The following is a 142,919-nucleotide window of genomic DNA, read 5'->3' on the forward strand; positions in this document are numbered from 1 at the left end:
TTCTTCTGAGGCAGGTGAGAAGCAGCCTAGATAAAAGCTTTCTTCCTGGTTGTCATCGGCTACAGAAATGGTGCTGATCCAGGGATTTGTGGTAGTTAACTTTATGTGTCAATGTTACTGGGCTAAAGGATGCCCAGAGAGCTGGTAAACTATTTTTTCTGGGTACATCTGCGAGGGTGTTCCTGAAAAAGATTAGCATTTGAATTGGTGGACTGAGTAAAGATCTGCCCTCCCCAATGTAGATAGGCATCATCCAATCCACTGAGGGCCCTAATAGGACAAAAAGGCAGAGCAAGGGTGATTTACTGTCTTTGCTTGAGCTGAGACATCTATTTTTTCCTGCTTTTCCACATCCACACTCCTGGTTCTTAATGCCATTGACCCCTGATTCTCTAATTGGCCTTTGGACTCAGATTTACACCATTAGCTCCTATAGTTCACAGATCTTTCTTTCAACTAGGACTGACTTACACCACTGGCTTTCCAGGTTCTGTAGCATACAGTAGATCATGGGACCTCTCATGACCAATTCCTATAATAAATCTCCTTTCATAAATAACTATATAACTATAACTGTCTATCCTTTTGAATTTTGTTTGTTTCTCTGGAGAAGCCTCATTAATACAGTATCTCTACATAATTTCCCCCAAATCAAGAAAGGATTGAATGGATGCTAGATTCTCATTCTTTATTTCAGTTTACCTGCTTGACCAAATGTGGAATGTCGTGGAATCAGCTCTTGTATATTTGTCACGATTTTGTCACCTTAAAAGGCAAAAAGAAGAGATTTGTTGATTCATGTACCAGGAAGTCCTAAATATAATTCTTCAGATCAGACTGGGTTTCGAGGTTTAAATAATGTCATTAGTTTTGTCTTCCCATCGTTGACTTGTTTGTCTTGGAGTTAGCCTCCTAGCCAGGTAGCCTCTCCCCACCTGGTAGCAAAGATGGCCTCTGGAAGCAATAGCTATTACATTATTTTTCCTTCGTGTCTTCCTTGCTAGCTCCTTCAAAAGTCCCAAGGATGACTCTGATAGACTTGGCTTGGACCAAGAGAACCCATCACTGCAATCAGGAGAAGGAAGTCCTTTAATGGTTAGCTCACATTATAAGCTCACCATGTGTGGGAAGACCAGGCAAGAGACTGGCCATCCTGTTGGGTAGAGGAGGAAAAATTCTCAAAAGGAACATAAACTGGACAGGTAAAAGTAATGTATCAATACACTTTTATAAGTGTCAACCTACTTGCAAAATCCTAATTCAAATTAGCAGGGAATAGGGTGGGAGATGTGAACAATACAAAGATTTAGAAGATATGCTTTTTGTCCTTAAATAGCATATAATCTAGTTTGTTGTGAAGCTTATCACATTCCTTATTTAATAATTTGAGGAAACACAAATTACTTCATTAGAAAACATTTTCTGAGTGCTTACTTAATACCAGACATCATGCTAGATTTCTGTCATACAAAGGCTCTTCTCACAAGGACCTTACAATCAGGTAGGCAAGACAAACAAACTAGTAAAATTTTCCATGCGGGGCCACAAGAGCAATGATAGACAGGGACAGGTGCCATCAGAGCCCTCAAAAGGCACCTATTTAACTCTAGGGTCAGAGGAGCTGATGCATGAGCCAAAGCTTGAAAAACAGGTGGGGGTCAGATGATGTTGGGGGGTGTGGAAGAGTCTTGCAGGCAGAGGGGCTCGTGGTGCAGGGGTTCAGGGGCATGAAACAGGGTACTATGTTTGAAGAAGTATAGATATTTCAAATGGAGCACAGGAGGGGTGCAGGGAGAGAAAAGCTGAAGAAAGCCAGATCACAGAGCCCCACGCCAAGCTCACAGAATGGAGTTTACCCCTGAAGGATTCTAAACAGGGCAGGGATGTGTCCAGATTTGCAATTGAGCGTATGCTGCTCCTGGCAGCAGATGGAGTGAAGTGAGCCAGACTGGAGGCAGGAGGAGCAGTCAGAACACTGCCATGGGAGACACACAAGATATGAGGAAGACTTCTTTACCGAGAATGCCAGCTAATAAAATAGGAGAAGTGGCAAAATCGCGATCCCAGTTCAGGCAAGGACTATGATTATCCACAGATGCTAGGATAGCATGTTTCCAATGGAAAGATAGATCTTTCCAATGGAAAGATCTAGTGGCCATCACATGAACCTCGAGGTCAAACTTAGCACAAGGAAACAATTCAGTGTTCTTGCCTTCTGTTGTGATGCAGGAAGACACATAACACTTCTTATCCAGTATTCTTTCCAAAGATATTTAATCTGAATTTAATCATGAAAAACAGACAAATCCAGAATGTGGAAGATTGTCTAAGAAAAATGGCTGGAACTCTTAAAAAATGTGGCATATAGAAAACAGAAATACAAAATGTGAGGGGGATATTCTAAGTTGAAGGAGGTTATGGAGACCCAACAACCACGTACATATGGAATCCTTAATGAGATCTTTGATAAAAACCTTGAAACACCCATAAAAAACATTTTGGGGACAATTGGGGAAATTTGAGTATGAACCAAATATTAGATATTAGTTTTCTTAGTGTGATAATGACGTCATTCCTACATAGAATATCTTTATTCTTAGTTGATCTGGAGAATTGAAGAGTGAAGCGTCTTGATATTTTCAATCTACTTTCAAGTGGCTCCATAAAATGTGTGATGTATATATATGTACATATGTGTTATATATGAGTGTTTGGGCATATATGATATATGTGTGATATGTATGGGTGCTCTTTCATATCTATGTCATATGTGTGTGTGTGTGTGAGAGAGAGAGAGAGTGCAATATGGCAAAATGTTAATAATTTATGTTTAGGTGGAGAATATATGAGTTCTTACACTATTCTTTCAAGGCTTTTGTAGGTTTAAACACTATGAGAAAGAATAAAAAGGAGAAGAAGAAGACCTAACAAGGGCTCGATCCAAGACAATGACGGCAGGTTTGGGGAGGAAGGTTGGAGTCCAGAGAAACACAGAACTCCCAGGAATCAGTTCCAATCTGGAATAATGGTAGGGGATTCACTTGGAGTGAAGTTATGGGAGTAGGCCCTGTCAGGAGTCCCAGCCCTGGCTAAAGGTTTAATGAGGTACTGTCTTTTTTTTTTTTTTTTTTTTAAGTTTTAAAACAGATTTTACTTTTTTTAAGAGCTATTTTAGGTTTACAGCAAAGTTAAGTGGAAAGTACAGACAGTTCCCATAGATCTCCTCTCCCTGCCCTCCACAAAGCCTCCCCCACCATCACATTCCCCATAGGAGTGGGACATGTATTGCAATCCATGAACGTACATTGGCACATCGTTCTCACCCAGAGTCTACAGTAGGGTTAATGAGGTACTGTCATAATGCAAACAGTGGCAGCACCACAATAACAGCAGCACTTAACTTACCCCACGGGGAGGCGGAGGGCAGTGACTAGGCATCGGGATCCTGGGTTCTAATCCCAGCTCTACCACTAAGCAGCTATGTGTGGATGAGTGTAGCTCTTCTGGGGCTCTTCCTGACAAGGAGAAGATTGGACCAGACATCCTCCGAGGTCCCCTTTAACCTTCTGCAAGTGCATAGTTGTACTTATCCTTCCTTATTGATGTTACTCAGAGCCATCTGAGCTAAGCATTAGTGAAATTTTGTCATGCCTGCCATTTCATTCTTTCAGGCTTGATTTATTTCTCCAACCCTTTTGGCCACCCTCCTTTGAGAGCCTGCCCTTGACTAGATGAGGTTCTCGCTGAACACTGATCCTGAAGTAAAGCTTTCATAGCTGCCAGCTCCTGACCCCATCTGCCCCCTGACTTCACAGCAGGACTCCTTCCCAGACTCCTGGATATGGCTTTCTATTGACAGCTCTTCTGATTTTGTCTTTGTTACAAAGCTAATACACACTTATGATAGAAAATGCAGAAAATGTGGGAAACTATGTAGAAGAATATTTAAATTGCCCACAATTACATCATTTCACTGATAGTACTATTAATTTTTTTCTGAATGGATAGGAGTGGGTTTATATACGTGTGTTGCATGGCTGATCTCTTATATACATATTTTTGTATTCTTATTTTTAACTGAATTGTATACATAATTTTTTTTATTTTTAAAGTTTTTATTTATTTTCATTTTGATTATTTAAAAGCTTTATTTATTTTGAGAGAGAGAGAGAGAGAATGAGCAGGGGAGGGGCAGAGAGAAACAGAGAGAGAGAATCCCAAGCAGGCTCCACACTGTTTAGCAAAGAGCTCAGTGCGGAGCTCGAACTCACAACCTGAGCCTTTGTGGAGGGCGGGGGGAGGGAATCTATGGGAACTCTCTGCACCTCCCACTTAACTTTGCTGTAAATCTAAAATGGCTCATGACCTGAGCCAAAACCAAGAGTTGGATGCTCAACTGACTGAACCACCCAGGCATCCCTGATTTTTTCAGACTTAACATATCTTGGGCACTTTCCTGTGAGCAAATGGGACAGATTTCTTTTTCAGAATTTTACAAGCATGGGAGGTCATTTTGGATCCTTATTATAATGAAACATATTGTATACTCAAGAATGAAATAAATGAAACATTTAAATGTTTCTTTATCCTTATTTGTATCTCTGTGTATAATAAAAAGATTCAACTGTTTTCATATAAGATATTTTCCAAATGATTTGACAACTCTTGGATGCTTTCTTCTTGTTCTGATATAAGGCTGGCCTGTTACATCATCAATGCAATACCAGGGAATACCAGGATAGAGAAAGGACAAGGAGAAAAAAAAGAATTTCTCAGTTTATGATACTCTATCATTAATGGTAGACCCATATAACCACTTCTGGATAACAGTGGTGGGATTTGTAGGGGGTGTGTGTATAGTGAGTGAGTAGTCGGGGACAACCAGTTGAAGGGAATAAGGAAATGAATTAAATAGGATAGGGATAGGTGTGGGGACACATACAATAAGTACTTGGGAGATTTCTTCTCTTCTTTTCTTACTAATGCTAAATAATAAAGTTTAATTTTAATGTATTGTGTGTGTGTGATTGTGTGTGTGTGTGTGTGTGTGTGTGTGAGAGAGAGAGAGAGAGAGAGAGAGAGAGAGAGAGAGAGAGGAGTGGGAGAGACATGTGAGGGGGGATGCATTCTAGAACTTTAAAAAAAAAAAAAACAGCACTGGGGCACCTGGGTGGCTCAGTTGGTTGAACATCCTACTCTTGATTTCAGCTCAGGTCATGATCCTAATGTCGTGGGATTGAGCCCCACGTCGGGTTCTGCACTGAGTGTAGAGCCTGCTTGGGATTCTCTCCCTCTCTCCCTTTTCCCCTCTCCCCCACTTGTACTCTCTTGTTTTAAAGTAAAACCTTTAAGAAAATCACTAATCATGAGCACTTTCTAATGTCATTAAATTAATTTTAAAACATTCTAACAGTTGACAGGTGGATATTGCTTACTATTTCCAAGGAAGATCCTGAACCATTCAACACCCAAGCACTTAATATTTTGAGTCAAGAAGTTCAAACCACTTAATTTGTCTTCATGGCTTCCCTGGGAAACAAGGAAAAATAAGAAATTATTCTATACCCCCTCTTTTATATGCTATTTGTCTATAAATGCAGAAATTGTCATTATGCACTTCACAAAAAAGGAAATTCCATAAACAAGTGCATCTCTCTGAAATCACTTCTGACTCTCATAGAATATGTACATTGACCTGGCATTGTTTCCTACACACTCCCTGTAATCCTGCAACTTTCCAAATATATACATTTCTATGACCATCATGCTTATTATTTTAATGGCTATATAATATTCCATTTTATTGATTATGCCACAGTTTACTCAATTATCTTTATTGTGACATCTTTAGGGTCATTTCTAAATTATTTTAAGTATCATCAGTAGTGCTATGAATGCATCATTGTGCAAATGGTTTTTTTCCTTTTAGATTCTTGTCTCACTGATGTTGACTTTTATTATTTCATTTCATTTTTTCTAGGCTTGCAAGTATAATAGAACCTCTAAGATGTTTGATTTGTATTTATCTAATTCCTATTGGTGGTCTAGGCCATAGTTTCTATTTTCCTGTTTATGAAATTGTCTATTCTCATCCTTCTATACTCTGACTAGTTGCCACAGAGAAGCTAAAGATTAACCATAAAAATTGTTATTAGATCTAGATATTTTAGGAATCTAAGCTCCCACAAGTTATATTTGTCATAAATCGTTTTTACATTCTGTGGTCTTTCTTTTTTAAACTTTGTTCAGTTACATTATTTAATTTGATGCATGAATAGATGTTAAGAAGAAACTGTAACAGGAGTTGCTTACAGATTCATTTCCAATGATTTCCCTTGCCCTTGGAGACCTACTTATCACCCCTGCGATTCCTAACACCTGAATCCTCTGGTCTCAGAGCAAGAAGAGAAACTAGCATTGGCTCAAGGTTGAAGTGGGGTCTGGGACATCCTAGGAACATGGCCTCCTCCATGTGGAACGTGACTCAGAGCTGGGCTGTCCGTCCCCAGGGACATTACTATCAGCACTCTACTTTTTCCACTTCACTATTTGTTCCAGATGATTGTGATATCTCAGAATCAAACCTCTGACTGTCCCTTAAACCATGTAGTCAGGGACCAGAATTTATTATTCCCAGAGTTGCCTGTGGGTCCCAGGGGGAAATGAACGAGGATGGTGTGTTTGTTTTGGCTCTGACGTGCTTGCTCCAGGTCACTGTGATAACACAGCTGTCTCCCTTCCCTTATCCTGGGCCTGAACCAGGCACTGCACGCTTCCCTGGCTTGGGGCTAGAGGTGTGAGACAGATCCCAGCTCCACACAGAAGATGATCTTTATGGCTATTTCGGGCAGAACACACTACGTGTGTGTTGCCTGCCTCTATTCTCTGTTGTGCATCATACCTGCGTGGCAGCGCCTCGTGTCCAGGGAGCCGTGATGTTTGGATGCACGCTTGGCCACAGCAGCTATGAAGCGAGAGGTGCTCACATGGCTGCTGAGCCATATTCACAGACGCAGTCATTCTGCGCGGCTCTGGGCACTTTGACCACGGTGGGTCATCACACTGGAACTAAGCTCGCCTCTCTGATTCTGCTGAGGTGTAAATGATATGACCTGGGGTGAGAATCCACGAGCTGCCGGAGAGGCTGGGGAACATGATGGTTTGCGGATGGGAGTGCGAGAGGGGGAGAGGAGTATATCAATTGTCTACCACTGTATTTCAAAGAAGGCTTATTCTAAAACTTTAAGATAAAAGGATATATGTTGGTTTGAAAAAGTCCTATTAAGAGCTCTGAAAGGCATATCAACAGCCTGAATTAGGGAACTGCAAAAGCCAGTATGATATTCCTCGACTTACAGTGGGGTTACATCTTGAGAAATCCCTCATAGGTTGAAAATACCACAAAATAAAAATATATTTCGTACTCTTGACCTACAGAACATCATCGCAGCTCAGCCTCACCCACTTTCCATGTGCTCAGAACACTTCCATTAGCCTAGAGTTGAGTCAAATCATCTACCACAAGGCCTGTTTTATACTAAAGTGTTGAGTATCTTGGGGCACCTGGGTGGCTCGGTCAGTTGAGTGTCTCACTTTGGCTCAGGTCATGATCTCACAGTTTGCGGGTTCAAGCCCTGCATGGGACTCTGTACTGACAGCTCAGAGCCTGGAGCCTGCTTCGGATTCTGTGTCTCCCTCCCTCTCTGCTACTTCCCCACTCACACTCTGTCTGTCTGTCTGTCTCTCTCTCTCTCAAATAAATAAACATTAAAATAAATAAACATATAAAGTGTTGACTATCTCACATAATTTATTGGAGACTGCACTGAAAACGAAGAACAGAAGGTATGGGTGCAGATGGGTTGTCATTGTGTTGGCTGTTTACCCTTGGATCACATGACTGGGTGCTGTGCTCACTGCCACCGCCCAGTCTCACAAGAGAGGGTCGTCCACATATCGCAGTCCAGGGAAAAGATCCAAATTCAAAATTGGAAGTATGATTCCCACTCAATGTACATTGCTTTTGCACCATCGGAAAGTCGGAAATTTATAAGTTGAACCATCAGAGGTCAGGGAATGCCTATATTGAGGACATGGTTAGAGAGAGCCGTTCACACATGGGCAGAGAGAGAAATTTCAAGAATAAGACAAAGGAGGATAAGACTCAGGGCAAACCCTGTGTAAAGAAAGGGTCCAGGGTAGGTAAAGGAAAGGGCAGGACAGGGCTGTCCTTGGGAGGGCTGACCCAGGGCAATATGGCACACCAGCAATTTTGCAACCCTGTCCCCCACCAATAAACAGCTCTCTGGGTACAATGCCACGAGTACCATTATTTGCCCAGTATTTATCACTGACGCTCTTTTTTAAAATTTAAGTATCTAGCTTCATCTAATATTATCTGGGAAATCAAGTTTGATATGCTAGTTATATATAAATTTCTTATATATTAAAACAAACACATAATTATTATATATATTATATATTAAAGGATAAATATCGGTGAAGCGCCTAAAAAATCTCAGGTACTGATCAGTAGTATGTGTGCCATTCTCTGGAAAATCCATCCACCCTTCAGCCCACAGCCCATACCTAAGCCGTCATCATGTCTTACTGGAATTATCTGAACTTTGCTCAGAAAACTCTCTTCCTTCTCTCCATCTCCTACTGTAGGCAAAGTCAGGCTCACTCATCAAATTTCAACCTGGCCTTCACTTCCCAAGGAAATGCACCCTCCCCCCAACTGCTACCCCTCTAGACTGGGGAAGGGCTCTTACCATATGATTCCATATTGCTCCCTCTTTCCTTATTTACTGACTACACTTGTTACTATCACTGATTTCATTATAGCTGCCCTGTGAACAACACAAGGGTTGGGGGCACTGACCCCTGCACAGTAGAAAATCCACATGTAACTTTTGACTCCCCCAAACTTAACTACAAATGGCTTATCGTTTTCCAGAAGCCTTACTGGTAACATCAACATTTGATTAACATGTTTCGTATGTTAGATGTATTCTATCCTGTATTCATGCAATAAAGTAAAGCTAGAGAAAAGAAAATGTTATTAAAATCACAAGGAAAAGACATTTACAGCCCTGCACTGTATTTATTGAAAAATGTCTGCATATAAGTGGATCCACACAGTTCAAACCCGTGCTGTTCAACGGTCAACCGTATTTCCAACACTCCATTGAAGGTGAACTCTGCCGGGGCAAAGAAACATTCATCTTTTTCATCATTATATTAGCAGGCCGAGCTCATTGCCAAGTACATTGTAGCACTCAACTAGTTGTTGAATGAATGAATTCCACTGTTTGGCACCCCTAAACAATTCTCCCTTTTATCAAAATCTTTTCTTAGCTGACTTTCAATTTTCAAAATATTTAGACCTCTGGATTTAAAGGCCAAGTGCATAACTGGCTTATTTGTGCGATCCAGCTAGCCAGTGAGATGTTTCCTGGCAGACAATCTACTTGAAGTTCTTCAAATCACGCTATGTTGCGGGGTCCTCTATGTGTGGTGGCTGTCAGCAGCCTCCAGGGTTAGACTCCAGGGTTCCAGCCTCCAATTTCTCACTTATTGTGTGACCTTGAGCAAGTTATTGAGCATCCCATGACTCGATTTCCCCATCTGTAAAATCATACCCACTTCATAATAAGTTTTTTAAAAATGTTTTTAGCATGGTGCTTGGCACACATAAGCACTCAGTAAATTATCATTATAGCTACTAGATGCCTTTCTCTCAACACACTCCAGTTCATTACCATCTCTTTTTAAAAGTGTAACCAGTCAAAATTAAACACAACCACTCTAGTCTGACTAGAGTAAAAGGTGCAGGAGGCTAGCAACACCCAAGTTTTAGATATTTTACTTATTTTAATGCACTGTAAGATCACACTGGTTTTGGTTTTGGTTTTAGTAGCCAAATCATACTGTTGAGCCATATTGACCTTGCATTTACTATGGGGCACCTGGGTAGTTTAGTTGGTTAAGCATCCAACTTTGGCTCAGGTCATGATCTTGCAGTTCGTGAGTTCAAGCCCCACATCAGGCTCTGTGCTGACGGCTCAGAGCCTGGAGCCTGCTTCTGATTCTGTGTCTCCTTCATCTCTGCCCCTCCCCTGCTCATGCTGTCTCTCTTTCAAAAATAAATAAAAGAAATTAATAAAACCTTCAGACCTTTTTGTGTGAATTTCTGTCCAAATAGCACGCACTCTTCCTGTCTCTTAACAATTAATTGATTTTTTTTAATGCAGAGCTTTTGCATTTGTTCTTGTGAGTTTTAATTTTGTTGTCTTAGACATGGTATTTCAGTTCATAATGATCATTTTGAAGTTTGATGACATTCTACCATATTTGTTATCATTCTTAGATTGATGGCATCTGCAAATTTAAGTACATTTTAAAATGGTATATATAAATCATCCATAAAGTTGTTGAACAGAAAGAATCCAAGGGAAAAATCCACATAACTTTAGTAAAGTCTCTGCAATTCAACATCAATGAACCAGCAGCATTCTTCATATGAAATCACCCAGCCTAGAAATCATCCATCTTGTCCATTAGGATTCTAGATTCCACTTCTCAATTAAGATGCCTGCAAAAATTGGGGTCCAAGGATGTTTGTTGAGGTACTATTTATAAAAGCAAAAAATAGAAAACAATCTCAATGTCCCATAAACGGTAATTGATTGAATACATTTTTGTACATACTTTCAATGGACTATTCTTTGTCATTGCAAAAAAAATTAAAATTCTGCAGATTCATGGTTTCCAAACTTATTTTTAGCCATAGATATTACAGAAATTTGCTGGGTTTGCTCCCTAGTTTTTATTCCCTCTTCTTTTTTTATTTATTTATTTTTTAATGTTTATTTATTTTTGAGAGACAGAGAGACAGAGTGTGAGCGGGGGAGGGGCAGAGAGAGAGGGAGACACAGAATCGGAAACAGGCTCCAGGCTCTGAGCCATCAGCCCAGAGCCTGACGCGGGGCTCGAACTCACGGACCGCGAGATCGTGACCTGGCTGAAGTCGGACGCTTAACCGACTGCGCCACCCAGGCGCCCCTTCCCTCTTGTAATAATATCACTCTGACATTCCAAGGGGGAAAGTTCCCTTTCCCACTGGTGTATTGTTAGTGAAACTAAAAATAAATAATAGAGTGACTTTTGCTTTCCTAGCCAGAGGGTGTACCCCTGACCCAACCTAGACAAGTGGACTCTCTCTTCTAGCACTTTAAAAATAAAAACTTGGAAGTGATGCATCATAGCAGCCATGCCCTCATCCAACTGGCTATTAATCCTTGCTGCCGGGAGCCCAGAGCTGCCCTGGCTCCTGCCCTTTCTGATTCTAACTTTTCACCTATGCCTTTGGTTCGATGAACTATGCATAACCTTCCAATGAATTGCATTTTTGTTTAAGCTACCTAGTGTTAATTTCTGTTGCTTAAATCAAAAACTCTATGTATGGTGACAGACGGTAGCTACACTTGTGGGAAGCATAGCATAATGTATAAAGTTGTGGAATCATTACGTTGTACACCTGAAACTAAGGTAACATTGTATGTCAAGTATACTTCAATAACAAATAAATTTAAAAATTAATTTAAAAACTCTAACTCTAGAGCGCTTTAAAATCTTGTTAAACCATTTTAAAATTTCCAATATATAAAACAAACAAACAGGGGCGCCTGGGTGGCGCAGTCGGTTGGGCGTCCGACTTCAGCCAGGTCACGATCTCGCGGTCCGTGAGTTCGAGCCCCCGCGTCAGGCTCTGGGCTGATGGCTCAGAGCCTGGAGCCTGTTTCCGATTCTGTGTCTCCCTCTCTCTCTGCCCCTCCCCCGTTCATGCTCTGTCTCTCTCTGTCCCAGGGATGAATGGATGTTGAAACAAACAAACAAACAAACAAACAAGCAAAAACAGAGTGTCTGTGTTAATGGGAGGTCTAGCCACTTGGCTACCTCTTGCCCTGTACAGCAAACGGACAAGGCTCTCCAAATACAGTGTAAAATACAACAAATACAGTGTAAGATACAAGTCGCCTTTCACGGATGTAATATCTTCCCTTCCCTTGCTGGTGATGCTAATGCAGTTTTCTTCGATTACCTGCATTGTCTCTATTTTCTGCAAGTCTTCTTCTACTGTTTGTTTTATGTTTTGTTCTCTATCTTTCATCTTAGATGCTTTTCTTAAATGTCTGATTATCTTTGGCTTTCAGTTCATATTTAAAACAACTCACTAAAATATGATCAGAAATGTAGATGGACAGGAATGGTATCCAATTCTCCTGTTTTCAGCTCCACTCTTTACATCTGGTTCTTAGTGCCCTTGATTCCTGAGAATTCCTGGAGCTCTGCTGTCCAAATTGCCTTGTTCTCATTGGCATCTTCTTTGTAGGCACTTGCTTTCCCCTTTCTTCGTCCTGCCAAGTGAGTTCCATGCATTCACTTATTTTCCATCTTCCAAAAATGTGTTGTCATCAATGGTCCTGTTATCTCCTCTCCTAATCTTTTTATCCTTGTGGGTTCTTCTCTTTCTTATTCCCTTAATGTAATTCTAAGGTTGGTTTGTTTGTTTGTTTTTAGTTGAAGCAGGGATAACGGTTGGAGTTCATTTCACTAGAAAATTCTATCTACCTTTTCTATAATAACCATGGTTTCTTTTTATAGTAAAAGCAAAGAATGGTGTTTTTAACTTTTTTACATGTTTTTTAACATGTTTTTTTCCTTTTTTACACGTTTTAACATGCAGTACCTGTGACATTCTCATTTTGCCTATCAATAGTCAAAAACCAATTAACTAATTGATTAACAAATTGATTCAAAAAGGAAATAAAGATGGTTACTATGACTGGTCCTTGATAAATTCGTATTGGTTCCAAGTGTTCATTTAATTATTTTCTAGGTATTCACAACAAGCAACCCTGTTTAACCAAGTGATTCTATTAATTATCAACATTTAACACCAAGCTGGTAATTAGCAGAACCCACAATTTTCCTTCATACAAGGTCAACCCAATTTCAATTCCTCTCTAGTTTCTCATGAATTTTTAAGGTTTATTGATAGTTACTTTGCAATCCTTTCTCCAAGACTTCTTAGGATCTTAGAAAGTAATTTATCTAGACGTGGAGGTTTTGTTTGTTAAAATAATTAATTCTAATAAATTACATCACCTACCTTAGGCTTTAATTGTCTTGTTGCTGTTTGTTCTAAATGTTTTCAGTTTAAAGACCATGGTAGACTTTTTCTGAGGGGAGTGGAATGAAACCACCTGGTATCCAAACTCTTCCTATGTGAGGGGATCCAAGATATGTAGGAGACAAGGCTCCACCTTCCACTATGGAAACCAAGGGAAACAGGTCTCCATGTTCTCTACTAAAGATATTAGCATGTGATCTACAATCAGTGAATCAGCTGCTACTATACAGGATTTTGAATATCGATGGAGTACTGTGAAGATACAGAAGGTGGGAGTTCTTTGTGCAGTGGTGAAGGAGTTGAAAGAACGGATGCAGAGGAATGGGCATCATTTGTCAGTGACACCAAAAGTAGCAACAGCAAGTAGCCAATGGTAGTGGTGTCAGTGATGGTGGCCTTATTTTGGTGGCATGATCTTGATGGTATTTGGATACCCAATCACTCTTGGTTCCTGGCTGGGTTTTGATCTTGGGCTTCCTATACTATTCTAGTGAATTTCTTTCCTGCCTAAGGTAGCCATAGTTAGTTTATGTTGTCTGGACCAAGAACCTTGACTAGTATAGAGAAACTGGTGCTGGGAAATGGTTGCTGGCAACAGAACCTTGGGGGAAATGGGTGGAAGAGAGAATCTGCTACCTGACCTTCTCTCTTCTAAGACAATGGGGCATGTGGCCCCATTGAAGTCCTAGGGCTCTTCCTCTGCTGGTGTCAGTACTTTTAAGCCTTGACATGTCAGTAATCAATATCATAAACTTCACTCACTCTCTGGTTACTTAAGACCAAGAGCAGCAAATATCATTCATATACAGGGGTGATATGTCCATGGCATACAATGATTGAAAAAAAGTTAAAAGATAAATAATGCCTCTGATCACTGTTCATTAAAAGCAACTATTTGCTCCTGCCAAACTACAGGAAAGTCAAAAAGAATGAAATCAGTGTGGAATGGTATCACTTCTTCTTTTGGATGTAGTTTGCCTAAAAGAAAACAGGTTACAAGCTCAAATCCTTAAGTTCTCAGATTGTAATACAAATTTTCTAAGACTGAAAAAGACAAAGGACAGAGGTAACTGAAAGCTAAACTCCATGAGTTGCCAAATTACAAAGTCAGCTGAATTCACAGCCTCACTAGGTCTCTGACGTCAAAGTTAAAGCATTGATCAGGAAAGTGTTGTACCTCAAACACTAGAAACAGAATATATGCAAAAGTTTGAAGAACTGAGAAAACCCTATTCCCCTAAACCTCACTGAGCCTCCACCAGCCCAGACAGGATCTGCTCCTATGTCTAATGAGGTTATTATTGCTTTACATGAAGATATATCTTGCAAAGAGAAGCCAATTATCCTTTCCTACTCTACCCCCTTCACTCCTCATTATCTCCAAACATAAAACTAGAATTAGGTATCAGCATGCCCAGGGGGGCCAATTAGAAAGGACAGCCTATGAGTTAATGATTAGCGCACACTGTGACAAGTTGCACACACACACACACACACACATATACACCAAGTTTTGTTAATTTATATGATTATGGGGAAAACACACATGGGAATAGATTTTTTAACAAAGAAAAACAAAATTTTAGATCCAGACTGAATTTATAGACATGGATGTATTTTCTAGAAATTTGAATTTAACATACTAATTTGAGTAGCTGGAAATGTTTCCACATATTTTCTTGGTGGGCTTTCTAAAATCTAGTCACAGTAGAGAACAGTGCTAAATAAGGCCGAGATACAATGTAGTGTAATGTTGAGGAAGTAGTTCAAAGACACTGGAAGGTAGAAATATCAGAGGACATTTATCTAATGTCCTCTTTCTATGTCCCCAAAGCAGTCCAGAAAATGCTCATGAAAGAAATCTTTGAGAGTGCTTTGGTGGCTATTCTAAGTCATCCAGGAATAGCTGTGATATGCTACAGCTGAAATGGACTCACCACCCCCCCCCCCCACCCCAATTCAATTATGGTGGACAGGGAAATGGGCCTGGCCAAGGATTCCTAACTATAGGGCTGCCAAGGGTTGAGCGTCTTTCGGGAGAAAAGGAGGGAGTGGTTTTCCAAAGCCAATGCGAGGCCATGAATAGACAAGGCTGGAGAGCCTGGGTTTGGCTCAGGCAGGACAGGGTAACTTCCTTAGAGATTTGGCATCTGGCCCCATTGAAGTCCTAGGGCTCTTCCTCTGCTGGTGCCACTTTTCAGATCTTAGAGTTCAGTATTTCACAGGTCCTTTCTGTATTCTTCCTTAGTGGTCAGGTTTGTAATTTTCTGAAGGTGTTTTTCCCCCTTCTCCAATTTCATTTAAACCATGCTCTGGCCAGGTTAGCCAGACTCTGGGCAAACCTGTTCCTTCTGGCTATGGTGCAACGCAGGTCTCCTTAGCCAAGGTCTGGAAAGCCAGATCTGACCTTCAGAAATCAACTGTCTGACTAGCGAGCCACTTCCCATGTTCTCTTCTCTCTTCTAAGCCATGCTGATCAATGGATGAAAATGATGCCATGGGTCTTCAAGTCCTTCAGTGTGTCCCAGTGGAAGCAAGCATCAGGCAGGCTGGAGATGGGAAATGATGGGTGGGGAACCAGTGGCTCCTGACAGTTGGGAGCAAGGACAGAACAAAAGGACGGAAGAGTGCGGGGCAAAGGGCATGGTAATGTCTGAGCTGTTTACTAGAAGCAAATGGATATGGGTTTGAACTTCTCATAGGAAAGGAGTCTCTTCTCCAGGGACCACAGGCAATAGCAGCTAATGAAAGGAACCTGACTGTGCTCTGGAGGGTGAACATAGGGGAACCAAAGGCAGCAAAGAGGGCGGGTCAGGAGAATTTGCTTAGTACTTTTAAGCCTTGACATGTTAGTAATCAATATCACAAACTTCACTCACTCTCTGGCAAAATCTGGTTTAGTGGAGGTGAAATCTGTCTGCAGCAGTCGTCTCCACCCCAGATGCTCAGGCCCTGATCTCATGGCAGCAGGCAGCTCTGTCCCCCTGTGTCCCTCCAGCCACCCAAGGCAGCTTCCAGGAACCTGGCCAAGAGCACGTCCTACTGACCCGGCCCGTGAGCTGTTTCCTGTGTTGTGGAGAGGCATTCTTTAGCCCTTGGATACCCACCTGCTCCTATACTTAGGTATTGTTTTTATAGGCTATTCTTTCCCTGCGGCTTCTGAGAAGTAGGTCAAAGTACCTGCTTCAAGGGAGAAGTGCCAGGGGTTCAAGTCACCAGGCCTGGAGTCAGGAATCCTGAGTTCTATTTCAGGCTTCACAGCTAATCAGCTACGTGACAATCTTAGGGGCACATTCTCCCCTCTGTTTCTCCCTGGACCCTTCTCTAGGCCTCATAATTTTTTTTTCCCTCTGAAGCTGAATCCCCTGGTGCTGTCATCTTCTTCCCTTTTCCTTCCTTCTGGAAGGCCCTATAAAGCTGTTGGCTGCTTAAGGCTGGTGCCCAGAGCAAAAGCTGCTGTAGCTGTTTGGCCGATGGGGTGATTAGAGGCTTCCGGGCAGACACAGTGCAGCTGGGGCAGCTGTGTGAGGGTGGAGCACCGCAAGCCAGGCTCCTGGACTGAAGGACGGGCCTGGTGGCATGCTGTGATGCTGAGGCCCCAGATGTGAGTGAGGCTCCTGGTTTTTACGCAACAGTTGTGGATTACCTCCCACTTCTGAGCCCCCCTTTCTCTGTAACACGGGGAAATTCAGCCTCTGGTTCATATGGAAACTCTGCCTTCCAAATCCAGGTAATAGGGGAGTGAAATACAGATGAGGAAGGGGAGCCAATATGTAGGTAAAAGGAAAGGAAGGGGGCATGGCCTTTGGACTTTTAGGAAGAACTACCCAGTTTATTTTATTTTATTTTTTTTTTTTTAATTTTTTTTTTTTCAACGTTTATTTATTTTTGGGACAGAGAGAGACAGAGCATGAACGGGGGAGGGGCAGAGAGAGAGGGAGACACAGAATCGGAAACAGGCTCCAGGCTCTGAGCCATCAGCCCAGAGCCCGACGCGGGGCTCGAACTCACGGAGCGCGAGATCGTGACCTGGCTGAAGTCGGACGCTTAACCGACTGCGCCACCCAGGCGCCCCTAGAACTACCCAGTTTAATATGCAATTGTTTTGGAGCACCTGAGTGGCTCAGTCGGTTAAGCATCCGACTTTGGATCAGATCACGATCTCATGGTTCATGAGTTCGAGCCCCACATCGAGGCTCTCTACTGTCAGCACAAAGCCCACCTCAGAGCCTCTGTCCCCCTCTGTCTCTGCCCCTCCCCCACTTGCACTCTTTCTCTCTCTCAAAACTAAAAATAAATGTTAAAAAAAATGAATAAATAAAATGCAGTTGTTCTGTGTACATGAGTGTGGACTACAAGGCATCAGTGTGTGGTGGGAAGAAAATGCATCCTGGGCAGAGTGTCCTGGGCTTGAATCCCTGCTTGATATTCACTACAGTCCTCTCACGTTTCTGGGCTTTAGCTTCCCAGCTGTAAAATGGGAGTAACACTATTGACCTTGCAAGGTTGCCGAGAGCCTTAGCTGAGATTACCTGTGCAAAGCGCCTGACCCAGAACCTGGCACCTAGTGCGCACGCAAGTAAGTGTTATTTCTTCTCCACTTTCCTTCCTGCCATACTTGCCACCATGTTTTGAGTTTCTGCAGAATCAGGAAAAGCCTAGTTAGGCTAGAAATCCCAACTCTGACTTTTCGTCCTCACCGCAGTTCACCTAAATAGTTGATATCTGCTTGATGTTTTTTTCATGGGCACACCATTCTGGATATTGGGACCCTTGGATTTTGCTCTTGTGTTTACACCGTGAGCCAGAAGACTGTGTCCTACCCCCACCCCGCAACTTCCTCATGGGGGTAACACCTGCCAGACATTTCACTCCATGAAGACAGTGTATTTCCCACTGTGCTGCAGACACCAGTGGTTAATGAGTCTCTTTTGTGTTGAACAGAATTGTGGACTGGGAGTATCTCCCCGTGTCCAGACCAAGCTTGACTCCAAATTCTCCCTTCCCTGTCAGCAGATCTCAAAGCCACCATCCTAAAACTGGAGACTACAGACAGAGCTTCTTTGTGAGTCATCTGGGGGTCTAGACTAAATGTGAGATCTGAGAACCCTCCCGGGATTTCCTGGGGGGGGGGGGGACAAAACCTGGAAACAGCAAGGGAGTAGCAGGGGATGATGAAGGCAGAAATAGGAAACATGGGTTTGGGGTACACAGAGAGAGCCCTGTTCCAAGAGTCCAGCAACCAGGATTATCCTTCCAGTTCTGTTTCTGCCCTGGGTGAGGAAAGAAAGAAAGAAAAGAACTGTGAGTTCCCACGGTATACTTTCATGTAGGTTTTTATATAAACTTCCCAATAGTCCTGCGGGAAGCTGAGATTCAGAGAGGGTAGATGACTGGCCTGCAGACACACAGCTCAGAATCTAGGAAAAAGCACACACAAATTAACCACCTCAGGTTGTTACCTCTCTCACTTCTCCTTGTGGGACAAAAAACCTCAAGCTTGGGGCAAGAGGAGAAACTAAGGAATAGGGTACTTGAAAGGCCAGGTGAATGTGTGAGACGCAGAGGAGGCTGGTTGGAGAAACCTTTAGGAAGCCCTGGGCTGGGCCAGAAGTTATTAGGGTGTGGGGCGTGAGCGTTCTGCCTCGGGTCTGTTTCTCACGCGGTCACAGAGGGTGAAGTAGGCCTGGGGCACAGGTGAAGGATCCTGCATGCAAATCGTATGATTTACACGTATAATCCGGGAGAGGTTTACAAGCAAGCGGGCTTCCTGCAGCAACTAGGGGGTGCGGTGGGGTAGGGTGCGCTTCCCGCGTCCCAGGCCCAGGAAGGAAGCTCTTTGGTAGCAAGCACCCAGCCAGAGATTGGCTGGAAGGAGGAGTTCTTAGTTCGGGAATGGGGCTTCGCTAAGGGAGCCAAGGAAGAGAGGAGAGTTATTCCTCAATTCCTCTTCCTTGCGCCCCCTGGCTTAGCCTACGCATCCTGGACAAATCTGGGGGAGGGTTGCACCTGCAGCTTCGGGCGCCCCTGCTGACCCTCGGGGCCCATTGGTTAGGGGTGATGTCTGTTGTCGTCCTGCGCATTCCGACACGAACGGGGAATTTGAGTGGGTGACTCCCCCAGGAACGCCGCATCTAGAAAACGCGCCGCCCTGGACCTGGGGGCGACAGGCTGGGAAAGGCGCGTCTGGGGGCTCTGGTTTCTGGCTGGGCTGCCCCGGCCGCTGCAGGCGGTGGGCGGGAATTTGCCAGGGGCGGGGCGGGGCGGGGGTCGGGGCGGCCTGGCAGTGGCCGAGCCGAGGGGGAGGGACGTTCATTAGCATAGCCTCCTCCCCTCCCGGCGCGGCCCTGCCCAGCAACCCGAGCGGAGGCCGGCGGCTGAATGGGCGCTCGGCTCCGGGCCCCGGCCCTCCCGCGTTCCACCCTCGCTCCGGCTCCCGCCCCGCCCCGGCCTCCGCCGGCGGCCGCCATCCGCCGCCCCGGCTGTGAATGAAAGGCAGGCGCCGCCGGCACTGGCTGCAGGCGACTCGGCGACGCGGCCTCCCAGGAGGCGCTCGCCCCGCAGAGATGTACGGTAAGGAGGGCTCTGCCTCCGGGCTCGCAAACTTGCAGGGCGCGGACCATTGTCCTCCTGCGGGGCCCGGCGAGGCCAGGGGACGCGGTCTCGGTGCCCGGCTGCGCTCTTTCTGTCTCTCTGTGCGCGCGCGCGGGTGCGCTGAGAGGACAAAGATGCTTAAGCCCGGGGACCCTGGGGTCCTCGGAAGTCCTTCGGGCCGGTCGTTTGCTGCGTGGGGCGGGTGGGCGGTGGTCCGTCAGGGGGCTGGGGGCTGGGGTGATCCCGAGCGGCTGCGTCCTGGGGAAAGCGGGTCTCCCTTGGAGCCGAGCTGGCAGAGAGCGTTGGTGGAGGTGATCGTGTGACAGCATTTGCAGAATTAACAAAAGGGTGTTGTGCTGGGGAGTTTTATGCGGGAAGCCGGTCTGGAATTGCGGTGAGAGCTCGCTGCCTTACGCTCGCCTCTGAGGATTTGGGGGGCGGCGCCGGTGCAGAGGGCTGGGGCACCAGCCAGTTCTGGGAGCCTCGTGTCGCCGCCCCTGGGTGGACGTGGCCTCTGCCTGTTCCTGCCGCCCGTGGGTCCCAGGTTCCCTAACTTCCAGCTGTGCCCTCCGCAGTGGTGAGGGGAGGAGACGCTGCTGAGGGTGCAGCGCAGCTCTGGGTCGTTGGCCACCTTCTGGCTGCCCCGACCTCTCTGCCTCCTTTCCCCAGCCATCCCCTCAGGTGACATGCAACAGTTAGCCAGACCCTCCTGATGCACTGTTCTGCTTCAAAATTTGCCCGGCATTTCTCTGGTTTGGAGGCAGTGTGGATGAAGAAAAGAAAGCGCTTTGGGTCTCCCATTGCACCTGTAATGAATGGAACACTGGAAACCCAGAGCAGTTTAGAAATCAACTGCGTTGCAAAGCCTCCAGACGCTCTGAGCTGCGGTGTGTGTATGTGTGTACGTGTGTGTGCGTGTGTGTGTGGGGGGGGAGGGAGAGAGAGATGTGATCCCAATGGACATAAGTCCATCAGCCACCAGAACTCAGGTTCTGGCAGCTATTTAGGGCCAGAGAAAGATCTGGAGCTGTGCTCATCTCCCATCCCCACCATCCCCTCTGCCAGGCTGGGCACCGGCTCAGGTGGCACCTGAGGGGTGAGTGTTGTGAGAAGAGCAAGTTCCCCATTTAACCCACCACGGAGACCGGCTCAGCTGCCTCTCTCTGCACACAGACTGTGAGTCACAAAGTTTGATGGAGGCAGAGGAGGACGCTGAGCATGGTACAAAGGCTCAGCGACTGGTGGGCCTATTTAGAGAGAGAGAGAGAGACATTCAGCCTTGTCATGAGTGTCCTTTCCTGCCCCGTTGGTCCCACACCTGCATTTCTGAACCAGGCTGACACATCAGCAGATCCTCTCCGCAAGTGTTATTTCTCTTGGATGCACCAAAGGGAGGGAGCTCGACCCGAGAGTGTGTTCTGCTGGCCAATGGGGACTCTGCAGGAAAGTAACAAGATGGTTGTTTTATAAGCTAGGAGGTTGTGAGGCTCCCAGAATAAAGGTATAGTTTCTTTCTTTCTGTTTCCCTCCCTATTCTTCCCTGCAGACCATGCAGCCGGAAGCTGCAGATCACTTGACAAAAGCATGTGATCGACTGCAGGGCACCTGCAGTGGGGAAGGAGTTAGGATAAGTCAGGCCCATCAGAATGGGTAAGAATTAGGAACCCTGGTTCTGCTGGGCCACCTCCCTGCATTTAGCCTGAGACAGTTTTGAAAACTGATCCCAGATGTCTGGACCTTGGGGGTCCCACCCTGCCTCTGTTGTATGAAGCAGATCAAGGGAGAGTTGGTTGGTACAGAAAGGTGAACTGGGAGGCCAACATATCTGGATGTTATTTTTGGACGCACCACAGATTTTCATTTCTCTGTTATGTTTTTATTCCTCCAGATGCAAACAGAGATGGTACTTCCTCCTAAATCATTCATAGAAAGATTGGAAGGAAGGGATCCTCTGTGCAGTTGCCTGCAGCAAGGGAAAATCACGGCAATGCTGGTTGGGAGATTATTCCTGAGTCTTGCTTAGCGCAAAGCCTTGTCTTGGAAGGTGTAAAAGGGAGCCCACTCTCCAAGGGGAGGGCTCGTTGGCCTGGATTTTAGTCCTGTCTCGGTTTTTGTGAAAAGAAAGGGTCCATGTGATACTTACAATCATTCTCTCTCCAGAAGTCAAGAGCGTGATGCAAAAAGGAGGGGACAGGGAGGTTGGAAAGGCAGAGAGTCACAGAATTCTTGTAGTTGGTTCTTATCTTCCCGTATTTTCCAAGTGATTTGTCCAAGGTGACACAGTTAGGTGGAATGGGGGAAAATGAAAACCGTTCAGTGCACCCCCCATGCCTTGGGTAAATGCTTACTAGGAAAATGCCACCAGGAATTTTATTGGCTAATGGGCCGCGAGTCCCCTGTGTGTGGCCAAAAGTCACCTAAGCTTTGGATAAAGGTGTCTCTTGACCACTCACCTTGATGACTTGATCCGCTATGAATTCGTAAAACCTGATTCCTGTTGGGGCGCCTGGGTGGCGCAGTCGGTTAAGCGTCCGACTTCAGCCAGGTCACGATCTCGCGGTCCGTGAGTTCGAGCCCCGCATCGGGCTCTGGGCTGATGGCTCGGAGCCTGGAGCCTGTTTCCGATTCTGTGTCTCCCTCTCTCTCTGCCCCTCGCCCGTTCATGCTCTGTCTCTCTCTGTCCCAAAAATAAATAAACATTGAAAAAAAAAATTTTAAAAAAAATAAAAATAAAAAAAAAACCTGATTCCTGTTGCCACCTCTCAGCTGCTTGGCGATCCTGAGCAGATCTCCCTCCCCTCTCCTCTTCTCCCCTCCTCACCTTACCTTGGACCCCAGCAACTCAGTCTTCCTGTGTCGTCAGCCTCTTCCATCCCCTTCCTTGTGTCTGTGGGAGAATAAGGGCCCCTTGTCTTGGCTGTAGGATACAGTGCCGTCTGGGACAGAAAGACTCCTAGAACTAGGGTCAGACTTTCTCAGTCTAAGAGCCAGTTCATGGCTGTGTAACTGCAGACAAGTGGGGCCATCTCTCAGAATTACATCTCCGTATAAAGTGGTAGAATGTCTCCCAGGTCTGTGGTGAGCCTCAAAGCTGGGCAATGGATGTCACGGTGCGTCAAGAGGTTCTGCGCTCACAAGACCGGTTGCTCGAGAGCCTCTCCCCTCCAGGTCCTCTTGGCCCTTTACGCTTCTCTCTTCCTCACTGCCAACCCCTGACGATGGCTGTTTGCATCTCCTCCCATCCCGGCTTAACCCACACAGGCCATCTTCCCTCGCTAGCCATTCAAGCCCCTTCTGCTTTCCCTTCACCAAACTCAACCTCAGCTGCCTTCTCGCCACTCACTCATTCCTAAAGCCCAGTTGCTTTCTGGAAATGGCTCTCCTAAGGGACACAGGTGACTTCCCACAGTCTTGTGTATCTCCATGAGCACAGATTGATAAGGAATCTGGAAAAATAAAAGCACTTTGTACTGAGGTAGAAAGGGTGTAGGCAAATTCTCTGAAAAAATGGGTTCCCCGTAGTGTTTCTCTGTGTCAGTTTCCCTATTTGTCTCTTTTGGGATTGGAGCCATGGCGGTCCTGTCCAGGAGTGTCCCACTTACCCACTGAGGGGAGACAGAGCTCTCTGAGAAATGCTACGAGGGCAGTGGGCCGTGGAGAGCAATTGGACGGGATGTCCCCAGAACCAGTCCCGACAGCCCGATCCCGCCAGAGCAGAAGCTGTTCCAACAGCTCACCTCCCATCCTCTAGGTGCTGCCTCATCCTCGACATCTGCCCTTCTTCAGGCTTTGTGATTGAGAACGCTGACTGTAGGGAAGTGAGCAACGGTGCACAACTTTCTGTGAAGATGCCTTACAGAGCACACACATGTGGCACCTATGTGGGTGGTGTGGAGAGGCTGCAGGGTGGAGCTGAGTCCCCCGGAGGTGCAAGGCTCACTGCTGCAGAAAAGCTCCGTAGTTCCTGCTGCTCCGTGTGGTAGGCAACTCCCACAACACACACACACACACACACGCACACGCGCGCACACACACACATCTGCACACGCATGTGCAACCTCCTCCCCCAAATCTTGAGGTTCCTGCAGCCCTGTGGTGTCGCGTTTGGCTTGGGACGGGAGCTGTGTGGCCCGCCTCCCCTCGTGCCCGCCCCCACTCCTCTAGTCCCCTCAGGAGAACAGGATCTCTCTTGCAGCTCACTGTTCAGCGAATCCAAAAGCAGTTTTTTTGCACATGTATAAAAGTAGAAAGTTAATATTACCTTATAGACAGTCCAGAAAAAGGAGGAGGGAAAAGACTGTCCACAATCCTACACACTAAAACCAACCTTTAAAAAATTACTATTACATAAATTACCACTAAGAGTTTGTACTCACCTGCTTTTGCCCATTCCTTGAGGTTTCTTGCCCCGTCCTGGCTGTGTTACCCTGGGCATGATGGTGAGGGAGCACCCGAGAGCCTCATAGCCTGGGTCTGAACTCTGACTCTGCCCTTCAGGCGACCTAGGACCTGAGCCTTCCTGAATCTGTTTCCTGGCTCTACGATGATGACAACGGCCACCCACCTCACTTCAGAGATTAATCAGGATAAGAGAGCTGCCCCTACTTTTCCCTTCCTTTCCCTCAATTCTCTCTCCTGTTTCTTAATAAAAAGGTTGCAGGGAAACAAATATATATGTCCCATAAGCTTAATGTTAGTGCTTGTGAGACCTGTTCCTTATATATATTTAAAAAAAAAAAAGAAAGAAAATCTAATTTGAAAAGCTTCTTGTTTTTCCTGGTAGTCATCCAATCTTTCTAGAAAATCTGGAAAACACAGTAAACTATAAACAAGTATAATTGCTTTTACTGTTTTGATATATTTCCTTCATGCATTTGTTTATGTGGTTGGAATTATTCATTTTACATATTTTTATATTGTATTTTTTTCTACTTAACATTAGAATATAAACATCCCTGCCGCTCCAAGTTAATGGCCACCATTTTTAATGTCGGTGTAACTGTCCACTGAGTGCAAGTGTGATTTCCTTATTGCACATTTAGGTTGTACTTACAGTGTTATAAGCCTGGGAAAGGTAGCTGGTACCCAAAGCTTTCTCTGAATTTTGGGATATTTCCCTAGGCTATTGCCCTCCAAATGGGTTGATCAAGATATATAAACATTTAAAATATTTGTTACATATTGTCAAATTGTTTTCAAATTGTATCAGTTATAATCCCACTAGCATTCTTGAGAGGACCTATCTTCCTGTACTCTCAAAAATATTAAATATTGAAAATTTTTTTTACCCCTAATCTTTGCCAATTTGATGGAAAAGTTGTATCATTTTAACTTGTATTCTTTATTTCTAGTGAAGTTAAACACCTGCTGTGTTTTTTAACCATTTGCGTTTTGGTGAACTTTCATAAGCGAGTGCTTGATTTATTGAGGATATTAACTACTTGCCTGTCATTTGCTTTATGCTTTGTGTTTTGAAGGGAAATAGGTATAATTTGTCAAGTATTTGTGCAGTGTCAGCTACATATGATATTCCATAGAGCATCAAGGGGGATACAGAAACATATAGAAGTTTTTTCCATCAAGAAAATTGCAATTTCAGTAGGTAACCAAGTGGTAAAACATGCAAAATTGTGAATGATACAAAGGTAGATTCAGTGTTGCAGGTAGAATGGAGTTACTCGTTAGATGTTCAGTCAGCAGAATCTCAAGGTGGAAGAGAGCACTGCGAGGTGGAGCCTTTTGGGAGGACTTCAGAGGGAGTCCGAGGGCTGGTGGAGCAGAGGGTAAGGGTGTGCCAGGTAGAGGCCCCAATGTGAGAAAGTGCACTGGGGTGGGGAGAGAGCAAACTTATCCAGAGAGAACTCGGGGCAGGTACTAATGAGGTTAGGTGGAGAATGACTCGAGATTTTGTCAGGATAAGGGCTTTTCACTTATCCCTCTGGGCGATGGGAGCTGTTGAAGATTTTAAACTGCCAAAAGGCTGATTTGCTCAATTGATCTTTTAGGGAAATAAAGCTGGGGTCACTGCACAGAATGGACAGGGAGATGAGGTGAAAATGAAAAGGAACAGAGGTAGTTGTTGCAACCACAGGTGGTAGCCAAAGGAGTGAGAAAACTTTGGACCAGTTACAATTGTGCATTTTCAATGGAAATGTTGGCCCCTTAAAAAAAAAAATAAATAAAATAAAATAAAGGCAGTAGGACTAGGGGCGGGGGGTAGGGGGATAAGGGAATTGAAACTTTTATTTTTGTTAAAGTTTATTTACATATTTTGAGAGAGAGACAGCACAAGTGGGGGTGGGCAGAGAGAGAGAGAGAGAGAGAGAGAAAGAAAGAATCCCAAGCAGGCTCCGTGCTGCCAGCACAGAGATCAATGTGGGGCTCAAACTCATGAAACCGTGAGATCACAACCTGAACTTAAACCAAGAGTTGGACACTTAACCAACAGAGCCCCCCCCCCCCCCCCCCCGCCCAGGGGCCCTGGGAATTGAAACTTAAAAAAAAAAAGCATTCCCATGCTTCATAAAATGTGGGTTATGTAAGCACACATAGAAAATAGTTTATTTTGAAATAGGTGCTAAATCACTTAGGGCTATAAAGTTATTATAATTTAACTTGTTCTAAAGATGATTTGGAACATATAATTTATACACATACATACACACATATAGATACACCTATCCTACAATAAATAAAGAGATCAAAGCAAAGAAAATCTAAGAATTACACAGAAAAAAGTAGCGCCAAGTATCAAGTTATTTCAGGAAATAAAAAAACACATACCAACAGGCCCTGTTGTAAATTCAGTTTTGAGTTTCCTACAGGAAATTCAGTTCTGAGATTCCTGTAGGCCAAAATAGAGGGGAAAAGTCATTTGTAAGACTCATAGCATCTGTAGGTATTTTTATTGTTGTTCAATTGTCTAGGCCAAAACCAGCTTTTTGAAATGCTGAGATGTGAGAGAAAATCCTCCCTGAGTTCCTGCTAAAAGAAGAGATGTTTCATAAATATTGGTCTAAATTAGATTTTTCTGTTGCAAATATAGTTCCCTTAATCTGCTCTATACCAGTTTGGAGAGTATTAGGACCGGTCCAAATACAAGTTTATGATTCTGGTTCCTCACCTTGAAATTGCTCCCGGCTCTGTCCTCGACTTCCTTCCTGGTTTGACACAAGCCAAGACTCGCTGAGGTTCTTGACCCACTTCACGGCTGCAGATATGAGTTCTCCTTCCATGGATGAATGTGAGTCTTCTAAGGGTTTTCTCCCTGGAGAAGCCATTCTTGTCTTTCCAGCTAGAGAAGCCGTCTGGTCACTCTCGTTCACGATCCTTAGCTTAACTCCCTGCACAGCTGTTTATCACCATCTAGTATTTCTCTTGTCTGTGCCCCCCTAGACCATCAGCCCCATGAAAGCAAGGAACTCACTTCTCTCTTTCCCTCCTGCCTTTTTAGGGCATAAGTCACTGCCTGGTACAGAGTAAAACACTCAGAAACCTCACTGAATGAATGAATCCTAGGTTAAGTGTCATCTTTTTTATTTACCTCTTTGTAACTTTTGACCCTCTACATGTTTCAGCCTTAAATGTGTTTTGAATAGCAATACAATTACTATTACTTCAGTTCCCATTCATTGGGCACTACTGTGTACCAAGCAGTAGTCTAAGCACTATTTATGTATTAACTGATTTAATCTTCCCCAAACTCTATGGGTCAGGGATTATTATTTTCATTTTAGAAATGAGAACATGAAGGCATTGAGAGCTTTAGTAACCTGCCCATGGCTACACAGTCATGTGATGAGGCTGGGATTTCAACCTAGGCAGAGTGTGGACTCCCCCTCCCTGACACAGTGCTGTCTCCATAATATTCTGAATGTTTCAGAGAATACAGGCCTTTCCTTTGCAGAGCTCACTCTACCTCACAGACTCACCCATGTGAGTGCAGAGCAGTGCTGGGGAGTGCAGAAGACACAGATGAACCCCTGAGGAGGTGTGCCTTGTCTTTGGTCCCAGGCCAATCAACACAGATGTTGAGAGCTCTCACTTCTGGGTCTGATCCTCTGCCTCTGGGCACCCTTCTCACCTCCTTTATCATTGTTTTGCTTTGTGGGAGAGAAAGGGCCCCAGGAAAGCCCTAGGTGTGGATAAGTAAGTAAGATAGGAACCAGGAGAACAGATTGGTGAGGGCAGAAGGTGGATACAGGAGCCAGTGATGGCATGAGAATCAAGGAGGCCTGGGCACTCATCTCAGAGAGAGGGGCAGGTAGAGGAGTGGAGTGGGGCTCTCACAACCACCACTGAGTCACACAGTGGTGTGGTCTAGAGAACAGAGACTGGGGACCTTCTTTAGCAGGAGTACCTTCTGCTTCTCTGACAGTTTAGCTGGGAATTAAAACTCCTGGGGCACCTGGATGGCTCAGTCGGTTACGCATCTGACTTCAGCTCAGATTATGATCCCATACTAAATGGGTTCAAGCTCGATAGCAGGCTCTGTGCTTACAGCTCAGAGCCTGGAGCCTGCTTCAGATTCTGTGTCTCCCTCTGTCTCTGCCCCTCCGCTGCTCACACTCTGTGTCTCTCTGTGTCTCAAAAATGAATAAACATTAAAAAAACAAAAACCCTCCTTCCCTGTATCTTCAGGACCAGCCAATCTGGATGCAGTAATCACTGCCTCTGAGGGGTGGGTTAGGACTGAGCTGTGTGTGTGAGAGGACAGTGGCCCCAGTCTCACAGGGCCACTTTCTAGCCATAGGACCCTGGACAGTTCCCCTCTCTCTGAGCCCATTTCCTCCCATGTAAAATAGGGATAATCAGTCTGCCTGATGCAGTGAGGGTAAATTTAGGGGGGGTCAAATGAGATAATGTCTAGGTGCATGTATTTACATTATTGGACATTATGCCCATTAAAGGTGATATTATCCCCACCCAAGCAATTCTAATGGATGCTTCTAGGGCATGTCCACTACTTCTCCAGAAACAGTGACCATCCCTGCATACAAGGATGGAAATGTCATGTTTAGACTGTATTTGTTAAATGCCTTAGATGGAAGGGTCTGATACAAACAGTGTACAACCAGAGAACTGCTTCCTTATTGTGAGCTAGACATCTGTCTCTGAAATCCACCTGCCAGATTGGTCCCCCAAGATGCAACAGCGGTAACACTGATTATATTGAGCATTTTCCTGTCTCCTAGAGGACCATCCATGGATTGGACCATCCATGTCACACTGGTCATGGTCCATGACCATGTCCCTCTCATTCTAGCACCAGAAAGATGAGAAAATCTCTTAGACCACAAAGAGGATAGACGCGGAACCTTTAGCTAAGTCTTACACTATGCTAAGTTCTTGTGCATTACTGACATTTAGCCATGATTATTCCATGTCATTCTATTCATTACCTCAACTCAGAATAGCCCTTTGGTGGTGGATGCCATTTTCCTGGGGTTGAGCTGATACAGAGATTCAGAAGTCCAACAATTTGCTCAAGCTCATGCAGCTGGTGGAAGTCATTTCTCTCCATTGTCTCCTAAGCAGGCCCTCATAGAGCTTCGTGGGAGATCAAACACTGCCTTTGTACCTGGTGGCAACTAATGTGCCTTATGCCAAACAGCAAATTTCACTATAAGGAAGAATTCCAAACTGAACATTTTAGTAGATTTGGCACAGTTTCGTTGTAGCTTTACATCTAGGACTTTTAAGCTCAGTGCCCTAATGCACCTCTTGTGGTCTGACTATACATCTGAGAATTAGGGCTTCTGGGTTCAAATGCTGACTTTGTCATCACCGTACAGAACCCAGATACATTCAAGCACCCGGGAAGCAGGAGTCTTAGATTCTTAACTTGGCAGAGCTCTACGCTTCATCTCATGCTTAGTGGGAAAGACTTTGCTCTGTGTCCCAACTTTCTTTTTAGGTGGATAATGCTTTAAATAACATTTATAAATCATGTGAAGAAGAATCCCCAAATTACAGGAACATTTATAAAGATCTTGGCAGAGATCCCTTAGAAAGGAAATACCTGTAATAAAGTGACGTCTTCTCATTACTTTGTACAGGAGGGATGCTTCTAGGGAAGAAGCATACAGGATAATGCTGAAAAAATCCAAAGCCGTGCACCCTCCTGCCACATCTTCACTGTATCTTTGCTGTTATTTTTGTTATTTATTTGTCACACTGAATGTCATTTATTTCTTCCTCCACTAGATCTGTGAACCTCTTGAAGACACAACCTGTACCTTAATTTTCTTTATTTTTCCTAGCATCCAGAAGAGATCTTTGGGATATACTATACTAAGAGCTCAAATGTTTGCATTGAACTATAAAATCATTGGATGTTTCATCCAGCCAGCCAGCCAGCCAGCCAGCCAGCCAGCCAAACCGAGCAGCCTATGTTTCTAGGGTACGAATGGTAGTGGGTGGGGGCAAGGTGGGGGGATTCAGAAAGAATCCTGTAGTGACAGCAGCAACATTTCATCATCTTACTTTGTCTTCCCCCATTGGTCATAAGAATATACCAGAATATAGCCATTTGACTTTTCCTCTAGACTTTGATGGTGTTTAGTCATGAGAAACAGCCACTTGACCTGCCTGCTGAAACGGTGAAGGGCAGTGAGAGATACATTCTCACACATTTCCTCCTTGGTTTGTGGAGCTCAGAAAAAATGCCACAGTCTTTTTCTTCAAAAAATGAAGGTCACTTCGTAGTATAATTATGGGTAAATCTTTATTTTGATTTCCATTCATATCTTTTGTGCATTATACTTTCACAAACCAAGGAAGATGAAAAGGCCCTTTTAAAAAAATTTTTTTAATGTTTATTCATTTTTGAGAGAGAGAGCATGAGCAGGGGAGGGGCAGAGAGAGGAAGGCACAGAATCTGAAGCAGGCTCCAGGCTCTGAGCTGTCAGCACAGAGCCCGATGCGGGGCTTGAACTCATGAATTGCAAGATCATAACCTGAGCTAAAGTCGGATGCTTAACCGACTGAGCCACCCAGGTGCCCCAAAAAGGCCCTTTGAGGCAGAGGCAATGAAATGTCTGTTTCTCATTGCTTGGAAGCACCTGGCCTGAATGTTCCCGGGTAAAGCCCTACACGGCCTTGTGCACCTTCAGTCTCAGAGCTGGAGTGTGGAGGCACCGAGTGGAATAGCGGGGATGCGAACCTTGGCTGAGGGTCATCAACAGAATAGAAGGGGAACAAACACCAGGGTCTTCCCATTGTTTCCATCAAACTCCTGAAAGTGCCTGGTCCTATTAGCAGCCTGGCCCAGCCCCTGACAAATACAGTAAACACGTCCGACTGTCTTGAGAAGTTTTGTCCCAAAGCTATTCCACAGCACTGCTAGGAATGTCCTCTTCTCCCCCAGACAACACCATCAGAGAAGAACAAGGGTGAGTGTTCTGGAGAGGAGTGGGTGGTGCTGGACGTCGTACAACGCTTTCCTTCTGCTTGATCAAGGACGTTCACTTCTGTGTCGGGAGGGAGAGCTGCCCATCAGGGCTGATTCTGGCTCTGTGAATTTGAGCAAAATTCTCAACCTCTCTCAGATTTAGTTTCGCCATCTGCAAATTGGGAGAGCTGGCCTGGATGGTCTTTAAGAGTCTCCCAGTTCTTAGATCTGCTAATGGCTTGAAGGAGCTGTCTGTCCCAAGGGCGAGGGAGCAGGGGCTGAGGGTATACCCACAGCAGGAATCTTCAAAAGATCTGGATGGCAGTATAGACACCTGTCTCTGAAATCTACCTGCCAGATTGATCTCAGGTCCTCTATGTAAACTGGCTATGCATCCATTTCCTCATTGGTAAGATGAGGATAATGATCTCTTTGCTAATCCAAACAGTGTCTGTCTTGGGGTCCTGTTGACTGGGGTGATGCAAGCTGACGAGTATGTTGGGGTGGGTGTGGGTAAGAGCTGTGTGGCTTCCAAGTGCTGGGTGCTACAATTTTGGCTTCATGTACATTCCAATTTCACACAAATCCTGTGTGGGGGGTATTCCTTTCCCCTGGCCCATTGTCAGATAATAATAAGAAAGGTCAGAAAAGGGGATGCCCGATGGTCAGTTGGAAGGGCATGGGACCCTTGATCTCGGGGTTGTAAGTTTGAGCCCCACTTTGGGTATAGAGATTGCTTAAAAATAAAATCTTAAAAAAAAAAAGTTCAGAAAATTCAAATGACTTGTTGGAGGTCAGCCAGCTCATAAAGTGGCATAGCCAAGAAAAGAACCAGATCTATTTCATTGCAATGTTATTTTCTTCTATTCTGCCTGGATTCTTATTGAAAACACCATCATTAATTGCACTACATCAAAATTTAAAACTTCTGGTACCAAAGGGCTTTTAGTTGCCCACTCTGAGATGAGCAACAGAGTACAAAGGCAGTCCATGGAACGGGAGAAAATATTTGCAAATCATACATCTGATACGAGATTACTATCCAGAATATACAGGCAGTGCCTACAGTTCAACAACCACCACAGCAAACTTGTTAGAGAATGGACAAAGGACCTGAACAGACATTTCTTCAAAGATATATAAATGGCAACAAGCCCATGGAAGGGTGTTCAGTGTCACTAATTACTAAGGATTTGCAAAACCACAATGCCATAGCACTTCAGCTCCCTTAGGATGGCTCCGGTGAGAATGTGGAGTGATTGGAACGCCCAGGCGCTGCTGGGAGAATGCAAAATGGTGCAGCCGTTCTGGAAAGCAGCATGGCGGTTCCTCAAAGAATTAAAAATAGGATTACCATACGATCCAACAATTCCACTTCTGGAGATATACCAGAAGAAGTGAAAACAGGGCCTCAAAAAGGTATTTGTACACCCACGGTCATAGCAACATCATTCAAAATAGCCAAGAGTGAAGGCAACCCAAGTGCTCATCCACAGATAAAATAAAGAAAATGTGATGTATACATACAGGGGAATATTATTCGGCCTCAGGCATGGTTGATGACCTGGCATTAGTCACCTGATTGCTCATGGGGTGTAGAGAAAAGGAGACTGGAAACTGACGTCATCATATTCTTTGGATCACTGAAAAACTCCTCCAACTTCAACGACGAATGTTAACTTTTTTTTTTTTTTTAAAGAAAGAAGATCTATATAAATAAAACTGAGGGCAGGTCTGTTACTGCATTTGGTGAAAGGGGCTGGAATGGGGACGACGTTTGGCGGACGCGGCAGGGGCGGTCTGCGTGGAGCAAATGTGCATTCACCCGGGTTGGGGGTGGGGGGGGGTGTCCCATGGAGCTAGCCTCCGTGCTTCTGAGCGGTGAGACTGAAGCTCTGCGAGAGGTCTGGCGGGAAAGGCACGCAAGACATATTCCACAACGGAAAATAAACAGTGGATTCAGATGTTGACCTCAACTGACCCACAGGGGCTGGCATCTCAAATCGCAGGTTGATTTTTGCCGCAGCCGCCTCTCACACAGGCAGCTCTAAATGGCCTGCTCTGAGGTGAGCGGCAACAATTTTTATTTATTTACAAAAAAGCTTCGGCTCCTCGAGGGAGCCAGCCTATAATCAATGCGCGTGTACTAGCCCTGAAAGAAACCCGCTGGGATACTGACAGTGGTTATTTCTAGTGTGCTAGGATCACGGATGATTTTTGAATCTTCTTTAAAAAAAAATATTTTGCATTTTTCACATTTTGTATAGTCAGTGTGTATTTTAATCGCAGGACACAAATATAATTAAAAGCATTTTTCGGGGCGCCTGGGTGGCTCAGTCAGTTAAGCGTCTCACTTCAGCTCAGGTCATGATCTCACGGTCTGTGAGTTCGAGCCCCGCATCGGGCTCTGTGCTGACATCGGGCTCTGTGCTGACAGGGCTCTGTGCCTGCTTCAGATTCTTTGTCTCCCTCTCTCTCTCTTCCCCATCCCTGCTCTCATTCTGTCTCTTTCTCAAAAGTAGATTTTTAAAAAAACATAAAAAAAGCATTTTTCATCATCAAAGACCTGTGGATAGTTATCTAGAATCTTCTAAGTATGTTTTAGAAATGATTATGCAAGAATGCACGCAAAAACGATAGAAATTAGAAATCAGATAGTGGTTGGGTGAGGGGCTTGACTAGAAAGGGGAACACTGGGGGATCTGAAATGTTTTCTCTCTTGTTTCAGTGGTGGTTATACAAGTGTATAAACAGTTGTCAAAACTCAAGGCCGTGAACTCTTAAGATCTGAGCATCTCTTGCACGTTAATTATATTGCAACAAGACCATAGGAAACCCAGGAAAAGAAAACACGCATGCAAACAATAGCAGGTCTGTTTTGCATCGCTGGCAGTCGGGTGTGCCAGGAGACAGCCAAGGACCTGTGCCAGCCGGCACCGGGGATCTTACCCGTATCCCAAGATGGTCCCCAGCACCCCAGTAAAAGCGGTCATTGAGAGCTGCTGGGCAGGGGCGTGTGCTGCTAGACAAAGTACGTGCTGAGCAGAGGGTGCAGGAAGCTGCTCCAGGAAGTCGAGCTCCTCGCTGGCAGCCAGGGAGCTGATGGTGCTGGCGGGGCCGTGGGCAGAGAGCCCACAGAGCGGGGCCAGCTGGTGTAAGGCCTCTCGAGCACTGCCACTGCCATTGCCGACTCTCTGGGACTTTAAACAAAGCCTGGCTTTACCAGCCCTGCAGCACGTCTCAGCACTGACATAGGCACGGCTGATGGCTGGGCAGGGCCAGGCGTGTGTACAGGATTGATTTTTCCATTTCCTCCGTGGGGCTTCTGTGACCTCACAGCCCACAGGGATGTCTTTTGTCTAAGAATGCTGAGCCTTTAATGGCCTAATTATTCACCTGTTCTTAATAATTCTTAATAATGTGCTGGCTTGTGCCATTTCTGCACAAAGACCTATATCTTCCTGGCTAAAAAAAAAAAAAAAAAAAAAATTCTTTGTCTAATGACACATTGAAAGGGATAAACTTTGCAGGCCGAGGTCAGCTGTGAACAGTCAGATAGGCCTGGGTTTGAATTCCACCTATTTCACGTAACAGTTAAATGACTTTGGATAAGTCCCTTAACTGCTCTAAGCCTCAATTTTCCTCATCTATAAAATGGGGACAGTAGACCACACCTCAATATTGTCGGGAGGATTACATAAAATAATGCATTCGAACCTCTTAATGGTTCCTGACACATAATGGGAGCTTACATGTTAGCTGATGTTAGTGTTAACACGAGAGCTCGTAATAGATATTTTACTATCAACCTCCTCTTTAGTGACAAGATAGCAGTAACAGGGCCCAGGGATATGCTTCCAAGGAGCCATTCCGTGCTCCTCATTGACAGCTTTCTAAGGAGCTGTTCCTTTCCAGCTGGGTTTCTGCTTTCAGAGACGCACCGCACTCTGCTCACCTGCCTTCTTAGCCCACCTGCTTTTTGCTTCATGCAGAGGGCAGAACCTTCTGGAGGGACTTTCTTCCTCGTGCAGTTACGTCCGGAACACCCATGCGCACTGGAACCGCTTCATTAAAAATGGGTCTTGGCTGTGCTTGGCCTGCTGCTTACTTGGCATTTTTAGTATGACTCAACCTAGTACTTGTTTTGCATTTTTGCAGAATTCTGGTGCTTGCTCCTGATTCTGTTTTGCATTTCAAAAGTGTTGCTTCTGAAGTTTCCCTCTGGCAGCGAGACCACCCTGGTCCCGGCTTTATTTTTTTAGCAGCTCTGGGCATGGTGCCTGTTTTGTGTTCTGGCACCAACAGCTCATGCTGTGACAGACTCTCTGATTATATATTTGGACTTTTAAATGATTGATCTTGGATTCATAGCCTTTGAGAGTCTGCATCTTAAATCTGCTAGTTCTTCTATATATTTAGAGCACTCACACTTGCTCTCAATCAGTTTGGCTCCATAACAATGAAGCTTCCTCTGGTTTCTATATTTGGTACTGTGTGTTCATTTGGAAAGCTGGAGGTGAGTAGCCCTGCTTTTTATAGGCTGCCTGGTGACCGCAGTAGGAAGCTGGACACATTATGGGAATGGGGAAGGCATACATGTGCCATAAATCCTAAATCCTAATTTCTTAGGATTCTTAGAATCCTAGTTCTTAGCTACAACCTTAAACCAAACTGCCAGGGAAATTTCTAATATTGTATTGTTTTCATGTAATGGATTCTACTGACTATGTCGCAAGCTTGTTGAGGGCCGGTCTTACTTACCAGAAGGCTTCTTCTCCTCCATAGTTCACGTGGTCTTAAAAAAAAGAATCAAAGGGTGCCGGGTGGCTCAGTCGTGTAAGTGTCCGACTTTAGCTGAGGTCATGATTCGTGGTTCAGGAGTTCGAGCCCCGCGTTGGGCTCAGTGCTGACAGCTCAGAGCCTGAAGCCTGCTTCGGGTTCTGTGTCTCCCTCTCTCTCTGCCCCTCCCTGCTGTCTCTCTCTCTCTCAAAAATAAACATAAAAAAAAAAAAGAATCAAATGATCAGTGTGCTGAGTAGTAGGTATTGAGAAGAATACATTTCAGATGAATGAATTCCCACAGTGAGCTCAGAACACCGTGCAGACAGCTACACACATAAGCATTCACTTTTTTTCCCCTTTGCTCTCATTCATGAAGATTCCCTGGGCTTAAAACCATCACAAAATACTTCCTTCCACAAATGTAACCAGTACACTACTTATACTGATAAACAGTGCTAATGAAGTAATATTAAGTACATTGGAAAATAGCAACAATGCTCTGTTAACAGCAATTCTCTCATCAAAACTACAAAATATGTCTAGGGTCCTGAGGCCACTTTCAAAGCACAAGGTGTGAGGGTCACCTCAGACATTGGCCACCTGCCCCCCCCCCCCCCCCGGCCCCGGGGCCTGCACTGCTGATACTGGAGACGGCCTATGGGTCCTCAAGTATGCACACCTGGCAGCCGGGTGGGGGGTTGGGAGGTCATGGCCGGGGGCAGGGGGTGGGGGTAAGCTGCCAAAGCAACGCGTCTGCCATGATGGACGCACAGATAGACCAAACATTATTTTTGCTGTTAAGTAAATGACTCATGTAATATCCTAGGTGCTTCTAAATTAGAAGTGATGGAAGCTGACATTACACCCTACACCTCTTCCTCCCTTCATGGTGGCTGTCCACTTACCCATTGTATTTGAGATTCCACTGTCACCTGTCTACCGAAAACCTGTCCGGAAAGCCGCCAGCAGAGGCCTGACTGCCAAGCCCCATGCCTTTGCTGCCCACTTAACTCTCAGGTTTTTCCTTTCTTGACCGTTTGCACTTCTTGAAACTCTCTTCACCCCCAAACTGGGTGCTCCCCTCCGTCTGGTAACAGACGTCCTTGCCTGTCACTGTGCAGATGCTGTGAGGCTCTGTCCTTGCTTGTCTCCAAGGGTCCCCCTGAAAGCCCCTCCACCCCCCCCTGCAGCTGTCAACTCCCTTTGGTGACCCCCACGGGAAAAGGGAGGGAGAGAGGCTGAGGGGAGCCCGCATTTTGCCCATCTCATCTCTGGTCCTCCACAACCGCCCCAAATGTCATCACTCGCTCTGGGGCAGGTGAGCCACCAAGCAGAAGCCCTTCCTTCCTCCTGGTTCCCTTTTTACCTGCTCACCACTCCACTGGCAGCGAGAGACTGAATTTGCACACCCGCCCAGTGCGACTCCCCACGTTTGTCACACCTCCAAGTGGCCACTGCTAGTTCACAGCTTGTCTCAATCCTCTGCCTGGGAAGCCTCATTCCGCGGCCGATGGGAGAGGCAGACCGCACTCCAACCCCCTAGGCACTGGAAGTAGATTCCTTACACATTCTACAGCACAATGAAAAGTGGTCGAGAGGTGCTTGGCTGGCTCACAGTCCATGGAGCATGCGACTCTTGACCTTGGGGTCATGTGTTTAAGCCCCACGTTGGGTGGAGAGATTACCTAAAAAATTTACTAGTAATGATAATTCTCCCCTTGGCCTGCCATCCGAGGGCACTTCACCACCTGGCCCCTCCCCACCATTCCAGCCGCACCAACACTGCCCTAGGTAGACTGGCCATCCCTCTCCCGGAATGCTCCCTTGGACTCGGCTCCTCTGAGCTTTTGCTGATGCTGTTCCCCCTGCCTGGAATGCCCTCGCTTCTTGTCAATGCACACTATCTGTGCCTCGTTTCTATTGGGAGGCATCTAAACTGAAACGACATCTCCACCCTCGGAAGTCTCAGCACGCTGTCTCTCTGACTCCAGTGACACTTGTACTTCCTTTTGTTATGGCTGTTTGCATACATGCTTTCACCCCAGGGGGACGGTGCCCGTGCATTCTATTTCTCTTCATCTTCCACCACGTCTAATGTACTCGATGTGTTTGCGTTGCATGCATGGGTGTGTGCCTGCGTGAGTAAATGAAATAACTTCTGTGTCCTTCATACCAACATTGTGTCAAAATTCTAGCAAGAACCAAGCCGCGCAAGTGCAGAAAAGAGCCCGTGTGTGTGTGTGTGTGTGTGTGTGTGTGTGTGTGTGTGTGTATCTAAACTCTTAGATTCCAAATATTATTCTTACCAGATTTGAAAAGAAAATGGAAAAACCATGAAAATTACGTACGTTTATGTATTGCCCGTGCATAATACATTTTTGTATTATTATCATCAACATTGTTATTGGGAGAGGAAACTGAAATAAAAACTAAAACTCTAAGTCAGAGTTGTCCAGGAGAACTTTCTGCAAGTACGTAAATGTTTTATATCTGCGTTGTTTGGCACAGTAGCCACTAGCCACGTGTGGCTATCGGACACATAAAATGTGCCCACTGTGCCCGAGGAACTGAGCTTTAAATTTTATTTGATTTAAGTAACCACAGGTGGCTAATGGCTTCCATACCGGGCGCTTTGTTCCCTCAGCCCCAGGCCCCAAGCGCCAGCCCCCGTGCTGGAGGGAACCACTGCCAACCTGGCCCTGCCTATTCTTACTGGCCCTTCTTTGCATTTGCAGTCTGTTCTATACATACTGAGTGTGCTCGGCCTGCAAGTGTGTCACACAAACGATGTGATGCCATATGTGTCCTTGTTAATTGGCAGTATGTTTGGAGAGTTACTGGGGCAGCACGCATAGCCCTGCTTTATTAATTTCAGCTGCTGCGTAGTGCCCACTGCCTGGAGGTTCCCTGGTTTAGTTAGCCGGTTCCCTATCGGTGAACATTTAGGCTGTTTCCAGACAAAGCCACCAACCCATTCTTATCTGCTCCCCTGTGCATGTGGGCAGATGCAGACACTGACAATGGAATTCTGAACAAAGAAGAGGAAAAGTGTCCGCATTCCACCTGTGGTTCTCCCAGCCCTGGCTCTCCTGGACCATGCGGGCAGGGTCAGGGCCAACAGACGGTGCCTAGGTGCCGTTATTACTATTACTATTACTATTACTATTATTATTATTATTATTATTATTTTGTAGGAAGCTAGCAGCCGTGTACTACTGTGATCTTTGTTTTCACTGCTCACACCGAGAAGCTGAAAGTTAGATTTTATCTAACAGGTTGTGATGCGCTCTGAAAATACTGAGACATTAATAACAATTTGAAGATGCCGCAGACAGCATTCAGCAATACAAGCAAGCTGAGTTCCGTGCAGAATTTGAGAAAAATCTGGAATGTTCAGGGCCTCCTTTTTGAGTTAGATTTCTAAACGAGGCAAAGGAGGCCCAGGCCGTGGGAATAGCCAAGAGTCCACGTGAATTAGAATGAGGAGAGAGGCCTTTGTCTGTTCTGGTGGCCACGGTGTATCTTATCTTGTGCTTTTTTTGTTTTTGTTTTCTTTCCCCCCCCCCCCCAATTGCGAAGCATGTTGCAATAAAAAATTGTTTAAGATTCCATGCTAGCTTTTTTTCCCCACTGGTTACCAGGGGTTACTGGTGATTTTAAAGTTTAACCCCGGAGGAGGAACGTGGTGAATAGCAGGTAGCATTCTTTGAATTAGAAACGACCCTCCGCAGCCAGGAGAGGAAATGGGCCATCCTCCAACCAAGAAGGGAGAAAGGAAAGAAAGTGAGAACAGGGAAGGGAGCAGCAGCTCCGAGGGAACAGAGCCTGCTAGTCAGACTCACAGACCAGCGGAATTGGGGGAAAGAATGCAAACGTCCAGCGTTCATGGCCATGAAAACAGGAGAAAATTCACTGTGGTTTGACACCCCCAACAGGTCAGTCACGTGGTTTCCTTTCCTGAACATCTCCTGTCCTAATTTAATCATACTTTCCATAGTTTGGGCCATACCGGGGACACACTTTAGTAGGTAGCTTTCTCACTAAACACCCCATCCTAAAATGTTTCCATGTTGTCACCTAGTCTTGCAAATTCTGCCAGTGAGGTTTGCACTTAAATTACTTATTCAAATACATTTCAGCCCGCTGGCTGGGTTTCACTCCGAGTTCCTTTGTTTACAAACACCGTGGTGAGCGTGTATCCTGTGCTCCTGATCGGCGGACATCTGGAAAACTGGAGTTCCGGTGCCGAAAGGCTTCCCTCCATTGTTTTCCCTCCAGATTTTTATCAACTTTTAGTGCATTGATTTTACTGGATAGTTTTGAGACTCTGGCCTCGATTCACCTTCTTTCTCATGGCTGATCCCAAACGTCGCGCGTCACTCCGATGCAGTGCTCCTGAAGCTGTCGTGCCACAGTGGTGGCTGAGTTTCTCACCCTGTTTCCAGGGCCAGTGTGGCTAGTGACACGCTGCTGGGGATGGGGAGTCCCCACTTTGGTCACAGGTTCCGAGCGCTGGGCTTCCACCTCCACTTCTGTGCTGCTGTCAGCCTTGGCCTTGGGCTGTTCTTGTTGAGGGTGTGGCCCAGGGGGCCCTTCCTTTCTCTTCTCATTGCCCTCACCCTGACTCTGGCCCTTATTGTCCTATGCCTTGGTTCCTGCTCCTCTTGATGGCCTCCCTTCTTCTGTTCTCCCTAAACTCAAATTCAACTGTCCGCATTACTGTCGTCGGTCTTCCTAATACACGATCCTCACCCTCTCACACCTGCTTTTCAACAAACCCTCAGATAACTCCTCACCTACGAGATACTTTCTCAATATCTGGAAAACTGTCCTAAGGGAATAATCCAGAAAAGGAAAAAAAGCTGCAATGTACACGGACTTGTTTTTAACATTTCTAATAGCATGAAAGTGGCAAGGAGATCAATGTCAAATAATACGGAAAAGGTTCAGCAAATGATTTATTAGATCTTCTCACTGGGATTTTAAGCCACGTTAAAAATGATGATTATGGAGGCGCCTGGGTGGCTTAGTCAGTTTAGCATCCAGCTCTTGATTTCGGCTCAGGTCATGATCTCACAGTTTGTGGGTTCAAACCCCACACTGGGCTCCTTGCTGACAGTGTGGAGCCTGCTTGGGATTCTCTCTCTCCCTCTCTCTCTCTACCCCTCTTTGGCTCATGCTCACTCGCCCACTCTCTCTCTCTCTCTTAAAATACATTTTTTAAAAATGATTATTATGATGACAATTCGGCAACAGGAAAAATGCTTATGAAATAAGTGGACCAGAGAGCTCACATTTATGGAGCACCTACTGTGTGCCCGCTCCTGCTACGTGTTCGGTTCATCTCTCACCAATGAGGAAACCAACATACGGGCTTCGATGACCTGTGTGAGGTCACATAGTTCCAAGTCCGGGTTTTGCTTAATTTCAAAGTTCCTTGTTTCTATGCTATAAAATACGAAACCGTAGCTCTGTCATGACACAGTTTCTATTTGCAGTGTGCACCTGCTAGGCCCACATCCTTCCAGGCTCTGCCTAAATCCTACCTCCCCCGAGCAATCTTCCTTAACCACTCAGCCTAAGGAGCGTGAACTCTTCTCTGAAGCGCTGTAACATGTGAAACTTCTCTTGAGAAACATCAGTCCACCCAGGCTGGCTTACATTTTCTTTATTGGTTGTACCTTTCTCTCCAGCTAGACTGTCAGAGTTCTAAAAACCAGACCGGTGTCTTGTTAGCACCCAGGCAGCCTTTGGCAAGGGGGCAGGGCATAGTAGGTGCTCACTGTATGTGTCGACAAGCCTATTTCTCCCTCCAGTTGTAGCCAACCTAGTGCTGGGCTGGCTGGTCGCTCAGACGGGCAGGGAGAGAGGCTCTGGCATGACGATGGAGCAGATCAGAGTCCTAGGTCAAGGTCCTCTGCAGGTTACCACCTTCATTATATGCCAACTTTTAAAAAACTGCTTTAAAAATTTTTTTAACATTTATTTATTTTAGAGAGAGAGAGAGATCACAAGCAGGGGAGGGGCAGAGAGAGTGGGAGACACAGGATCTGAAGCAGGCTCCAGGCTCTGAGCCATCAGCACAGAGCCCGATGCAGGACTCGAACTCCTGAACCGTGAGTACATGACCTGAGCTGAAGTCTGACGCTCAACCGACGGAGCCACCCAGGCGCCCCAATCTGGATTTGGATTTAAATCTGTAAACAGTTGTTTGTGCCTCACCTCACACTCCAAGTATAAAATAAAACCAAAGGACTGTAAGGGTCAATCTTGCTCTGAAATTCCATTTTAGGGGCGCCTTCATGAGTTTGAGCCCTGCATCCAGTTCTACACTCCAGTGCAGAGCCTGCTTGGGATTCTCTCTCTCTCTCTCTCTCTCTCTCTCTCTCTGTCTCTCTGTCTCTGTCTCTCTCTCTGCTCCTTCCCTGCTCTCTCTCTCTCTCTCAATATAAATAAACTTAAAAAAAGAAAAAAGAAATTCCATTTTATTCTGTCTTGCCTTCTCTCTCCTAAGCTGGGAAAGAGATTTTAATAATGATTAGAGTAATGTTGATGATGATAATACCTAAGAGTTTCTGAATGCTATTATATGCCAGAAAGAGTTCTTAGAACTTCACCTGTGTTGGCTAAGCCCGTCTTCACCACAACCCTATGAGGTGGGGTTGTTATGCCCATTGTGCAGATGAGTAGCCAGAGGCACAGAGAGCTTAAACCCCTTGCCTAAGCATGCACAGCTGGTGAGAACCTGGAACTGGGGTCAGAAACTGGGCTGTCTGGTTCCAGAAAATAGTTGGGATACATTTTCCCGGCCGTCAGTGGTTCCAAGAGACAAGGAATGGAAAAACATTCTGTTTATTTTTAATGAATTTCTCACTTGAAGAGCAATACTGAAGCCCAGGGAAGCTTACAGTTAGTAAAGAATGGAAGCCTGACATGAAATCAATTGGACACATTTCTTTTTTCTTTTCTTTCTTTCTTTCTTTCTTTTTTTTTTTTTTAATTCCCATCCTCAATTAAGGTGGTAATCAGATTAACCAAGATTGGCCGGAAAGCAGTGAGCACGTTGGAGATGCAGGGCGCTCCGAAAGGTCAGGCTGCTGACAGCTATTGGTTTGCTAGACATGGTCTGGCCCAAACTGTCTCCCCAGGGAGAATTCAGCTGCTATTTAATTCTATTTCCAATAAGATCCGTCCTGAAACTTGGACCCTGCCTGCTTTCTTAAGCCCATTTTTGTCAGCACATCCTCTTGGTCTGTTTACTCCCGAATCTTCCTGAAAGCAAGAAGACAGCTCCAGGCCCCTGCAGACCACTCTCCACTGCACCACCAGTCCGGCAGCCACATGTCGCCATTTGATTTCCTTATCTCCAATAAAACCAAACCAGCCTCTCCCTGTGCAATTCCCTGCTTTCATTACCAAGGGCGTATTGCTGCATCATTCAGAATGATGAAAACTTAGGGACAGCAATGAGAAATGATTAAATAAATCAGAGTCTGGTCAAAAGGCGCAGTAGTGAGTAGCTTAAAATGAGGTTCTGAAAAATATTTAGTAAGAAGGTAGATACAATACAAAGAGAAGAAAATAGATTTTAACACTACATAGGATGATCCCAATTTCATGCATATATTTAAAAGTATGCCCTGGGGCGCCTGGGTGGCTCAGTCCTTTAAGCATCTGACTTCGGCTCGGGTCACCATCTTTCGGTTCGTGAGTTCGAGCCCCACATCGGGCTCTGTGCTGACAGCTCAGAGCCTCAAGCCTGCTCTGGATTCTGTGTCTCCCTCTCTGTCTCTGCCCCTCCCCACGCTCCCTCTGTCTCTGTCTCTGTCTCTGTCTCTCTCAAAAATAAATAAACATTTAAAATAATTTAAAAAAATAAAAATTGGGGCGCCTGGGTGGCGCAGTCGGTTAAGCGTCCGGCTTCAGCCAGGTCACGATCTCGCGGTCCGTGAGTTCGAGCCCCGCGTCAGGCTCTGGGCTGATGGCTCGGAGCCTGGAGCCTGTTTCCGATTCTGTGTCTCCCTCTCTCTGCCCCTCCCCTGTTCATGCTCTGTCTCTCTCTGTCCCAAAAATAAATAAAAACGTTGAAAAAAAAAATTAAAAAAATAAATAAATAAATAAATAAATAAAAATTAAAATATGCACAAACACCAAAGCAAAAACTAAAACACACTAAATTTTAGTTGGGGTGGGGCGGGGGGGAGCCACAAACTTAACAGGAAACTGAACAAGAAATAAGAGTGAGAATTACTTGCAAAAAATAAAAACATGCAATTGTATCTGCAAGAATTTTCATGGGGCGAGGGGGCGCCTAGGTGTCTCAGTCAGTTAAGTGCCATGATCTCGATGTCATGATCTCGAGGTTCTCGAGTTCGAGCCCCACGTCAGGCTCTCTGTTATCAGCGTGGAGCCCACTTCAGATCCTCTGTCCCTCTCTCTCTCTCTCTATGTGCCCCTGCCCCACTTGCACACAGTCTCAAAAATAAACTTTAAAAAAAAAGAATTTTCATGGAACGTTACGACCTATCAAATTAAGATGTCCACATTCTCTAACACAAATGAACGGATCTGAGAAAAGGCAGTCTGAACACACCCTAATACAGTGCCACCCAACAGAACTTTCTGTGATGATGGAAATGTCCCGTTATCTCTGTGCTGCCTAATGCAGAATCTACTAGCCACGTGAACACTTAAATACACTAAAATGTTAATAATCACAAATAGTGTGATTGCAGGTGATATTTCCATTCATTTTTACGTTTTCCTATTTTACACATGTACACACATGAGCACGTATTCCTTTTAAAATCAGAAACAAGAATAAAAAGGAAAAAGAGAAGGTAGAACCTTTTTGGTTTTCTTACATGTTTCTCCTTTGGAAAGCTGCGGATTTTTCTCTCTGTGGATTCACCTATACTTACCAGCTGTCTCTGCCTCTAGAGATCCAGTTCAGATCTTGCCTCTTCCAGGAAGCCTTCCTGGACTCATTAAACTGCCAGAGATTTCTTCAGGCTTATGGACTCCTTTGTTTCATTGTGACACATCATGACCTTTAAATGTGTGTGGTCTCAACTGGAGAGTAAATTCCTCGATGGCAGAAACTATATATTTTAAACTTCCTCCTCTTCCCCACCGCACCCAGCAAGCACAAGTAGTGTGCAATGTGCTGGGTCAGTTAGCATCAGCTGGACACAGGCCTGGCCCTCTCCGGAGGCACTTGAGTCTACACCTCTTTCTCTCCGAACTTTGTTCTGTTTCCTCCAATTCATCTGGAAGGGGTGTCTATGCTATCAGCCCTGGGTGAAATTTTATTGTAAATTGCCTAAATAGAATTAGTTTGTTTTGGTAAGGGCGATCCAGGTCAGGCCTTGCCTTTACAAGGGGATTATAAAGCTAAGAAAATAAATATGAACTATTTTGAGCCGAAAGGCATTTTTCTTGGTGAATGGGGAGAATGCAGTGGATGTTTCTCAAAAGGAAGCCAAGGGCCGGGAGAGGAGGTGACTTCTCTGGGTCTCACGCTGATCAAAGGCATTATACGTCACACCAGCTTTCCTCCAGGCCTGCTGGGCTCAGGATACTGTACTGCAGTCAGAGGAAAGAGACCTGAGGAATTTACAGTTTATCCGGGGGGAAGAAAATATGAGTCACTGGAATGACTTAGGCTGAGCAAGCGGTGGTAACAAGAATGTGAGATGGTACAATAAAGCAGCTGACAGCGGGGACGGTAATGCCCGGAGCTGGGGTGCTATTAATGGAGGTCATTCAAGGAGGACCTAGCAGGTGTTAGTCTGTGACTCTCCTGCCTCTTCACCATCTCCAGCTTCTGCCCGGTCCTCGTCACCCCAGCCCCCTCTCATCTGCAGCCGTGGGGCTGTCCATAACCGGGGGGCTCCCCCTGTCTGCTCCTCTGCAGACCCCCCCTCTCTTCTTACAGCTGGCATGGCCTCTGGCGGCTGGGCCAAGCAGTCGTAGGAGTAAAGCCTGGGGGAGAGGCCTGCCTACCGCCCCCCGGGGGGACATGCAGACCAGAGCACGCACCCCCCCCCCTTTATGGGCCATCCCCTGTTGAATACAAAGTGGAAGTGACGACATCTAATGTAGTGGCTAGCCACACTCACTGCTTGGCTGTGAAACTAAACCCAGCAACAATTTGCCTCAAAAGTATACAGAGAATGACGTGAAGCAAGGAGACCGGCCAAGTGGCATTTACAAGGACTGGATATCAGATGCCAAGGAAGCATCCTAGCACAGTGGCTGTGGCAAAAGAAAGCACGGGACGAACCTGAGAAATTGCTGAGGATATATTTTAGGGAAAGTGATGGGAGAATTAGAGAAGCCCTATGGCAGAATGTCATGTGCTGTGTTACCTTGGGCAGGGCACTTAACCTCTCTGATCCTGCTTCTTTAGAAAATGAGGATACTCATTTTATAAAGTACTACATACTTTATTGCATTGTTAGGAGTATTATAGTAAATATTTGTAAAGTACTTGGCGTGGTGCTAAGCACAGAGAAAGTAGTAAACCCTGGTGTTTTTGTGTTTGTGTGTGTGTGTGTGTGTGTGTGTGTGTGTGTGTGTTTGTTTGTTTTTTAATATTAAAGATCAGCACATGAGAAGCTGGGGCAGTGACGAAGGACAGGAAGGACTCCAAGGGAATGAACACTGTATCTCAGGGGGCCTGGCAGATGATTCTGTGTTAATGGGACCCTAGATGTTTTAAAGAATGATGTATTTGGTGTTTGAGGTTTTCTGTTTGTTTCAGACTCCCAATTGCCCTGGTTAGTGGGTGGCCCCTATCAAGGGGACAGATCAGTAGAGGAGACCGGATCAGGCAAACAGAGCAAAGGAGAAACAGGGCTGCAGAGCGTAGGAGTTGCAGGGACACAGATGCTGCTGGCAGGGAGGTGAGAGGTCCAGAGTCCCCCAGAGGCTGCCAGCAGCACTGAGATATGCCCACACATGCTGGGCAGCAAGGAGCTGGGCCGGTGCTTCTGCCCCTGGCTGTGTGCCCGAATCACAGAGCGACACCTCTGGCCCCTCCTGAGATTCAAAGGTGATTCTGATGAGCAGTCAGGGCTGCAGCCACAGGTCAAGGTGGGGCGGGGGGAGGGGCAGTGTGTGGCAGGGGTAGGGCACGAGGAACCCTGACTCCAGGCTGCCCGCCCCCTCACTACCCCCCCCCCACCTGGAGGGAGATTGGCTCTGCGAGCTTAGCCTCAAGAGGCACAGGCGGTGACAACCGCAGAAGATGGGCTGGAGCCAGTGGTTCTCCAACATGCCCATTTCCCTGGGCCCTGCTAGGGAACAGAGAGGTCTTTTGCTAAATGCCTTGTCCTCCCCTTACTGACTCTGACATTCGTGATTCCTTTTCTGCCCAGTCGCACACTCATTCTTCATTCAGCAAATATGTACGATCATCAGCCCCCGGCCCCAAAAGATTAGACCCTGTCCAGGCCCTGGGATTCAGCAGGGACAAACAGGCAAGGTTCCTGCTCTCCAGAAACTTACCTGCGAGTGGGGGAGACAGAGTGCAGACACATAGAAAGTGTGTCAATTGGTAACAAGCGTTGTGAAGAGGAATGAAGCAGGGGTAAAAAATCTGTACAATACGGCTCGTACAGTTAGGGCAGAATCAGCCACAGGGAGATGGCAGAAAGGGGGGGGTAGAGCCACTGGGGCAGGTCTAACTATTCTTAGAGTTTTCAAGTTCGAGGAAGCCACTGAAATCCTGTCATCGGACACTGTTAATCCCTACTGATGTGATTTCTCAGTAACCAGAGCAGCTATATATTAGTGAAGTTGGCCATATCATTTGTCCTTCTCTTTCTTAAAATAGGTATAAAAATATTAGGCAAGACAGGTCCCAGAGACAGAGGAGGACCCTTAATAAATTTATGTTTAGCTTCGTGTGGTTGGATCTGCTAGACGTGATCCCTGGAGAGTCTGAGGGAGCCCTAAGGGAAAGTACTTCTGCCTTAAAAATAAAATGGCTCAGAATGTAAAAGGTTCTTTTACAGGCACATGGCGGTGCGTTAAACCCCACCTACTTCTATGTACTAACATTAAGAATAAGTATTATCAGTAGCGGGACTAAAAATATATATATAAATGTGTCACTGAATCTCTCGTGGCAATGAGCTGTTTTCACATTCTTTTAAACGTCTTCTGTTCTTTGGTTTATTTCCCCAGCTGGGTTGTGGCTACTTTGAATCCATTGTCTTCTGGTTGGAAGCTTTCTAGCGGTGCCTGTGGGTTCCCATCACCCCCTGAGCTGCTTTGGCACCTAGAGGCCAGGGCTCCTGACCAAGCCCCGCCAGCTCTCTCCCTTATGAGAGAGGCGACTTTCATCTCCTGCATTCGGCTCTGATTACTTACCCAGGAAGTGCAGACTGCTGCTCAAGGCTTTCTGCCCTCTCGCTGAGATTCCAAAAAATCTCTTTAGTTATATGACTGGTCCCTTTCTAACCCTGAGCAGATAAGACGGTACATAAATAGCATTATGTTTCTTTTCCTCAGTGATTCTTTCTTGCGTTTCCTCCAATCAGGATAGGGTCAGCTATATGGCTTCAGAATTGTCCACCCCTCCTCTTTTGAAAGTTACCTCTGGTTGGGGCGCCTGGGTGGCGCAGTCGGTTAAGCGTCCGACTTCAGCCAGGTCACAATCTCGCGGTCCGTGAGTTCGAGCCCCGCGTCAGGCTCTGGGCTGATGGCTCAGAGCCTGGAGCCTGTTTCAGATTCTGTGTCTCCCTCTCTCTCTGCCCCTCCCCCGTTCATGCTCTGTCTCTCTCTGTCCCAAAAATAAATAAACGTTGAAAAAAAAAATTTAAAAAAGAAAGTTACCTCTGGTTGCTTAAAAATAAACAAAAAAGCAATTAACTTTTTCTATACCTCTTCTCTGCCCCAAAAGAGCAAGCCTATTAATTTTGCTTCTCTACCTAATTTTCCTTAAAACCGGGTATGTAAAGGGTTAATAAAAGGCAACAAAAAACTCCAAGTCCAGCATAGCAGATCAGTTTACAGACACTCGTATACTGGTTTCCTCATATAAACACTCTACCCCTGCGCCATGCCTCCATGATTCTACTGTTAGAGATTATTTTGTTTAGCTTTTAGGGCTTTTTAAAAAGATGCATATGCCCTCTGGAAGACTGTTCATCAGCTGTTAGCATCTTGTGAATTAGATAATCAGATCACTGAAGCAGACAATTTTGATTTTCAGCAGGGTGCTAATAAGGGCATGTTCCTGGGACCGATGTGAGCAGCCTGAAGGTCCCAAATGCCTTAGTTGGAGGGCTTTAGAGAAGGTGAGAGAAATGAGGAAAAGGTGAAATGCTTTACAGCGAAGTAGAGGGAGGGGAAATAGGAAGAAAGCGTCAGAGGGAAAAGACAAGGCAGCCGTCTTCGGGGGGGCCCTGCCTTTTGCTCCTCCTGCCCATTTGCCCTGAGCCATCGGATCCTGTCTGAAAGCACTCGTGGTCAGGTCTGGGCCGACGAGCCTCTGAGCTCCAGCCTTGGTGTCTCTCACATGCCCTTGGCCTCCTCACCAACTGCCTGCTAGACGCTGGCCCACCTGATGTCCCCCCCTTCCCTGGCCACAGCCACCCGTGTCTTTCCGGTCCGGTGGAGGGTGTTGCTGGCCTTCCGTCATTGTACCTGAAAGCCTGCGGTCCCACGTGGTACCATCCGCCTCTCCCCCCTGCAGAGCCCCTCCAGTCCGGCTGATTCTGCCCCTCCCTCTCCCATCCGGATAGCATCCCTCACTGCAGGCATTTACCCTCCAACCTGGGGCGATCCACTCACTCATCTCTGCCTTAAATCTCCGTGTCCGGTCCTGCGTGCCACCTCCAGGTTGACGGTCACTGTCACCCACTGCTCACTGCTCCCAGAGCTCCCTGGTAACGCAGGCAAAACCTAAACTGGTCGGCCTGTTGCTTAAAGCTGTCCTCAGTCTGGCCCAGCCTGCTCCCCTGTGTCTTTCCCTCAAGGGAGTTGAAGAGAGAGGATGTCGAGGGCCAAGGTATCCCTTAACCCCCACCCCAGCCCCCTGGGAAGGAACCATGACCGTCTTCATTTTTCATGTGAGGAAACTTGGCTTTAGGTGAGGGAACTTATTCAAGGTCAAACAGTCGGAAGTGGGGAGAGCTGGGACTTCAGCCTAAGCCTGTCTGACCCGTGAGCCCAAATTCTTAACCACTGTGCCGGGTGCCTCGCAGACTCAAAGTGCGGTCCCTGGTCCAGCAGCACCGGGGAGCAGTGTGGAGGGGATGCGGGCTTTCAAGCCCCGGCCCCGGGGGCTCAACCAGGATCTGCAAGTCTGTAAGTTCCCCACTGGTGTGCACTTCACAATTGGAGATTTTAGGGAAGAAAAAAAAGCGTTCCTTACCCTCTGAGGCCTGGGTCTGAAAATCAAACTGACAAAGACAGGGGCACTTGGGTGGCTCAGTTGGTTAGGCATCCGACTCTTGATTTCGGCTCAGGTCGTGATCTCACGGTTCCGTGAGTTCAAGCCCTGTGTGGGGCTCTGCTTGGGATTCTTCTCTCTCCTCCCAGTTTCTCTCTGCCTCTCCCCCACTCATGCTGTCTCTGTCTCTCTCAACATAAATAAATAAATAAACTTAAATAAATAAATAAAAATAAACTGACAAAAATTAGCGGGACAAAAGCACATACGTTTGAAATTTTACACGGACATGGGGGCCTTCACTAGAGAACACGACCCCAAGATCTGAGAAGAGCAGGACGCTTTCATACCTTTTAGGCAAAAAAAAAAAAATTGAACCCAAGAAATTTGTGGAGAATTGACAAGACAAACGGGTTGGGGCTGAAAGTGATGAAAATGGTAAATGGTGAAGAATTAACTAGGGAGATATGGGTTAGCTTAACAAAGTTTGTTTGCAGATTCCTCTGGTGCCTTCTCTGCCTGCAAAAGGAGATTCTCCTGCCTTTCTGCAGAAAAGGGGGAGTTATTTTCTACATTTATTGCTTCTTGATTACCTTCAGGTCAAAATACGTTTTATGTCAAAGAGGCATATTTGGGGGTGACGTATTGTGCTTTCCTCCAGGGCACAATGCCTTGGTGGTTCTTCTCTTTGCGTCTAAGCCTCTGGCTCTCCCAGCTCCGTGGCAGTGCTAACCCATCCCCTCCCTGGTATGGGAGTTAAGAACATCGTGGCCTCTGGAAGTAGATTTTGGGGGTTCAAATCCTGGGCTGCCACTTATCAGCTGTGTTGCTCTAGGCAAGTAACTTAACCCTTTGCTCCCTCAGTTTCCACATCTGTAAAATGGGGATAAAATAGTGCCATCCATGGGTTGTTGTAAAGATTTAAGGAGCTAACACTTGTGAAGTGTTTTAGCATACTGTGCCTGACATGTGAGGAATAAAGCACCCACTGTGTGTTTCACCCCACATCTTGCTTGTCCCTCTTTTGAGAAGCCCTTCCCCTGACCGTCAAAGCTCTAGGTGATCTCGCCTTTTCTAGATTCCGTGGCAAATTCCCTAAGAATTGTATCTTAGGGAAAATCTTTTCCTCTTATTATATTGATGAGGAAACAGTCTCACAGATAAAACGGCAGAACCAGGACTTGAACCCAGTACTTTTCAAATCTAAAATTAACTCTGTTTCCAATGTGCTACATTAATACACTTTCTATCCCATTGTGGTAGGCCGTGCATGTGCCTTGGAAAAAGAATGTTAAAAGTATTCATCAAGGTGATATTTGTAATTGCAAAAAAAAAAAAAAAAAAATGAGAGGTTGGCTTGAACATATCTCCACAGATTCCTTTACTTTATGACTTTCCAGAGGCTGTAACAGGCTGATTTGCACTGTGAATCTGGAATAGGGAGATTTGGTATGCACACTTTCACATTTCATATATTTGCTCCGTTTCATATATTTATTTGTCCTTAGACCCTTTTTCTGGGGGATTCTTGCTAGCGTCTCACAACCAGTGTGTCACAGAACATGGTTTGGGGAAGGCAGCTCTGTTCTCCCTCCACCCCATGTGCTTGTCAGTTCACTGAAGTCTGTCTACCTTCACTTCCACCAGAGTGATGCCGGCAGGTTGGGTGTGAGGACCCAGGGGGAGGTCCCGCAGAACCAGGCAAGAGGGTCCTTGGCTTCACGCTGATGAGCCAGCAGGAGGCGAAAACAGGCATCTTTATTGAAGATGTAGAGAGAGCAGATATAGACGGACCATCTGTGAGAGTCGGAAAGAAAAGGGGCCCGAGTCTCGTCTCTCTTTGGGGTCTGGGGGTTTTTACTGAACAAAGATGAGAACCCAGGTGTCATTCCTTAGAGCCAGGGCGGCCTTGGCATCGAGATATCCAGCACCTGTGTTCGGGAACACGAACATGATGGCTTCCTCAGTCACCTGGTCCTTCCTTAGATGTTATCTATTCTAGAGAAATCATTAACTCTTTGCAGCACAAGAAGGACATTACCTTTGCATTACAAGGCATGTGTGGAGTAGGGTACAATGCAGGTCCTAGCAAGACTAGAAGCCCAAAAAGAAGCCAAGCAAAACCCCAGCCTTTTCTCTCACTTCCCTTCTGTCTTCCTGTCTCAATGCATGACAGTGGCTGTGCTAGTGACAGACCTTCTGAGGCCCAGTCCTGTGCATTCTCTCCAGTGACCCCCCCTTGCTTGATCTCGGCTGCACCTGACTCTGCTCTGTCGCGTGAGCCTCTGGCATGTCACATCTGCATTGGGGTTTGCAGATTTAGTGCTGAGGCAAGAAGGTTCTCGGGGACGCTGGCTTTGGGAGGGTGCTGGCAGTCACTAGAGGTGGAGGTCAAGTTATTGTGACTGGCAAATACATAGGGCTGCCTTGGGCAGGTGGTACACGTTTCAGACCCACAGGTCAGTGCGGTTTGATCTGAAGGAACGTGCCTCGAGTCCCACTTCTCAGGCCTTTGGATGTCCGCTGGCCTTGGTCGCTGTTGCTGAGCAAGTGCTCAGCGGGGAAAGCGTGGCGGAAAGCCCTGCTCAGCAAGGGCTCAGCGGTTCTAGGCCCGGGGATGCAGAGGGAAGGACCCTACTGGTGAGCCTGCTGTAAGGGCTTGCAGCCATCAACTCACAACAGCCTTTTGACATTCTCGCCCAGTGTCCTTCCTTGCTCAAGGTCACACATCTGGGAAGCGGCAGGCAGTGCTGGGATTTAACTGGAAAAGCCATGCTGTCGACCACTTTGCCTCATACGCTCTCAAGGAGTCTGAGGAGGTTGGAAAGAAAAAACAGACTAGGAAGGAACACTAGGGCGCAAGTCAGGAAGCATCCCCGGAGCAATGGCGGCTTTGCTGATAGGGGGTATCTGCTCTCCGCTCTTGTTCCCTGGGCCTCCTTACCTCTCCCTGTCTGGTGGGAAAGTGCCCTGGGACCTTGAATATGACTGGCTCCCAGCGGGGCCCTATCCTGCTGGCTCCTCCAGGCCTTTGTGCATTCCAGGGAGAGGCCCATCAGAGAAGGAGGCACGGAAGCATCCTGAGGTGCACCCCTTCTAGAACACAAAAGAGCAGGAGATCAGCAGGCTGCCTGGTTTCTACTGGGAAGAAACTGAGCCAGCGGGCCTGGCCGTGCTGCTGTAGTCAAGACCCCCAAACCCCCTTGGTGCCTCTGCACAGAGGTCTCTACCCTGAGTACCCAAAATGGGTATTGTCTCGACAAGTCAGAGTTTCTAACAACCGTGAGCTTGGCCTCTGTCCTGTGCAGGCCCTGCCTCATCGGTCTTCCAGAAATGTTTGGGGAAGGGACTGACACTGGGACTTTTCAGTTCTAAGTTCTCCGTGTTGCTATTTTCTCACTCCCTTAAGACACAAAGGGCCCGTGTTCCTGTGTTCCCAGTTTGGGGGGTTTGGGGACGGTGAGGAAGGAGGCTGCCCAGAGAGCAGAGGGCACATCCTGGGGGCATCTTAGGAAGAAGCCTGCTGACAGCTGCACCTGGCAGAGGGCAGGGTGGCCTAAGGGGGGAAGGAGGACGGGTTTAAATCCCGAGCTTGGAGGCTCAAGATGGAGAACACCACCCCCGGAGCTGCTCCGTCGTGAGAACTGGCCCTGGATGCCAGCCAGCCAGAGCCCTAACGCCTCCTCCCAGGCGTGGGCAGAGAGGGGATGAGGAGATGCCAGGCCAGCCCAGCGAGCCTGACCCGGGAGGGCCTGGCTCTGCAGCCGTGGACCAGTTCTGCTGTCCTCCTGTCCCCTAGCAGGTGGGAGGCGGGGGCACACAGCTACCCGTGGAGTGGGCGAGGGGTGTCATGAATCAGTCCTTCGGGGTGCCCCTTGGCGTCTCCAAGATAGCACCCATTCCCTTGTATCCCAGTCACCCCTATGGCCCAAATCTCTGCTCCTTCCTCCTCCTGGCACGGCCGCCCTGCACCCCCTCCCAATCAAAATTCCCAGAGAGCCTCTTTTCTCCACAGCTGTAAAGCTCTTTGTGTGATTAAAGTAATTCCCACTAAAGTAAGTCATTCTTTTCTGAATGACCCATAGGCTTGATCCTTCCAGGGTGCATTTGCATTTCAACTGGAGAGTTTGTACAAGCAGAATTAAGCATTAATTAGTAGAATGAGGGAGCAATTATTTTTTTTGGGGGGGTGGTGGACTTTCCCAGGCCCTTCCCTTCCCTCCCCTCCGCTCCTCCCCAGAGTGCCCACTCCCCCCACCGGGCAGTGAGGGTTGCAGCTGGGATGCCGAAGGAGAGATCCCTGCAGCCAGAGGAAGGCTGGACAGCATCGGTTCCCAGATGGTTCAATTTCCTTTTCATTGAAAACTTTTTATGACCTTAAAAGAGTCAGTTTTTCATTTTCCCAAGGTTTGTTCTATTATTGCTGATTTCCTAACACCATCATTTGACAGCAGCCAACGACAAAGAGGTCATATCAAACAGTCTTCTAAATGGAATAGATTCAGCTTTCTAAAAATGTACCACATTGTTCTTAGTCTCTCGTTTAGCCACAGACTGGTGGACTCTTCATGGGGTGGGGGGGGCCAGCCTACAGGACCACCACCCGGCTGGCCCCTGAGGCCCCACCCCCGAAACACCATGGTTTTCAAACACCACCGCACACTGCATTAAAGATGCATTTTCAAATGTTAATAATTAATGGTAATGTTAATTTATCATAGTTTCATCTAACATCCTGTAATGGAAATGGCCCCAGGGGACAGGATGGCAGAGGGGATTGAGGAGCAGAGAATAAAAGTAGGGAGTCCATGAGGGGCATTGGGAGGAACGAATTCCACCTTCCCAGGACACCGGCGAGATTCTTGGGCTGCGGGAGGAGGTTTATAGTCCTGCCCGAGAGAGGGAAAGAGAGAGAGAGAGAGTCCACGTGTGCACGCCTGCCTGCATGTCAGGGAACCGGGGAAATATATGTAGGGTAGCACCTGACCTTTGGGGAAGCTCCCACCCCTCCAAATGCTCCTCCACGGCCTGGCTTCGTGAACAAGAGCTGGTGTGCTAGCATCAGGCTCCCATATGCCGCTGTCCTTGACCCCCAAGCAAAAGACACGAGGCGGAAAGGGCAAAGGTTTGGAATGTGTGCCAGTCGTGGGAGACGCCCAGCGCAGGGGCCCTGGCACTCTGGGGGAGGGACCTTTCTGTTTTCCACTTGGGTTTGGCTCCTTATGAGCCGCCTTGGCCTGGTCGCCAGGTCCCTTCAGCCTGCCTGGGAGGCTCTGCTCATGGGTGTTTCTTGCCATTACAGGTGTGTGTGGCTGCTGCGGTGCTCTACGCCCCAGGTACAAAAGGCTGGTTGACAACATCTTCCCTGAGGATCCCGAGGTGGGTCCCACCTCCGCCTGGCTTCACCCCGCGCTGTGTCACCCCATCCAGGGCTGCGAGGGGGAGGCGGGTCTCCCGGGCCTCCTGCCGCTGCGCCTGCTCAGACCCTGGTCAGTGGGGAGAGGCGGCCGGGGGCCTGCAAGCAGAGGAGGTCTGGATCTTTCTGGAGTCAGGATCTGCAGAAGGCTCTGGAAGCTTGTTTTGGCAAGCTTTGGGCCTTTGCTATACAATTGAGACGTCTTTCCCACCTATGTCTATCTGAGTGATGGTTCCTTGAACCGCTAACTCCCTTGATGGTTCTATGTCCCTGCCATTTAGCGTGAGTACTTCCATTCTCGGGTTTGGCTCAGGAGCCCATGTCTTCTCTGTGGCTCCCTCTGGTACCTGTCAGGTGGTCTGGGTGTATGCATGCCGGGGGCCTGGCTTACTGGCTTCCAAGCTGCCACTCCCCACTCAGGCTGCATTACGGGTCGTGTGGTTTTGGAAATGTCAGGATGTGACATATTCTCAACTTGCTCTCTGGAAATCAATGACAGCTTCTTGATAGACAGTTGAAGGGTCACATTTCCAGCATCCTCTGGAGAATTCCCTAATTGCTGCTAAGCTGCCCCCTCTTCCCATTCATGCCTTGGTGCTGGATATCCAGCATATTTTAATTCTGAATTGCTTTCAATGAAGCCTTATTATTCATACACACATGCATATTTATACATTCATGTATATATATACACATGCACACGCATACACATACATATGTACACTTATACCACTATTCTCATTTATGGCTGGCATATTGTGGGCTAAGTTGTGCATTCCTGGAAGGCAGGAACCATGCCTTGGTCATCCCTGTATCCCTGAAACCCACATGGGGGGTTTGTCGCATACATAATGACACTCTGTTAAATGATGATTAAGTTGGCATATTATTTACTTTTAGACTTGAACCCTTCTAGCCATGGAATGGCCACAGTGACACATGAGGGCCTGTCTTTTGCAGGATGGCTTGGTGAAGACCAACATGGAGAAGCTGACCTTCTACGCCCTTTCAGCTCCAGAAAAACTGGATCGAATTGGCGCCTACCTCTCCGAGAGACTCATCCGAGATGTGGGTCGTCATCGATATGGGTAAGAAGTGTGAGAAAGTGAGACAGATACTTTCAGAAGTGGTATGACATTTTTAAGGCAAAACACAGGGTCCTTTTATGAACATGACGGTAGACTGGGTTATTGAACAGACTGAGAAAAAGGGGCCTGGGACTGAGGGATGGGCTGCATGGGTTCTTCCAATGGCAGGGTAAAATCTGATGCTGTTGCCAAGATGCGGGAAGAAGGAGATGTAGACTTCCTAGGAGCACCTCTTTTAGCATCCATGTACCCCTTGGGTCTCCATCTAGAAGCCCTCACGCGCAGTCTGGGACCTTGAAAAGTTAGTCTAGTCCAGAAAGTGCCATTATTCTCATTCAACCGATCAACCTACTGTCTTAAAAACCATCTATGGATGAGCCCTGTTGTATGGAAACCAATTTGACAATAAATTTCATATTAAAAAAAATAAATAAGCATTTGTAAAGAAAGAAAGAAAGAAAGAAAGAAAGAAAGAAAGAAAGAAAGAAAGAGAAACCATTTACATTCTAGTGAAAATGCAAGTTTAGGGGTAACTTGTCCATTAAAAATACACTTAAATGAAATATTTATCAATCTTCTGAGAGGGAAGACTTGCTATGTTTAGAAGAGAGAAGAAATCTTAAATGCAAATGATCAATAGATTTAACTGTTTAAAAATTTAAATATTTTGATGTCAACAAAGAAACCATCGAAATTTAAAAGACAAACAACAAAAAGATGTGTTTTGAAAGAGGTGGGGAAGCTGAGAGGCTCAAAAATGTGAAGCAAGGGCCCCCAAAAACCAACCCACAGAAGAGGAAATAGGAATAATAATATTCAATAAATTTATAATCAAAGATGTGCCTTGAAATACTAAGATACCATTTTCACTTATAAACTGACAAAAAAGTATTTCCAGTATTAACCAAGGAATGGCGACATGAGACGCACTTTCATACTTTTCTAGAATGAGTGTCAATTGATTGAAACTCTTTAGAAGGTAGTTTTGAAATATAGGTCAAATCTTCAAGAACATTTATGCCCTTTGATCCAGTAAATTCCTTTTCTATTCGTCTATCCCAAGAAATCAATCTTAAGTTATAAACTAGCTTTACACAGAGAGAGATTCATCATGGTGTTTTTTACAAGAAAGAAATAGTGGAAATTAATGTCCAATAAGAGGAAAATAGTTTAGTAAATGATGATGTTTATCATTTGGTGAAATATTATCTATCCAACAAAAATGATGTTTATAAACATGTTTTCCGTACAGTAATGAAAATGCCATAAGTACATGAAAAATAGAATACATAATTATGTATACAGTGCTTTATAATCAATTTAAAAAACAAACAACAACAAATCTCAATGCCTAGAAAATATAGTAAAAACAAATATGCCATAAAAGTGAAGAGTGCTCGTTTTTTGAGCAGTGTGGCTGGGTGTGTGTGTGTGTGCGCGCACGCGTGCTTTGTTTTGTTTTCTGTCTACCCTTTTTGTGAGTTTCCTAAATGTTCTCTGTTGAGCATGTGTTACTTTCCAATGAAAAAAGTGAACAGTAGGACCTGCCCTTCCCACACCACAGTTTAGAGCAAAGCTGAATGTAAGAGAACCCAAAGATATCCCTGGTGATGGGGTGAGGGATGGGGTAGATCCACCGGGCACCTGAGTGGCTCAGTTGGTTAAGCATCCAACTTTGGCTCAGATCATGATCTCGAGGTTCATGAGTTCGAGCCCCACACCGGGCTCTGTGCTGACAACTCAGAGCCTGGAGCCTACTTTGGATTCTGTGTCTCCCTCTCTCTCTGCCCCTCCCCCACTTGCGCGCGCGCTCTCTCTCTCTCTCTCTCTCTCTCTCTCTCAGGCATAAATAAACATAAAAAAAAAAAAAGGATGGGGTAGATCCAGAGCAGTTGTTCCTAAGTTCCATTGCTTCTATTCTCCACAAAGTCCATCCTGTACTTTCCTCTGCTTCTACCTTTCTTCTGTTGCAGACTCCAGATTATGGACGGCAGCATTAGAAATTGTCTCCCTGCCCCGTCTTTCCTGTTCTGGTCCTTCCAGTCGAGAACTGCTAGCTCTGATTTCCAAAACACAGACCTGAAGCTATCCTTTCCTGGCTCCTTTAGAATAAAATCCAAGCTCCTCAGCTTGACCTCTGGAGGCTTCTAAACCTGCCCCTAACTCGCCACTCCGCCAGCCATGCTCACCACACCTGCCCTGCCAGCTCTAGACCCACTCCACGTGGGCTGGCTGACACTCCTCCCTGGGTCTCTGGGCCTCACGCCTCTGGGTGCAGGGCTGTCTCCCCTCGACCCCCGTCATGGGCCCCCACCGCTGCGCATCAGCCCTACCACCCGCCAAGGCCCCTTCTTCCTGGTGAAGCCGGAGCAAGAATTGGAGTAAAAAGGTTTACATTGTGCTTATAGGGTGTAGACATCCCACCTCTGCAGGACCCACCAACAAATCTGAAAGCAAGCTATCCCGAGGATAAAAGCAAGACCAAAAACAGTACATCCCTATCATCATTTTATAAAATAAAAGTAGGCTACATGCTCAATAAAAAGGGCACAAATACACTGTACATGCTGATTATATAAATCGCCTTGACATATTATAAAGCATATTCAGGCAAGTAAAAATGACTTTACCCTAGACTGAATCTAACACTAATATGCTAGCAATAACATTAAGCATTTAATACTAATTTTATCTGCCCTCTCTGCAGTGATGGTTCTCTTGGTAAAAATGTGCTGTAGCCCGCACAGCCACTTAGAATCATTCCACTGCCCTCAGAACTACAATTCAAAATTGGTATCGTTCTGTTAAAAATAGGCATTGCAGCGTCTAAGTAAAGCCTTGAACGCCTCGTTGGAAGCTTTAATCATAAACATTTGGAGAAGAATCTGTTAGATCTGATCTCTTATTCTCTCTCCTTGCCCGCCCCGTCTTTCCCTACCCAGTGCCGCACTCATCATTATTCTCTTCCTTGTCATTAGTATCTTCCTGATGGCAGCTTTGGAAGGACAAAATATTCACATGCAGACAGTCTGAGGGGTTGTGTCTCCCTGTCGTCATGCACGTGTCTGTGTTTGCTGTTTGATTTTACGGACGTGAACCTTGGGTGTTCGACCCAGTCACAGAACCATCTTCTACCCCACGGCCTCCCCGCTTTATCACCCCGCTCCAGTTGTGTGTGAACTCTGCCTTAATATGTGTTTAGCATCAGGGGTGATAACGAAATGTGGGCAGAGAGGGAATAAGGTGTGAATTCTAAGGTGCTGCTCACTGACGTGAACGATGATGGGCAGAGATGTCTGCCTTTCCTCTCAGACCACACCTGGTTCCCAGGCTCTGTGTACCTACTCCTTCTTGGTTGAGCACAAGGTGTTCATGCAGAACGAGCTGCCCCTTCTGGAATTCAATAGGAGATACTCCTTGCCTTATTCCCTGTATATTTTCCCCAGGTGTTGTAACTCACCCCCTGCCATGGGCCTTGCCCCGGAGTTCCTGTTATTATAACCCCCAAGTGTCCTCTCTTGGTGTCGGTTGCTGTCCATGAACCCAGTTCTAGCCCAGACTCCTTGGGCTCTGCCTTACTCACCTGCCTTACTCACCTGATGGCTCTGAAGCCCTCCCAGTACATCCAGAACGCTTGCTGCTGTTGTCTGTACCTCGGGCTCCTGCAGCGGGCTAGTCTTCACCAGCACCTTTCTGCCTTGACCCACTCCTAGTACTCAGACTGGTTCAGTTTCCTGGACCTATTACTTCCCTGGATTCCTTCCAGGACACTGAGTCCAGATCACCCAGGCTGACTGGCCCTGGTCCTGTTGAGCAGACATCACCCTGAGAAGCCCACACTTTATTCTCTTGGAGACTATAGGCCCAGCTACAGGAGATTCCTAGAGAGGTTAAGGTAAGGTAGGACCAATGCAGAGAGCCTTGGACTAGGAGGTTCCAAGGTCCCTTTGCCTTCTAATCTTCTAAGATGCTTTGAAAAGCTCAAGTTCATCGTTATAATCCTTCCATCCTTGGTATGGGGGCCCAAGATGGGGAACAAAGAATAGTATATTCAAAGAACTAGGCCTTAAACTTCTTGACTTTTCAGTTTCTCTTCTACCATAATTTCCAGTTTCCATCAAAATCTCCACTCCTGGTTAGTAGCCAATTTTTTTTTAACTTATATTTTTTAATCCATTCATTCATTCATTTTGCTAGCAAAGGATGGCTTTTCCTTTTTAGGATTTTCTGGGAATTTTTTTTTACAGGAAAAGGAAAAGCAGCAATCTAAACTCGGGAATTTGGGAAGTCTTCTAGTTTCTTCTCTTGCCAAACCCCACTCCACCCCTTCCTTTCCCTCATTTGAACTCTGTGAGCTAATGGTGAAGCCTTTCCTACATAGGATGCTGGGATGATTCATAGGAGAATAGAGTTCTACACTGCTTGCCCCCGTTTTCCCACCTGCCATGTTTGGTTGCTCAAACGTGGCCAGGTTTGTCTGCAAGGAAAGCCTGTTTCTTTTGGAAGGGCCCCAGCCAGGCTGCTTCGCTGACCAGGACAGCCAACCTGAAACATGCCAGGACTTCTGCAAGGCATGGCAGCTTTCCTGGACTGTGACTACGATGGCCTCTAACGAGCCAGGAATGGCCAGCACCGCCCCCCACCCCCGCGCCCAGCAGGACATGGTGGTTCTGATTCACCCGAAGGAGCTCAAAGACCCAATGCCGGCTCTGTCTTTGAAAGACATCCTGTAAATAAGAGCATGGCCTGATCCATTTGTAAACATGCCCAGAGATAACTATGTAATAGCATTTAGTGATATTAAGTAATAATTTAATAAGAGTGGACTCAATTCACCTAATGGACAGGGTAATGTCAGAGGGGCTGTTTTTCTTATGATTGCTCAACATAGAAGTTAGCTCAGAGGTACCTAAGAAATGGTATCTGGTGTCTTTTAAAAGATTAGGAGACACCATGACTGCTGTTACTTTATATATTTGGATTTGCAAAGCTGGCTCGCGCACCGTGAGGCAGTTTGGACGCACAATGTCTGAAACTGAACGACTGCCAGGAGAAGCATTGTGCGCCCTGTGTCCTGTCCTCCTGGCACCTCCAGAATTCACCTTGTCGTCATGCTCCCTGTGCTTTCTTTTTATTTAGCCAGACTTTGTTTTAAAAAGAAGACAAATGGGGAAAGGAAGGAAAAATAAAATAAAAACAGAGAGCGAGGCAAACCATAAGAGACTCTTTTTTAAAACATTTTTTTTAATGCTTTTTATTTATTTTTGAGAGAGACAGAGACAGAGTATGAGCAGGCGAGGGGCAGAGAGAGAGGCAGACACAGAATCCGAAGCAGGCTCCTGGCTCTGAGCTGTCAGCACAGAGCCCGACGCAGGGCTCCAACCCACAAACCTCAAGATCGTGACCTGAGCCAAAGACAGACACCCAACAAACTGAGCCACCCAGGCACCCCTTAATGGGAACATTTTAATCATGTGGCCTGACCTAGCAGCAGAAGGGGCTGGGAGGTGGTCTTGATGAACAGCCACGAGCTCAGTTAAAATTCTAAATTACTAGGGAAAAAGAGGGGAAAGAGATTCCGGGGGAAACTCACAGCATTCTGCCTCAGACACCTAACTCCCTAAAGAAAACTACAAAGGTTTGAACTGGAATAATTTTGGACAGGTTTGCAGCAGCTTCCTCAATAGAATTTAAATGATAACCTATTCCAGTAAATGTCTACTCTATTTTCTTTAGTATGCAAGGGCCTTGCAAGTGGGGCATGCACCCCTTCATGCTGTGTCTTACCTGACCATAGGCTCCTGTCGCCACTGTGGAACAAATGTTGGGTTTGGGCTCAGACGTGCCCTCCTAATTCTCAGCAGGAATTTGATTCGTGGCACTTTTCTGGGGATTCAAGAGAGGGGTTGAAGAAGACAACCACCAGGATAATCAGGGGTTGTCCTGCGAAGGCTAGTTTGGAGAGGATTGGGTATTTTGAGCATAGAGAAGAGCAAGAAACAGGAGATTGCTGCATTCAGGTGGTTGAAGGGCTTAGCCCTCTTTTATAACTGCTCCCAAAAGTACAATTATAAATACAGGATAAAGGTATTAAGGTTTAGCTTGAAAGATAAAGAAGTTTTAATTTAGTTGTCAAAAAACAGGATGGACTGACTTACTAGTAAGCCCATTCACCGTTGGATGGTGAGTATTTCTGGTTTCAGAAGATGTTCACTCAGGTTTTAGACTTTAGAAGAATTAAGTAGTTAGGGCCTTAAAGTTGGCATAGAACATCGTCTTCATTAGGTACATATGGTAATACCATGAACCATATTGTGTGACAACCCTAGGACTTCTGAGGTCTTTAAACACAATACGTGCAGATTTTATATTCCTTAACCTTTGCAGTTGACTGGTCCTCAGGCCCATCTCAGATTCTTCATAAACATTCTTCCGAAAGTTCTTCTCTTCCTCCCACTAGAGCTATCTCTCTCCTTCTTTGGAACCCTTGTGAGATGTCCTGCATGATTTTCTTGTAGCATTTCTTTTTAGAGGAGGTATCTGTGTGTTTATCTTGTCCATCCAACTCCAGGCCCTGTAAGTTGAAGGACTTCCTCCTTACATCCCTGCACTGACTAACACAGAGCTTTTCTCCCGCGGGTGCTCAACAAACACTTCCTGACCTTGGATCAAATGATTCTCTGATCTCATTGGGGTTGGGTTCAGAATTTGCTCTTCTGAGCATCAATCCTTTCTGGTTGTATCTACTCACGAACTGGTACACCTCACCTGTCCTCGTGTTCTTCATCTGTGGAGGGAGGGGCTGGGGGGCCGGTGTCTGGGCTCCCTTCTGGCTCCGGTTCCTTCTGACTCTTGTGCTGGGCTGGAGTGGGCACTGGTTGGAATGGCTGTGCAGATGCTGGCCACCTACGGAAGAGCCTCATTCCCCAGATGCTGCCCAGGTGGCCACTATGCTGCCATCTAGATTGTCCCAGTCACGTGGTGAGGGTGGAATGGGTGTGAGGCCAAGTGACGGTGTTGCTTTCCCCAGGTACGTGTGCATCGCCATGGAGGCACTGGACCAGCTGCTCATGGCCTGCCACTGCCAGAGCATCAACCTCTTCGTGGAGAGTTTCCTTAAGATGGTGGCCAAGCTGCTGGAGTCGGAGAAGCCCAACCTGCAGATCCTCGGCACCAACTCGGTAAGGAGCTGCCCAGGCGCTCTGGAGTGGGTAGTGGGGAGCATGGCGGTGGGGCACGGAGGACATCTGGGTCAGCATTGTTATCATCCAGTCCCGTTGGGTTTCTGATCCTAAGTACAACTCACCTCTTATCTTAGTGTCTGTCCCTCTGAATAAAGGGACTTGTCTGAATAAAGGAGTATTTGGGGGTTTTCTTTTATTTAAACAAATATATGAGAAATAAAGTAAATTTTAAAAATAAAATTCACCATAGTAAAGCATATGAGTCAATGGTTTTTAATACGTTCACAAGGTTTTGCAACTATCACCATCTACTATATTTATCTTTAGATCTGTGATCTTGAAGCTTTTTTTCTAGCAATAGATTTTTCCCTTAAATAATTTTAAGTGGAGCCCCAGTAGATATAAAAATAGATGGAAAAGGAGTTATTCCTTTGAGGGCAGGGCGTGCCCTATGCTTGGCCCCTGACTCCATAGGGCATACTTTGAAAGCTGTCCAGCTTGTACTTCTTTCAAAGAAGCATAGCACAGAGGCATCGGTAAGTGGAAAGATCATGCAGAAACAGGAAACAGGGCTTCTGGCTTAGTTCTGCCCTTACCTGGCTGGGTAACTTTGACTGGGCTGTCTTTTATGGACCTGTCTTTTCATCCATACCATGAGCTGATTGAACTTGGTCCAAACACAGTGATGCTGGTCTCCGTACAAGAGGCTGCTATCTTGATAGTTACGGCTTGGGGAGAGAAGGGCTATCAGATGTGTCAAGAACTCCCTGCTTCATATTTATCTATATATACTTGAATATCCTGGTGGCTTTCTTCAATGTCTTGCCCTCTGCCTTATTCCTCCCCCTTCAGGGCATACTTTCAGCTCCAGGTCTATAGGCAGCTTGGTGTTAAAAGCCCTGATAGGCACCTATTTTACAGACATCACAAAAGAAAAGCTAAAGGTTCGCTCTTAGCATTCCCAGCCTGACATTTCTGAATTTTTATTGCACGGATCACAACTGCTCTCCTGTTCTACCTAAGTTGATTTACCCAGAAGAAGATAGTCTTTAAATTTTAATTTTAAGGAGCAAAAGTGGCAACTATTCCCTTCTCTTTCCTCTCCCTGTGAGCCAGCTGCCTTTGACAAATTTCATAGACGGTAGCTGAGGGTGAAGTCTTTTGTCAAGTTGCCCTGGCAACAGCTTCAGATACTGTTTCGTTTGCCCTGTTAAGATAACTCTAGTCTAGGAGAGAACATCTGAATGGAAAATAAACCAGTCATCAGGCATCCAGAGGGCCTCTCCCCATGGGGGACCACAGAAACAGGTGGCTGCCAGGGCTACCTTTCCCCATAGCAAGCCCTGGCCCGGGGTAGGCGATTGGTTAGTTCCTGCCTTGTAAATTCCTAGATTCCCATCACAGCCCATCAGTGCATCAGCAACAGATGAGAGTCGGCTAATGATTCCTGTACTGCAGACAATGAAGGTTATATAAGGACAAGCAATTATGAGTAAATTAAGTCGAATAACTAGTAGATCCAGAGTCCAACTTTGGAGGCAGCTTTTGCTAGTGCTGTCCCTCATCCACGTGCTCTTGCCAGCTCTCAAACCCTGGGGATGTCCACAAGGCTCCCTAAGAATCATGTTCTAATGCTCCTCATTGTCTTAGAACCGCCAACATGCTAATCCTCGATGTAGTCCTAGAGAGTCTAGCGTAGGAGTTTCAATTGGTTTTCATGGGGGTTCGAGGCCTCGTGGGGGCAAAGGAGGACCTGGAAGGAGGACTAGAAAGATCCTATGTGGAGGTTTGCAACCTTTCATTTGGATGAAGGGTTTGGCTGCTAGGAAGTTAACAGAAAGACAAGGAAGGAGGGAAAGAGAATATAAGAGGAAAAGAAAAGGAAAAAAAAAAACCCACTGAGCTCATTTAAAACCTTCGTTTTGCTGGATTTCTCTGCTTGGAAAAAGAAGCCCCAAAAGTCGGATAGCTTGTCTGCTCACACAGCTGAAGCGCTGGCTTTAGATGGTGATTTATTTAGCCCCGTGCCGTGTTCTGTCCCTAGAGTGCACTCCTGTCCCTAGAGCTCTGCTGTGCCACCAGCCTCCCTGTGGCCAGGCCAACTCCGTGACAGGTGGCCCACTGCCTTGTGGCTGAGAAGTTGAGAGAAACCTTCCCCCTGAGCCAGCTCTGCCTCCCTGTACCTTGTCCCTCAGAACTGGCTTTACTGCCTGAATCCACTCAATAAACCTCCGCCTTCTGCAGAGCGTCTCTTCAGAAACCCTAGACACTTCAAGGTCCCAAACCTGGCCAATGACAGAGTCTCCTGCAGAGCTTTGGAAACCTACAGATTCCCAGGTTTCCACCAGACTCACTGACCAGCATCTCTGGAGGGGGCACGTGGTCACCTGGGAATCTGCATGTTTTCACCTCCCATGTGATGCTAGCAGTGGATTTGGGGACCACTGACACACTGTAGTCTTCAACCTGTACAGGGTTTCTCTCTCCCTCCCCACCTCCATTCCTTTCTTCATCCCTAATAGATGTTTATCTAGCTTGTAAGAATGACCTTGGGTTGACACTTGTCACAAAATCCAAATTTGCTAATACCGCTCCTGCACATTGCATGCGGTAAAGTGTAATTTTTAAAAATCTACCCTCAATGAGAATAGCTGAGTTTTGAAAGCTGATAAGTGACCAGGAAAGTCTGGAGAAGACAGGGAGCCAGGGCCAGCTAAGCTCGCTTTACTTGTTTGGGGATTTGCATTTGTGCTTCTGCCTCATTGCCCATGGGGTCTAAATGTGTGTCTCAGGGACAGCACAGTGACCATGTGTCCTGACCTTTAAGATTACTCACGAATGATGGGCACCTGGGTGGCTCAGTCGGTTAAGGGTCTGACTCTTGGTTTTGGCTCAGGTCATAATCTCATGGTTCTTGAGTTTAAGCCCCAAACTCTGCCCTGACAATGTGGAGCCTGTTTCAGATCCTCTGTCTTCCCCCCACCCCACCTCTCTCTGATCCTCCCCCAAAACAAAATAAACATTTTTTTAAAGAAAGATCACTCACTAATGATAAACTGAAAATGTTAAGTCTGAAGATACCAAGTTCCCCTACATAACCAATCTACTCTATTAGCCTAATGTATACAAATAGTAAACTCTTATGAAGATTCATGGATTACAGTTTGCACTTTTATCCCTGCCTCACAACATATACAAAAATTAACTCAAAATAGACCAAAGACCTAAATGTAAGAGCTGAAACTATAGAACTCTTAAAAGAAACTAGAGGATTATGTGTTCATGATCTTGGATTTGGCAATGGATTCTTAGGTGCAACATGAAAAGTAGAAACAACAAAAGAAAAAATAGACAAATGGACTTCATCAAATTAAAACCTTTTGTGCATTCAAGGACACTACCAAGGAAGTGAAAAGACAACCACAGAATTGGAGAAAATATCTACAACTCACGTATCTGATAAGGGTCCAGCAACCAGAATGTATGAAAAATACTTACAACTCAACAACAAAAAGACAACCCAATTAAAAAATGGTTAAAGGACTCGAATAGGCATTTCTCCAAAGATATACAAATGGCCAAGAAGCACATTAGAAGATGGTCAACATCACTAATCATTAGGGAAATACAAGTCAAAACCACAAGGAGATTCCACCCCACACTCACTAGGATGGCTATTAAAAAAAAAAAAAAAACAACCTATAAATGACAAGTGTTGGCAAGAATGCATAGAAATTGAAACCCTCATATGTTGCTAGTGGAAACGTGAAATGGCGTTGGCCCTGTGGAAAACAGTTTAGTGGTTCTCCAGAAAGTTAAACATATAGGATTACCATATGACTGAGCAATTCTCCCTAGGTGTATACCCCAAAGAGCTGAAAACAGATACTCAAACAAATACTTGCGCACAAATGTTCACAGAAGCACGATTCACGATAGCCAAAAGATGGAAACGACCCAAAAGATCACATAGTGTGTAATTTCTGTGAGCTGTCCAGTCTAGGTAAGTGCATAGATACAGAAACCAGAAAAATGGTTGCCCAGGGCTGGGGAAGAGGGGCAGGAGAATGATTGCTTAGTGGGTACAGGGTTTCCTTTGGGGATGACGAGATGCTTTAGCTGCACGATATGAATGTATTCAATGCCACTGAATTGTGCACTGTAAGAGGTTCACTTTATGTTTTGTAAATTTTACCTGAATTCTTTTTCTTTAAAAAAAATTTTTCTTAATGTTTATTTATTTTTGAGACAGAGAGAGAGACAGAGTGTGAGCAGGGGAGGGGCAGAGAGAGAGGGAGACACAGAATCTGAAGCAGGCTCCAGGCTCCAGGCTCTGAGCTGTCACAGAGCCTGACACGGGGCTCAGACCCACAAACCATGAGATCATGCCCTGAGCTGAAGTTGGTCGCTTACCTGACTGAGCCACCCAGGCGCCCTGAGTGTCTGACTCTTGATTTCAGCTCAGGTCACAACCTGACAGTTCATGAGACTGAACTGCACGTCAGGCTCTGTGCTGACAGTATGGAACCTGCTTGGGATTCTCTCTCTCTCTCTCTCTCTCTCCCTCTCTCTCTTGCCCCATCCCAGCTCATGCGAGTGTGTACCCACATGCGCTGTCTCCAAAAAATAAACAAACATAAAACAAAATTCTTAAAGTACATTTTTGTCTTTGCCATGAGAAATCTGGGGAAACCAGGTAAGCAACCCATTCCCCACCCATCTCTCAGCTGATGTTTTATCTCAGGTAGCATTTCTCCCTGTTGACCACTCTTCCTTCAGCCCCCCTTGACATCCTGGTCCCATCACCCCAGCTCTTCCCACCTGGTTTATCCTTCTTAGTTTCTGTGGTTGGCTGAGTAACGGTCCCCCAAGGATGTCCATGCTCTAGACCCGTGAACATTACCTGAAATGGCAAGAGGGACTTTGCAGATAGAAATCAGGCTGAGGATCTTGAGATCGGGAGAGTCTCCAGGATTATCTGAGGTAATCACAGGGATGCTTATGGGAAGCAGGAGGGTCAGAGTCAGACAGAAGGTGCAATTTTGATGGAAGCAGAGGGACAGAGGGAAAGATTTGAAATGCTACTCCACTGGCTTTGAAGATGGAGGAAGGCGGCCATGAGCCAAAGGATGTAGGTGGCTTCTGGAAGCTAAAAAAGGCAAGGAAACGCTCTCGTGGAGCCTCCAGAAAGCACACAGCCTGGCAGACCTGTTTTAGGCTTCTGATCCCCAGAGCCATAGATAATAAATTTGTATTGTTTTAGACCACTAAATTGTGGTAATTTATTACAGCAGCAATCGGAAATGAATATACTTTCCGGCAATGATTCTCTTCCTCCACACGCCCCTGAAATGTTTGTGGTCTCCACGGTTGCTGCCCCATCTTCTCAACCCGTGTGCTCCCCCTGGACCATTCATCAACTGTTGCGGTTTTGACTGTCATCTCTAGACTAGAAACGCTCCCGTATCCAACACCAGTACAGAAACCACTGCTGGAGGTGGGCTCCCCGAAGGCGGATTGAGTCTGAACGGCAAGGCCAGTGTGCAGCTTAAGTCACGGGGGTCGGCACCAGTAAATGCTGGGGATCCCTCTAGAGCAGAGGTAGCTGGTGCTTTCCTGGGTCTGTGTTTACCCGGCCGGCACATGGGGGCTGCTCAGGGCTGGAGAGATCACCTTCCCGGGCAGCAGGGACCGGGCTTTCCCAAAAGACCTTAAAACCGAGTCAGTTTTGCAAAGAATCTTGAAAAAGAGAGGGCATAATGTGGGTGGACAAGACAGGATGTCCTAAGTCTAGGGAATGATGGAGCCTCCTCTGGCCTCAGCAGGACATGATCGATCGCATCACAGTGGGGCCGTTTCTCTCTGGCTTTACTGAAAAGTGCTCTGGGAAGTTGCTGTCAGCATGAGCAGCTGGCCGTCGGGGCAGGGGGTGTTACAGTCAAACCCGTGTGGTTTACAAGGTCTGCTTCCCAGCGAGGATTTGTCTCGGTGAAGCTAAGAAGCAGTTCCCGTCTCTCCTGGTGGAACAGCCTGCAGGCCTAGACCCCTGAGAGAGGCGGGCTCCTCTCTGTGCCCAGCGTTCCAGACTGCGGTTCTGTTGTTGATGGCAGGAAGCCGCGAGGCTCACAAGCCTCTTCTGCCCAAGAGGGAAAGGCTCACTTCTGCTTGGAGACACTCTGTTAGCACAGATGTGAGGCCAACCAGCTCAGCTTCCATTTTCCACATGGGGTGGGGGTGGGGGGGAAGAGCTGTTTTTACAATGTCAATATTTGGAGATTACTTTCCCTTTATTAACTCAGGCCCTTAGTAACTCTCAGTATTTGCATAATTGTGGCTCCCCCCCCTGCCTGTACCGAGGGTCGTGATCTGCTCGGGCAAGCGCGCCCTTTGTTGTGTATAAAGAGCTGAAACTTTGATCTTGAAAGGGTGGCCCTAGCCGTGCCTGGAGCCTTTGAAGTGTCACGTGCTCAGAATCTTCCGTTTGTTGCTATGGAGACCTTCCTCATCATTACTATATCTTAGAAAAATAAAACCAAAAGCAAACCCAGCTTTATTATTTCACAATCTTATTCATTAGGCAAGCAGCATTCTAACAAAAGCCATTTGTAAGGTATGAATTAGCAATACTGGGAATGAAGCAGACAGGAAGTCCCTGCTGTCTCATGCTTTATAAAAAAGAGCCACGGCCTCACAGGTAAATGGGCCCAGTGGGAATCCAGGGAGTGTTCAGAGCGAGCCAAAAGTGCACTGAGGGGAAAATGAGGCTGCACTGTCAACTGGGGTGGGTTGGTCATACCAAGTTGAAGAGGCAACTGCTCTCCTTAGCCCCATTTTACAGATGGGGCAACTGAGGCACAGGAAGCTTAATTAACTTGCCCCAGATAAGCTTCATAAGTAGAGGAGGTGAGATTCAGAAATGCAGCCTGGGGGTGCTTGGGTGGCTCAGTCGGTTAAATGTTCAACTCTTGATTTTGGCTCAGATCATGATCTCACAGTTCATGAGTTTGAGTCCCACAGCAGGCTCTGCGCTGACAGCATGGAGCCTACTTGGGATTTTCTCTCTCTTTCCCTCTCAAAATAAAGAAATAAAAGTTTAAAAATTAAAAAAAAAAAAAAGAAAAGAAAAGAAATGCAGACTGTCTCCAGACCCCTTCTTATCACCATAACGCTGTGCTGTCTCTCATTAGAGAGACGAAGGCCTTACTCACTCTAAAGCCCTGATATTCCAAACGCACGTCTGCTGGGCCTTGGCATTGCCCAGGCGGACTTCCACAGTGGGTGTGGTGCCTCGACCAGGGACCCCACGAAATACCCCGATTTGACCTTCTGAACCACGGTTACAGAAGGTTCCTGTCAGCCCCTGGAAGACTCAGGAGCAGCTTAGGGTGGGCACTCCCCAAGGGACAGCATAGGCCAACCCTCCCTGACCGGGCGGCCATACTTTCAGACTTGTCACACCAAGGGTCCCTAGGGATGTTCAGAAATCTTGGTACCAAAAAGTTACCTATTTTACATTTCTAATGCAATAAGCAGGGCACACACCCTCTGCGTGGGAGGTTCAGGATGGGCATTAAGTGCATTCTCATCATCAGACCTCTTAGCGGGGCGAGAGTCCTGGCACACATGGGAATGGAATGGTTGACGGCCTAAGTCTCAAAGCTGTAGCCCCCAGGCCATTCTGGGCCCCAGAGACGGAGCCAAGGGGAGCCAAGGCTGGGTCACCTATCCAGCCCTTGGTTTCACCCCGACGACTCCAGTTCGAAGGAGATGGTCTTCGAAGGAGACGGCCATCTATCCAGCCTTGCCTGACCTCCATTACCAAGGACATGCTTCTCTACATTTCCCAGCATCCTGCATAAGCGGGCTCCCTCCCAGCCTGACTGGGAACATTTCCAGATCTACGGGTCCAGCTTGCCAGTAAAGGGACAAAGGACACAGGGTTCATAAATCCCCTGCCCCAGAATTTCCAGGGGGAGAAGTCGGCTGAGGGATGGCTCTTCAGAATGCAGATACCCGGGCCCTCCTCCCCAGGTAGTCTTGTTTACCAGGCTTGGGGTGGCTCAGAAGTCTGCATTTTCTACAAGCTCCCCAGGTCATGCCAATGCACATCGAAATTGAAACACCACAGGTGGGGATGCCTGGGTGGCTCAGTGTCCGACATCGGCTCAGGTCATGATCACATGGTTCTGAGTTCAAGCCCCACCTTAGGCTCACTGCTGTCAGCACAGAGCCCGCTTCAGATCTTCTGTCCTCCTCTCTCTGCCCCTCCCCCACTTGCATGCTCTCAAAAATAAATAAACATTAAAAAATAAAATAAAATAAAAGCCACTGGTAGAGGGTGAAGAGCATCAAAGTATCAGAATTCCCAAGTATGGAGCTTGGTGGCCCAGCTCCACCTGTCACAAGCCAGTTGACCTGAAATAATTCCCTTGCTCCCTTAGAGCCTCAGTTTCCCCATCTTCACAATGGGAGCAATATAATCCTGCAAAACTCACTGGTTTGCCAAAAGTTACATTAGATGATGCATGTTTTGATAGACTGAAAAATGCCCACTGAAGGATGTCCATGTGCCCGTCCCTGGGACCTGTGAACATCACAGGTTTATAAGGAAACAGGGTCTCTGCAGATGTGATTAAGCTAAGGATAGTGAAATGGGGAAATTATCCTAGATTAGCCCAATGGGCTCTAAATGCAGGCACGAGGGTCTTATAAGAGAGAGGCAGAGGGAGATTTGACCCAGAGGAGAAAATAATATGAAGACGAAGGCAGAGATCAGAGTGACGCAGCCCCAGAAAACTAATACGATGCGTAAGCGGCAGGTGCCATGGCAATATTTAATGTGGTTAACTAACTAAAATTGAAATTAAAAAAAGAAAAAGAACAAAAAAGATAGAGAATAAACTGAGAGTTGACGGAGGGGGTGGAGTGGGGGGTGGGCTAGATGGGTGATGGGCATTGAGGAGGGCACTTGTGATGAGCCCTGGGGGTTTTATGCAGGTGATGCATCACTGAATTCTACTCTGGAGACCAATATTGCACTGTATCTTAACTAACTAGAATTTATTTATTTATTTATTTATTTATTTTAAGTTTTTTTTTTTTTTTCAACGTTTATTTATTTTTGGGACAGAGAGAGACAGAGCATGAACGGGGGAGGGGCAGAGAGAGAGGAAGACACAGAATCGGAAACAGGCTCCAGGCTCTGAGCCATCAGCCCAGAGCCTGACGCGGGGCTCGAACTCCCGGACCGCGAGATCGTGACCTGGCTGAAGTTGGACGCTTAACCGACTGCGCCACCCAGGCGCCCCTTAACTAACTAGAATTTAAATACAAGTGTGTGTGTGGTGGGGGGAAGGAAGCATTTAACGTCGTCATGACTTAGATCAGAGGTGTTAGCTGCTTCTTTTGCGTACCGTTGCCATCCACACCCCACGGGAAAGATGGCACGCTGGGCCCGGTGTGACTCCACCTGATACGAATGCCTACCTACCAGTAGCTTTTATTAGGGCCCGTGCCTTTTGAATATTTGGAGGACCTCCGACAGAACAAGGTATGAGTTAAACCAGAGTTCCTGTTAGGCCAGGCACTCAGGGAGCTTTTCTTAATTATCTCTACTTTATTCACATCTGCAAGAGATGACGTGTGCATTTGCAAGAGAAGAAAAACAACGTTTGGCCGATTTGTTCCTGGTCTTGCAGTGATGGCTACTGGATGTCCCATGCCAGCCCCACCCTCTTGCCCCTGGGAGCTGTGCTCTGTCCCACCTTATTGCACTAAATGACCTCAGTCCCTGAATGGTGCTTCAGGGGGCCTGGCCTGGGGGTGGCTACGACTAGGTTTCTTCTCTCCACATCCCTAGACATCACATTCGAGGAGTGTTGCCTGCACGGTCCATGCTGCCCATCTGAGCTCCTCCTCTGTGATTGCCTGGCTGGGCCTGTGTTGGTGACACAAAAAGGACAAGGGTCACACTGCCTAGTCCTGGGGCTGATGGACCAGACCGTACTCAGCCGCTGTCACCATGGTCACTGCAGCACTGTTTCCCGAGCACTCCTCCGTGCCAGGCACTGTGCTGGTCACTCGGCATACGTCCCCTCATTTAATCCCGGTGTCTGCCCCGTGACGTAGGTCCCAGTGTCTCTACTTTACAGATGAGAAACCCGTGGCTCAGAACTTACACAACTTGTCCACAGTCACACAGATGACAGGAGGCAGAGCAAGGACATGGCCGTCCAACAGCGGTCCCAGCAGCGTAGGGGGGGGACCGTTGTCTGCTCAAATGGGAGAACTGTTATGTCAAAAGCAAAATTTGAGAAGAAGATTGAAAACTAAGTTTTGGGGAAGAAGAGTGCAGAAGAGTAAACATCCAGGAATGCAGACAACCCCAGAAGGGAAGAGTGAGGGACATTAAAAGAAACCGTTCAGAAGAAACTGTTAGCCCAGTCTAGAAGGCCACCTGCGGTTGTAGAGACGGAATCTCCATGCGTGTTTTCTATCCTGTGTTGTCTCAGCAGCTATCATGGAATTTTCTATTTTTTTTAAGTTTATTTATTTATTTTGAGAGAGAGAGAGAGAGCGTGAGTGTGCGTGGGGAGGTGCAAGGAGAGAGAGAATCCCAAGCAGGCTCCACGCTGCCAACACAGAGCCCGAGGTGGGGCTTGAACCCACGCACCTTAAGATTATGACCTGAGCCGAAATCAAGAATTGAACACTTAACCGACCAAGCCACCCGGGTGCTCCTCAATTTAAAAACATTGATTGCAATCTCAATTCCCGCCTTACAGCCAGTGAGTACTAGTCAAAATATTTAGCAGCCTGTACAGGATGGATAACAGCCCGTTCTCAACAGACTCTGGGTGTGAACAAGTGCTCAGGCCGTGCCCTTGACCCGCCGGCTGTCAGTCCTGCTCCTGGCTTCATGGCGCTTTGAAGAAGAGGAAGGTCAAAGTTGGAAGTGAAGGGGAACTGGCTGTCACGTCCCACAGAGGTCAGGAATGGCTCCAGAGCAGAGTCAGTGTCAGGAAACGGGGCTGGTGTGCTTAGAAGACACCCAGGTGGTCTGTCAGTCACCCTGCCGTATTTCTCAAATGGGGACTGTCCCGTCAGGTTTCCTGGGTGGGACCCTGCTCAAAGGTAGACCCCTGGGGCTCCTCCCAGAGTGACTCAGCACGTCTGGAGCTGGTGGCAGAAATCCGTGTGGTTACCGAGCCCTGTGACTCTGTCGCACAGGAATCTCTCTAACTTTGAGTCATTCTGAAAAGTGAAAGAGGTGATGTGTGTAAGATGCTTCGGGGGGTACGGACATGCCTGAGCTTCTACACGCTCATCACCACTGGCCCCCAAACTCCCAAACCAGTGGACATGAAGTCTGGGTATCCATCCTCCTGACATACATTTGAGTCTCCGCAGTCAGTAAATGTCGGAGACAAAATCTTTGACTATTTCTCCCTCTACAGTATGGTCTCTTTTTTTTCAGTTTTCTTTAATTATTTTAAATGCGTTTTCTCTTGCATACACTCAGGTTATGTTGTTTGCAGCTGTCTCGTCATATGTGAAGTAGATACAGTATGCACTGAAAAATAAAGAATCTTAGTGAATGAAGACCATGGGAAAACCAGAACATGAGGGAAGTGAAATGTCCCACTTGAAAGCCACACCGCCAGTGAGAGGTCGATCTGCAGTTAGAACTCCCCATGGTTGCGTGTCCCTTTTGAGTAGATGAACGTTTAAGAACTGTCTTGAGAAGTTCACATAGACAGGGGTGCCTTGAGTGGCTCAGTCGGTTGAGCGTCCAACTGTGGCTCAGGTCTTGATCTCACAGGTCGTGGGTTCAAGCCCCACGACGGGCTCTGTGCTGACAGCTCAGAGCCTGGAGCCTGGTTCAGATTCTGTGTCTCCCTCTCTCTCTTTCTGCCTCTCCCCTGCTTGTGCTCTCTTTCTCTCTCAAGAATAAGTAAATAAACATTTAAAAGGTGGGGGGCACCTGGGTGGCTCAGTTGGTTGAGCGTCTGACTTCAGCTCAGGTCATGATCTCACAGTTTGTGAGTTCGAGCCCCACATCGGGCTTGCTACTGTCTGTGCACAGCCCTCTTTGGATCCTCTGTCCCCCTCTCTCTGCCCCTTCCCTGCTCATGCTCTTTCCCCAAAATAAATAAACATTAAAAAAAAAAAAAAGTTCATGTAGCCAAAGGCTGACTTGATTGTTGTTTCTAGACTTCCTGAACTCACGTCTAATCGGTGACCACGACACCTCTTGTGCAGAACCCCATCGATAATGCAAGCAGTGCCATTTGGATTTATTGCTAATATCAGAATATTCACTTTCAAATAGATGTAAACGTTTTAGATGTTAACTTGGCAAGAAAGATCTCCTTATCTGCCTTGTATGTTGAGATTCTCTCAGTCGGCAGAAAATAAATGCATATTTGTTAGTGAAAGAATAACTAATGATTTTGTGGAAGTTACTAATTGTCATCCAGGAAAAGGTAACAGATTTTTCGTAGTTAAATAGAGAAATAGGCTGGCAATCGATAATGAATATTATGAGCGCACTAACTGGGTAATTTTAGAAATAATAGCATATCCTTTTAGAACCAACAAATGATGGCAAAAATTAAATAACAACACAAGACAGAATAATGGAGAATAGATTTTATTATAAGCGTTCGCAGCACTCAATTTATAACATTAAACGAAATAACCTATAAGAATTATACTTAATTTTTAGCAATTTAACTCCACTTAGTCCATGATCCTTGCTTCTCCGTGGGATTCCCTTGAAATTAAGTCCCTATTTAGAATTGGAAATGTGCAGCCCGGGTGATGGCAGGAATGTAGCTGCTGATAACCCTGAGCAAGACTTAACAGAACTGAACGGGCAAACTTTAAAAATGTGCTCGAATTTTAAGCAAGAAAACAGAATGACATTTTTAACATTTGTTTATTTTTTAGAGACAGAGAGAGACAAAGCATGAGCAGGGGAGGGGCAGAGAGAGAGGGAGACACAGAATCCGAAGCAGGCTGCAGGCTCCGAGGCATCAGCACAGAGCCTGACGCGGGGCTCAAACTCACGAACCTCGAGATCATGACCTGAGCCGAAGTCAGACACTTAACCGACTGAGCCACCCAGGCGCCCCAATGGAATGACATTTTTAAATCACATTTCAGATTTGTTCTTGATTCCCCAGAATTCACTCTAAAGGGCTGAGGTATGGTTTGACGTTGGCTTTGGCTGTTTCGGTGACTCCTTAACTGCTTTCCCGCCTCTGTGTGTTTGGTGCAGCTCTGGATGCGGATGGGGGCAGGAGCTTAAGGGAGACGCCTTCACGTCCTCACCTCTTCCATCCTCTGCTCACCTCAGCAGGGAAGGGCCAAGAAGGGCCATGGGGTCCAGTCTTAGAGTGTAAGCAGGAAGAGCAAGCAGGATTTGGAACCCATAGAGGTGTGCAGGCCGCGTGTGCTCTGGGAAGTGGACCAGAGCCAATTCCTGGAATGCATGTGTCCCGTGGCTTTACTAGGGCAGGGGGCCAGGGGACGGCAAGTCCCAGAGCCTAGAGCCCGAAGTGCAGAGCGCACTAGGTCACCTCTCACCTGTACTTCTCTCTCTCCTCCCGGATAGTTTGTGAAGTTTGCCAACATCGAGGAGGACACCCCATCCTATCACCGGAGCTATGACTTCTTTGTGTCCCGCTTCAGTGAAATGTGCCACTCCAGCCACGATGACATGGAAATCAAGACTAAGTGAGTAGGGGAAGTGAGGGGACCCCTCAGCTAATGACAAAGGCATCGATGGGTCTTACAGAGTTCCCAGCCCATAGTTCGCGGTCTGATTTCATCAGTATTTACCTCTGCTCTGACGTTTCTGGGGAGGAAGAGAGCACCTGGCAGGGCTTAGTGGGCAAGTGGGCAGAGATGGGCTCCCAAAACAGGCTTTCAAAGGAAAACCTTCTGGGGCACAAAAGAGGAGCAGATGGAAAGTAATGGTCCCGGGAGCCAAATTGGAGAGCCAGCAACAGCACACACATATACACGTGCACATACCTGTGTTCTTTCGTTCAGAAGTACATGCATTTATACACCCAGAAACACACCCACTCACCACTCTCGACCACAGTATATACTCTGTGCCCAGAGTCTGGCAGCTCTGTGCCTCTCCTTCCAAACCCCCTCCTCCCCCGTCAGTTGCTCATATCCCTGCATTCTGCTTCATCAGTTCTTGACATACTTTGAGCCTTTATATCCCGGGCTCAAGCTGGAACAAACCCAGAGGGGTGCTAACGAGGAGGAGATGAAGCCCAAGCGGTACCGGGCAAGGGCAGTCTGGCAATCTCCAGGATGGGCCAGGGGTCGTGGCTTCCTGGGCTCGCGCCCACCAGCACAGGAAGCCAGCCAGCCAGGGGCTGGGTCACATGAAGGGTAGAAGGTGAGCTTCGTCCTGCTTTGGGTGGACGAATGCATCCCACCCCCCATGCCCTCGCCTCTCTTTACCACAGACACTGGGCTTCTCGGGGCCCGGGAACTACCTGGATGCATTTTGCCCCTTTCCTTACAGAATCAGAATGTCAGGCATCAAAGGTCTGCAAGGGGTGGTGAGGAAGACGGTGAACGATGAATTGCAGGCCAATATCTGGGACCCGCAGCACATGGACAAAATTGTCCCATCACTGCTTTTCAATCTGCAGCACGTAGAGGAGGCAGAGAGGTAAGCAGGGGAGGCTGGAGCTTGGGCAGTGACACACGCAGCCCTCCCAGGCTGCCTTTCCCATCTGCTTGGGAACCACACGGCTCGGGCTGGTCGTTAAAAGCCTAGCTAAAAGGCCAGTGATCTTGGCTTCCGTGGCTTGTTCTGCAGTGAGTCCAAGGCTGGCTCCCTAGGAGCCTCGGGTCTGGCCTTCTGCCAGCTTGCTGCACCCCCTAAAATCTGCATTCATGAAGGAAGGCTAGTACCTGTGCTGGGCTCTCTGGGGGTAAGTGTTTCCTGGTAGGAACACAAAGGACCAAGAGTCGGGTTACCTCTGTGCATCTGAAAGCAGCAGGCCAAGGAGGTTTTTAAATGCTTTTCATGGCTCTAATTACTGAGGACTTTCCCTTCCTGACCTTCCTTCCTCCCTCACTTCCTAATGCTATTTCGGGCCCTTAAAACATGCTTCACCAGCCAGCAGCCACTGGACACAAGTGGCAGATACTGGGTTTTAATCTGGGAGCCCTCAGACATGGGGTTCATTCTGTCCCCGCCCCTCGCTCTTCCCATCTGTAAAACGGGATGCAGGGAAAGACTCCTTTTGCTGTGCATCCGGGCGGTGCATGAGGCTGTTTGAGGTCCTCTGTCCTTTGAGCCTGTGGCAGGAGACAGAGGGGAGGGAAACAATGTGCCCCCTGGTGGCTGTTCCTGGAATCACACCTGACCGACAAGCTCCCTCTGTGGTCTCTGGTGGTCTCAGGGCCCAGAGGCCTGGGGCTCCTTCTTCTCTCCAGATCTGAGCCCAGCCCCTGTGACTTTGGTACCACTGAGTCACATCTGAGGTAACCACCATGCCTCTCTCTTTTTCTTCCCTCCTCTCGCCCACTTTCTTTTGCTTTCTCTTACTCTGTGTGCCTCATCTGTTTCCTTCCCAAGCTTGGGGGCACGGAGACACTCGTGGTCTGTGCCTCACCAGACCCATGGTGCGCGGGGTATCTGTCCTTCCCACAGGGGCACATCAAGCCTGTCCTCATGGATTTCCAGAAAGAGAATCTGACCCCTTCTCTCATGATCTTCCTCCACCCTGGGCTTCTTTACCCTATTTAATCTCCAACGGCCATGAAGTCTCCCTCATGGAGCTACCTCACGTAGCCCACGTCAAATCCCTGCCACCGCTTGCCAGGATGCAGTGCAGATACTCAGGCTGCGCCAAACCCGACTCCGGCTTTGCCTTCTGTCCCTTACCCACACACCGCGTGTTTCCGCAGCCGCTCCCCCTCGCCCCTCCAAGCGCCAGAGAAGGAGAAGGAGAACCCAGCAGAGCTGGCCGAGAGGTGCCTTCGGGAACTGCTGGGCCGGGCCGCCTTTGGCAACATCAAAAATGCCATCAAGCCTGTCCTCATGTGAGTGACCCCTGCCCCCAGCCCCAGCCCTCAGAGAACCGGTCGGGGTCCTGGCATCTTGCTGACTCGGAGACAGGGGAAAGAGGTGTTACGGTTGTGGTGCCGTGGCTAAGTCGGTCCCTTGTCTGTGCCTGCGTTCCCTGCGCCGTGACAGCAGAAGCCATCACACGGTGGCCATGTGCATTGTCGGGGACAAGAGTTGGTAGGAGACCCCCAAAACTGAAGCTGGGTGCCTGGCTTCATTCCTGAGTCCACAGCGGTGGAATTCTGTTCCTCGGCTTGCCTCCAGCTCTTGCTGTGGGACTACCCGGGGGTCCCTCATTCCTTCCACTCACTGCCACCTACAAGCCCTTCCTCACTTACCGGGGAGCCCTGCGAGGGGCTGGGTCTCTCGGGAGGCCGCTCCGCCGGCAAGTTTGTCTGTCCTCCCCAACGTTGCTTTGCATTTCATAGTCGTCCCCCCATGTTTTCTCCTGCACAGCCATCTGGACAACCATTCTCTTTGGGAACCCAAGGTGTTCGCCATCCGTTGCTTTAAAATCATCATGTACTCGATTCAGGTACGGTGGCTCCCTGTCCAGCCTGTCCTCCTGGCCGAGGGCGCCTCTGGGAGCAGGACAGTGCACCAAAGGAGAAAGCCAGCTGTCCTCTGTGACTTCTCCTGAGCCCCTAGGTGTCTACACGTGCTGCTCGGTCTAGCTGAGAGGAAGGGCAGTTTTCGTTTTCTTTCTGATACAGCACAGATCAATACTGTCTAAAATACAATTAGTGAGAATTCTTAGAAAAAGTAAATGAAAAACTCATGCAAAATACAAGCCCACAGACCACACTTGGCTGCCATGCATGGCCTTCTCACATTGCTTACTAAACACTTACTCTCAATTTCTGTACTATCCCCCTGTAATTGGGCTACGCTTCGTGCAGCACCGGACTAAATAAACCCTGTGGCCTACGGTGGCCCTTATCAATATAACCTGGGACCCGGGAACGAGGAAAAGGAAGACAATATTTTAAAACTGACTTTTGACCCACTTGAGGCGGAAGGGCCCAGGACAACCGTGGCAATCCAGGTGGCCACCGGGACTGGGCTCTGCTCCTGTTGGACCGAGGGAGAGGGACTGAGGAGAAGGAACCAGGGAATCTGGGCACCACCTCCAGTGCCCGCCCGCCTCAGGACCTCACTTTTGTCCACCCCGGCCTTTGGGTCCCAGTCGAGGGCTGCCCTGGCGCAGAGGCCGCGTGGGGGTTGCTGTTTGGGGCCAGCACGTCTTCCTCCCCCCAGCCGCAGCACTCCCACCTGGTTATCCAGCAGCTCCTGAGCCACCTGGATGCCAACAGCCGCAGCGCGGCCACGGTGCGGGCGGGCATCGTGGAGGTCCTGTCGGAAGCTGCCGTCATCGCCGCCACCGGCTCTGTCGGTAAGGGGGCCCTGGGTGACAGGCCCTGGGAAGCCTCCAAGGACAAAGAGCTGCCCCTGGCAGGAGGCTGCCTCCCCTTCCAGAAAAGGGCAAGGGAGCGCAGGGAGGCGTCAGAGCCGGTTTTCTTAGAAAGCAGTCAGCCGGGGCGGGGTGCAGAGGAAGAGGAAGCCCCTGGCTGGAACGCAGGGCAGGGGAGAACGGGCCGAAGGTTCCAGCCCTGGATCTCGCGTCTCCCACCCACTGTGCTCAGGGCCCACGGTGCTGGAGATGTTCAACACTCTACTGAGGCAGCTGCGGCTCAGCATCGACTACGCCCTGACCGGGAGCTACGACGGGGCCATCAGCCTGGGCACCAAGATCATCAAGGAGCACGAAGAGCGCATGTTCCAGGAGGCTGTCATCAAGACCATAGGTGGGCCCCCGGCACGGGGCCTGAGTGGGCGGGGCCCGGCGAGGGGCGGGGCCTGGTGGGCGGGACCGGGCGCCGCTGCGGGGTCCGACCCGAGTTGGGTGGGGCGGGCGGCGGCCTCCACCAGCGGCGCGCTGGGGCGCTGGGAAGAGGGTCACCCGCTCCTCCGGGCAAATCGCGTTATTCGCGGACGTTGGAGAAAATGGGAGTCGGTCAGCGGCGCGCACGGCTCACGGCCTGGCCCGGTTCTGGCCTGAGGGAGAGCACAGAGCGATGTCCGTGGGTTGCTGGGCTGGACTTCAGATCAGAGGCTGAGAGCGGCGAACTCTTCTGCACCCCAGTCCCCGGCCGGCCTCTCTGATGCTTCCCCGTTGGAGCGTTGGAGCGATGGGAGGGGAGGCGAGAAGGAAGAGAAAAGGCAGGAAGGAGGAAAGGGGAAAGGCCACGGATGTGCACGTGGTTGCCAAGGGGAGAACCGTAGAGTCACCCCTCCGGCTCTCGTAGGGCCCATCACTTCGGAGCCTTGCTGGCTTAGCACCGTTGGCTCCCCTCTCCTTCCCAGGGACGCTAGCCAACCGCAGCCTGGGCGACAAGTGAAGGAGCTGGAGTTAGGAAGAGCCCCCTGGAGTCATCTAGGTTTCTCCCTCTGCTTGCCTTACTTCTCTTCCTTAGAGACACAGCCGCTGCACTCTGGGCGGTAGTTTCCTCATCTGAGACCCTGGCAGCTGTGGGCCTCACCTGGGCCAACCCCCTCCACCGTCTCTTTCCTGCAGGCTCCTTTGCCAGCACGTTGCCCACTTATCAGCGCTCCGAAGTGATACTCTTCATCATGAGCAAGGTCCCGCTGCCTTCCCTGCATCATCCCATGGAGACGGGGAAGACCGGGTAAGCCTAGCAGCCGTCCTCCCCTTTTCCTCTCTTGCACATTCCACCCCAGCTGCCCTTCCAGTGTTTTCTGGCTGACCCCTTTCTCCACTTTGACTTTTTTTCCTGGTTATGCCCTCACTTCCCTCCTTCTACTCTCAAATCCCTCAGCAGCCCTTAGTGGGATCCTTGGACCCCACAACAGTTCCTCAGGCTGCCCCACCACTAACTGCCTCCCACCTTTGGGGCAAGCCATTAATTCTCTGCTCTGCTTCCTGGCTCTGCAAGTCAACCGTCCTGAGTAACTCAACAAGATAAGCCTCATGGAGAATCTAATCACAAGGGGAACTGGGCAGGCAAGTGTGGGGTCTCTGCCCACATCACCATCCTGGTGAGTATTTGTGTCTGGTCTACAGAGAGAACAGGAACCGGCTGACCCAGATTATGCTGCTGAAATCCCTCCTTCAGGTGAGCCTCTCCTGTCCCCGTTCCTACTAAGCCTCTACAGGAGGCAGCTCCTTCCCAGGGGACCAACAGAAGGCTACCACATACAGCTGTGCAGGTTGCACACTGCATAAATATGCCCAATCAAAAGGGTGAATAGGGGGCTGAAATCCAGCCTGTGTTAAACTCACTAGCAGTCTGGGCATCCACAGACCTGGGTCATCCAAGGCAGGCAGGGCATGTGTTCCAAATTTTCACAAAGGTTCCCTATCAGCTACGGATCGCCTTGTCACTCAAACATTGTCTCTGTACTGGGTTAGAATCTATTGGTTCCTGCCTTTTTTTTTCCCCTTCCAAATACCTGCCTAGGTCCCTTCCACCTATTTCCCCCTCAGCACTTGTGCCCATTCCAGTCTCCCAGCCACTATCTTTCCTTTCATCAGTGTTTCACATTCCTCTTCTCTACATCCTTGCAGCCATCACTGGAGTCCAGATTCATTGTCCTCAAATGCCATCTCCGTGACCAACTTGTTAAAATATATAGAGCTTCCCTAGAAACTTTGAGCCCTCAGTCTGAGTGGGGTCCTGGAATCTGTATTTGTAACAGGCCCCCCAGGTGTTCTCATGCACAGTCCTGCCTAAGCTCTGGACATCTCACAACTAGATTATTCTCATCATTGCCCTTATCTCCATCTGTCCTCACCAATCATAAATACACAACCACAACAAGAATTTTCTAGAAATACTGTTCCCCACATGTTGCTCCTTTTCAAATAGTAGGTCTCGGCTTACAACTGATGTGCCTCTAGGTTTCAAACTTCTCAGACTAAAGGCAGAAAATCACCAGTCGCCGGGGCGCCTGGGTGGGTGGCTCAGTCGGTTAAGCATCTGACCTCCGCCCAGGTCACGATCTCACAGCTCGTGAATTCAAGCCATGCGTCAGGCTCTGTGCCGAGCCTGCTTTGGATTCTGTGTCTTCCTCTCTCTCTGCCCCTCTCCTGCTCCTGCTCTGTCTCTCTGTCTCTCAAAAATAAATAAGCACTAAAAAAAAAAATTAAAAAAAAAAAGAAAAATCCCCAGTCACCTCTCCCTCCCTTGACTCGTCATCTTATCCCTAGCCCCAGTTTCTGTTCCAGCCACGCCAATCTGCACAGCCCAATTACTCTCATTCATGCCTTGCCTTCCCTCTCCCTAGCCCATGCTGTTCATTTCACTAGGTTTTTATAAAGGCTTTTCATGCCGACACCGCCCACATCTGGTTACCTCCTCGGTCTGTGTGCTCCTGCCATTCCTGCTGACTTTACTCTCATTATCCTCATTGTACCCAGCACCTTATCAAGGTGACGGTTTGCACTCACACACACCCCCCTTCAGTGGATGTTTACTGTTGACGCCACCAGGCTCTGCTAAATCCTCAAGGGCCTGCTGAGTCATCAAAGGCATCATTTTCCAATATGGACCTAACAGTAAATACGTTTTGCGGCTTTTGAATGCTTTGACAACGTCATGTGTGATGTGTCTACTGATGCCCCCCGGCTTTCATCAGAAGACCCCCAGTATGGCCACATAGAAAAGATGGAATGGAATGGTTGTTGCCCTTGTGTGGGTTCTGGTTCCTCAGCCCAGCTGTGAGTTCTTCCACTGTCTCGCCATGTCTTTGCGACTGTCCTTGCTCTTAATGCAACGCTGTGTTCCTGGCGGGTGTTCATCAGCTGAGCCCTGACGGCTGGAACATTAGGTTCAGAGGCTCCCTGTTCCCCGCCCCCCCCCCCCCCAAGTGCTTAGCCCTTGCTTATTTTTAACAATTTAAAACTTGTCTAGGTGGTTGTTGGCATGTTCAGAAAAGTTGCCACAGGCATTCAGGGCCTAGGGTGAAGGCCAAGGGGAGCTGGGCTGAGTGATGGCTAGAGAGGTTGGGTGCTTTAAACCCCACTTCTGCTGGCTGCTCCCCATCTCCTCACTGCATGGAAAGGGCCAGCGTTCCTGAGCGCAGCCGTGCTGGGCTCCCTTGCAGGTATCCACAGGTTTCCAGTGCAACAACATGATGTCAGCCTTGCCCAGCAACTTCCTCGACCGCCTTCTGTCCACCGCCCTCATGGAGGACGCAGAGATCCGTCTCTTCGTTCTGGAGATTCTCATCAGTTTCATTGATCGTCATGGCAACCGCCACAAGTTCTCTACCATCAGGTGAACTTGGGGGTCTCCCCTCCAGTTGGTGTGCGATGGGGCAGAAGGCTCCCAATAAGTGTCACACCCAGGTGAGAGGACAATGCCCATAGTAGCCGCTCGTGTCCCCTCCCAGTACCCTTAGCGACATCTCTGTCCTGAAGCTGAAAGTGGACAAGTGCTCCCGACAGGACACCGTCTTCATGAAGAAGGTTAGCAAGTGTGACCGTAAGGCCCAAGGAACCCCAGGTGGGCCAGGCTCTGTGGACTCCCACCTCCCAAACCCCAAGTCAGTGCTGACCCCTGTCCCCAGGCCGTCTCTCTCCCTCTTTGAGTTTGCTTAGTGGGGATGACCAGTTGACCCCTCGGGGGATCAAGCCCGCAGGGTCACGCTCAACACTGAGGCCGGAGTGAGGAGCACTGCTGGTGAGCCAGTCCCGGGCTGGGCTGTGGACCTCTGCACACAGCTGGATTTGGGCAGCAGCTTCTGTTGCTGGTTTCACTGCACTCACCCTTCCTTAGACGTGTCCTCCTGCACAGTGGCTTCCACTGGGGTCTGCTCTAAAGCCGTGCTCTCCCTGGGGTGCCTGGCTGGCTCAGTTGGAAGAATGACTCTTGATCTTGGGGTCATGAGTTCGAGCTCCACGTTGGGCGGAGAGATTACTTAGATAAATAAAACTTAAAAGAGGGAGAGAGAGAGAGAAGGCATCCTTTCCCGGAGGGTGGAGGTGGGAGGGGCACCCAGCTGTGGCACCGCCTGCAGATTAGTCCTCCTCCCCGGATCTCCTTGCCCCTCCTTTCTCCACCCACCCGCTGTGCCCTTGCCCCTACCCTTCCCCCCACCCAGCACTCCCAGCAGCTCTACAGACACATCTACCTGAGCTGTAAGGAGGAGACGAACATACAGAAGCACTACGAGGCGCTCTACGGCTTGCTGGCCCTCATCAGCATTGAGCTGGCCAATGAGGAGGTGGTGGTGGACCTCATCCGCCTGGTGCTGGCTGTTCAGGTGGGACCTGGTGTGGGCAGCGCATAGGGGTTGGGATCAGGGCAGGGGACCGGTTTGGGCCCAGCACTCATGACAGCACCAAGTAGAAGTGGCTCAACAGCGATCCCCGAGCCCGGGAATATGGCACCCTTGGTTGGCCCTTCCTCCAGAGACCACAAGCCGTGGTTCTGTTCGGGAAACCACCAAAGAGTGCTTCAGTCATGGCTCAGGCTAAAGGAGACCCAGGGAATGGGGTCTTTCAAAAACACCCTTTAGCCCCTAGTGTTTTGAGTCTCACAAGGTCCGAATGAGACCCCAAGGACTATCAAGAGGGCGCTCATATAAGCTCCGCGTGATCCCAAAACAAACTTTGTCTAAAGATCGTCTGATCCCCAAGCCTGGCTGTGCCTCAGAATTACCATAGCGTTTATTAAAAATACATGTTCCTAGTTCTACCCCCAAGCCCTGGGACCTGGAGACTCGACAAGGCCCCATCACGACTCTTAAGAGAGCCATGCTTCACCACAGAGGGCTCCAGACTTGCAGAGTCTTTCTGGGTGGAAGTATACTGTCAATGATGCTGGGATCTGGGGTGGGTCCCAGACCTCAAAAGACCAGGGTCTCCGAGGTCCTGCAGCTAGGTGGGCATCGTATCCCACCCTAGGAGCACGAATTATGGCAAATCTGGGAGTTGAGTGGTGGCCACCAGTGCTGCCTTGAATCCTGTAAGGCCAACCCAGCTGCTATGATGGTGTTCAGCCTAGAATCTGAGATTCCTTTGTGTCCCAATCCCTAGTAACTGTTGCTTCTTTTTCAACTTAACATATGGACCCAGTTTAGCAATCCAGTCCGGTCCCCCAAGAATCATTCAAGGTCTATATTGAAGGACACAGCATCCTAGAGGTAGGATTAATGATGAAGGTTTGGACAGTCAAGGTCACCAAAGCTGGAACTGCAAAGTGGAGAATGAAGTCAATACCCCTCTACTCAAGTACTTATGAGCCTCCAGCTCATGGATCGTTCTAGGGATGATTCACTTCAGCTGTAATGAGGATGACTTCTGTCTCCCAGCAAGTTATGGGGCAAATGCTGGAAAAGGCTTAGTCTAGAGAAATGGGCCATCTGTAAAGAAGGTTGGGGGAGGTTGGGGGAAGGGGGGCACCGGTATAATTTGTCAGTTAAGAAACTCCAGGGCCCCTCTGTGTTGCCACAGGATGTGGCCCAGGTCAATGAAGAGAACCTGCCTGTATACAACCGCTGTGCCCTCTACGCACTGGGTGCAGCCTACCTGAACCTCATCAGCCAGCTCACAACAGTACCTGCCTTCTGCCAGCACATCCATGAGGTTGGTGTCCTTGTGACCCCGACAGCTCAGGAGCCCCTCAACCCTGGGTTTCCCCAGAATAACTTTTCCTTAATTGTATAAGCCCTGTGCTCAGTCCAGGCATTGAGGAAGGGTTGACGGAAGAACTAGGGACAGTGAGGAGTTACTAGAAGTAGCATTTCCTCCTGGGTAACATGACATAGCATGGTGGGGTCGGCCACAGGCAAGAACCTATACCCCTTCCTCACCTGCTGCTACCTGCCCACCTTGACTTCCTGTCCCTCTGTGCTGCCCTCACTCCCAGAGACATAGGTACACATGCCTGTCATGTGATTTGGGACTAAAACTACTTAAAAAAATTTTTTTAACATTTCTTTATTTTGAGAGATGGAGAGAGACAAGGCATGAGCGGGGAAGGGGCAGAGAGCCAGGGAGACACAAAATCTGAAGCAGGGTCCAGGCTCTGAGCTGTCAGCACAGAGCCTGACGTGGGGCTCGAACTCACAGACTGTGAGATCACGACCTGAGCTGAAGTTGGTCACTTAACCGACTGAGCTACCCAGATGCCCCTGAAACTACTTTTTAGAAAAGTTTTATTCTGAAAGTTTTCAAATATCACAAAAGCAGTGTGAGTAGAACCATGCAGATTAAAGAGTTATGAAGGTTTTCCCATGTTTGCTTCATCTATCTTGTTTTCTTTTTCTTATTTTAAAGCAAATCTCAGCTATCATGTCCTTTCACCCCTACATATATCAGCATTGTGCCTCAAGAAAATATGGACACCTCCCAACATCATTGCCATGCTATTAACATACCTGATTAAGTTATCGGTAATGCCTTGGTGCTATCTAATACCCAGTCTATAATCACATGTCCTCATTTGTCCCCAAAAGACATTTTAAAACACACTGAAGTATTGGGGCACCTGGGTGGCTCAGTCAGTTGAGCATCCGACTCTTGATCACAGCCCAGGTCTTGATCTCAGGATCGTGAGTTTAAACCCTGCATTGGAGCCTACTTAACAACAACAACAACAACAACAACAACAACAACAAGAGGTGCCTGTGTGGCTCAGTTCAGCGCCCGACTTGATTTCAGCTAAGGTCATGATCCCAGGGTTGTGAGTTTGAGCCCCACATCGGGCTCCACACTGAGTGTGGAACCTGCTTGGGATTTTCTCCCCCACCCCCACCCCCTTCTCTCCCTCCCCTACTCATGGGCTCTCTCTCTAAAAAATAAAATAAAATAAAAATTTAAAAACAAACCAACAGGGATGCCTGGGTGGCTCAGCTGTTTAAGCGTTGAACTCTTGATTTCAGCTCAGGTCATGATCTCACAGTTTGTGAGATCGAGCCCCACATCGGGCTCTGTGCTGACGGTGCAGAGCCTGCTTGGGATTCTCTCTCTCCCCTCTCTCTCTGCCCCTACCTTGCTTTCTCTCTCAAAATAAACTTAAAAAATACAAATAAAACAAAATAAGGAAAGCAAACCACAATAATAAAAACCACTGTAGTATTTATAGGTGGAATGGGATAGTGTCTACGATTAACTTTAAAATACACTAGCAAAATGAAAGAAAATGGGAAACCTCCAGTCTCAGCTGGCTTGGGGGTGCTGGGGGGATGGGGGAGGGTGCTGTGTCACTGTGCCGCCCAGCATGGGCCAACGAGGGGGTGCAGGAAAGGCAATGCCCTGACATCCTCTTCATTAAAATAGCAGCATCGTGGCTTCCTCGCCTCCTGCACAGACTTGTGCACCTGCCATCCTCCCCCTGCTTGCGTCTTGGTAACTTCCACCTTTCCCGTCAAAAATTTGCAAAGGGTACTGAGGGAAACTCCTCCTGTGACTGTCCCTCAGGATGTTTTTGCAGTGCACCTGGGTTGGGGGGGATGGTATGACTTATCCTCCCTTTTCCTGTTCACATAGAAAGCGGAAGTAGGGCACAGGAGCCAGAAACCGCAGTCCCTTGGGGGGCTAAGCACCTGCATTTGCAGGACACTTAATGCATATGTGTCATGTGTCATTGGGGATAGCCTGAGCAGTCTGCCTGCCCTGAGGACCCCTGTGGATCTGAGTTTATCCCTCAGGAGCCTATCGGTAAAGGGCTCCGCCAGGGAGTTTGCTGGAGGAAGCAACTGCTTGGAGGGAGAGCGCTGTCATTTGCCTATGCAGAGCTCCCCCTCCCTGGCAAACCCAGCTCTCATGTGATTTCCTCCCAACTCCAGGTGATAGAGACCAGGAAGAAAGAGGCTCCGTACATGCTCCCTGAGGACGTGTTTGTGGAGAGGCCTAGGTGAGGAGCATACTTGGGACATGATCAAGGACACCCAAGGTAGCTGAGTAGAGGGTAAGGGGTCCGAAGCCAGGAGCTGAGGCCTCTATGGGCTCAAGGGCTGAAAGTGGACCCTGCCTGTGGCCCAGAAGTCCTGGGTCAAGTGTGGCCTTCCTCACGTGGCCGTAATCCACGCCTCGAGCCATGTCGGTGGGTTGTGCGATAGAGTATGTGACATGCCCTCTGGGAGCCTCGCCCAAGCCCATGGGACGTGCATCTTGGAGGAGCCGTTCCTACAAGACACTGGATCGATCTAGGTGGCGTTCTGGGACTGAAGTCTGTGGGCCAGTGTCACTTGAGCCTCAGAGGAACTCAAGGAAAATACTGGGAAAAAACAAAATGTCCAACAATAGGAGTTTATGATATTATTAATATAGCTTTATGGACCGTGGCCTTTCCACCGCAATGTTTTGGAAGAAAAGTTAATGGGAAACAGGTGCTGTGTAATCGGTGGATAAAATCGATCACAGAACAGGAACTTAGGGGGTGGGGTGGTGTCTGTGTGTGTGTGTGTGTGTGTGTGTGCATACAAGTACGTGGCTGAGGGATTCTGCACAACATGTAATGATGTTGTCTCTGAAGGGTGGGACTATGGGTGGTTTTCTTTTCTTTCTGCTTCCCTGTCATTTTGTATGATGGATGTTCCTTGTGTAACAAGGAGAGTCATTAGGAAATCACTCTGGTTGCCTCTTTCCTTCTTTGGCTCCCAGGTTGTCTCAAAATCTTGATGGAGTAGTGATTGAGCTCCTCTTCCGCCAGAGCAAGATCAGTGAAGTCCTGGGGGGCAGCGGCTACAATTCAGACAGGCTTTGCCTGCCCTACATCCCTCAGCTGACAGGTAGGAGCCCCGTGCGAGGACTTCCAAGCCTGCCTCTGCCTCTTCCCCACCAGGAAGGGTCCTGAGAGTGAGGGACTTGTGTGTCCGTAGGTCGCCTCCCCGGCACCTTGCGTGTCACCCAAGAGCTGAAAGACACAGTGAGATCCTCTTGATTCCCCAGCCTCTTCTCCTCAGGGCAGGATCCCTGGGGAATGTGGCCCATGAGATAGGCTGGCCTGTGGCTGAGAGAGGCCCCATTGAGCCGGAAAGTGCCCACATGGGCTGTGGTATAGAATCAGAGACCCAGTTCTCTGCAGCTCACTTCCTGAAAAATCTTAGACAAGTCTCCTGGCATCTCTGGGTTTCGGGTTCCTTGACTATAAAATTGGGATTAACCACACCTGCCTTAGAGGGTTGGTGTGAGACGTGCATAAAACAATAAAGGCAAATGCACTTTAGCAAGTGCTTCACCAGTGACAGCTACTTGCACTGTGGGTGGATGACACTTACTCCAGGTGACATGTGCTCTCTGGTCATGAGCAGCTTCTTTGTGCTCATTGATGATTTCAAAATCTTAGCCACGAAGAACTAAACCCACCACCCTAAGATGAGCAGAGGAGGCCGGCAGCCTTCGATAAACCAGCTGTCGCCTTAGTGTATACTGAGCCCTCAGAGGACCGTGGGCCAGGCAAAGGTGGGGGCGGGGGAGATGGTGCTAGAGGTGTGATCCTGGCTCACTCTGAGCCCTGGGAACTCTAGCGTCTGGGCTTCCCTTTCCCAGATGAGGATCGCTTATCCAAGAGGAAGAGCATTGGAGAAACCATTTCTCTGCAGGTGGAGGTGGAATCTAGGAACAGCCCAGAGAAGGAGGAGGTGAGTGTCCTCTTCTTGATATATTGTCCTGCATCCCAAGGGGAGGGGACCTGCTCTTGCTTCCTATGCAATCAGATGCTCCATGTTCCAGGCTTCCTTAACTGCATAACCCATTTAAAGTTGCAGGGAAAGCAAATTTCTCAAATATCCCATTTTCTTACTGATTCATCATATATGTCATAGACCTTTCCATCTGGAAAAATTACATGTGCGCCCCCCACCCCCGGTCGCACACTCCCATGACAATGTCACACAAATCACTCTTGAAAGGCTTTCTGGTAGTTATTCCCCATTTCCAATGGAGGCAGACATGCACCATGTTGGATATTGGAAGGCCTAATAGGAGAGATGGGGGTGAGAATAGTTTTCATGGTGTTTCTTCCAGATCGATCAATAGAGGTGCTTTTTTAAAGACCAAGTTGCAGCTTCAAGATGTCTCCTCCACCATCTCTTGGGGGCTGTGAATATCTAACTTCTGTTCGAAATAACTTGTGGCATCTCCCCTGCCCTTACTTCCTCTACCTGAGAAAATAAAGCAGATGTGCCCATGAGTCAGCGAGAGGAAGGAATCACAATGAAAATACCCAACTTCTGCAGAAGAGACGAAAATAGGAGAGGGGCAGAGGGGGAGAGAAAGGGGTCATGAGGGAGGTGAAGCCGTAAGACAAAATACACTTGTGTTTAATGGTGTCTCCTGCCATTAAGGGAATTGACGGGAGACATGGGGAAGCTTCAGTGAGAAGCAAGGAGGATGTTCATTGGGGGTGGGGTAGGCCAGGACAGTTTGGGTTGGGGGGGGGTGGTGGTATGCCTTCTGCCCCTTGGGCCTGGTGTAGCCATGGAGGACATGGCTGAGCCTTTCCTCAGATGCACTGGAGCAAGGAGAAGTCACTGGGGCCCGGATCAAGCCTCCCTCTATGCCCTCAGCTGCTTTCTCAACTCTTCTCTCATTGGGGCACTCGTCTGGAACTTTCCTATGGAAGGAAGGAGGCTCTGACTCACACTAATTGGAAGAGGGGAGTGAGGCTGAACCAAGTGTCCTCCAAGGCCTCTGGCTCTGCAGGACAGGGAGCCTCAAATGTGTCAGGACCACAGCATGAGCTGGCTGCTGTTTCCTCCAGAGTTGTGGTTCTCCCTTCCCGGAAGTTAACAGAGCCTCGGGAATCGAGGAGTAAAGCGAGGTGGAAGGAGAAATGCTGGCATGTGTACAGAGCTTCCTGCTCTCTAATGTCACCTGGGCCACCAGATTGGGTCCCTTTCCCTCCTGGAGAGTCCACCTAGCTCGGGGGTGACTTGGTAGCTGAAGCAGGGGTGTGGGGGCCTCCACCCCATGACCTTCTGCCAGGCTACCCTCCTTTCCACCCTCAGCGCACCATGCCCCACCTGAATCCTGTGCTGGCTGCCTGTAGCCTTCTATGCCAAGTTCATAGCAGTTGATCAATAAATGCAGGTTTAGTCAAGCCCCAAACCCAGTACCTGGCATTCAGAGCCATTTATAGTCTGGACTGGTCCTACTGGATCATGTTACTTCCCTCTCCTCTCTGGCAGAAGCCACTGTGCCCCTGGGGCTAGTCTGCTTGGTCTCCCCCACGTGGTCCCCTTCAGCTGCCGGTCTTTGCTGTAATCCCCTGTGTGAGTCCCTTCCTCCGCACCTTTGTTCTCATGAGCCACCCACTCCTCCGTGCCCAGCTTGTGTCCTGTTTTCTCCATAAGCCTCTCTCTACCTGCCCTTAACCAGTGACCTTCCTTTTCTCTGTTGCCACCACCCAGTTCCCTAGCACCTCACATGTTGGTCAGTGCTGAGTGGCTGCGTGGATGGATGTGCAGAGAGGATGACTCCTGAGAGTGACCGATGGCACACCTGTCTCTGGCTCGTAATTCCCGAGCTAACAGATTGTGCCATTTCTACTGAGGGACCAGCCAAGAGTCCTGCACAGACTCAGTGTTCACTGAATATTTCCTAAATGACTGTATCCCAATATGTACATCTCTGGCTTTTCCAGCCTCCATTGAACACTAAACAAATCAGAAAAATACAGTAGCTCAGTGAATTTTCACACAAGGAATGTATCCGTGCAATCACACCCAGATCAGGGAATAGAACATTGTCATTGCCCAAGAGACCCCCTTCGCAAAGGGAGCCACTAGCCTGTCTCAGGTCACTTCCTGACCTCTGTGTCAGTGAAGTCATTCTCTTCTGTGTCTCTTTCTTCCACTTAATGTTATGTTTAAGTGATGGGAGATGAGTGAATCGTGGGGCCCGCCTCGAGCAGCTCAGAGTCTACTGGGGACTACCTGGGACTTAGTACAAACGTTTCATGACTTTCAGCCTCTGGCCTGAGGCGACGATCCCTGGGGTAATCCTTCTTTGGGTTCATTATTTGCCACCTCCTTTAACAGGCTCTTTGAGGACTGAGATCCTGGGACCCAGGTCCTTGGACCAGCCCCAGCATGTCTTACCTTTAGTAAATACTCAAATCACCTCGGAAGATAATTTTATATCCTAAGCCTTCAAAAGTGTTATCCAGTTCTTGAAATTTACATTTGAGATATTTGCCAACTGCTTCCTCTCGCTGCCAATATTTTCTGTTACGTTCTCAGATTTTTTTGAGTTTGGCAGTGTTTTCTTCCCACGGGGCTTAATGCGACCAGCTAGGGGTGAGGGCGGCGAGTTCTTTTAGGTGATTCTCAGCACTCTGAGGAGGAAGGGACCTTCCCCCTCCATCTCACTGCAGCTCTGTCCTTCAGTGGGGAGCTCTGCGCCTGCCTGCGTGAGGAGCTTTGGGGACCCTGGTGAGCAGGTGGTGTCCTGGGGGCGTTTCCCCCCATCGGGACGGTCTTTTGAGAAGCAAAGGGGATGCCAGGTAACTGAGGAAGCCAAGGCTGCCTCCCATACCTCCAACCCCCTTTTCTGAACACTTCTGTTCCTTCTCCCTCAGCGAGTGCCTGCCGAGGAGATCACCTATGAGACGCTAAAGAAGGCCATCGGTAAGTTGGAGGGGATGCTGGGGTTGGGTCCTGGGGGGAGGCGTGGGTGTGGGCAGCCTGATGCAGGATTCAGCCCAGAGGTACAGGGAGGCCGGCAGCTTCCCCTAAACTCCCAACAACTACAAAGCTGCAATTATCAATTCTGCTTTCCGGATGGGGATCGGTAGTGCTGCCCAGCATATCCACGTCAAGCCACCCTTTCTCTACTGACAGCTCGCTGCCTGTAAAAGTAATCAGCGGAGGGGTGCCTGGGTGGCCTAGTCAGTTAAGCGTCCCACTCTTGGTTTCGGCTCAGGCCACGATCTTGTGGTTTGTAAGACTGAGTCCTGCCACAGGGCTTTGCGCTAACAGCTCAGAGCCCGCTTGGGATTCTCTCTCCCTTTCTCTCTGCCCCTCCCTTGCTTGCTCGCTCGCTCTCTCTCAAAATAAATAAACTTAAAAAAAAAAAGTAATCAGTTGAGGGTTGCAGCCAGTTAGGGAAAAAACAATTTTGTATAAACACTTTGACTATTTTTTGGTGGGTTGTGTTACAGAAGAACGGGCGGACCAATGAAAGATATTAAAAGCAAATCAATTGATATTTATTGGCAATAGATCTTAAAATGTAGTACCTCATTTATCTGGATTATTGGGCAATGCAGTATTCCAAATAAGAGAATTTTTCCCAGAACTGATAATAAATTACTCTCAAATGCCAAACGGTTTTAATTTTTGTTGTCTTTGAGGGTATTCTTTCTGAATGTGCATAAAGTATGAACGTACTTGACCATCTTCATTTTTGCCGACTCATTTTGGATACTAAAAGGAATATGTAGAAGCCTCGAACTAGACAGCCTCGGACTGCTGGGCCATAGGGACCTAACTTTGTATTGCCTCTTGTGACCTGTCTGGCTTTTCCATTGTTGATGTCCCTTTCAAATTATCACCAGAGTACGTCTTGTTCCAGGAACTCCCTTTGAAAGTCCAAGTGGTAATGCCACTCAGGGCTTTAAAAGCCCAGCTTAAGGGTCCACTTACCTAGTTCTCAAACTCTTTCATGAGGAAAGTGGCTGAGCTCTCAGGCTGAATCAGGAAAAGATCTAGACCTCGTGGGCCAAATAATGCACCCTCCCTCCATGCCCCGCTATCACCCTGCCCACCAGCAGAAGGCAGAGCCTGAACCACAATCACAGACAGTGCTCCCCTGGAGGGGTCCTCCCGTCTTCCCATCCCCAGCCCTTGCCCCCACATCAGCGGAGCAGAACCTAGGGGCTGACTCGGCTCTCTGTACCACAGTGGACAGTGTGGCGGTCGAGGAGCAGGAACGTGAACGGCGGCGACAAGTGGTGGAGAAGTTCCAGAAGGCACCCTTTGAGGAGATTGCGGCACACTGTGGGGCCCGGGTGAGTGAGGCACAACAGGGGTAAGTCTTTGGGGAAAGAACAGATACTGGCTTTAGGTCCAGGATGGAACTGAGTTTCTAGGAGACCTTGGCACTTTTGTTACCCAGAAATTAGAGATTCAGTCCCCCCAACAATGCCCTGGCACTACATTGTTTCCCCCCAAACCAAAAGCCTTGGCTATTAGCCATACACTCCTTTAAACCTCACAATCTCCATGTAGGGAAGAAGTCCTGACCTCAGGAGCTCCTGTGTCAAGCAGACTGTAAAACTTATAATAGCAAGTAGGCAACTAGCACTTAGGCACACACCCGAGCATCTTCCATTTATTAGCTTATGTCATTCTCATGACAACTCTGTGAGGCTGGTGCCTTTATGCTCACCTCGTCATGGAGTGGTGGGGAAAGGAGCCATGGCTTAAGAGAGATGGCCAACATTTGCAACACAGGGTTCCGCTTCCAACCAGGGGACCCCAGCAGGGGAAGTGGAACAGCCTGGCCCTGGAAAAGAGATTGGAAAGAGAAGATGCCAGATAAGTAAAAAGAAGGACTCATGTCTACGTCTGTACTTAAGGGAAGAGCACAGACTTTTCTTGAAATTGACCATAGGCCAGGATTTGTTACTCACAGTGGCCATCTTAGTGACAGTGAAACATAACTGTAAGCATCCAGAATCCACAAATAACTGCTATTTTATTGTAATTTTTCCTCTCAGTAAAAATACATGTTATTTTCTTTTCCGTTACATATAATGTGTCATATATTTCTAGTATATCATAATACATAATAATAACATAATTGTTTATGTAGATACATATAGATTTTTCTGGGCCTATGTTATTCTAACCTCAGGCCCGTCTCCAGAGGCAGGTGCTGCTGGTTTCATGAGCTCAGAATTGAGGTCCATCCCTGAACATGTACACAGCCTCACTGTCTGTGCACGTGGGCTTAGTTGGAGCCAGAAGGGACCGGAGACAGCATCCTCCCTAATCCAACTGTGCACAGCTGCTCCTTGGAGTTAAAGGAAAGTCTGAAACCAGCTCTGAGCCTCCTGACAATATGCCCACCAAGCCTTACTGCCCCGCTCGGAGAAACTCGGCCCCTTAAGGGACTGCCTGCTGAGGTCCTTCTGGTGGTCCTGGCCTCTGTGCCTTTGTTGGGTGGCCCTCCCTGATCTGAAACCACGGCCAGGATCCGCAGATAAGTGCTGTCGATGAGCTCACACCAGTTCCCTTCCTAAGACGGGACTCTGGACGGGTGGGCTCCCAAGAGCCAGCACGGGTGCGAGGGAGCCCCCAGCTCACTTCCTTCTGTTTGTGTCTAGGCATCACTGCTGCAGAGCAAACTCAATCAGATCTTTGAAATCACCATCCGGTAAGTGGCAGCCCTGGGCAGGGCCCCCTGCTCCCAAGTCCTCCCTCTCACCCCTGTCTCCAGGCCTCCCTGTCTGCAGCCTCTGTCTCCAGGGCTGCAGTCAGCCGCCAGCTCTCCCAGACAAGGAAATCGAGACAGCTCAGTGAACCCCACAAAGAGCCAGGGGCCCCAGGGTCCAGGGCTGGTACTTCCTAAAACAATGATGTCGCTGTAAAAAAGCCTTCAGTAAAACTAGACTTCAGGTTAGATCCTAGAACTTGAAACCTAGGAACCCATGGAGTGACAGTCTCTGGTCCCTGTGCGAAGAAAAACCCAAATCAGCTACTCTTTTTGACTGCATGGGTTGGGACCCAGAACCCGCTTCTCATGCCTTTGTCCTCCGTGTGTCCCTGCCTCAGCCCCCCGCCGAGCCCGTCAGGCACCATCACCGCAGCCTATGGCCAGCCTCAGAACCATTCCATCCCTGTCTACGAGATGAAGTTTCCGGATCTGTGCGTATACTGAATGCCAAAAGACAGAGCTCCTCGGAGGGGTGGGGTCTGAGGGAGGGGCTCGCCCTCACAACCCACCCCTGGGACATGGGAATCGAACTGGGATCTCAGAGAAAATGCACCTTGGTTGGCAAGCACCTCCCCAGCTAAGCAAAATGGAGTGGCGGAGGGGGCCCTCCCGGCCCTCCCACTTCCTCCTTGTCTTCCCTGAGGGAGATCAGCCTCCTGCCCCTCTGGGGCCAATAAGCATCCCACCTGCCCTTTGTTTCCTCCTTTGTGTCAGCCTGGAGCCGGGTGCCATGGGGGTCTTTTCAGAGGGAGGCTGGAGTCTCCAGAAGCTCCTCCTTGGTGTAGCATGGCAAGGGCTCTCATGGGGACGGGTCCGGGTCCGGGGAGCAGAGCCGCCAGTCCCCTGGGAGGGAACTAGACAGAGCCAGGGTCAGGCAGAGGAAGGCACAGACTGCAGTCCAGAGGAAGCGGGGGCAAGGCTCCCAGCTCCTCCTGGAAAGTGGTGGCATACGAGGCTGGAAGATGGCTGCGCTCTTCCAGAGTATTCCCTCCCCTCAGCCCGGAGGCCTCCGGCCTCTGGGTGTCCCTTCCACTCTCCTGCTCACGCCGCCAGTTGTGTCCTTGTGAATCTTTTTAGTGTTAGTTCATATCGAGCCCTTCCAACAGGAGTCCTTCCAACAGGAGCCCTTCCACACGGGGCAGGAAAGGATGAAAAAGAAGGGCGGCAGGCTGGCCACAGAGAGGGCTGCCCCTCCCCAGGCTCGGCCTGCCTCCTGTAGAGGAGCGGGCGGGCGGAAGTGGGCGCAGTCACGCCCTCTGTGGCATCTTCTCACTTCCTTCGTTCAGAGGGAGCTTGTTGGGTCCACCTGTGGCCCTCTCCCTTCCAGATGTTTCTCTGAGTGAAGCTTTCTCTCTCTGATGCCTTTCTTCCTGAGGATCCTAGCATGTTTCTACAGCCTCTGGGTTGCGGGAGGGCAGAACGAGAGAATCTGGTTCAAGAAGATCTGGTTCTGCATGGCATGAGAGGAGCCGCAAGGGCCTGCAGGCCTGCCCACATCACTTTCTTTGGGAGAAGCTCCCAGCCTGGCCTGGGGAAGGGGCGGGGGAGGGGGTTATGGGGAGTACTACTTTGCATCTCAAGGATGTCAGGAGTCAACCTAGTGGATATTTCGTTCAAGGAAAGAAGGATCCAGCACCTAATACTGGAATGATCTCTTCACTCTTTGGATGAAGTCAGGACATCATCACTGCCAGCTGGCAAAGCTTGAGGCTTGGGGAGAGGCAGTAGAGACCCCTTTGGGTTCTGGGTTTCCGTTTTCCCTGAGTGCCATCCGTGTGCAGAGGAAGGGCTGCTGCAGAGCTGGTAGGCCGCTGTGCTCCCGCCCCCCACCTCCCCCACCCATCCTCCCTCCAGGGGCCTTTGTGCCTCCAGAGTCTCCTGGGCCCCCTCCAGCGGCAGAACCCCATGGTCCAAAATAGCCCTTTTCTTCTCTTCCAGGCAAACGTCCCCTAACTTTTCTGAGCCGATGTAACTCACAGTAAGGTGTGAATGGTCAGATGATCCCTCCCTGGAGAATTTGTTTTTTAAAAAGAGGGAGGGTGAGTAGATTTCTTGACCCAAAGGAAACCCTTTTGAGGGTACAATTTTAGGCAGTGCGGGGAAGGGTCAGAAGCAGGATGTTTCTGCTAAGGGGAGGGCAAGCTTCTCGGGCCACTCTCCGGTCACACCCGTGCACACAGCCCTGTGCAGACACACGATGAAAGCCTGATTAGTAGGACAAATCTGTATTTTCCCAAACTGGGAAAACCTTAACATATGTACTTTCCCATTACATGTGCAATAAACGGTTTGGGTGGAGGGGGCTATCTGACTCTCGTTCCCGTAGTTTCTACCCTTGGTCGGTGCCCCTGTGCTGTGGGCCTGTGGCTTCCAGACAGCCTGCATGATTTCAAGGCCCAAGGAGCCTGGCTCCTGCGCCCCACCCGCACCCCACCCCCACAGCTTTTGGCTGGGTTCTATGACTCTTGGCTAATGCTCAACCCAAATTTATAAGCATGAACTTAGATTTCTCTTTACCTTACTATCTCTTTATTAGGAAACAAAGTTTAAAATAAAATGTGAAGGCAAATAACCTTTGGAAAAAACTTGAGAGAAAAATCTCAATCTTGAGCCACAAACATGTCTTCCCTTACTGGATCTTTCCATCTTTATCCCCTACTTGACTTTGATGAGAAACCTGGTTTCTTTCTCGTGTCTACTTGACTTTAGGGTCTACCCCATGACAGCTGCACCCTGAGCACTGCCCTTTGGGGTCCTGGTCCTGGGGCTTGGGCGTCGCGACCCCAGAGCCTCTTTCTAGAGCCAGCCCCAGAACCAGAGATCGGTAGTCCCACTCAGATGCCTCCCCCTCTCCCCCACCCTGGGAATAGAGTGAAGAAAAAGGTACAGGGCTCTCATTCTTCCTACACTCAACCCTGTATCTGTCTGAAGCAGGCCTTTCTTTACATCACGGCTGCTTAGCAGAGATGTGCTTCTTTTGGAGAACTAGCCATTTCTCGAGTGCTCTCTTCTTAGTTTCAGTTTAAAAACTTACACTCACTGGAATATTGGATTGCCTGCTGACATGAAGCAGAACCTAGATTCTAGCCAAACATGCCTCAGAGTCAGAAAGTGTAAGGTGACTGTTAACTCAGACAATTACTTGGTCAACACAGCAGCGTCCTACACACACACACACACACACACACACACACACACACTCTTCCCGCAGGCTCAAGGAGAGAGGCAAAGCAGAGTGTGGGGGGCGCTCAGACCCTTGGCTTAGAACCACTGCTTACTGCCTTCCAAGCCCTCTGGCGTCTGGCAGTCCTTTGTCACATGACCGACCCTTTTGGCCACCTGTCTCTGTTCTGATTGTAAGCCAGCAAGCCCATCCAAACCAGCTGCTCCCCAGGGCCGCTGAGGACTCTTGCTTCATGCCCAAGGGGTAGGTCTGGTTAGCACTCAAGGCATGAATGTATTTGAGATTTGAAGTTCTATTAATTTGGTTGAGTCATGTAAGTGGCTAAGAAGCCGGTCAGCAGAAAGTACCGATATGATGCTGGAGGCTCCTTGTTTCCCTTGCAGTGGGGTCCCCAGTGCCCTGTGCCTGTTCCCATCTTCCTCTCTCTGAAAAGCAGAGATAAGTGGCTTCTTGACTCCTAGATGCCTCCTCACCAAAGAAAGAGCCCAAACAGGTGAGAAGAATTAGAATAGCCCTCACTCAGAGGCTGTCTTCTGTCCAGCCTCCTATACAAGTATAAACGGATGAGCAGTGAAAACGTGGGACTGGGACTACCTACAGTACTTGAGAAGTATGAGGGACATATACATGCTGCCCTTTGCCCTGGGTGTCCTGGGTCCCATAGGACGTGTTTCAGTCTGCCTAAGAGTCACAGCAGTCTTGGGGTACCGTTCAACACTTCAAAGACCAGACTTGTGCGCTTCCCTGGGGGGGCCCTGGGTCATGATAGCTTCCAGTTGCTATTACGTGGTCCCCAGGCCTTCTGTCCTGGGCACAGAGAGTGTCACCGAGAAGCGAGGGCATTTCTCCCAATCCTTCTCTGTGACCATAAAATGGCAGCTGGCCTATGGGGGTCTGTGGGAAAGGACTAGACCTGTGTGTAAGGCTGAGCGTTAAGCTTAAAGGTAGACAGGGAGGACAACTCATCAGAGAGGTCATGCCTGCTTCCCCTAACCCACAGACCCTGGAAGGCACATCCTCCTGAAACAAGGTGTCTTCCTGGTGTCCGAGGAGGTTTAGGGCCCTGTGCTGCCTCTTCATTCCCTAGAAATCTTCTGGTTAGAGTGACCCTACGTCTGAAGATTGGGCCTGGCCAGCTGGGGAAGTGGGGAGGAGGTGGGGACTGTGAGCAGGGCTCTGTGGCCTGTTTGAGTCAGAAGGCAGTTTTCTGTGCTCTCCTTTAGTATTGGCCGGGTTGGCCGGGTTTTTTCTCCTTCAGAGGACCTTGGGGCCTCGGGCGGTCACCTTCCCCTTCTGAGCTCTTCCTCCATGAATGTCAATTCTGGCCCGTGGAGTGCAGAGTGGCAAATCCACGAATGCCGCAGCATTGCACAGATTGTAACGTGTCTGTGTCCACTCGGACCTTCGTGACCTGGCTGAGAGTGTTATGTGCCCACCTGCACACGTGTGTGTGTAGTGTAGTTCATAGTTGGCAATATATGTACATAACAGCTGAATTATTTACATGGGAGTGCAGAATTAGTGCCTGTGGCAGTGTTCTGTATTTTAAACTCATTGAATCAAATTAGTTTTATTTTAAGGAAGGGGAAAGAGGCTAGGGGTTGGGGGGGGGGATTGTAGGAAGAAGAACTCTTAGCAAGATCGTTCTTTAGGATTATTAGTCATGGTTTCCCAATGAGTCTTCATGATGCCCTTTGCAAATAAATGTTAATGTTGTCACCACACAGTTGTCTATCTGATTTCTTTAAAGTAAATGGTTTTGGGGGGATGCAAACAGAATCTGAAAATACCAACATTAACAACTGACATTTAGCCACCTCCGCCTACCATACTTTACTCACCTAACAAGGAAGGAGAAGAGGAAAGGATGCTAGCAAGATGTAAACATAAAGCTCAGGATTCCCAGCATGGGAGCAGCATCTTCAGATGGGAAAGCCTGGGCCATTTCTTCACCACCGTGACTAGACCCTAGCCCCATAATATAACCCACAGCGGGGGAGACTTTATCTTAAGAATCTGGCTTTCTGATTCCCTTTACACAGGATTTCCTGGGAAGCATTCAGTTTTCTTTAATCATGAACTCTTAGAGCATCAAAATATGGGGTTATATGTGCAAGTGCCCTCCACAAATGTTTCCCAGCTGGATTTGATCTATGCTGCCCACTGGTATGTCTAGAGCAATTGACACGTATGTGTATCTCTGCGTGTATATAAGCATTTGGGGGTTTCTTGTGAATTGTAAATGTGTGTGGCTGTAAATCCATGGCCTCGGCATTATACAAACACCATGGGGACATATAAAAGAAGCATAACCCCTGGCCTCTGCCCTTTGGAGCTTGGAGTTTCCCTAAGGAGAACACAAGACATACGCGCAGCTAGAAACTTGCCACTCGAGCTGGTCTGCGTGCCCTCCTGTGCTGAGAATGAGGAGGCTCGGCTGGAAGAGATCACAACTTTCCCAGCAGAATTGGACTCAAATCCAGGCTCGTGTTGTAAAAAGAGTTTCAAAATGGTGGGGGAAGGTGGAGAGTTCGGGCAAAGAGTGAAGGAGGAAAGGAAAAGAGAAGATCAGTAAGTGGAAACATGGGAAATGGGGTTTGGTAAGGAGAGTGAAGCTAATGGACAAGGGTCCTGCATGCCATGTCCCAGAATTGGACATCGATGGAATTGACTCTTGAACCAGGGAATGTGAGGAAAGCGAGATTTTATATACATTAATATGAAGAACTTGTGTGTGATGGGTTGGGGAGGAGAGGGACTGAAGACAAGGACACCAGTTGGTTAGGAAACTGCTGGATGATCAAGGCTGAGTACTGAGAATAACGAGAAAGGCTGCAGCTAGGCAATATGGGGGGGGGGTGCAGTTTGGGAGTAGCTAGAGGAAAAGGAAAGAGACATGAAGGCCTGAGCCTGAGGGACTGGAAGAAGCATCTGTGTATATTGTGTTGTATTTATGCAGACGTGTCTCTATGGCTGTGTGTGTATGTAGGTGATAACAAGTGTTTGAGAATATCTGTGAGTAGCCTGGAAGTGCATTGAAATCTGAATTACCAACCCTCAGCTGTCACACGTAGCTTCTCGGTGATAAAAAGACCATATCCATATTCTCAGTCCTACAACAGCCCCCACACTAGGAAGGGAGGGATGGCTGGATGAGAGAACTAAATCTTGGGAGAAGTTTAGTGACTCGCCTAAGGTCACACAGATAGCTAGATCCAGGGAAGCGTTACCATAGCTTCCCACCCACAGCCCACAGGGGGCCCCCCAGTTGCAGCCAGCTTCAACCAATGTTGGGCTTGCTCTCGGAGGTGTTAAAAAGAAAACCACAGGCCCAAAATGGCACCACTTAGGCCATGTCACCAGGGCTTAATACCTTACCTACCTGCAGTTTCAACCTCCCTAAGAAATGTAAGTCTAATTCCTTAATCAGGCCATTTCCTGAGAAGCACCAATCAGGTCATCTATCACCCAGGCCCTTTCCATTTGCGCACAGGTCAAACGCAGGCCTGTGCAGGTGCACGTGTGGACACCCTCCCACCCCCAAAGGTCAGGTGATCAGCATAAGACTTCCTGCTTTTCCAAGGGCAAGACCTTGACTGGAACAAGCCTTTCTTTTCTTTTGCTGGTAACTTTCTTGCCCAACCCTCCTTCCTATAAAAATCTTCCATCTTGGGGCACTTGGGTGGCTCAGTCAGTCAAGCGTCCAGCTCTTGATTTCTGCTCAGATCATAATCTCCCTGTTTGTGAGATCTCCCTGTTGTGAGCCTAGTCGGGCTCTGTGCAGATAGTGGGAACCTGGTTGGGATTCTCTCTCTCCCTCTCTCTCTCTGCCCTTCCTTGGCTCGCACTCTCTCAAAATTAATAATAAAACTAAAAAACCAAAAAATGTAAAAACCTTCCGTCTTATAGAACTCCCCTAAGTCTCCCTCTACTTACTAGATGGGATGCTACCGGACTCATGAAGTCACTTAGTAAGACCAATTAGATCTTCAGATTTACTCGGTTGAGTTTTTGTTCTTTAACAGAGGGTCGGTGGGGAGACCCTGCACCCTTCCCTTTAAGACCCACGGAGGGGTGGGCATTTTCATCCCCACGATGACCTATAAAACGTAGTACCACGTGGCCACACGGCAACCACTGTCTCTCCAATATATGCTGCTTTTTTTTTTTTTTTTTTTGGTATATGGATTATGTATTTTTATTTCATTCACCCAACGGACAAAGTCGGAGTCAGATGCGAAACTTGAAAGGTTTTATTTCCTAACTACAGGCAGCTTTAAGAGGCTGACTATCTGGGGCTATACCCGGCCTGAGCGAGTAGCACACCCAGGCTGGGAGGCGGCAGGAGGGCAGGGGAGAAGAAGGGGCCTTAGGGTCGACTTCCTGGGAAGAGAAGCCTCTGGCCCCGCTGCGCGTCACTGGCCCTTCTTGTGGGCGTTCTTGATGATGGCGTTTTTGAACAGCGTCACCAGAGGCGTCTGGCTCTTCTCCGAGGTCATGAAGCCGCCGTAGCGCTTGTCCTTGGGCGGGCTGCCCCAGCGGAAATGCTCCATCTTATAGGGCCCTTCGTCCTTCTTCTCGGCCACCTCGGCCTCTGCCACCAGGCCGTACTCCAGGTCGGGCAGGGCCGCGGCGCCGTCGGCCGGGCCCTCGGGGCCGAGCGCCGGCTCCGGCCGCTCCCCGGCCAGCTCCCTCTTGAACTCGAGGGGGAAGGTCTCGACCGACTCGTCCTCGGCGCCGTTGGGGTACACCTTCACGGGGCGTCGCTTCTTGCCCACGGGCTTGCCCCAGCGGAAGTGCTCCATGGAATAGGAGCGCTTGCCCTCGCGCAGGCCCAGCTCCCCGCCATTGCCGCGGGGCCCGGGGCCGCCGTCGCCCGCCGCGACCTCTTCCTCCTCGCGCTTCTGGCCCGCGCTGCCATTCCGGCGGCCGAACCGGTCCCAGCGGAAGTGGCCCATGACGTACTTCCGGGGGTTCTCGGTCAGCGGCTGCTCGTCGCCGTTGCCGGGGAGCACGGGCGTCTCGGCCGAGAGGTCCGGCTTGCACGCCCGGATGCACGCCTGCGGGGAGGGCGGCGAGCGCGGGGTTAGGGCGGTCCCGCCCTGCAGCCCCGCCCCCGCCCCCGCGCGGCGCCTGCGCGCTCCGCCCCTGCGCGCCCCAGACCCTGGGCACGTGTGGGCGGGTAATAGGATAGGGCTTTGGCGGCCGTGGCCTCCTTGCCGAGGACCTGTCCTCGTGGCGCCCGCGGACATCCGACTCGGCTGAGGCAATCGCCTCTTTTGTCCCCTGGGCCCCTTGGTTCTTCTGCCTCGCAGCCACTAGAGATACCCCATCCCATTCGGTGGTTTACTTATCCCAGGGCTTTTGTGAATAGGGTCAGTTCCTTACCGTTATATGCGTGATATATAGGAATTGATCAATAAATGGTAAATCGGAGATAGTTGTTGGCATTTAATGAATATTGAATAAATAAATATGGTTCAGTTCACGTCTGGGAAGGGCATTGGGCTGAAATTGGGGGCAGAATCTATTCAGGTGGGAGGAATCTGGCCTCCAGAGCCTATATTTTCAGTTATGCCTCAACCTGACCCCAGTGATCTGCAAACCTAACTCATGCCCTACCCCAGCCATCTCCCTGTGCATGCGTCAAATGTTTTCCCATGCTATCTTGCACTTTTTTGCGTGGGTTTTTTTTTTTTTTTTCAAGTCTTTTGAGCTGATCCTGCACTTTCCCCAATCAGTGAGCTTTCGGAGGGAGTGGTTCACTTCCCTGTCACCTCATTCTGACCGGAGGGAGGGGTAAACAGCCAGGATTGTTTCCATTGCTTGGGTCATGGAGCCTATGTCTCTGCTCTCTGTAAGCAGACAACTCGAGTACAGTGCACATTTGCTTGGGAAAATGACCTATAGGCTGCAGCCTGGAGTTCTCAGTTATGTGGGACTGCAAAGGAGGAAACAGAATGATCCCCACCCCTTCTGTTGAGTTGGGAATTTCATACTCCAGAGATTTAGAATTATGAAACTGCAGAATATTAACAGTGGAAAGTAAAAACTATCTCATGCTCCTCCCCCCTGGACACATAACAAAGCAGGAGGCTCAGGGACATGAAAGGAGCTTGGCCAGTTCCCACGACTCTTCGGTGACAGAGCTTAGAACCCATGGGTTCTGACCACGCTCGGAGCTCCTTCCCTGGTGGGCTCTCAGCAGGAGAGGCTGCGCGGTGGGTATCTCCCACCGAGAGTCTCTTGGGTCTCTCCCTGAACTAGAACTCACAGAATTCCCTGGGCCCGTTCTTTCTATTTTATTGTTTACTATTTTTCTATTTTAATTTTTACTTTCTATTATCTTTCTATTTTGCATGCCACACATGCAGGTTGCCCTGTGTTTTTGAGTTCTCTCTCTCTCCACCTTAACTAGTTTCTCCACTGACAAAACACACTGAATGTAGTGACGTACAGTCCACCCTCACCGGGCGGGTGCTGGCAGCAGGATGGAGCTCAGTCACTGACACTGGCAGTGTGTCTTGTAGTCCTTGACTTGGTATAGCTTCTCATTTGTGCCTCCCAGTACACACACACACACGCACACACACACACACACACACACACACACAATTCCAGCCTGGCACAAAGGGCCTTTACATGCTTCTGGAAAGGCCGTGGAAGGTCAGTCCTCCAGAAGAATCATGAGACATTTGGCACCAGTTAGAGGAAAATGGCACCCGGCTTCTTCCTTCTCCCTCTAGAGATGATTTGTAGTACTACCTAGCTGCCTTTGTACTTGATAGTAGATAGAAAGGGAGTAAAAATGGAATGAAAATGGCAAGGGACACGAGGTTATTTAAAAAGGAATAAAAAGGCCGAAAGCTTGAAAATACAGAATCAATAGAGCGATAACTATTATTACTGTTACTATCACTCTTATTCTTTTAATGGTGATATCTCGAAATAGCTTAAACGGAGTGGGGTCTTCATACAAGAAGACAGGGCAGGAAGATAATCAAGTGGAAATTGTGGGCCAGACCCATCTCCCTAGAGCTGCTTCCTCCCCTCCTTGGCTCAATTCTGGCTTCACCCTAGAGATCTGTTTCTGCCCTGAGCTGAATTACCCATATCTCTGGGAATGAATTTCCCCTTCCCCACTCCCCTTTCTTTTGTGCCTTCCCAGTTCCAGCCCCAGTCCCATCTGATGCCCAACCAAGATGGCGGCCATAGCCCACATACCAGCAGGTTACTTTCCGTGGTGAGGTCCTGACACTGGCTGCTCTCCAGGCACCAGCCACTCACTTCCATGGAGGCCTGAAGCAGCAAGGCCAGCAGCAGGGCCCCTGGGCGGCTGCAGCACGATCTCGGCATCTTCCAGGCAGGCTGAGGCTCTGCAGAGGCAAATAAGATTGGTGGGACCCCTACAAGGAGCAGAACAATGTTGGCCACTGACCAGGAAGGACTGTGAGCCAATATTAACAACACATTCACTTGTGGAGCTCAAGGCTTTTTGAGGACAGGAGCAGTTCAAGGAGAAGTTTGGTGTGAGTTGTGGTGGAGAGGAGGGGAGCGGGACCTGGGAAATCTATGTGCAATTTCCCCTTTGTCTCCTATTAAAATCAGATCCCAAAGGAGGTTAGGGCTGGAAGCTATTTTAGAGATCATTTGGTCCGGCCCCTTATTTGAGAGATGAGGAAATTATTATCTCCTTCCAGAGAGAGATAATAATTTGGGTGTTCATGACAAGGCAAGGCTAATTGTCCTGTTTCCCTGAACTTTCTTTCCTATTTCACCGTTTTCATGAAGCTCCAGTCCTAACATGCCAGATTCAAGGAATAACTTGGGAAAGACAAAGGATTCTGAAATTCCTGCTCAAGATGGTCTATTTCCCTCCTGCTCCACCAGGATCCTATCATTCTTCAGAAATTGTTTCCTACAAATAGTAGGTTTGTATAAAGGCAAATAAAACCCCTGGTCAGTGTGGCCAAAACCTAAGCTAACCTAATCTGATGTCTTGTGCACAAATCACTCAGATGATAACTATTTCTCAGATTCCTGCAGCTTTGAGATTTATTTTTAAAGCAGAACCCCATTGTTTTAAAACTGGCCCATCTTCTTGAGCATATACCAGACCTCCTCTTGTTCTCAGAGCCTCTCAGATGCAGTCTGAAATAGCTGGACTTGAAGACACTATAAATGTAGAAGGGAAGAAGATGGACCTACAAAGCAGAAGGGCACTACCCACCCCCCATTGTGAGCACCCACCAAAGACACTTTCCGAGAAGCCAGAAAGTACCTGGGCAGATGCTGAAGTCAAGAGGTCAGGATGCAGTAAAGAGGAGAGCAGTGATGCTGCCTTTTGCCCCCTGTGCCCAACACTTTCCTCTAGCTCTCCCACTGCATTGTCCCCCCTCACCCAAGTCAGCTTCCAGAGTTGACCCCAAGTTTATTCATTAGCTCACCACCAACCCACAATCATTTTGGATTTCAGAAGATCTCTTCAACCAGCTGTAGAAAGAAACCTCATGAAATGAGAAAAGTAATTCACATTAAGGGGTGGATGACTAATTTTCTTATCTCTCTTAATGGACATTTGCATTTTAAAATGTTTGCCTAAAAGAAACCTCTCATTTGTGGAAGGGTGGCCAAGGCTTTTTTATAGAGAAGGCTTTGGAAATGAAAGTTCTCTCTGGCTCTTGTTGTCTACTTTAGAAAACCATTTCCTTTTCTTTGCCCCAGCCCCACTCCCCCCCCCCCCCCCCCCAAAGCTGAGCTAGCTCATGGCTCCCTTCTTGAATGATTGCCAGGCACAATCGGAGTGTTTTCAGAGCAGCCATTAGATGGCGCTGGCAGCCAGTGAGCTGGCCCATCAGCACCTCAGGCTGAAGGGGCAACTGGGAGAGCATTGATCCACCTTGGTGTCCAGTCTTGACCAGGGGCAGGCTGCTCCTGTTGTAGAATTTTGATGCTCTAGTTCGAGAATGGAGCCCTAAGTTGGTGGGCAAAGCAATTTAGATTAAAGCTCTGAGACCACACAACACATTTGGGCCATAACGATGCCAAGAGTTACAAGAGAAGCAGAAAAATGGTAATTACAGAGGCACCTGGGTGGCTCAGTCAGTTGAGCATCTGACTTCAACTCAGGTTATGATCTCACAGTTCGTGGGTTCAAGCCCCACGTTGGGCTCTGTGCTGACAGCTCTGAGCCTGGATCCTGCTTCAGATTCTGTCTCCCTCTGTCTCTGTCCCTCCCCCTGCTTGCGCTCTCTCTCTCTCTCTCTCTCTCTATCAAAAATAAATAAACATTAAAAATTTTTAAAGAAAAATCATAATTACATATCACTATGGGCAAGTGTAAAATAACATATTCATAAAGAAAGAAGTAAAATCATACAGATCTGGCAGTCCCCTCAACTATACTTCAGTTCTCCTCAAGGTTGGTCATTCTGGGATGATGATTTCCATTTTCTAAAAACACACCCTCATGATTTCAGGCCTACCTGAAAAGCCCCCAGAGAGCATTTCCTCTCTCTCTACCCCACTGACTGTCTGTGTTGTACAACATGGTAACATTCTCACTGCCCACCCTGTCAGAGTTCCATTCTATTGCTAAAAAGTTAGTTTTCTGAAAGCAATTTGTTTTCTTTTTACTTATGTGTATTTTCCATTTTCTACAATGAGCAAATATTACCTTGTGTTATTTTTTTTTTTACAAACAATAAAGCAATGGGGAGATGTCGAATATTGTGCTTTCTGTAGGTAGGGAGAGTGTTATATGTAATACAATACAATAATTGAAAACCTTGGAAAAATAAATAGAAATTTGTAATTTACTAATCTTGATATTAACTTCATAACGGAACTATACTTATTAGAATTTCATATGCGTAGATGAACGCTCTTTGAGCTAAACAAAGCATTGTGTTTGTCAGTCTAAAGCTGTACACTGGCCATGCCCTTCTGTAAAGATCAGAGAAGCAGAGATGCAGAGTTTTCTCCTTTCACCATGATACACAGGCATCCAGTCCTAAAACAAAGTGCCAACGGCATATTAAACCATCAAATAAGGTGTAATCTGGACATATCTTCACAATGGACAAAATAAGTGCACACTTGTACTTTCCTTGGCTTCTTCCAGCAATTCTGTGAGAACCACCACCTCCCCATTTATACACGAAGAATTTGGGGGATCCAAATGCCCTGCAGACTCTCCCTTTTTCCCGGGAAACCTCCTTTGCCCGAGACTCCATCAGCTCAAAGGGCTGCTTCCGCCCTGCAATCTAGGGTCTTGGGGCTGGAAGATCCACTGTGCGGTCCCGTGAAGGACACATACGAGGTGGTTCAGAACCTTGGACAGTTCCTACACAGGCCACCTCTTTTTAACCCCAGCTGGGTAGAAGAGACCCGTGTCTTGATGGGAGCTTAGCCACATCGGGTGCGCTAAGGTGGGCAGGGAAACGGAGACTCGGGGCTCTGAATCCAAAGACCTGAATGCAGGGAGTTTATTGTAACTTTTAGCCTTTATTCTCCTGCTCCCATACCCAACGTTCATCTGCGCTAGAGTATATGGTATCTTTTAAGAAGTGACATGTACCCAAGAAAATCGGGAGGAAGAGGAGCCAAAAGACCGGGCTTTCCCTAGATCTCCCCAGAAGTTTGTTGGAGACTCAGCGGTCCTAGCAGCCCAACTCTCCGGAGAAGGCGAGGCAGCAGGCTCCTGGAAGGCACTCACTGCTTTCAGCGTCGCAGCCCAGCAGCCGAAGCCTGGCCCTCTCTGCTCCGCTTTGGGCGGCTTCCCACGCCGCATTCAAGAAACAGAAAGTTTTCAAGAAACTCGGGACCGCCACGAACCTAAGGCTCCTCAAGTCAGCGATCGGAACCGGGCGAGAGCATCCCGAGGCCCCGGGGCCGGACGTTCCGGGGTAAGAGCGAGGTTCTGCGCCGCTGCGCGCTTACCTGTGGTGGAGAGGCTGCGCTCTGGGCGAGTCCCGCTGCGCCGGGCGGGGATGCTCCTCGGCCTCGTTAGGTCACTTTTCTTCCTTCCTTACTCCCCGTTCGCCGCCGCCTGGTCCGGGTCGCTCTCCTCGGTCCTTATATACCTGCGGGGCTCGCCCGGGTGGGCAACCGACGTGAACTTCCCGGCAGCGTAACCAGCAACTCCCGCGACCATGAGAAGGGGGGGCCATGGGGAGTTCCAGGTAGGGGCTAGCGCGAGAGCAGATGTGCCCGGAAAGGGGGCTGGATCTCTGCCTCCGGAGGCTGGAATTAACACTGTTCCGCTGAAGGGCGCACCTGGCAGCCATCAGGAAAGAACTTAATTAAGGATGGTGTTGGGTCTCCAGGTAGGACGAGCAGGCGGCTTAGCACCCCGGTGTGGGGCAGGCCTAGGGCGCCTGCTGAGGTCGTTGAGGAGAGAGAGGGTGAAGTAACTTGTGTGCATGCTTGGACGGGCATCTGCCTCCTTCGCATTTGGAGGTAAATATCACCGCAAAGGGGAGTTACGTCTGTAATGCCTCAGATTTCCCCATCGTTTGGAAACTGCGGTGAAGATGTCATGGGGAATCACAATCCCTCTGTTCCAGGTTAGGGGTGTGGTTGGGAGTTTGGGGGGTAGGGGAAAGGTGGGGGGGGGGTCCAGAGAAGGTCAGAAGTCACTCACCTGAGGCCCAGGGAAGGCCACCTTCTTGGGGATGCAAAGTCAAGTTGCACTGCCCCTCCTGGGTCCCAGTTCAGAGCAGGCTCCCTCCCGCACCCCAAATCCCCAGGGGGAAAGGTGCTGTTCCCTTTGAGTATTAATGAGGAGTGGGAAGGAGTTGCTCTGTGAAGAGCAGGCGAAATACTTTCCCTGTGGCCTCTACCTTAACCTGGAGTAAAGAAGCAGAAAAAACTGTGAGGAGTCATGGGAGTGGAAGGGAGTGTTGGAACCAAACAGAACTTCCAGTCAAGGCGCTTGTTTTATTTTTTTAATTCTTTTATTTTTCAAGGAGCTTGCTTTAACCTGCCAATCGCAGGAGCTTTTTTTCTTCCCGGTCAGATGTTCTTTCGGATTCCCAAGACTCCCTTGGGAAATTCTGGTTGGTGACCTTGGCTTTATATGATTCCACAAACCTTTCCTTTTGGGACCCAGGAAAAAAATCTAAACTCCTAAACAGTAAACACTGTACTTTATCAGCTGGTCTCGCCCTCTTTCCGGGGTCGTCTCCCACCTGTCCATCTTGCTTCCTGGCATCTGAATCATCCACAACGTCCCCATTCTCATGAACACTACTTTCTCAAGCCGTCATCTCTCTGTCCGCGCCGCTCCCACAACTGGGACCTCCTTCCTGTCTCCACCCGCCCAGGAAAATTGGACTCTCCTGCATTAAGATTTACCTTGTCAATTATCACCTGTTATCTGAAGCCTGACTTGGTTAATTGTGCTTCCTGGGGCATGAAACACAGCTTTCTCTGCTCACCAGAGACTCCCATTCCCACCCCACCTGTACGCATGGCCTTTATTGCTAGAACAAATTCCATGCTGTCTTCCGTCTCCCCTCCCACCTACTCCTGTCCCGCTACCACCAGGCTCGTGAGTACTCTAAATCAGATTGTGATTTTCTCTTATTGTTCTTTGTATTATTTCATAATACAATAAGAGGCAGCTGGTGGTAGCAGAAAAGCCAGACCAAGAAAAGTTCAGACTGACCCAGCTTCTGTCCTCCTTTGTTAGCTGAGTTCTTAATTCCCTGTAGCAGAACTGAAAGACCGCTGAATTGCATATAGAATCGCTGGGCGGGTTGGGGAACCAGGATCCAAAGGTGGGGTGGGGGTGGGGGGGCAAAAGTTGGCTGGAATCAAGACCCAAAGCAGGCTGCTGATCAGATCCAATTAGAAAGAAAACCAGATAACTCCTGAAGTAGGCGGTTGCTGTTCCCACTTAAGCAGATGCCACCAGGAAGGACTGACCTGTTTCTTTAGCACTAGCTTCTCTTTGAAAGCCTAGAACAGGTCACTTTGATTGAGGTGACAATGTGATTCTCCCCCTTTATTGTGACAATGTGGCGAATGACATCGCTGATTTTTAGTGTTACACCAACCATCTACTCCTGGATTGAACCTAATTTAATTATGCTGTGTTATCTTTATACAGCACTAGGTTCAATTTGCTAATATTTTATTTAAGATGTTTTATCCCTGCTTATGAGCTAGGCGTGTAATTTTCCTTTCTTGCAGAATGATTGTCAGATTTTGGTATCAAATTTAAGCTGTCCTCATAAAACAAACTGGAAATCTCTACCCGCCACTCTTTTTTTATAGTTTGGTACAATTGGTAGTCAATGGTGTTTATCTCTTCCCGAAATGGTTGAGATAACTCATCAGTAATATCATGTTTGTTTGTTGAATGACTTTGAATTACAGATTCAATTACTTGAATAACACTATGCTAATAATCGATTTCTTCTTGTGTCAGTTTTAGCAGGATGCATGCTTCTAGAAATGTATCCATTTCATCTAAATTTTCTAATTTATTGTCTTAAATTTGTTTTTTATATCTTCTTATTATCTTCTCAGCATCTTTGGACTCTCTAATTATGGTCCCCTTTTATCTCTAATGTTGGTAATTTATGGCATCTCTCTTTTTGTCTTGACTAGTTTCTTAGGAGTTTATCAATTTATTAGTGTTTTTAAAGAATCAATTTTAGGGGCGCCTGGGTGGCGCAGTCGGTTAAGTGTCCGACTTCAGCCAGGTCACGATCTCGCGGTCCGTGAGTTCGAGCCCCGCGTCAGGCTCTGGGCTGATGGCTCGGAGCCTGGAGCCTGTTTCCGATTCTGTGTCTCCCTCTCTCTCTGCCCCTCCCCTGTTCATGCTCTGTCTCTCTCTGTCCCAAAAATAAATAAACGTTGAAAAAAAATTTTTTTAAATAAAATAAAAAAAGAATCAATTTTAGTTTCATTTATTTTCTCTATTGCATGTACACTTTTATCTATTTCTGAAATTTCTACTGTTATTACTCTTTGCTTTCTAATTCCTAATTAGTTGTTCTTTTTACCCTCTTGAGTTGGACATTAAATGAATGCTTTTACTTACATAGTTGATATTCAACCTTTATTCTTTTTGATATATATGTTTATGCTACAAATTTGTTTTAAAGTATGGCTTTAGTTTAATCTCACAAGTTTTGCTATGTTGTATTTCTATTGCCATTTAGTTTAAAATATCTTATTTTCATTGAGATGTCTGAATTAACCTATGGGTTACTGAAAAGTGTTCTGCTTAACCTCCAAACATTGGGGATTTTCTAGTTATGTTCTGAAACTAATGTTTAGCCTAATTACCCTGTGGTCAAAGACCATGCTCTATTTTATTTCAGTCCTTTGAAATTAGGGGGGTGGGGAGAGCTGCTTAATAGATGGACATATCCCATTTTTATTAATGTTTTGTATGCACTTCAAAATAATATGTATTTTATGGTTGCTTAAATATTCTATATCCTTTCTTTTTTATTTTTTAATTTTAAGGAATCTCTACACCCAACGTGGGGCTTGAACTCATTACCCCAAGATCAAGAGTCAAATGCTCTACTGACTGAGCCAGCCAGGCACCCCTCTACATTGTTTCTAATTAGTTGTCATCTTATTTTATTAGTTACTGATAGAAGTGTGATTTTTAAATCGTCCCATTATTTTCATGGATTTATCTTCTTCTCCCTTTAGTCCTGGCATAAAAACAACTTTCTAAAAATCAAATGGTGACTATGGGGCAGTGGTAGAGGGTAATATAGGATCAAGGATAAAGAGAGCAGAAAGGTACTGAAGCATGGTTACATGCTGATGGGAATAGTCCAGTGGTGAGGGGGAGATCGCGAGGGGGGAAACCAAATAATCCAAGTCTTCTACGAATCCAAGTATTAGTAAGATGAGATCCAGAGGAAGAATCTGACCTTGGAACAGTAGAGGGTCTTCCTCTTCCACAATAGTGGTGGAGGAGAAGAAGGAGGTATAGACACAAGTAGGCTTGTAGGATAAGCCATAGGAAGATGAGTGGACTTCTCTCTGAACCAAAGCCTTTACCTTTTAACCCGGTATTTCCTGGGAATTATCCTGAGGAAATTACCTAACAGTTACACTAAATGCTGTTCAAGACTATTCATACAACATGGTTTATAGTAGCAATAAAATAAAATAAAATAAAATAAAATAAACATCTATAATGGAATATAGTTATAAAAATCATGGCAAAGCCATGTAATGAAATACTTTGAAGCTATTCAAAACAACGTAGATATTTATTTCCAGACACAAAAAAATGGCCACTATGTGTTGTTAAGTGGAGAAAGTATAGTAAGATATAGATATAAATAGAGATAAAGATAGGAATTGAGCTAAAGATGAAAAGATTTCAAAGTGTTGGGGCATCTGGGTGGTTCTGTCGGTTAAGCGCCGACTTCGGCTCAGGTCATGATCTCACGGTCTGTGAGTTCGACCCCCGCGTCAGGCTCTGTGCTGACAGCTCAGAGCCTGGAGCCTGCTTCGGGTTCTGTGTCTCCCTCTCTCTGCCCCTCCCCTGCTCGTGCCCTGTTTCTCTCTGTCTCTCAAAAATAAATAAACATTATACAAACATGTTTAAAAAGATACAAAGTGTCAGTAGTGGTTATTCTGGTTATCTAATTACAAACCACTCTCAAAACTTAGTGATTTGAAACAACACTCATTTTGCTCAGAAATCTCCAGCATATCCCTGCCCCACTTGGCATCAGCTTGGGTAGCTTAAAGGCTGGTGTCTATAATTATTGAAGCCGCTCCTTCACATGACTGGTTCCTGGGCTGGAAAGACTCAAACATCTGGGGGCAAGAAGAGGTGGGGCTCCTCAGACACTCCTTTCTGTCTCTGTGTCTCCTTGCCACGTGGTCTCTTGCATGTGGCTGCTTTGCGGGGGCTGGATTTACACAAGGCTCATGTCTCCCAAGCATGCACCTGGAGGTGGTTTGCTCTGCCAGGTAGAGGCAGTGGGGGTGGTCAGCAAGAGCTCCCCAGAGAAGCAAATGCTGAGTCAGGCCGAGCCTTAATACAGTAGGTCACCAAGACGAAGAAAGGAAAGGCAATCCAGACAGAGGGAACAGCATGTGCAAAGGGCTTAAGGCAGGAGAAATCCGGTTATGTTCCTGGCACTCTGGGTGCAGGTAGCAAAGGGAGAGAGAGAAAATACTGGAAACAGAAGCAGGGGGGGAGGAAGTGAGGACCATTTATGGACTGAGTCAGAAGAACACTCGGACCAAATGTCTATGGCAGTGAGGATAATCAGAGGGGAGGGAGCCCAGGGACGGTAAGGAACGATCAGAGAAGTCCAGTGCTCTGCTCCAGGGCCTGGAGACCAGTGCAGCCAGGAGTGGCAGCGGGGAGGGGGGAGATGAGACAAAGGCGAGGGCATGAAGCACAAAGAGGTACATCAATGTGGGGGAAGGAGTCACGGACTCTTCCCTAAGGTTGTTGTGGCTGCGTGGCTGGCACAAGGCCACGCCGTGGCTTTACAGCTCCACCACCAGACTCCCTGATCCTAACCCCCTCAACGACTGCTGAACTGTGTGACTCGCAGCAAATTCCCACCCTCTCTGTGCTTAGTTGTCCCATCTGTGAAACGAGGGAAATGGTTGTGCGAACCCATGAGGCTGTCATGTGGATGCAATAAGGTAACACACGCGAAGGTCTTAGAGCAGAGCCCGACCAGCCCTTCGGAGCGCTAGCCCTTGTCCTTATTATTAGAGAAGCACTGGCCCAGGAGGACCCAGCCTGGAAGGGGGAGAGGGGAAAAGGCAAGAAAGAAGGGAAAGGAGGAAGGAGGATACAGGGGGTCTCTGGACAGGGTAGATGAGGGCTCCTTTAGAGACGCGGAGTGTGACGACCCTGGGGCTGAGGTGACGCACCCACACCTGGCGGCGGGCACAGGGCCAGAACTGCTCTCGTCATCCCAGCTTTTCACCTTTGAGGGTTTAATTGAAAAAGCAGTGTCACCGGGGTGTGAGTGCGTTACAAAGACAGGTGCAGAGGTGGCCTCCAGGGGCGAGGGAAGAGCTGGGAGGACAGCAACAAGGATGGGCGGCTGGGAGCCCAACACGGGAGGGTGGCCTTGCCCTCAGCCTCCAGGCACTGGAGCCAGGCAATGGGGGACATTTCCCTGGGAGAAGAGGAGCCTTTTGGGGGGGGAAGCCAGGGAGCAGGACCCCGCCAGGCCCCCGGTGGACCGGCCCTGTGCTGCAGAGAGGAGGGTCTGTGAGAAGGTTACAGCAAGGTGGATGGGGTGACCAGGGTGGGCCGCTTCGGGCGCATTCTGCTTCCCTCCCCCACCCAGGAGCGGAGGAGGGAAGGGAGGGCAAGGTGTAGGGGGAGAGGCTGGGAGGGTCACTGAAGAGTCAGGGTCTGTCCTGGACTCTTAGGTTAGGACAGTTAGGCTCTGACTGGATGCAGGGTTTGCAGAGAGGGAATTTGGGCAGAATTTAGTGTGGGGCTGGGGGCGGGCAGGCTGGGAGGACTAGCAAGGGAGGGGGTTGGGGGTGGGGAAAGGCTGAGACATGCCGACTCGGAAGCAGCTACTGTCCAGTCTGCTCTCAGCCCCAAACCAGGCCCCCAGGCCCCCGTGGTGCCCACACAGTGCTCCCTCGGAGGTCACCAGGTGCGGTGGGCAAGTGCTGGCCCGGAATGCCCAGATCTGCTTCCATCACTCATTCACTCGACAAATGGCCATCGACCCTCACACGTGCCTGGACAGACCTCTCCTGTGGGGGATTCAGCTCTAGGGAAACTGAAAATAAAGTAGTCAGTATTAACCTGAAAAACAGACACTGCCAGGGCGCCTGGGTGGCTCCATCGGTTGAGCGTCCGGCTTCAGTTCAGGTCATGATCTCACGGTTCGTGGGTTCGAGCCCCCACGTCGGGCTCTGGGCTGACAGCGCGGAACCACTTGGGACTCCCTTTCTCCCTCTCTCTCTCTCTACCCCTCCCCGACTCGCTCATGCTCTCTCTCTCAAAAATAAATAAACTCTAGGGGCGCCTGGGTGGCGCAGTCGGTTAAGCGTCCGACTTCAGCCAGGTCACGATCTCACGGTCCGTGAGTTCGAGCCCCGCGTCAGGCTCTGGGCTGATGGCTCAGAGCCTGGAGCCTGTTTCCGATTCTGTGTCTCCCTCTCTCTCTGACCCTCCCCCGTTCATGCTCTGTCTCTCTCTGTCCCAAAAATAAATAAACGTTGAAAAAAAAAATTAAAAAAAAAAAAATAAATAAATAAATAAACTCTAAAAAAAAAAGATAGGCAATGGCTGTTATTTTGCCAGCAAAAATGGGTTTATTCAGGGCAGGATGGCAACCCAGGGCACACAAGCTGCAGCAAAACCACAGGCAAGTCTGAGGAATAAAGGAGAGGAGTGGTTTTTAAGGACAAAACGGGTGAGTTGGGAAAGCTGTTATAAACTAAAAGGACACGGGAGTAAACTGGGACTTTGACGGATGACTTTTCACCAGTAGAGCTGTTGTCCTGGGTGATGAGAAAACCTTCTCTTCCTCCAGCTGGAGTAGTAGAGTAGTATCCATGTGCAAGGTCAGGTCTAGGTAAGGTCAAGTCGATCTCTTCCTGTCGCCAATTGACCACAGGTGGGAGGGCCTGAGAGCTGCCGACTGCACTGCAGTGAGGTTTCCCATTACTAATTTGCACGTCCATAAACAATTACAAGTTGTGATAAGCACAAGGCAGGCAACTGAGTGGGAGAGGGGAGGGCAAAGCTCCTTAGCAGAAGCAACGGCTGGTGCCAAGACCCCGGGTCAGAGGAGATAAGAGAGTTCCAGGAGCTGCTGGAAAGGGAGGAAGGGGAGGAGGGCAACCCTCGGGATGGAGGGACGTGAGGGCACAGGTCTTGAGGGCTGTGATGTCGACTTAGATGATGCCTTAGATTTTATGCCAAGAACAGAGGGACACCAGTGCTGGTTGCTAATCAAGGGAGGAACTGGATCCTCTCGAGTTCCTCTAAGACACGGTCCCGGCTGTTGTCCGCAGAACCAAGCAGAGGGCGAACAACCAACGGCTTCCGTTTAGAGTCAGAATCAACAGGACTTGGAGATGTGGGAGTGAAGCAAAGGGAGAGTTTAAAGAAGTTTCCGGATTCTGGTCATGAGTCGGTGGGAGCTGGGAGCCTTCAGAGACATGGGGGAAGACTCCGGGGCGTGGAGGAGGTTTGAAGGAGGAAACCACGAGCTCTGCGGCCTCAGGCAAGTTACTCCTCCGAGTTTCCCTGGGGACTTTGAAAGCTCCATCTCCTAGTGCTCACGAGGGTTCTTGCACACCGAGCAGGTGTGAGAAATGCTAACTACCAGTAGATTCTCGGCAACTGAAACACTAAGAATTCTCCAAGGGGAGCCTGACGGGGGTGGAGGGGGCAGACAAAGAGCTAGCCTCCACAAAGGGGCCCTGAAACCTGGAGCAGAGCAGAGGGGAAAGTCCCTGGTGCCCCCTGGCCCAGGGAGTGGGGAGGGTCCCGCTGCCCCCCTCTATCCCCTGCCACCCACACTTCCCGGCCCCCAGCCCCTTTCACGGAGCTGCCCATTCAGCACTGCAGCTGGGCCACTTCTCGGGCCTTCAGTTTGACCCCAAGGGCAGAGAGGAATCAATTTGTGCAGAGAATTGGAATGAAAGCGATTTCAATTGACCTTTGAGTGGGGTTTTAATTTGCTTTATTACAGCCAAAGGGGCCTCATGAAGAGACCCTTGAGACTGCTTTTATCCACTAATGCGTGCATTAGCGCAGTAGCCTGGGCCTCGTCTGGATGCGGGGCGGGCAGAGGGGGAAAAGGCCAGAGAGGGCCCCGGAGCCAGCGTCCACGCCCCTCCCAGGAACCGGTTCGCAGGCCCCTCAGGGGCCAAGGCAGAATCACAAGTGGAGGAAGAGGAAGTGGAAGGTTCCAGCTCCAAGTCTGCTGCTGGGTCGCCTCGAGACCTGGGCCGGCACCTCCGGGTTGGTCTCTGAACAGTGGCAGGGAGGGGACTTGTGGAGTGGATGGCCCCTCAGTCCCGGCCAGGCCCGATGTTCTGTGGTTGTAAGCTCATATCTGCAAACTCTGGGGTAAAAGTAACTGGTTTTATAGAATGTGGCCTCGAATGGGGACAGCAGAGCCTGCTGGGCTAAGGAGCAAAGCTCTGTCCTTCCTCCTCATAGGTCGCTGTCATGCTCTTCACGGTTTTCTTGACATTTCTGCTCTAGTCCCCTCTACGGGCCAGTCAGATCTCTGTTCTCTTCGCCCCCAATTCCAAAGGAAGCCAAGGGGGTAGCTTGATGAATTCCCTTCTCCTCTACTGGACAGAGCCCTGCAGGCAGCTTCCTGGGGGCGGGGGGGGTCCAGGTGGCCTACAGAAAGCCAGCCCCAGAGCAGAGAGCCCCCTGAAATTACTTCTCTACACAGGGCCAACATCAGTGCCACCGGGTAGGACAGACACCTGTGAATTCATATTTACAGTCCCACGTTAGAAATGTCACCCACTCTGTACGTGGGGATGTGGCCACATGGAACCATGGGTATGTTCTTTCAGAACCACTCCCTTATCCTAATCCCTTTCTTCAAACTGAGGGCTTGTTCCTTTGCAGTCAAAGTGGACTTCCCGGGGGGCGCCTGGGTGGCTCAGTCGGTCAAGCGTCTGGCTTAGACTCAGGTCATGGTCTCCCGGTTGGTGGATTTGAGCCCCACATCAGGCTCTCTGCTGTCAGCACAGAGCCGGCTTTGGATCCTCTGTCTCCCCCTCTCTCTGCCCCTCCCCCGCACGCACGTGCACGCACACGCTTGCACGTGCGCGCATTCTCTCTCTCAAGAATGAATGAACATTAAAAAAAAAAGTGGGGGCGCCTGGGTGGCGCAGTCGGTTAAGCGTCCGACTTCAGCCAGGTCACGATCTCGCGGTCCGTGAGTTCGAGCCCCGCGTCAGGCTCTGGGCTGATGGCTCAGAGCCTGGAGCCTGTTTCCGATTCTGTGTCTCCCTCTCTCTCTGCCCCTCCCCCGTTCATGCTCTGTCTCTCTCTGTCCCAAAAATAAATAAACATTGAAAAAAAAAAAAATTTAAAAAAAAAAAAAAAAAGTGGACTTCCTGGAGGTGGGGGTCTTAGTGAAGATGTCACCGACATTAAGGGGACACCAAGCTCTCCTACGTGATGTCCCCCTGCAGCCACCAGTTCCAGACAGAGCCCGGGTGCCAAGAGCCACCATTCTGATGCAGTGATGGTCAGAATGGTGTTTTGTAGGGAAATGCCTTTGTTGGACAGCTGCTTTTCCAGAAGAATGCGGAGTTCTCTAACCAGGAGTTGAAGTCAGGAAAGTGACTCGGTGGCCAGGAAGGACGCTGATAATGCACATGCATTAGCGCATCACAGGAGAGGCATTCAGAAGCCCGGAATTGTCCTCCTCCTCCAGATCCAACAATGGCTTCTGTGGAGGGGCTTGAAGTGGCCTTTCTACAGGCACTCAGCTCAGCCCCTATCTCTGAGCCCCACCCGCTGGTGCTCCGCTTCCATTTCAGGCCCTGCTCAAAGGAATGGAGGTCCAGAGAGCCCACGCCCTGCCCTCAAGTCCCGTTGCCCTGGGAGAGTGACGCCAGGCTTGGGCAGTGCCGGTGCACCATGACCTGATCTGCCACAGCGCCAAGAGACCGCTATTCCGCACATGCGCCTGAACCTGGGTGTGCACGTCGCGGGGGGGGGGGGGGGGGGGGGGGGGAGGACGTGAGCAGTGCAAGGACATCTGGAAGGTAGTTTGATCTGGTTTTTAAGAAACTGCCTAAATCTTTCTGTCCAGATGAAAGTGATGCCCTTGGGGCACCTGAGTGGCTCAGTCGGTTAAGCATCTGGTTTCGGCTCAGGTCATGATCTCGGGGTTTGTGAATTCGAGCGCCGCGTCGGGCTCTGTGCTGACAGCTCAGAGCCTGGGGCCTGCTTCGGATTCTGTGTCTCCCTCTCTCTCTGCCCTTCCCCTGATCACGCTCTGTCTCTCTCTCTCTGTCAAAAATAAACATTAAAAATATTTAAAAGAAAGGAAGGAAGAAAGAAAGAAAAGAAAGTGATGCTCTTCAAAGCATTCCCCCTCTCGTTCTTGATACCTGTGGTGGGGCCGGGGCTGGGACTTCCCGCAGACCCCTCTGGAAGAACTGCCCCCAACACCAGTTTCTAAGTCACCTAAGAAGGCCAGTCTTCTGACTCCAAAGTCACATTTTTAAAAAATGTTTATTTATTTTTGAGAGAGAGACAGAGACAGAGAGAGACAGAGCTCAAGATGGGAAGGGCCAGAGAGAGAGGGAGACACAGAATCCCAAGCAGCCTCCAGGCTCCGAACTGTCAGCTCAGAGCCTGACGCGGGGCTCGAACTCCCAAACCGTGATCATGACCTGAGCTGAAGTCAGACGCTTCACCGACTGAGCCACCCAGGCGCCCCTAAAGTCACATTTTTAAAAATGCATCCATTATATTCCTCTTATTTCTCTTTTATATTATAGTTAGGTCTGTATACTGAATTTTTTTCTATTTGTGGTGGATGTGGGAAGGTTATATTATCTGTGAGTTTCAAGGTAGTAAATAAGATCTTACAGAATATTTCCTTTTAGAAGGGAGTTTTGCTGCTGGTGGGAATGTAAAATAATGGAAAATAGTTTGAGATGCCTCAAAAAGTTAAACATAGAGTTGCCATATGACTCAGCAATTCTACTCCCAGGTCTATATCCCAAAACTTAGACACGAATGTCCGTAGCAGCATTATCCATGATAGCTAAAAAGCGGAAACAGCCCAAATGTCCATCAACCGAAAAATGGATAAACAAAATGTGGTGTATCCTATACTGTGGAATATTATTTGGCAATCAAAAGAAATAAAGTACTGACAGATGCTACAACACGGAGGGATATTTACACTTGATCTTAGCCAAAAGGCCGAGAAGCGATACACGGAGGGATATTTAAAACGTTTTGCTAGGGGGCGGCGCCTGGGTGGCTCAGTCAGTGAAGCATCCGACTTCAGCTCAGGTCATGATCTCGCAGTTCGTGAGTTCGAGCCCCGCATCGGGCTCTGTGATGACAGCTCAGAGCCTGGAGCCTGTTTCAGATTCTGTGTCTCCCTCTCTCTCTCTCTGCCCCTCCCCTGCTCATGCTCTGTCTCTCTCTCTCTCTCTCAAAAATGAAATAAACATTAAAAAAAAAAAAAGAACAGGCGAATGCATTCAGACAGAAAGTAGACTAGTGGTTGCCTCGAAGGTGTTGGGGGAAATGGGGAGTGACTGCTTATGGATATGGGAGTTCTTTTTGGAGTGACGAAAATCTTCTAAAATTGTGGTGATGATTGCACAGCTCCGTGAATATAATAAAAGCCATCTTATTGTACACTTTAAATGAATAAATTATGAGTTATATCTCAATAACACTGTTATTTAAAAGGGGGTAGTCTTTTGAGAGACAAAGATGTGGCTACAGAGAAAGGCATGTATCAAATCTTTCTTTTTTTTTTTAATTTTTTTTTTTAACGTTTATTTATTTTTGAGACAGAGAAAGACAGAGCATGAATGGGGGAGGGTCACAGACAGAGGGAGACACAGAATCTGAAACAGGCTCCAGGCTCCGAGCTGTCAGCACAGAGCCCGACGCGGGGCTTGAACCCATGGACCGTGAGATCATGACCTGAGCCGAAGTCGGACGCTTAACCGACTCTGCCACCCAGGCGCCCCATGTATCAAATCTTTCAATGTTACAAAAGAGGAGGGTATCCTGCGGGTGTTAGGCTGTGTAAGCCACCCTGACCTACTATCCCTTTGTATAACAAAAAACACCCAGTCTTTCCTCCTGTGTCTTTGCTGTGTATCTCCTCACTCAGAACACTTCACTTCTGACATTTCTGATCACTTTTTTTTCCCCACGTCAAGGAATTTTCCATAACACCAAGCGGGTGTCCTATAATTTCACTCAATTCTAACACTATCTACCTGGTCAGATCCCACAGGCTAAGGGTCCTTCCCAGAAGCCTTCCCCCCACCCCACTCCAGATGCCAATCGCACATTGCAGATACCCTGGTTACCCCCGACTTCTGTCTGATTTGGCTACAAGTCAGAGGTTCCCATGACCCTTTGCCCAGGTTGGATTAATTTGCTAGTGCAGCTCACAGAACTCAGGGAAACACGCATATGGTTTTTTCGAGGATATGATGGAGGATACAGCTGAACAGAGGGCAATAATTATAAAATAGAATAAGGTCTCTGACTGCCTCTGGGTGTTAGGGAAAAAGAACACAATACCACTCGAAACTGAAAAATCAAGTAATGGATGTTTATTTCCGTTTACAGAAATAAAATCCTAAGCAGCAAATTAGTGGGCAAGAGAGGGAGAGAAGTAGTTCACGGTTAATGCCAATATGACTCCTATTGGGAAAACAAGAGACAATATCTGAATCTCTAAATAAAGAAGTAATGAAAGGTTTTACATAATAAGAGTATTCATCAGTGCTAATCACTGAACAATAATATACACCTTGTTCAACACCGCGGAATGAGAAAGAAAACATGGTCCATCTAGTGAAAAACTCTATTTGGTAAGTATAACATACCGTGTGAATTGAGGTATCGTGTGAAATATAAAGCAATATGACAGGGGCGCCTGGGTGGCTCAGTCAGTTGAGTGTCCAACTTGGGATCAGGTCATGATCTCGCGGTCTGTGAGTTCAAGCCCGGCATCGGGCTCTGTGCTGACAGCTCAGAGCCTGGAGCCTGCTTCCGATTCTGTGTGTGTGTGTGTGTGTCTCTCTCTCTCTGCCCCTCCCCCGCTCATGCTCTGTCTCTCTCTCTCTGTCAAAAATAAATAAACATTTTGGGGCGCCTGGGTGGCGCAGTCGGTTAAGCGTCCGACTTCAGCCAGGTCACGATCTCGCGGTCCGGGAGTTCGAGCCCCGCGTCAGGCTCTGGGCTGATGGCTCAGAGCCTGGAGCCTGTTTCCGATTCTGTGTCTCCCTCTCTCTCTGCCCCTCCCCCGTTCATGCTCTGTCTCTCTCTGTCCCAAAAATAAATAAACGTTGAAAAAAAAAAAAAAACATTAAAAAAAAATTTTTTTAAAAAGCAATATGACAAACTGGGACCCAATAAAGCATATTTATATATGTAAATGGACTTGAATCATCTATAAGGAAAAAATATTTTTAGATAGGTTTAAAAAATCCAGTTGATTGCTATATAAAGGAACATACATGGGGCGCCTGGGTGGCTCAGTCGGTTAAGCGTCCGACTTCGGCTCAGGTCACGATCTCGCGGTCCGTGAGTTCGAGCCCCGTGTCAGGCCCTGGACTGATGGCTCAGAGCCTGGAGCCTGTTTCCGATTCTGTGTCTCCCTCTCTCTCTGCCCCTCCCCCGTTCATGCTCTGTCTCTCTCTGTCTCAAAAATAAATAAACGTTAAAAAAAAAAAAATTTAAAGGAACATACATGTGGGGTGCCTGGATGGCTCAGTCAGTTAGGCATCTGACTCCTGATTTCAGCTCAAGTCATGATCACAGAGTTCATGAGACCGAGTCCGGGATCGGGCTCTGCGCTGACAACATAGAACCTGCTTTGGATTCTCTCTCTTCTCTCTCTGCCTCTCCCCAACTCAGGTGCATACACTCTCTTTGTCTCTCAAATAAATAAATAAACATTAAACAGAAAGAGAAAGAAAGAAAGAACGAAAGAACAACAAAAAGTGGAGAGGGCATCATTTTGGAAGAAAATTTATAAAAAATTATGGTGTATTCCTAGAAGAAAATACCACTTGAAAAAAGAACAAACCACTGATACAACGACATGGATGAATCTCAGAAACATTACACTGGGTGAAAGAAGTTGGAAGCATTCATGATGTATGGTTCTGTTTGTATCAAGTTCTCCAACAGGCAAAATTCATCTAGGGTGACAGAGCTCCCATGAGTATTGACCCTGGCGATGGCGAGGAGGGCTGGCCAGGAAGACACTCGAGGGAACTTTCTGGAGTCAGGAAAATGTTCTAAGTCCTAACGGGCTGTGGGTTACACACGTGTCTGCGCTTGTCAGAAGCGAGCAAAAGGTATACTCACCGCGTGTACAAGTCGTGGTAGGTAAATTATACCCCAATTGGAAAGAGAAGGGACTGGTGGCCGTGTTTACCCTTAAAGGGTCTCTGGATTCTTTAGCAGCCCCGACTGAGCAGGGCAGCGTTGCCCACACACCCAGCCACCCGAGCAGCACAGGCTGTCTGCGGTGCTCTGGTCCCCAGGGCTGCTGGTGGCCTGGCCTTGAGAACACCGGCCGGCTGGCCAGAGACAGTCATTGAGAGGAAACAATTGTTGCCTTTTGAGCGGAAGCCCGGGGTGGGGGCAGAAAGAAGGTCTGCCAGGCTCTGCCTTTCCCTAACAAAGCCGTGACCTCTTCTTGAGCAGTTGCTGCCTGCATTCTGCAGCCTAAATAGGGAGAGGAGGAGAGGGAGGTTGGAATAAAAGGGGGTAGTCACAATCTCCGTCTCTTCCCTCTGCTTTTAAAACGCTTGAGCTACTGCGAGCAGAAGTGATTTGCTGGGTACCGGGCTGAAGAGGCAGATTTCCCAGATGGAGCTGCCGGGGAGACGAACCCGGGGAGGGGAGAGGCTTTCAGGAGGGCATTGGCCCGGCTGCATCCGCGCAGGCAGGGGAGTCACGGGCCTTTGTGCCCGCGGCCTTCAGCCCATGGCACTCACGGTAAAGTGGCTGGAAGACAAAGGCCCCGGAGCCCCGTGACTTTCTGCCGGAGTATGTTTCAGATACTAATGACGGCCAGACCCCGGTAATGGGATGTGAAGGGCGTGGAGGGGGGAGGCCGGGGCAGGGTGCCTCTCACAAGTTCTCGGGGGGCCTGGGCTCTCTCCTCCACAACCGGCCCCTACTGCTGCCCATGCAGGGGCCTACCTGGCCATCTGGAATGACAGACCCGAACCCCAAGGTCCACATGCGGTCATCAGGGGTGTGCCCTTCATAGTCGAGGAAGGGACAGGGCTGCACGCTGTCCAGTAATCCTGAGATTGGCCGGAGCGAGTGACCCAGAGGGGTCGGCGGGGGCCAGACGCGAGAGGGGATCCTTCCCACATGAGCACGCAGAAGCCTCTCCCTCAGATTGATGGCATTGAGTGCCTCTAGGTTGTAGTAAGATGCGTCGTGATGTGAAAAGATTCTCGTGGTATTATTGCGTGATAAATGGCAGGCCGTAAGTCAGTGTCTGTGGTCTGAGCCCATATTTGCTGTTTTCGAAGAGTGTAGACAAGAAAACTTAAAACTCTGAGGGGAGGGTGCCGCATGTTAGCAATGCTTATCTGGGGAATACGGGGAAGTTTTTCTTTTCTTTTTGCTTGTCTCTACTTGCCAGACTTTCTGAAATAAGCATATAGTCCTTCTGTAAGACAAAATTTTTATTAATCATAAATTTTAGGGGCTTCTGGCTGGCTCAGTCGGTAGAGCATCCAAGTCTTTTTTTTTAATGTTTTAATGTTTATTTATTTATTTTTTATTTTTTTTAAATTTTTTTTAACGTTTATTTATTTTTGAGACAGAGAGAGACAGAGCATGAACGGGGGAGGGTCAGAGAGAGGGAGACACAGAATCTGAAACAGGCTCCAGGCTCTGAGCCATCAGCACAGAGCCTGATGCAGGGCTTGAACTCACGAACTGCAAGATCATGACCTGAGCCAAAGTCGGACGCTTAACCGACTGAGCCACCCAGGTGCCCCATGTTTATTTATTTTTGAGAGAGAGAGAGAGAGAGAGAGAGAGAGAGAGAGAGACTCTTAAGCAGGCTCCACATTCAGCTTGGAGTCAGACACAGGGCTCGATCCCACGACTGTGAGATCCTAATCTGAATCAAAAATCAAGAGTCAGAGCCAGCGGGGCGCCCCTGAGTTGGCTCTCTTTTAAGATGAGGAGACGGTTTGGAAAGACGATCTGTTCCCTAACGGGCCGGATGGCAGGTGTGCCCAGAGACGGAAGTGCTGGCAGGCACTAACAAGATGGGTATCAGAAACAAAAACTGACTCTCACTCATAGTTCAGGGAATGTAAACTGAAACAAGTTTGCTGGGTGGTAAATCCGGATTTATGTACCCGTCCTGTCAGCATACCTACCTGTCCTTTACCACGGCAATCCCATCTCTGGGATTTGTCCTAAGAAAGTGCACGAATCGGTGCATGGAGATCTATGCAGAGGGGTGTCTGTATTTGTAAGAGGAAAAGGAAACAACGTGCATATCCATCAACTGGGGATTGCTTTAACAGGTCGTGGTGCTTTCGTATGCTGAAGGGACGGCGAGCCTCATGAAGCCGGCGCGGTACCTGCCTCTTCAACATCACCTCAGACCGTGTGTGGCACATCCCTTCCTTTGTTCGAGGGAGGAACAAATGAGTGAGCAGACAATAGCTATTTTAGAAGCAGGACACTGAGGTCTGCTACTGCAGATGGTCAAAGGCAGCCAGTGTATTGCTGAGTGGCAAACACGGGTCTCAAGCCAAGAAGGCGGGTTTGCACTTGTGTTTGTTTAAGTCTGGAAGAATTTCCCTGAAAGCAAAACACAAAGGGCTTGGGAAGGACGCGCCGCAGGTATGAACAGTGCTTATTGACAGATGAATTGGATTATAGAGTCTGTTTATTCTTTTTATTTATCTTTTCCAACTCTTCTGTAATGGCCACGTTTCAGTCTTATACGAAAAAGCACAATGGTAAGTTTTATTTTTTTTAAGTTTATTTATTTATTTATGTAATCTCTGCACCCAACGCGGGGCTCAAACTCACATCCTCCAGAGATCAAGAGACGCGTGCTCCTCTGACTGAGCCAGCCGGGCACCCCACAATGTTAAGTTTTAAAAACAATAATGTGGAAGTGAATTCCTGACCCACAGAATCCTTGACTGTAATAAAATGGTTACTTTGAAGCTGCTAAGTTTGGGGGATTGAGCTGTTACAAGAATCAAAACAGGGGCGCCTGGCTGGCTCAGTCGGAAGAACATGCAATTCTTGATCTCGGGGTCATGAGTTCGAGCCCCAGGATGGGTGTAGAGATTATTAAAAAATAAACAAAGTTTAAAAAAAAAAGAATCAAAACAATGATGATTCAGAAGAGTATTCAGCCTTTATCGCTTATGGTTTCTAAATAAATACTATTCCATGACAGAGACAATTCTACAATTTGTGCAACCAACCAGCCACTGACAGCCACATATATTGTGAGTTTTTACTGTTCATTTATTCACTAAATATGTATTGAGGATCTATTATGTGCCAGGCATGCAGTGAGGTGCTGGATATTGGGAATGCTCTGGTAAACAAAGAGGGTTTGTTCTAGAAGCTTACGCTCCAGTGAGAGACAGACACTTAAGAAAGTAAATGTTCAAATAAATGGATAGTTACAAATTGTGAAACATACTACGGAGGGAAAAAGATAACTCCTAAGAATCTCTAATATGGTGCAACATTTGAAACTTATAAGGATCAAGATAATAGTGATAAATGGTGCTGGGGGCGGCACAAGCAATTAGCACTGGGAAGAGCCGAAAGCTGTTTAAGGAAAGAAAGATCATCAGAGTGCAAATTCGTCTCTGCAGAGAACAAGATTTACATAGTCCTGATGATTTCACTCAATGTAAAATATAAGTTTGGGGGTGATGGAATGGAGGTAGCAGGGTCAGGGGAAGTCAGCAGATGCTTTAAACGGGTAACTCGGAACAAGCAGCAGTAGCATGTTATTTAGGGAAATGGAGTTACTACCAAAACACACGGTGAAAAGTGGTTATTTCTGAGGAAGTGGAGTGGAGTGTGTTGGGAAAGAGGTGAGCGGTAGACCAGTTGCTTTTCATTCATTCACTTACTCAACACATACTTGCTGAGCTAGTTTGGTGCAAGGCCTTGTTCTAGGCACTAGGGATACAGAAATAAACAAAACAGCTAAAACAAAAATAAACAGCTAAAAGATGGAGTTTATATCCAGAAGGGAAGACAATAAATAAAATCCTTACTGTGTTACAGAATAGTAAGTACTATGGGTGCGGGGGGTGGGGGAGGAAGAGGAGAGAAGGATGGGAGGGGGAAGGAGTTACAATTTCAGATAAGTGGGCCAGAGATGGCATCGCTGAGTGACATGTAAGTAGAGGAGTGAAGAGGGCAAAGGAGACAGCCACGTGGACGTCTGGGAGAAGAACATACCAGCAGCGGGAACAGCAGGTGCAAAGGTCCTGGGGTAGGAGTGGTCCTGGTGGGTTTGAAGAACAGTAAGGAGACCTGCAAGGCTGGATTGGAGTGAGCAAAGGAAGAGAGAGGTAGGAAACAAAGTCGGGGAGTTAATTGGCCGCCAGATCAGGGATGGCCTTGTGGGCCACTTAAGAGTTGAATTTTCTCAGTGGCTCAGTCGGTTAAGCATCTGACTCTTGATTTCAGCTCAGGTCATGACCTCATGGTTTGTGAGTTCAAGCCCCGCGTTGGACTCCACGCTGACAGCGAGGAGTCTGCTTGGGATTCTCTCTCTCTCCCCCCGCCACGTCTCTCTGCCCCTCCCCCACTTGCGCATGCAAACAGTCTCTCTCTCTCTCTCTCTCTAAGTAAATAAATAAATAAAACTTTAAAAAAAGAGTTGAATTTTCTCACCAGATATATATATATATATATATATATATATATATATGGCTCTGATTTAATTTTTAAATGTATTTTAAGGAAATAACTCTGCTAGAGAGTAGATTGGAGAGAGCAAGACTGGAGGTGGGGATCCCAACAGGAGACCGCGAAGGCCGTTCAAGTGAATGGATGGGGTGTTGGCAGTGGAGACGGACGGATCGAACCGTTTGGGATCCAGTTGGGAGGTAGCACTGAGAGGTCTTGTTGATGAACTGGGGTCAAGAACGTAGGCAGTTTTGTCCCCAAGTGTGTGGCTTGAACGGTTAGCTGTGTGCCTTGTACCAAGACAAAGGAGAGAGAGAGTGTTCACATGATATATTGACTCACTGAGTCTCACAGTCCTCCGGGGCCTCTTGGGGGAACCTCTAAAGCCCCGTGGCTGAAACTCACACATTATCCACGGGAATGGAAAATGGTGCCTCTGCTTTGGGAAGCGATTTAGCAGTTCCTCAAAAAGTGAAACGTAATTCCATTCCTGGGTGTCTCTCCGGGAGAACTGAAAATGTATTCACCCAAAAACGTGTACACAAATATCCATAGCAACACTCTTCATAATCGCCCCCAAATGGAAATAACCCAAATGTCCATCCATGAATGAATGGATCACCAAAATATGGCGGTATAAAGTGACATTTTATGTGAACACAAAAAGGAATGAAGCGCTGACTCACGCTACAACACGGATGAGCCTCGGAAACAGGCTCAGTGGAAGACGTCAGACGCAGAAGGCCGTGTATTGTGTGATTCCATTTATAGGAAACGTCAGCACCGGCAAATTCACAGAGACAGAAAGTCAACCCATGGTGGCCTAGAGGCTGGGGAGAGAGGGGAATGGGTAGGGACTGCTTGTGGGTTGGGGTTTCTTTTGGGGGTGATAAAAATGTTCCAGAATTATCCAGTGGTTATAGTTGCACACCCTTGTAAATATACTAAAACGCACTGAAATACGCACTTCAAAATGGCGAATTTTATGGTATGTGAATTATATCAAAAAAAAAGACAGTTGGCTGAACGGGACTGGGGCCATTGGGAGGTTGGGCCTGAAGACCTAACAGAGGGAGAATCAGCACAGAGAGGACATTTGCAGCCACGGGAACTGAGAGGTGCACCAACAGAGCACATAGTGGGGAGAAGCGGTGGGAGCCTAGTGCCCCGAGAAAGAGCCCCATTTAGAGCGTGCGTGGCAGAGAAGGGGCCCATTAGAGACCCAGAAGGGGAGGCCAGAGAGGGGGCAAATCAGGAGCCCATGGAGCCACAGGCTGCAGGAGTCATTTTAGACGGTGCTATTTCAAAATACGGTCCACCAAGCAGGGATGCCCAGGTAAGAGTCTCCACCTGTTTCTCTAGGATAGATCCTAGAGGCAGAACTTCTGGGTCAAATGACGTGGGCCCTTGTAATTCTGAGAGTTCTTGTAATTCTTCCTCTCATCAATGTTGAGTGAAACATTAGTAATGGACAAAACCTATTTCTGTTCTGGATCGGGGAGTGAGAGAACCAGGGTGCCTGCCAAATAGAGACAGGACCAGAGCCGGCTCAGGGGCCTGGGAGAACAAGGCGAGGTTTGGGTTGTTGGCCATGACCTGGCCCAGAAGGCAAGTACCAGAGTAACTCGCAGACCTTGGGAACCTTGGGGGCGAGGTGATTTGTACTGTGGGAACAGAGCCCGAGAGCCCAGGAGAAGGAACAAAGCAGAAGGGGGCACACAGTACAGGGCAAGAATCCTCATCCCGAAATCCCGGGTGGTCACTAAGCCGCTGTGTGACCGTGGATCAGTCACTTGACCACCCCGGGCTTCAGATAACTGTCAAATCTGAGTTCTGGCCAGGCATTTCTGGCCATAATCCTATGCCCTTCAGAAATCTGTATTTCCTTTTTGAGAAGAAGGACAAATCTTCCTTTTCATCCCAATGACCAAAATCAAGGCCGTTTTTCCTTCAGAGATTTTACTCTTCCAGTGGTTTTTCCGTTCTCTGTAGGGGGTCAGGAGGTCACTGATTTTGAGCAAGCTCTATTCGGAGCAGCTCAGTCCAATTCAGCAAATTCAGTTTACTGCGTGTCCCAGATGCAAAGCCACCACCATCATTCACCGGGATGGCCAGTCTCCCTGCTGCCACCTGGTGCCTGTACAGACTATTCTCGATGCAGCAACTCACGCGGAGCAGAAGGCAGAGTCTACAAGAGCCAGCCCACGGGATCTGGGGGATCTTGCACCCCTACGGGACCCACACATCACACACACACAGTCCCGGCTGAGCAAACACATTCCCACCTGAACACACTGCCTCAGGGCCTTTGCTCTGCCTTCTCCCAGAGGGCCACTAGTCTCGCTCCCTCATTTTATTAAGGTCTCTGCTCAAAATCAACCTCCTGGGGTATTTCCCCGATCTCTTTGTACAAAACAGAACCCCAGCCTATGGCTGTCAGTCCCCTTCTCTTGTGCTTGTTTCCCTTCAGAGCACTTAGCACCACCTTCACGTGGAGTGCTTGTCTGTGCCCCCAGCCGCCACCAGACTTGTGAGTTTCCCGAGCACCTGGTCTGTTGCTTCCCCAGTACCCGGAGCAGTGCCTGTGGAGACGAGGCAGTTGGTGCATGTTGGGGGAGAATGAATGAACCTGCCCACAAGCCCCAGCCACACACAAGTCAGTACCACCTGCTTTTTTGAATGGACACCCAAATAAAAACACAGGTTTCTAAATAAGCTCTTGACTCTTTTTGCAAGGCTTAGAATCTCTCCAGGCCTGGGTTTTGCTGTGTACATCTGAAGGTTAGCAAGCCGGGGACAAGCTCCAGGAAGGTAGAGCTTGAGTCCTATTAGCAGACACTCGGAGGGGCTCAGCACTCAATAAATGACTGGTTCAGAGGAGGTGCTGGGCCAGTGGAACAGGTTGTGTTCTTCGCACAAAAGAAAAAACAAAAAGAGAGAGAGAGAGATACTTTTGCCCCCAATCTGGGGAACTGAGATCTAGGTGGGGGGAAATGGGATTGATTCCTCTCATCAGAAAGGTCCCCAGGCACGTAACTAAACCTGCACGTTAAAGTGTTTAGAAGAAACTTGGTCTGATGGGTATTGAGGAGGGCACCTGTTGGGATGAGCACTGGGTGTTGTATGGAAACCAATCTGACAACAAATTTCATATTAAAAAAAAGAAGAAGAGGGGAGCCTGGGTGGCACAGTCGGTTAAGCGTCCGACTTCAGCCAGGTCACGATCTTGCGGTCCATGAGTTCGAGCCCCGCATCAGGCTCTGGGCTGATGGCTCAGAGCCTGGAGCCTGTTTCCGATTCTGTGTCTCCCTCTCTCTCTGCTCCTCCCCCGTTCATGCTCTCTCTCTGTCCCAAAAATAAATAAACGTTGAAAAAAAAAAAATTTAAAAAAAAGAAGAAACTTGGTCTGGCTGTTACAATCCCCAACAGTAGGGCAGCCCTGCCCTCTGGTGGCCACTTAGTGCAGTGCCACCCCGGAAAAGCTTAGACAACCATTGGAGGAATTTTTTTCGTCGAAGTTGCCTGAGAAGCCCGAAAGTAAGGGAATAAAAAGTAATCACGTACCCTTAACACCTCTGGTGCCACTGGAGTTTCCAGTCCTGCCTGTTTCATACCTAGTTCATTCCTTCAATCAAGTATTTCACGGCACTTAACCTCCCGGCTGTAATCACTCTATTTTTTATCTTGATATGCTCACTTCTATCGTAACCTGTGTTGCCACACGGCCTTCGTTAAGATCACTGCAGATGGCTAGATGGAAGCCCACTGAGTTAATGTCCTCAGCCATCGGTCCAGTATGTGGGTGGCTTCTTCTTCAAAGCAGGGTGAGGCATATGAGAAGCTTTTAGTGTCTTCGTCACAAGAGTGAGGTCCCACTGGCCGAGCGGCCTCAAATGCCACCCATGTGGGTTTTGACTGTCTCCAGGTCCTCAGTCCTGAATGGGTGCTGTATCTAGACCCAAAGTGAGGGCACACAACTGCTGTCCAAATACCTGCCTTCGCTCAACGACTGCCACCTGCTGGCATTATTCTAAAGGCTGGGGGTGCAGCTCTGGAAAAGGCAGGCAGAACCCTGTGCCTCCTGGAGACCGGTTCTGTGGGAAGGGGGTGGGGAACACATCATCACAAGAATAACTCTAACTCCGCTGTCATACATGAAAGTATATAACAAGTGTCCCTACTTAATCTGACTTCATCAGAGGGGTCCACTTCCCTGGGGAGGTCTTTATTAAGCTCAGAACTCATGGATATACAGTAATCAGGCTGGGGCCAGGCAGAGGGAGGAAGTGGGGAGAGGGATGGCCAGGCCAGATCTCCCAGGAGTCTGTAAGCCAGTGAGCAAGTGTGGGGTTTCTCCCGGGGCTGCAGGAAGTCACTGCCGGGTTTTGAGGGTTTTGAGCAAAAGACTGGCCTTTTAGAAAGATCCCCTGTAACAAACATAACCAGTCCGAAAGTATAACTGAAGACAAGAATCTATTCATAAGAATAGCACAAAGAAGAAACTATTTAGAAAGCCATTTATCAAGAAAGATGTAATACGGATCTACAGAAAAGCTGCGAACTTTCCTGAGAGACAGAAAAGACTCGAATGAACGGAAAGACACATTTTGTCTGGAATAAAGGACAGTATTGTGAAAACATGATGTTTTCTTAAATCTGCCTATATGGGCGCCACATGCATGTAATAGAACTTGGATCCCAGGGTCCCTGTTTTACACTTTTCCGACTTCCGGTACTTTCCCTCCACAACACGTATGACGGTGCGATTAGATTATTTTTGTAGATATGTGTTTCGGCTGCCTACCCGTTACATTGGTAAAAAGAACACTAAAGTTCATCTGGAAAATGCACGAGTGAAAATAGCCGGTATATTTCTTTAAAAAAAATCTTGCCAGGTAATAAAATACGTTATAAGGCTGGAGTAAATAAAGCAGCTTGGCACACATACATACAAAAATTGGCAGAATAGAACAATATTAAAACAACAATAGAACACAATAGAGAGACCAGAAATGGACCCTGACTCTATGTGGAAATTTAGAACATCATAAAGGTGATACTCCATCAGTGGGGGGAAGGATTCTTCAGTAAGTAGCACTGGGAAAATGGCTTGCCATTTCGAGAACACTTAAATGTGGATCCATACCTTTCTCTGCACCCAAATAAACTGGGCCTGGGTCAAAATTTTATTTATTTATTTATTTTCAACGTTTATTTATTTTTGGGACAGAGAGAGACAGAGCATGAACGGGCGAGGGGCAGAGAGAGAGGGAGACACAGAATCGGAAACAGGCTCCAGGCTCCGAGCCATCAGCCCAGAGCCCGACGCGGGGCTCGAACTCACGGACCGCGAGATCGTGACCTGGCTGAAGTCGGACGCTTAACCGACTGCGCCACCCAGGCGCCCCTGGATCAAAATTTTAAATGTAAACACTGAACCATGAAAGCATGAGAAGAAAACATGCATATATTTCTATCGAACCCCGTAGAAAGGACAAGCAAGACGACACATAGCAGAGAAAAGAGATTCGTGTGGATAACATATTAAAAGCTCAGCCTAACTCAGAATTTAAAAAATAGAAATTAAAAAAGGAAGTTACTATTTTTTCTGCGGCGCTTGGGTGGCCCAGTCGGTTAAGCGTCGGACTTCAGCTCAGGTCATGATCTCGAGGTTCGTGAGTTCAAGCCCCGCGTCGGGCTCTGTGCTCACAGCTCAGGGTCTGGAACCTGCCTCGGAGTCTGTGTCTCCCTCTCTCTCTGCCCCTCCCCTGCTTGCGTTCTGTCTCTCTATGTCTCTCAAAAATAAACAAACGTTAAAAACTTTTTTTTTTTTCAAAAAAAATGCAAGGTGCAAAAAAACAGCAAAGGTGCAGAAGTCTGAATTGTTTTTTGAGGTCGCACACCCACACATCTAATTATCTATATCATTATGCATACACACGTAGATGAAAGCATGTATATGCTTTGGAAAAATTTAGGAGGATACACATGAAACTGATGGCCTCTGGGAAGTAGGCCTGGAGTTTGGGGGAGGGGGTGAGGGGGGGCGTCTATCTTTCACTTTCTACCACCTTATAAACTCCTCCACCATCTGAATTTTCACACTGAGCACGTATTACCTCCGCAATAGTACCAACATTGTGGCTGCTGTTGTTTTAAGATCCCCCAGGCTGCCATGCAATGAACTGGCCGCGGGGGCCACGGGGGCCTGTGGAGAGACGTTTGGCCATCCAGAGAGGGCACGCCGGTGGCAGGGGTGGCCGTGGTGCCGAGAGATCGGTGGATTGCAGACTTACCTAAAAGGCAATGCTGACAGGCCGGTGAGAGTGGGGTCGTTCTGAGCCCCCACAGACACTCTGCCACCCCTCAGTTCTGCCCTACGACAAATGTCATTCCCCCCACACACACCACACACACACACGACACCGGACTAAAAGCTCTGTGAGGACAGAGACCATGACTGTTATGTTCTCCACTGCAGGACCCAGGAGGCCAGTGGCCACCAGCACTGGCTTTAAGAGCTCAGGGCCTACGTGGGAGACCCCCCACCCCACCCCCAGGGAAAGCAGGGAAAGGGTTTGAGCTGGTTCTGCCCACCGACCCCAATGACTCACACACACACACACACACACTTTCATGAGTACAAGCCTCAGCGCCCGGTAGGAGCCTGCTTGGCACCCGCTGGATAAGTATTTGAATGGATACCACCTATCCCCGATCCAGAAGGCTGTGCCAGCAAATATACCCCCTGCCCCCTACCCCCCCCCCAGTCGCTGCCCCCATGCCTGAACCCTGCTTCCTGCCCAGCACAGATTCCCCTGGCTGGGTGGACTTGGTCCAGGAGAAGGCTGCCCAGACTCCCACCTGCATTCCTGAGCCCTGGCCCCACACTCCTTGCCCCGCTCAGGCCCCCAATCCACCGAGCAGGGAGCCACAGATGTGTCCCAGAACCCCCAGGAAAGTCGGGGTGGTGTCTCTGAGGAGGCAACATCTGAGCTGGGCCTTGAAGCGCGAAGAGGAACGCGTTCCCCCCAGATACAAAGGAGAAAAGAGGATGTAGGTGTATATGGGAGCCAGCGAGCCGCTGCAGGGTGGGCTGAGGGCCTGGCCGGGCTGCAGTAGAGGCAGCCAGCTTGGGAAATACTCGAGGGGGTCACACTCATAATGGCCACCTCATGCCTCGATGGGCCTCTGTGCCCCGCTGTGCCCCCTGCTCGTGCGGCTTCTCACACAGCTGTGTGTGGGGTGCGTCTTCTCTCCCAGACTCTGAAGTCCTCAAGAGAGGACCTCGGGTTTCATCTCTGTGCCCAGAGTGCCCGGCACAGCCTAGGGCACAATGCTCAACGAATGTTTGTTTACCTGAGAAGAAGGGGGGGATATTTGTAATTGTGGCAATCACCCAACTGTAGACATAGGTCAGAACTCCATGGGTTGTAGATGAGTTGGTGGACGTTATTGCTTGTGAATTACAGCCCAGCGTTGGGTACGAAGTGGAGCAGACGGGGCATCTGTCTTTGCAGTTCACCAGACACTTTCACTTCACTCATCCTGTGTCGCCCCAGCAGTAGCCCCATTTCACAGACGGAGAAACTGAGGTGTCAGTGGCTTGCCCATGTCCCACAGTGGCCAACCTGGGCCCCACCCTCAGAGCTTGGTGCTCACAGGATATGAGTCTGACGGACATTTTTAGAGGATGTGGTCCAGTAGAGGTTATAGAAATTCAACGTGCAGAGGTTATGGCTCCTTCTGCGGGTGCCAGTGAGCCCCCTTCTAAAATCCGGGGGGCGGGGAGGGGGCGCCTGGGTGGCTCAGTCGGTCAAGCATCTGACTCTTGATTTCGCCTCAGGTCATGACCTCACAGTTTGTGAATTCGAACCCTGCGACGACGGGCTCTGTGCTGACAGCTCAGAGCCTGGAGCCTGTTTCAGATTCTGTGTCTCCCTCTCTCTCTGACCCTCCCCCGTTCATGCTTTGTCTCTCTCTGTCTCAAAAATAAATAAACGTTAAAAAAAATTTTTTTTTTGGATAAAAAAAACAAGACAGAATACTTGGGACATGTTTGTACAAAACAAGATGTATTAAACAAGAGACAATATGCTAAAAAATTATCCATTGTTTACCTAAAATTCAAATTAAACTGGGCTTAATGCATCATGTCCTGCATTTTATCTGGCAATCTCGAATGCATAAAAAATTAAGCTAATAAAATGTAAAACTAAAATGATAAAACAAGGCGATAAAATAAAATATAAAAAATAAAGTAAAATAAGATAAAATTTAAAGCTGATACGAAATAAAATATAAAATTTAGAGAACGAAAATAAAAGAAACCAGATATAATATAAACATTACAAAATAAAGGTAAAAAAATAAAATGTAATACAAATTTGTTTGTTTAAAATCTTTTTTACGTTTATTTTTATTTTATTTTTTTTTTTAACGTTTATTTATTTTTTTGGGACAGAGAGAGACAGAGCATGAACGGGGGAGGGGCAGAGAGAGAGGGAGACACAGAATCAGAAACAGGCTCCAGGCTCTGAGCCATCAGCCCAGAGCCCGACGCGGGGCTCAAACTCACGGACCGCGAGATCGTGACCTGGCTGAAGTCGGACGCTTAACCGACTGCGCCACCCAGGCGCCCCTTTTACGTTTATTTTTGAGAGCGAGAGAAAGACAGAGCATGAGCAGGGGAGGGACAGAGAGAGAGAGGGAGACACAGAATCCCAAGCAGGCTCCAGGCTGTGAGCTGCCAGCCCAGAGCTCGACATGGAACTTGAACTCACGGACTGAGAGATCATGACCTGAGCTGAAGTCAGATGCCTAACTGACTGAGCCACCCGGGCGCCCCTAAATCTGTTTGTTTAATAGGCGGGTGGAGGCCTGTGTGATCCCTGGTGCCTTAACTGTCCAGCAGGTTGATGGTGGCCCACTGCCACCCTGCCTGGCCCTTCAAGCCCCCACCTGTGTCTCCACACAGCTCACCCAGCTCTCCTGGGTGCCTCCCAGGAAAATAGGAACCTCTCACTCAGAGTCCTCCCTACCAGGTAGCTGAAGGATGCAGCATTTTCTCCACTGGTTTTTAATTTTTTTTAATGTTTATTTAATTTTGAGACAGAGAAAGAGAAAGACATAGCATCAGCAGGGGAGGGGCAGAGAGAAAGGGAGATACGGAATCCAAAGCAGGCTCCAGGCTCTGAGACGTCAGCACAGAGCCCAATGCAGGGCTTGAACCCCTGAACCATAAAAGCATGGCCTGAGCTGAAGTCATACACTCAATCGACAGAACAACCCAGGCGCCCCTCTCCGCCATTTTTTAACTGAACCCAGTGTGTTCTAGAAAAGGCTGTCTGCAGCTCTGGAAGGAGCCCCCAGAGAGTGAGCAAATACTGCTCTGTTTTCAGGAAGGTTGCTCCCCGCCTCCTCGCCTCTGCTGTTTTGTCTTGCTTGGGAGAAGGTCAGGTCGTGGAGGGCACCTGTGTCTGTAAGTTCCCAGGGCACCTGCCAAGGCCCCCATGGGAGGGTAACGCCAGTGACGGTTCCCCTAGCTGAACTTTGCCGCCCCCATTCTGCGACCCCGATGCCAGGTGCCATTGTGCAGCTGGAAACAGGCTGGGGGTTCCTGGTCTTTTTTTCCAACAAATCTGAACGCTGAAAGGCACAGCAGAGGATTTTTGTTCGCTTGGGAAAAAGCCAATCTGTACCTTAGAAAGGAAGAGCAATAATAAAGTTATCATAATATGAAATTAATCCTACCTAATACAGCCATAAAGCTCCAAAACCTTACACCCAGTGGCCCCACTCCTTGGGCGTTGATCCTATTGAAATAATTATGTGCATAATAAAGTTCATTCTGGCATTGTTGACAGTGTTTGAAATTTGGAAACAGTTGAAAACCTAGGAAAGGAGAAATATTCATTCAGTAAAGATTGACAGCCACGAGATGTAGTGCTGGGCCATCTTTCCATGATTATTTCCAGTGCTATAGAAACATGCAGAAACGTTCACAACATCATGTCCATGAAAAGCGGTTGACACGAAATGGTCCCTACTCACGGATCACAGATCCTTCAAAATTCCTTTTTTTTTTTTTAATTGACCTTTTACGCAGATAATTGTGGATTCATATGCAGTTGTAAGAGATAATACAGAGGGGCACCTGGGTGGCTCAGTCGGTTAAGCGTCCGGCTTCGGCTCAGGTCATGTTCTCGGAGTTTGTGAGCTTGAGCCCCGTGTCGGGCTCTGAGCTGTCAGATTAAAAAATTAATTAAAAATTAATTTTAGGGGCGCCTGGGTGGCGCAGTCGGTTAAGTGTCCGACTTCAGCCAGGTCACGATCTCGCGGTCCGGGAGTTCGAGCCCCGCGTCAGGCTCTGGGCTGATGGCTCGGAGCCTGGAGCCTGTTTCCGATTCTGTGTCTCCCTCTCTCTCTGCCCCTCCCCCGTTCATGCTCTGTCTCTCTCTGTCCCAAAAATAAATAAACGTTGAAAAAAAAGAAAATTAAAAAAAAAAATAAAAAATAAAAAATAAAAATTAATTTTAAAAATTAAAAAAAAAAAGAATGCAGAGAGAGACAGTTTTACACAGTTTCCCTCGTGGTAACATCTTGCAAAACGGGCGTGTTGACAGTGATAGAGAATCCACTGACCTCGTTCAGATTTCTCCAGTTTTACAGTCATGTGTGCGTGTGTGTTCAGTTCTATACAATTTTATCACACAGGGATGGTTTTTTATGTTATTTTTATTTTTTTTAATGTTTATTTTTGAGAGAGAGAGAGAGAGCACAAACGAGGGAGGGGCAGAGAGAGAGACAGACAGAATTTGTTTTTTTTTTTTAATTTTTCTTAACGTTTATTTATTTTTGAGACAGAGACAAAGCATGAATGGGGGAGGGTCAGAGAGAGGGAGACACAGAATCTGAAACAGGCTCCAGGCTCTGAGCCGTCAGCACAGAGCCCGACGCGGGGCTCAAACTCACGGACGGCGAGATCATGACCTGAGCCGAAGTCGGCTGCTTAACCGACTGAGCCACCCAGGCGCCCCCAGACAGAATTTGAAGCAGGCTCCAGGCTCCAAGCCGTCAGCAGGGAGCCTGATGCAGGGCCCAAACTCCTGAACCGGGGCATCATGACCTGAGCCCAAGTCGGACGCTTAACCAACTGAGCCACTCAGGTGCCCCAGGGATGTTTTGTTTTTTGGTTTTTTTAAGAACACTTGAATATGTAGAAATGTGTTAAGGTGGTAGGATTTGGAGAGGTTTTCTTTAACGTTTCTCTTTAATGTGGCCGCGTTATGTTATCCGTGAACAGAGAAGGAGAGGTTGGACAGGACAAGGCAGGTGACGAGCAGAGGGAGGCCTGGCCAGTACTCAGGAGGCTGAGTACTGTGAGGTCATCATCCAGGCCCTGAGCACAGTCAACTCACTCACCATCCTTGCCAGACGAGCCCGGGGTGGGGGGGCCGGGTGTCTCCCACGGCCTCCTTACCACTCACAGCCCACCACTGCCAAAAAGGGAAATCTCCCCACCAAGC

General features: G+C 48.2%; 2 protein-coding genes across 4 annotated transcripts; one reads left to right on the forward strand and one right to left on the reverse strand.

The window, feature by feature from the left end:
* The first annotated feature begins 19,594 nt into the window (after positions 1 to 19,594).
* On the forward strand, positions 19,595 to 102,482 carry EFR3B (EFR3 homolog B). 3 transcript variants are annotated; one of them, XM_086700138.1, is made up of 23 exons: positions 19,595 to 19,771; positions 55,673 to 55,749; positions 56,747 to 56,874; positions 63,905 to 64,055; positions 77,677 to 77,798; positions 78,610 to 78,759; positions 80,007 to 80,141; positions 80,623 to 80,701; positions 81,424 to 81,559; positions 81,810 to 81,971; positions 82,742 to 82,853; positions 83,249 to 83,300; positions 85,291 to 85,463; positions 85,579 to 85,654; positions 86,290 to 86,451; positions 87,644 to 87,775; positions 89,980 to 90,047; positions 90,797 to 90,924; positions 91,685 to 91,776; positions 94,716 to 94,764; positions 96,040 to 96,146; positions 97,467 to 97,516; positions 97,915 to 102,482. In XM_086700138.1, the coding sequence occupies exons 1-23, from the start codon at positions 19,687 to 19,689 to the stop codon at positions 98,018 to 98,020; spliced, it is 2,532 nt and encodes an 843-aa protein (XP_086556264.1). In that variant the 5' UTR covers positions 19,595 to 19,686; the 3' UTR covers positions 98,021 to 102,482. The 3 variants fall into 3 exon arrangements, with proteins under 3 accessions (XP_086556264.1, XP_086556265.1, XP_086556266.1); XM_086700139.1 differs by having other exon boundaries at positions 81,451 to 81,559; XM_086700140.1 differs by having other exon boundaries at positions 81,454 to 81,559.
* Positions 102,483 to 104,990: 2,508 nt separating this feature from the next.
* POMC (proopiomelanocortin) lies at positions 104,991 to 106,029 on the reverse strand. Its single transcript, XM_086699823.1, has one exon. The coding sequence runs from the start codon at positions 106,010 to 106,012 to the stop codon at positions 105,176 to 105,178; it is 837 nt and encodes a 278-aa protein (XP_086555949.1). The 5' UTR covers positions 106,013 to 106,029; the 3' UTR covers positions 104,991 to 105,175.
* Positions 106,030 to 142,919: the final 36,890 nt, after the last annotated feature.

This window comes from Puma concolor, chromosome A3 (assembly GCF_028749965.1).
Source record: "Puma concolor isolate L17-30 chromosome A3, mPumCon1.1.hap2, whole genome shotgun sequence".
Classification (NCBI taxonomy): Eukaryota; Metazoa; Chordata; class Mammalia; order Carnivora; family Felidae; genus Puma; species Puma concolor.

Coding starts and splice junctions, on each gene's coding strand:
- EFR3B (XM_086700138.1), top strand. CDS start 19,687: ATGAAAGGCAGGCGCCGCCGGCACTGGCTGCAGGCGACTCGGCGACGC. Junction 55,750..56,746: donor TCTTCCCTGAGGATCCCGAG/GTGGGTCCCACC, acceptor TGTCTTTTGCAG/GATGGCTTGGTGAAGACCAA. Junction 91,777..94,715: donor ACAGCCCAGAGAAGGAGGAG/GTGAGTGTCCTC, acceptor CTTCTCCCTCAG/CGAGTGCCTGCCGAGGAGAT.
- POMC (XM_086699823.1), bottom strand. CDS start 106,012: ATGTCCGCGGGCGCCACGAGGACAGGTCCTCGGCAAGGAGGCCACGGC.